The sequence below is a fragment of the Scyliorhinus torazame genome, chromosome 3, assembly GCF_047496885.1.
Source record: "Scyliorhinus torazame isolate Kashiwa2021f chromosome 3, sScyTor2.1, whole genome shotgun sequence".
Classification (NCBI taxonomy): domain Eukaryota; kingdom Metazoa; phylum Chordata; class Chondrichthyes; order Carcharhiniformes; family Scyliorhinidae; genus Scyliorhinus; species Scyliorhinus torazame.
Window position 1 is genome coordinate 339244293 of NC_092709.1, and position 121896 is coordinate 339366188.

At 48.5% G+C, this 121896-nt stretch overlaps 1 protein-coding gene across 1 annotated transcript; it reads left to right on the forward strand.

Moving 5' to 3' along the window:
- The first annotated feature begins 12068 nt into the window (after positions 1 to 12068).
- Positions 12069 to 120740, forward strand: tlx2 (T cell leukemia homeobox 2). Its single transcript, XM_072497705.1, has 3 exons — positions 12069 to 12770; positions 104349 to 104586; positions 120309 to 120740. Exons 1-3 carry the CDS (start codon positions 12317 to 12319, stop codon positions 120526 to 120528), a joined length of 912 nt encoding a protein of 303 aa, XP_072353806.1. The 5' UTR covers positions 12069 to 12316; the 3' UTR covers positions 120529 to 120740.
- Positions 120741 to 121896: the final 1156 nt, after the last annotated feature.

Here is a 121896-nt window from a genome sequence, read left to right on the forward strand (position 1 = left end):
GATAATTTCAGAAGATGTTTGACAAAGTGATGCATGAAAGGCTACTGATTAAACAAAAACAAACTGCTTATATTTAGGGTAGAAAGGGGTCCAAAGTTACTTACTGAATGGGAACCTGAGCTTAATATTGGATTGGAAGGAAATGCTGCGTGAGGATCTGTGCTGTCTCTAGTGCCCATAAATAACTGAGTAATGGAACTAAATATAAGTGTATACATTATGTTAATGAGTGCAAAATAATGAAAAAGATAGTTACAAGGGGCTTTTCACAGTCACTTCATTTGAAGCCTACTTGTGACAATAAGCGATTTTCATTTTCATTTCACAAAGATAGTAATATTTCACAGAATCATAGAAGCACCAAAATGAACTATTCAACCCATTTTGTGTCTTTGAAAGAATTACCCAATGAGTTCAATTCCACATCACTCTGCAAACTGTTTACCTTTAAGTATTGAACCAATTTAGAAGTTACTATTGCATCCTTCTAGGCATTGTGTTTCAGATCAAACAACTCACCGAGCAATAACATCCTCCTCCCGATGACCTCAAATCTGCGCCCTCTGTTTCACAATCTTCCTGACACTAAACAGTTTGTCCACATTTCCAGCCAAAGTCATTACCATTTTGAACACCTCAGTTAAATCTCCCCTGTACCTTCTCTAGTCTAGGGCGAACCACACCAGCTTCTCCAGTGCCTCCATATGACTTAAATTCCCCCATTCTAGTAAACCTCCTCTCCATTCCCTGCAAGGCTTTGACATCTTTACGTTATGAAGGAATTCAGATCAGCTCTTTCCAGGGATAATTAAGAATGGGTGAAATTCTTGGCTTCCCTGTCTCGAGAGACAATGGGTTGGCGCCAGTGGGTCACTGATTGGTTTGGCGGTGCCTGGCCCTCTCTTTTCGGTGTTGTCTCATGCCTTGCCAGCTGCTACGTCTCTTCTCTTCACCTATTTTCATTCCATCCTTCACTGCTGTCCACCAGCACTGGCAATCGCTGGCAACTTGCTCCCATTGCTTGTTATCCATGTCACAGGACCTCATGTCACATTTGCAGATGTTTTTGAAGCAAAGGGATGGGCAGCAAGGGGCCTGGTGCCGGTAGCGTGTTCACAACTGCTGTTTACCATGCGGTTTTGGTTGCTGGGAGGGGACTACAGAGTGACCTCTCCATGGCTCGTGCCTGGGCGGAACATGTGGGGGTTTTGGGCTGCCTAAGTGTCAGAACCCCTCTCTCGGCCTTGCTGGTGGGAGTTCGAAGGAGTGCTGAGCAAGACTTTTGGCACCAGGTTGGCTGAAGGAGGGGTCGGAACATGCCGAAAATAATGCATAGATAAAAGCAAATTACTGCGGAAGCTGGAATCTGAAACAAAAACAGAAAATACTGGGCTATCTCAGCAGGTCTGGCAGCATCTGTGGAGAGAGAAGGGAGCTAACAGTTTGAATCTGGATGACTCTTTGTCAAAGCTGGAGATAGGGTCAGATTTATATTGTAGTGGCGGGGGGGGGGGGGGGGGGGGAGGGGGTAGAGCGGTGGGGCTGGATAAGGGGCCCAGATAGCTGGAGATTGATGTCGCAGACAGAAGACAAAAGGAATGTAAATGGGGGCTGTTTAAGGCTAAGACGGGTGCTGGTAGTGGGACATAAAGGGATTAGAATGTGTGAATGTGCAGAATAAAGGTGAGCAGAATGTTAAAGGGCAACTGGGACCAGGGAACAGATGACACAAGTGCGGGGGAGGAGGGAAAGAGGCGAGGGGAAGACAGATCTATGGAAGAAACAAAGATAAATTGATAGAAATAAAAATGGGGTGAAGGTGGAGGAGAGAGTTCACAGCCTGAAGTTGTGGAACTCAATGTTAAGTCCGGAGGCTGTAACGTGCCCAATCGGAAGATGAGGTGCTGATTCTCCAGTTTGCGCTGGGCTTCACTGGAACATTGCAGCAGGCCAAGGACGGACATGTGGACATGAGAGGAGGACGGTGAGTTGAAATGGCAGTGACAGGCATGTCTGGATCCTGCCTACAGTCGAGGTGTTCTGCAAAGCGGTCCCCAGTCTGCCTTCAGTCACTCCAATGTAGAGTAGACCACAATGGGAGCAGCAAATGCAATAGACCAGATTGAAGCAGGTGCATGTAAAGAGGTGCCTCACTTGAAAAGAGTGTTTAGGCCCTGAGATGGTGAGCAGGGAGGAGTTAAAGGGGCAAGTGTTACACCGTCTACAATTGCATGGGAAGGTGCCATAGAAAGAGGGTGAGGTGTTGGAGGTGATGGAGGAGTGAACCAGGGTATCCCGGAGGGAAAGATCCCTGCGTAATGCTGACAGGGGGAGTGACAGGAAGATGTATTTGGAAGTTGCATCATGCTGGAGTTGACGGAACTGGCAGAGGATGATTCTTTGGATGCGGAGGCTGGTGGGGTGAAAAGTGAGGGCAAAGGGGACCCTGTTCTAGTTCTGTGTGGGAGGGAAAGGGGTGAGGGAAAAGGTGCAGGAGATGGATTGGACGTGGTTGAGAGCCCTGTTGATCACAGTGGGTGGGAAACCGCGGTTAAGGAAGAATGAAGACATGTCAGCAACACCATTTTGGAAAGTGGCATCATCGAAACTGGTGCGACCGAGGCCAAGGAAGTGGGAGAATGGGATGGAGTCCTTACAGGATGTGAGGTGTGAAGAGCTGTAGTTGAGGTAGCTGTGGGAGTTATTAGGTTTATCATGGATATTGGTGGACAATCTATCCCAAGTAATTGAAATAGAATTGTCAAGTAAGGGGAGGGAAGTGTCAGAGATGGAGCATGTGAAGATAGAGGGGTGAAAATTGGAAGAGAAATGAATACATTTTTCCAGGTCCAGACAGAAACATGAGGCGGCACTGAAACAGTCATTGATGTACCAATAAAAGAGTTGTGGGATGGGGCCAGAGTAGGTCTGGAACAGAGAATGCTCCACATACTCCATAAAGAGACAGGTAAAACTGGGACCCATGGGGGTACCCATAGCAATGGTTTGGAGGAAATTAGTCAAGCTTCAGTGAGAGGACAGCTTCAGCCAGATGGAGGAGAGTAGTGGTGGATGGGGATTGTTCAGGCCTCAGTTCGAGGAAGAAGCAGGGAGCACTCAGACCATCTTGGTGAGGAATGGGTTAGAGGGGAATTGGACATCCATGGTAAAGAGGAGGCAGCTGGTGCTTGAAAACTGGAAGTTTGATATGATGTAGGGCATCGGAGGAATTGCAAATGAGGGTGGGAAGGGACTGGACAAGAGGATAGATAGTATGGAGTCAAGACAGGACGAAATGAGTTTGGTGGGGCAGGAACGGGCTGACACGACGGGCCTACCGGGACAGTCTTATTTGTGGATTTGGGGGAGGAGGCAGAAGCGAGCTCTCCAGGGTCGGGAGATTATGAGGTTGAAAGCTGTGGAGGGACGATCTCCAGAGGAGATAAGGTCAGTGACAGTTCTGGAAACAATGGCCTGATGCTCAGTGGTGGGGTCATGGTCCAGGGGGAGGTAGGAGGAACAGTCTCAGAGTTGCCGTTCAGCCTCTGCAAGGCAGAGGTCAGTACGCCAGACAACAACAACCCCACCCCTGTTGGCGGGTTTGATGACAAAGTCAGGGTTGGACCTGAGAAAGTGGAGTGCAGCCAGTTCAGAAGGCGACAGATTAGAGTGGGTGAGAGGAGTAGAGAAATTGTGACGGTCGATCTCATGCCGTCAGTTCTGAATAAAAAGATCAAGAGCAGGTGAGCCGACGGAGAGAGGAGTCCAGATAGAGGGAGAATGCAGAAGGCTGTTAAAAGGATCTGTTGAACAGGGGGAGAACTCTGGCAAGAAGAAGTGAGCACGGGGACAAAGGCTGGGGAAGAGCATTCAGCGTTGTGTCGAGCCTGAAATTCATGGAGGTGGGGTGTAAGGGTATGAAGCTAAGTCCTTTGCTGAGTACAGCACGTTCAGTCTCAGCGAGGGGAAGGTCAGAGGGTATGGTGAATACATGGCAAGGGCTGGGGTTGGAAAAAATGAGACCCAAGGGATGGGAAGGGGTGGAGGGTCCAGGATGGTTGGTATCAATCAGTTGTTGGAACTTGCGTTCTTTAACACCTGAATTCATGTCCACCTTACGAGGCTCCACTCTGGATTTTCGGTTCGGCTTTACTCCCTTAGCCATTGTCCCTTCCCAGACCCCCACAAGGCTGTGTGGCTCATATCCCTGATCAGAGGCCCTGACTGGGTGTCAGCCGGAACCAGCTGCGCCTCGGTCTCGCGAAGGCAGGGTCAACACTCCCTGAAGTAGCTCCACCTCACTGACGCTACCCACTTTCCAGGTGGGTGAAGTACAACATTGATAAATGCACCTTTATCATAAGTCTTAACATTTCAAGTACAGAATATATTGTTTGAGCGAGATTTAGAAAGGGAGTAATTGTTGACTCATCTCTTTCAATTTATGGACAATTTTGTGAATCAGGTAACAGGAAAGCAGAGTACTAGGCGATATAAATCAGGGCAGTTGATCTTTTACAGTCCTGTTGAAGTTTTACAATGCTCTGGTCTGCATGCTGGATCACAAGGCGTATATGTAAACACTGCGCAGAGATTGATAACAAGATTAATCCCGAATTAGGAAAGGTTGAGCTATTATGTAATCAAAACATGCCTTCTGCTATAGAAAGAGGCCATTTAGTCAATTGGGCCCATGCCCAGTCTATGCAAAGCAACACAAAATTAATCCCACTGGTCGGTACTCTCCCGCTAAATTTATGCCTTCCTCAAATGCTTCAGGCAAGTATTTACTTTTCCTGTTCAAGAAAAACTTCAAGCCTAAATGAGGAAGCAGGACTAACATAAATTAGTGAGATAATTTAGCAGGTGAACTTGGAGTTTTGAAGAATGAGAGGTGACCTTATTGAGTCATTTAGAATCCTCGGGGGTTTGACAAGGTAGATGCTGAGAGGTTGTTTCCCCTTGTGGGGCAGTCTAGGACCAGAGGGCACAATCTCAGAGTAAGGGGTCACCCATTCAAAACGGAGATGAGGAAGCATTTATTTTCTCAGAGTAGTGAATCTGTGGAATTCTTTACCGCAGAGAGCTGTGGAGGCTGAGTCATTAAGTATGTTTAAGACGGAGGTGGACAGATTTTTAATCAATGAGGGAATCAAGATTATGGGGATAAGGCAGGAAAATGGAGTTGAGGATTATCAGATCAGTTGTGATCTCACTTAATGGTGGAGCAGCTACGATGGGCTGAATGGCCGACTTATGCTTCTACCTCTTATGGTAGAAGCATGACAAACTAATAAAAGCAGGGATTTGGGGCTATTAAAGAGTGGGCTTGCATAAGGTCAGGAGATTGTTTAAAAATGAGCATTGAAAAAAAAAATTGCACGCATGATTTTCTTTTTTAAACCAAGACTGTGCCGCTCAAACGAAGTGAAATCCACTGAGAATATAGTCAGTTAGCTTGTACAAAACTTTTTAATGAGAATATTCCCAATGCTGGTTAATTAACCCTGGCAGCTTCTGCACCGTGTCTGTTTTATCAAATTTAAACAAACTGCAAACTGGAAACAACGTACAAAATGTGTGTGAAATGCTGATGCCTGAGGCTACATTTGAATCCTCTTCAGCAAGAATGCACAGAACAGCCTCTAATATTTCACCAGTCAAATATATTTTATTAATTCATTATGCTCCCATAATACAGTTATACAATAATTGTGAAAACATACAATGGACTATCAAATGTAATACCATAATGTACATTATACATTTAAAAATTATTTAATCAAATTGTGTGATAATATATCCTCAGCATGTGTTTTTTTATAATGTAATGATGTAAATAATATAACAGGTTACCTAAATATAGGAGACATTTTGAATCTTAATGACCTCATAGTTTAGTGGAGTTTAAAATGCTATGATCAAGTACTGGAACATGTTATAAGGATTTACTATGAGAAACAACTTTTATTCATATAGCACCAATAATATTAGTAATAATAATCGCTTATTGTCACAAGTAGTCTTCAATGAAGTTACTGTGAAAAGAAAGTAGTCAAAGGTTTCAAGGGACTACCTATCATTATTGAACAATATTTGACATATAGTCACACAAGGAGGTCGAAGGAGATGTTAGTTTTAAGGTGCCTCTTAAAGGAGGGGAGAAAAGGAAAGAGGCAGAGAGGTTTTAAGGAGGGGATTCCAGAACTTTGAGGCCCAGGCAGCTGAAGCGGTGGAGCCATTCAAATCAACAGTGCTCAAGAGGCCAGCAATCGATGAATGCAGATATCTAGGAGGGTTTGTGGTGGCTGGGAAAGATTACTGACAGGGAGGGGCAAGTCAACAGAGGGATTTGAAAACGAGGAAGGGATTGTAGAAATCCATGTATCGCTAGACTGGCAGCCAATGTATGGGCAGCCAGTGCACGGGGTGATTGGTGAACCAGACTGGGTGCAAGTTTGGACATGGGCACTGGAGTTCTGGATGATGCCAAGGTTACAAAGGGTAGAAAGCGGGAGGTCAGCCTGGAATGTGTTTTAATAGACTGGAAGCAAAAAGAGGTGGATGGGGATGTCACCAGTGGATGAACTGCGACTATCATAAGGTAATATCACAATAACAACATATACCACCAAAACATAAAATGCATGAAAAAACACTGAATCAAAACACGACCACAATATATTACATTGATTTTTTAAAAATATACTTTAACACATTAAAGAGTTGTTTTTAAACGAAACGGGTTTCGTTCCAATCTATCTTCCATTGTATCTTATTTTCATTCCGTTAGTCGCTTCGTTTTATTTTATTTTATTCCCCAAATCATCGATTTTTATTCGATGGAGATTGTCTCTCTCAGTTCGTTGACGGTTTTGGTTCTGGCTCTATACGTTATTTTTTGCTCTTGGTTCCCTGTCTGCACAGGAAATGCGCAGGGTTTAAGGTTTAATGGCTGAGAATCGCCTCTATTGTCTTCGTTCAGGTCTCATCGCCCTACCTCCTCTCACCCCTGTCCTATCGGCTGGGTGGGTATCCGTCTAGCTCAGGTACCGGTGAGGCGAGAGTGAATCTGGGAGATGTACAGAGGGCTGAGCTTTCTGTAACAACACTATTGTTGCAGCCCGCGCTTCGCTGATGGCAAACCTCTCAATGCTGGGAAAGGTTTCAATGTCCTGTAAGCTTCCCAATCCGTGTCATCGCGTGTTCATTACATCGTAGCCTTCCCCTAATTAATGCGCAGAGCCTTTTAAATTGAATCAGCGACTGAGGGAGGATATCTCATGTAGCAAAGAGTTGTCAAGGAGCATTTTAATTATCGCGGTGAGATTGCATTAAATGTAATTTAATAAGGATCCTATTCTAAGTAGCCCATGAGGTGTCTGCGAGATACAAAGTGCCCTTTGTGCGAGTTAGAGCGAGTGCTTTTTTAAAGAGTTGGATGTTTGCACCAATGGGGTGGTCGGCTGCTTTAACAAATGTTCATGAACGGCTGCCATTGAATTGGACCTCATGGGTCAGTGGAGAGTGGCGATCCTGTCAAATGTTTCGGCAACATTGCAGATTGGTGTCAAAATTGCGCCGGATTTCGAAAGGGGAGGCAGCGGGCGATGGGGCGAAGGGGAAAGGACAAATGGGACAAGTTCTGAACTCGAGCCGCGAGCTGGGGAGAAAGGGAATGGCAAGTGGACGGCTAAATAAAGCAGGAGGAATAAAAGGGAAAAGGACAAGAGAGGGGGGGGGGGGGGGGAGTAAAGCAGGGGACAGCTTGAAGAGAATATACACTCTCCATTACTAAATTAGCCCAGTGTTAAATGATTCACTCATTGTCTATAGACGCTCCTCATCTGTGTCCATGTGTCCATCTATTGCTAAAACGAATCCATCTATCTATCTATCGATACATCCAACCTGTGTCTATTTCAATAAAGAGCGTAGAATTGAACACAGAAGCGTGTTTGATCTGTGTATATCCATGTATTATTTACCTATCTATATATCAATCATTTTATCTATAATCTATTATTTATCAATCTATTTATCATTTTATGTCGTGTTTGTCAATCATTTATCTAGCTATCATTTATCTGTATCATTTATCAATATATCTATCATTTAACAATATATCATCCATCTATCAATTATCAGACATTTGCCTATCTACCATTTATCAATCTATCTATCAACCCGTTATCTATTATTTATAGATAATTTATCTATCTACCTATCATTTATCTATCTAGCTGCCTATATTTCTCACCAACAAGCTCACTTTGTGAACGCACACATTTCCGACCCACACATATTCTTCACCAATACTCGGCGCTGCATGCTATAGTCAGTCAGTCTCCTTACCTTACCCGTCTAACCTCATTTCAAAAAGAGAAGGGAGCTGGGTCTGCCAGTGGCCGCCTTTAGAGATTAGTGTCTGAAATAATATTTGGTGACTGGGAGAGGTTGGAGGGAGTGTTGGGTGCTCGGTGTCAATGTCTGAAAGTGTGGGGGGGTTAAGTCATGCCGTTTCCAATAGGGCATGGAACTCGACCCAAATTACAATGCTCAGAATCAGCATTCAGAAATGGAATAAAAGGCCTGTAAACATTTGGGATAATTGCAGCCTGGGTCACAACCACAGGAAAGCCGATGTGGGAACACATTTAGCCGCCCGTTTAACAATTTCGTTTCGGGCGGGGAAAGAAATTGACACGATGAACTGGAAATAAATTACCAACTGAATTGAAATTAGTCACAAAACGCGCGAAACTGTTGCCACAATATTTTAGAATAGTTCCAGCAAATGCATAATAATTAATCGTGACGTTAAAACTATTTTTGTTTTTAAAATAATCATGGTAACATAATTCGAATTATTCACTGAAGAATTAATAAATAAAGCACTTCCTGGTTCCCCTCCTGCTCCACTTTAGCCTGAGAATTATTCCAGCGCAATATGTAGACCATTTTTAATTGAAAGTTGAGCAAAAACAAAAATGAGCTCACATTTCAGTGGAGGGAGATGAGCTGGGAGGGGATGGGGCGGGAGGGGCTGGTTCAAATAGAATTTGATTCTAAATCCAGGTTTTTATTTTATTTTAGAGAGAGGATAGCTAAGTGAGAGGCGATGTTGACCCCAACATTCTGTGTCAGCACCTCTGAAACTCTCGGTTTTCAGAGAGAGCAGTGAAAACTCTGGCATTTCCATATCCTTAAATATGTATCGAATAATGATCGAAAAATATGTTGGATTTTTTTGATCATCTATGGCTTAATAAATACATTTGTGGAACTGGTTCAAATGGATCATCAGTCTCTCTCACATATGAACTAGGAGCCTTCAAATATCCAATTAGAACTGATTAGAAATGCGGATGGGTTGCACTCATCCCCCCAGTAACGGTCAGCGAACACATATTAAACACGGATATAATATTCACATCCACTTTTGGACTGTTAGAAGTAGTGTCGAATTGGTTAGGCTCCAAAAAAGGGAAGAAACGGTCTTTAAAATTGCTGCTACCCCTCTCCTCCGGCCCCTATCACAAGATGTACATTTCGATATATATATTTTTTAATTATATACAGACCCGGTTTGACATTAACATAAGGAGGGAGAGATGCCAGGCTTGGCACTGGGATCTGGAATGCGCTGGACGAGGGAAGCAGATTCAACAGCAGTATCCAAAAGTAAATTAGATAAATACTGTTAATGGCAGGAATTTGGGGAAAGGGCGGGGGGGAGTGGGATCAGTCCGGCTCTCTCAAAGATAGGATGGACCTCACTGTATAATTCTCGGAAACTAGTCAAGCGAGCGGAGAAAAAAATAAGGCGGGCACCCGGCACTAATTCATAAATAATAGCATCAATAAATGATGACATGAAGGCATTGTGTTAAATGCATTTGATCTTATTAATATCTACAGCCTCCCGCGCAGGTAGGAGTAATGGAACGCGAAATGCACAGCGCAGCCGAACGGGAGAAATCGACAAAAATTAAATCTTATTTATCTAAAGTCTTTATATCAAGCATCATCAAGGAACGTCCCAAGCCGCGTCACGTTTAATGAATTACTTTTCAATCCACGAACTTGTATAAAAGAGCGGCAGGGCCTTTATTTGCAGTAATATTAGACTCGCGTGCTATTAACTGCGGGCGCCCACTCAATCTGTATAATTTATCTTTGGTTCTTAGAGAAAGTGAGTGGGCAGCCAGGGTCAATCCTTCATATCGAAGACAATTAAAGACAGACATTTCTATACACCAGGTTACAGATATATAATGCTTATATGTGTTTGAAAAATCATGTAATTTGTATTCTGCATTGCAATATCTGATTTCATTTGATGTATTACAGAAAGTGCGGGTAAGGGGTTTCTACGACAGATTAATTAGCCATAATCATCAGGCAGGGTACATTTTTGCACTACATCTAGTTTGATCTGATTTCTCGCTCCTATGGGGTATCTCGTTGCTTTGTTGTAGTTATTTAATTCTCCAACCCCAGGGTGTGATGTTTACAAAATTAGAAAAAAATAAAGACAATTTTTTAAAAATACGATAGGCGACTGAATTTCTGGCCCCCAAATAATCCTCAGCGCCACTCCAAGTCCAAAAAAGTAAGCACAGATTCGAAACAGATAATCAAAGGGAAAACACAAGCCGTGTCCCCCAAATCTGACCTATTTTTAAAGATATATATTAAAATTGATATATATTCAAATTATTATGTTTTTATATATTAATACATTGGAAAGCAGAGGACATTTAATAGTATGTTATGGCAATGAGTGTACAACTCAATGCTATTTATATATATTACAATGTGTAGAGTTGATAATTATATTACGAGTGTTACACGGTTTCATATTTGTTTCGATTTATAATTCTTTTTGAAACTTGCTAGAAATTAAATTATAGGTCTGAGCAACAATTTGATATTGTAATTGCCGAACTCTGATTTTGTACTCCAAAGACAAACCTATTTTAAATTGGATTAAAGGACGATGTGATTATCATTCTTTATCATTCAGTGAGCGGTGTGGAGAATATGAGCAATACCTGATTGCGGGGAACACTGTCCGCGTTAAGAAATTAAAACTAGGAAAGCCGTGCAGTCTGATATCCCACTTCTCCTACCACTCCCCCCCTGATATCCCACTTCTCCTACCACTCCCCCCCACCCCCCCTCACTCCCACCCAGCCCCCAGACATAACACAAATAAAATCCTGGGCACAATGTGATAAATACTCACCAAGGAGACATCCTGCGAGGTAGCAGAATGGATTTACCGTCATTGAGATTGCATTTTAAAAAAACACAAGTGTTTGGGGGTTTTGTTTTTTGCTTTCGAAATAGTTAACGCCAGAATAGTTAAGATTCCACCGCCCCAATCTCGGCGTCGCGGCCAACTGAGCGATTTGAAGCTGCTAAGGAAAAGCTGGAAACTGATTAATTTAAATTTAATTTGACAGTGTTGCATCGGCCCTGCAAATATTAAAAGCACGTTTTCTTAAAAAAAAACAAAATAAGTTTGCATTGATAACGAATTCTGGGGAATTTTTGAAAATTCGCTGGTGGATTTTCCATCTCTGCGGGTTTGCTATTTCTTAGCAGCGCATGAGATACAAATGATACCAGAAAAACAGGCAATAGAGAAAATGTTTTAACCTTTTTCAAGTCTTTATTGCAAATCATTTTTCATTGCTATTGACCTCTCGCTTTGGGGTTTTTTTCCGGCAGAAATATGTGCTGGTGCCTGAGAGCCGCCCATCAATCATGCCACTGGCCAATCATGGATGGGAGGCGGGGCCAGGAGGCGCCGGTGAAATTCTCAATGGGAATCTCATTGTTGCTGCCGGAGGCTGGGGAGGAGAGGGAGGGGCTTCCTCCCAGAGCCCAAGCAGGATTGGAGGAGCCGGCTGTCAATCACAGCGGGGCTGCGACCAATGAAAACGGAGATGGGCGGGAAGGGGGGCTGAGCTGTCAATCAAGGGCGGCGGGGACCAATGAGAAAGGAGGAGCCCGGGATTTTCGGCTCACCAGCTCAACTACCTGCAGAAACTCGGATGCAACTCGCCAGAGAGGAAATGCGCTCCTAAATTTAATTTTGGTCTGGAAAACAATGATTATATATTTTTTATTTTATTTATTCATTCATCCAAGCCAGGAGGAGGAGGGGAACAAATAACCCATCGTGGAACGTGGGAATTATTTTGCTTTTCTCATTCATTTTTGCAACAGCAACACAAACATTTTGGGGGAGAGAGAGAGAATTGGAAAATTGCGACAAAAAGATATTGTTTCAAAACAAAAAAACATGGATCATGCTGCAATTGAGCAAACGCATTCACAACACGAACCTATAAACTTTGGCATTGATCAAATCCTGAACAATTCGGACCCAGGCAGCTGCATGCACTCTAACCGAGTTGCTGAATCGGATTACCAGATCGCAACCAACGCGTACAACTCTCACCCCGATGGCTACAGCCATGCTTACAATAGCGCCTGCAGTCTGGCCGGATTACCGGGATCCTATAATGTTAACATGTCTATGAATATGAATGTAAGTATGAATATGAATCTTAATATGAACAGCGGGGCCGGGGTGATCCGAGTGCCCGCTCACAGACCTATGCCTCCTCCACCTCTCTCGGCCGGGATGCCAACCGTGCCCTGTCTCCCCAGCATGGGCAACATGGCAAACTTATCTAATTTAACTTTTCCCTGGATGGAGAGCAGCAGGCGCTTTGCCAAAGACAGATTAACAGGTGAGGTCTTGCATTTGTGTGGGGTGTTGGGTGAATGTTTGATATAACGTGTGTTGTGTTATTATTGCTTTTATGTGACTTTCACTCAATCCAGGGTCATGGGCGAGAGCTCTCTCGGCCACTTTGGGCCGAATGGTCTGCCGTGCTGTATTATTCAATGACTCCATGAAAGAGGCAGACGTGGGGGTTAGTGAGGGGGTGGGGAACAAAGTGGCCGGAATGAAAGAGGAATATTAAAAAACCAGACGGCGCCCAAAGTGGGAGAGGGAGAGACACGCAGTTAAGAGACAGATAAAAGTTTGCAGAGTGCAAAATGAAAATAGAAATTAATTGGAAAAAAAAATCTGCATGGGACTTAAATCTCATGTCGGAGAAAATGTAAAAATACACTGCGTGAAAAACGAAGGTGATCATTTTAAAAACACCGCCCTGCGAGAGAAACGCGCGAGAAAGAAACTGGGGAATAAACAGCAGAACGTCCATTCTGTTTGAACGTTGAAGAAAACGAACCACATTTGGAATCAAGCAAGGACAAGCTGTTCGTGCTGGAATGGAAAGGTTGATATCATTTCCATTATTTGGAATCGTTGCAATGATTGAAGAGATATTTCGAGTAATTGTTTCTGCAATGATTTGGGCCCTGTTTAGTTGTAATTATCTATAATTAAACACGACACTCTGAAGACAGAACAACAGAATGATGTGTATATATAATGTGTATATAACCACACGGACACCCTAAAGAAGAGCAGAATCATACATGTGTATTAAATGTATAGAACCACATTACCGCCCGAAAGAAGAAGAATATATATAATATAAAACACCCTGAAGATAGAACAGAACGATATATATGTATAATATATGTGTAAAAAGTATGTATAAGTGTACATAAATATGTATTATTATATAAATACACTTTAATGCCTTAAAGACAGAACAACATAATAATATGTCATTATAATCTGTACTCTAAATTTAGTAAGTATATATAGGTAAAGTATATACTAATACTTTAAAGGCAGAACAGCAGAATTATATTTATTTATAATGTATGCTATCGCCCTAAATATAATAGGTATATATAAGTGCAATATATACTAACATATTAAAGGCAGAACAGCAGAATAATATATATTTATAAAATATACCCAAACCCTAAATATAGTATGTATATAAGTATAATATGTACTAATACCTTCAAGGCAGAACAGCGAATAATGTAAATGTATAAAATATACCTAAACCCTAAATGTAGTAAGTGTATATAAGTATAATATATACTCACGTCTTAAAGACAACATCAGAATAATACATATTTATAATATATACTAATACCCTAAATATAGTAAGTATATATATAAGTATAATGTGTACTAGTACCTTCAAGGCAGAACAACGAATAACGTATATGTATAATATATACTAACATCCAAAATATAATAAGTATATATAAGTACAGTATATACTGACACCTTAAAGACAGATCATCAGAATAATATACATTTATAATATATACTAATGCCCTAAATATAGTAAGTCTTTAGAAGTATAATATATACAAACACCTTAAAGGTAGAACAGCAGAATGATATATGTTTATAACATACACTAACGCCCTAAATATAGTCAGTATAATATATACCAATATCTTAGACAACAGCTGAATAATATATATTTATAACATATACTAACACCCAAATATAGTAAGTATATAGAAGTAGAGTATATACTAGCGCCTTAGACAAAACAGCAGAATAATATGTGTATGTGTGTATATACATAATATATATATATATTATTAAACCAATCACTCAGGGCAATCCTAAATATTATATAATTACCATGTTTTAGAAGTGTCCTTAATAATTCGCTTAATCGTTTATTTAAGAGTATATGTCTCCAAAATGCATGCATCATTTAAAATGTTTCGTGTGAATTTATGAATTAGGTCTCCCTGCGAGTCAGCCCGTGACCTGACTGATATTTATTAAAGCTTTATAGCAGACTTTATGTATAATGGATCACGGTTTTGAAGAATGTGATGTGTTGTGCCATATATTAAATATGATTTCACTTCTAACTGAGGTCCCGCGGTTTGTTGTGAAGACAGACAGGCGCATTAATATCCCGGGTGTTGCGGGCCGCGGCATTAGTGCCGTCCTCTTTGGTCCCAAACTGTTCATTTATTGTGTCAGTTTTATTATCTCCCCTGGTGGGTTCCCGCACATCTCATCCTCGCCCCATCTCCCAGTTTTCTGGTTGCGTCTCGCCAGCTGTCGGTTCCCTCGCACTCCGCCCAGAGACTGGACACAGACTGAGAAACCACACAGGGTAGATATTATAATTACTTTTTAAAATCTGCAACAAAAAACAATCCAGAAAATAACAGTCATTCACTCCAATGGAAACCTTCAACCCTTTTTGTGGTGACAATTGCAAAGCTTGGCGTCTTTTGCAGAGATACACGGCATTCGTTCGGGAACATTATTATTTTAAATTCCAATAGTCACTTAAAGGTTTCATACAAGTTGAAATTGTGTCCACAAATATAAATGTATAAATGAGATGCAGCAGTGATCCATGTTAAGTTTGTCGGTTTCAGTAATTTCAATATTCAATAATGTAAATAGATATATAAACAAGTTTTTGATTTTAAACTTTTTTTTCCAATTTTCCTTTTATTTTAAATATGAAACGATGATTGGTGTGCAAGAGGCAGCAATCATCATTTTAAAGTGTGCTCAGAGAGAAGGCCCTGAATGCAATTTAGCGACCAAAGGACATGTTGGGGAGACGAGTGTTTTTGGTCCAAGTGTGGGAAATGTCTGGAATAATCAGCCGTGCTAATTATCGGAGGCAGCAATAGTGGGGGCTACTTAAGGGACAATTTAGATGCTGTAATTCGAAGATTGGTTTCATGGACTTTTTCATCTGGGATCTCCTGGCTTCTGTGACGGTCTGTGCCGAGGAAGTCACAGTCATACTTTGCAAATTAATATATTTTCTTGCACCGAGAGCATATATTTGAACGGGGTTATCCGCGGCAGCGTTAGAAGTTGTGAAATAAACACCCTTGTCACCTACCGCATTTAACAATAATTTGTGTTGGACATTCCCGGTTTATTAATATTTCCAGTATCTGGGCACAAACAAGATGCTCTCTGTGTCCGCTGATATCTCTATGTCTCTATGATGAAGTGCTAATCGAATCATAGCGCTGGGCGTGTGAGTCACTGCGCTAAATTAATCGGGGGCCCTTTGTAAAGCGAATGATTTTGATAGCAAGCAAAAAAATGATAACGTTGGCAATCCGCAAATACAAGCACAACATTCTGGAAATGTACAACGAGGCCCAAGGCCTCGGAAAGGCAGGTCAGAACAGACATTTGGAGGAGTCAGTTCTGGAAGATTGTGGGTTTCGGCTGGCGAGTTATTACCGATTCCGCATTGCCCCTGGAGCTGCCTGCTGGAATCGCCGCAATCCCTGTGGTGTAGGTACACCCATTGCGCGGTTAGGGAGGGAACTCCAGGATTTTGGACCCAGCCACAGTGAAGGAACGCCGATATATTTCCAGGTAGGTATGGTGTGTGGTTTGGAGGGGAATTTGCCTATCATAGCCTCTTTGAAACATGTTTCCCTGACATCTCCTCACAACCTCCCAGCCGACCTTGCAAGCTTAGGGTTGGGAGGAAGATTTGGACCCAAGGTCCCTTGACGTGGATGTGAAAGACTCCAGGCCCACTCATAGAATCATAAAATTTACAGTGCAGAAGGAGGCCATTCGGCCCATCGACTCTGCACCGGCTCTTTGAAAGAGCACCCCATCCAAGACCACACCTCCACTCTATCCCCATAACCCAGTAACCCCACCCAACACTAAGGGCAATTTTGGACACTAAGGGCAATTTAGCATGGCCAATCCACTGAACCTGCACATCTTTGGACTGTAGGAGGAAACCGGAGCACCCGGAGGAAACCCACGGGGAGAACGTGCAGACTCCGCACAGACACCCAAGCCAGGAATCGAACCTGGGACCCTGGAGCTGTGAAGCTATTCTCGGAAGGGCAGGATAGTTCTTCCAGTCAACTGGATCAGGGACTGGGGCTGATATTGTACATTTGTGCTGCATGGAAACCCTTTCTCCCATTGCCATCAATGACAATCCATCCAACCTGTGCGGAAGAGGATTCAGGTGGGACATTAACTCTGCTTCTCTCTCTGCACAGATGCTGCCTGACCTGCTGAGTTTTCCCAGCACTTTCTGTTCCTGTTGCCAAAGTATTTGGTTGCCAGCGGGAAGGAGTTCCCGGGAGTGAGCAGCGTAAATTGGCCTAACCGGGGGCATTCTATGTGTCTGCCACTTTCTGTCTGCGCTGCCAACTTCAAACGTCTCCAGCTCTTCCTCTTTTGTCTTCTGCACTTGGCTGGCGGCTCGCTTCCTGTCGAGGTCACTAAGTCAAAGCCAACACGGCCGGTTTATGAATCGTGCAACAATCTCACCGAGTCTGCATTGATCCACAAGGGTTAGTCAGGGTTGAGAGTGGAGACAGACAAATGTGACAGATTAAAAAGTATAGACACAGAGAGAATAGGGATTGGAAAGGGGGAGACAAGTAGAGAGAAAAGTAAATGGAAGGAGATAGATGGGGAGCAAGATAAAGAGATGGAAAGGACGGCAGCATGAGCGAGAGGGAACGAAAGAGGCGAGGAGGGAGATTGTTACATAGACGGCAGCTATCAATGGAGGTCAAGATTTTAATTGTTACAATTAACCTGCTTTATTTTCCTAACTGATATTTCTCTCCTGGGTTTATAGAAATATTTGAGCAATTTTCAGCGTTACCCCGAGTTGTCGATTCGTGTGTGTGTGTGGTGGTGGTGGGGGGGGGGGGGGGGCGGAGGGCACAGCTTTCTGTCGATATGCAACTTTCAAACCAAAATACAACGTTTCAGGAAAGACTGGCGTAGTTGAAGTTTTTATATTTTATATAGTGTCCACCGGGATTCGGCCAGTTCCCTGCGGCTTCCCCCCCCCCCACCCACTCCCCCGTCCCCATACTCAGTAAACCTCCCTCTGCCCTGGGTGGGTCGGTGTGCAGTCTTCATCTGTGCATTTTGAAAAGATCGATGGGCAGACACGCGCGCAATGTGAATTGAATCAATGATGAGGGATCCTTTCCACGCGAACCTCGTGTCAGGCGTGGGGAATGATCCTGGCAACATCGGGCCAGGGTCCTCTCCTGGTCTGTTTGCAGACTCACTCGCCTCCATCCCTGTTATAGGGAGACAATAACCCCCATTTACTTCGCTCCTTCCCACCGTGGACCTGCGTCCCGAATCTCAAATCAATTGAGATTCAGCCTCTCTGTCTGTGCCAGTTCTGTGGAAAGAACTATCAAATTAATGCCAGCTCCCAACTCTTCCCCCATTGCCCTGATATCCATTTCCCTTCCTCCATTTACCCAAGTCCTTTTGAGATTTACTATTACTTCCCTTTCAGGCAGGGCCTATTTTCACAGTAACTTCATTGCAGTGTTAATGTAAGACTACTTGTGACACTAATAAAGATTATTATAGATCGTAGGAATTTGCTATGTTAAAAAAAAGTTTCTCTGTTTTTTTGTTAAATATCTTCAATCTATGTCATCTGGTTACCGAGCTGCCTGCCATTGCAAACAGTTCATCTCGCCCGCATTTATAGAATCTTACAAAGCAGAAGGAGGCCATTCGGCCCATCGACTGTGCATCAACTCTCTGAAAGAGCACCCTACCTCGACCACTCCCACTCCCACTCCCACCACGATCTAATCCCCATCACCCCACCTAACCTGTACATCTTTGTACTGTGGGAGGAATCCGGAGCATCCGGAGGAAACTCACGCAGATACCGGGAGAAATGTGCAAACTACACAGACAGTCACCCAAGGCCGGAATTGAACCCGGATCCCTGGTGCTGCAAGGCAGCAGTGCTAACCACTGTGTCACCCTGTCAAACGTTGTCCTAATTTTTGAACACCTCTATTAAAATCATATTTGCATCCATTGCCAGAATTCCTCTCACCTCCAAGATCATAGACATTAGGTCCAATCATTGCCACAGTAACCTTATCGAAATTAATTGATGAAAGCGGCGAAATACTGTTTTGGCAGTAAAGGTCTATGAGGAGTTAGAAACAGGATATAGTGCACAAGCAAGTGCGCATGTTATCTGAATGAAGACAGAAAGAGGCCCACATATTCACTTCCTATCTAAACACAGAATCAGGCAGAGTCTAGATTCATTTCCAAAACCTTATTCCACGTCGCCCCCGACCCAATACCCCCCTCTGCTTCCCCCCAGCTAGACATTCACAATTGCCCGACAACAATATTTAAACACACAAGGAATAAACACCATGAAGAATTTTCACAGCTGAATTGTAATGGCCTGGCAGGATGGTGGCGAGAGATTCAATCATAATGTTCAAAAGGATATTGAATATTTACTTAGACAGAATAAAAATCATGCAGGGCGTTAGGGAAATGGGAGGGGAGTGGTTCGGATAATCCTTTCAAAGAGGTGGAGCAGGCGCGATGGGCTGAATGGCCTCTTTCTGAGCTGGATGATCTTAAGATGCAATGACAAGACCCAGTAGGTGTGCAGGGCAACATTTATCCGCGTGTTGGTATCACTCATTTTTTGAGTCAGAAGTTTGTGACTTCAAGACTTACTCCAGAGCAGCTCACCCACCCGCCCACCTCTCAAGAGGCCCAGCCAGCTGCGCCCACATCCCATGAATGATTGTTTTAAAGAGCTAGAGCTGGCAGTTCGGTGCTGACTGAGGGAGTGCTGAACTGTTTACGGTGCTGTCTTTTGTGGGAGCGCTCAAACCAAGACCACAAGGTGTTCCCAGGTGGATGTAAAAAGACAATTTCACAGCACATCTTGAAGAAAAGTAGGGGGAGCTCTCCAACTATATTGTTCAACATAAATAATCAAATAAACAAAATCAAATCGACTGAGGGACAAATTAAAGGGACAGTCCCTTAAATGGAAACGGCCTTAAATAAAAAACAAATCACAGATGAAGCTTAAAAACATCAAACCAAAATGTGATTGAAGGGGCCAATAATGTGCCCCAGACCCTCTGGCACCCAGCGGCCATGGAAGGTCTCGATGGTGTCCATGGGCACCGATGCTCCTCTCCAGGGACACCCAGCTGCAAATGTTGCCACGGTAGAGGGCAGTCAGTCAGCTGACCTCCTCGATGGCCCGCTGCCTGGACCTGTCGTTGGCAAGTTTGGACAGGCTCAGGAGCAGGGTCACAAGGATATCCTGCTTCTCCGCACAGAGCCATAAACCCGTATTTACCCCTCAATCAACCTCACTAATTACAGTAAATTTTCTTATCGTGGTCACAATGGGGGTTTGCTGTGAACATTGGCTGCGGAGAGCTCCTTTTACAACAGCCAGAATGTGGCTGTAAAGCGCCCTGAGGTGTCCTGAAGTAGGTGAATGGCGCTGTGTTACTGCAAATCTCTTCATAAAAAATGGTTCTTTAAAACGACCAATTGATTGCCCTGACTGATGTCATTTGAACACGGAGAGATTAAATGCAATCCCGTGTGAAGAGATTCTATTTCGAAGCTGAAATATGAACACGCATTCAATCCCTGCAATCCACAGGCTTTTAAAATCAGAGTTTGACCCATTGGGCTCATTAAAACCCATCAATTAAGGATTTAACTGCTGCTTAATCTGTCTGGTGTCTGCACCAGAGGACCGTGCATTATTCTGTCAAAAGTAACCCGGAATATAGCAATAGATTCCAAACAGTTCTCAATCCACCACCATAATTCTGGAAATAAATCTACATTTATTCACAATCATTCACAGCAAGAAATATAGTGAGCACAAATATATTGTAATAGTTATTGAACAAACATGAAATATATTGCACAAGGTTAAGGCTGTTCCATATATAAAATGTAAATCATTAATTTATAAACACAAAATAAGCAATGTGTCATCCTGTGTATGATTTACTATCTATCTATATATATGTATAATTTAAATATAAAATTAGATTAAATAATCCACCAGCCTTGATCTCATGGATATATCTTTTAGATATATGTATATTTAAAAATTTTATTTCAATGATAAATGTATAATCTGTGGTCGAGTGATAGCTGAACAGCCAGTACACATATACTTAGAAAATGTCATTTGATAGACATATGGACGATAAGGGAATAGTGTAGATGGGCTTTAGAGTGGTTTCACAGGTCGGCGCAACATCGAGGGCCGAAGGGCCTGCACTGCGCTATAATGTTCTATGTTCTATGTATGGGTGCGAGCCCAGATAGATATGGGCCTGCACATATCCATATTTTAAATAAATTGCATGAAGTATTCTGTGTGTTGTGTAAGTCTGCATGCGTAAGTGAGTTCCAGCACCCATCACAAATAATAGAATCCCTACAGTGCAGAAGGAGGCCATTCAGTCCATTAAGTCTGCACCAACTCACTGAAAGAGCACAGTACCCATCTATCTCCGTAACCTAACCTGCACATTCCTGGAAACTAAAGGACAATTTATCATTCTCAATCCACCATAAGCATCTTTGGACTGTGGGAGGATACCTGAGCAGCCAGAGGAAATCCATGCAGACACAGAGAGAAAGTGCAAATTCCAAACAGTCACCCAAGGCTGGAATTGAACCCGGGTCCCTGGTACTGTGAGGCAGCAGTGCTAACCTCTGTGCCACTTCCCATCCTCAATCGCGTCGTAAACCGCTGACTGTGTGGTCTAATTAGGCAGCACAACATATCTTTCTGTCCCATCCCCGCCTCTACTCGGTGCAGGCTTGGAGGGCCGAAGGGCCAGTTCCTGTGCTGTACTGTTCTTTGCACTCACATATTCACTCCTGACACTGGGGACAAAAGGTTTACCCGAGAATCAGCCCTGGGCCACATGAGTCTCACACAATCTGCATCCCACCAAACCCCAATTCACCGGCCCCCTTTTGTATAATCAATTATATATCTTTTTGGACAAAACCATGATTAGAAAAAGCATAATTACAAGCATTGGAAAAATGTGACCTGCAGGACTGGTGATGGATTGTAGAAAACACTGATGTTTATAGTTTCAAAAAATGTCACGTTATTGATAGATCCAGAAATGATTCCTAATTTCCGTGTATATACTCCCGGGTAGCCCATTCTCACACAGAGCACCGGTTATCTGATACAGGAAACAAAACACAATATCATATAAAATAAAACAATTAGTGAGATCAGCGTCTCAATAAATATCACAGCTCAGTAATTGTCTTATCGTACATTACAGTAGATTGTCTGTTCTTATTGATTAGTATGAGAGTGCAAGAAATATCTATATTATATATATATATGTAGAGAGAGGATCACGTAAATGACATATATGCATTCAGAGGTCTGGGCCTGTATACATTATAAACCATATATAAGCCACGTCGCTTTTTTCCTTGTCTAAACGTTTGTCTTCCAAAATATAGCTGATTACTAAAATCCACTTCTAACCCCACTGATCAACTTTTCTTTCTCAATCCATGTACTTCATTAATGTGCTTTCCATAACCCTGATTTTATCTTTAATGTTACAAATAGTTTTGATTATAATAGTTTCCTCAGTTATTGAAGATTTAGGATTAGATGGCAGAGACTGTCAAGGTCTTGAGCTGGTGCCCAGGTAATGTAATCTGAGCAGTATAGAGGCTAGTTTTAACGGCAGACTATGCCCATTAATATTTCACCAGAGGAATATGTTGGATAGAATCCATTTTATCAATTGTGAGGTCCTGTAATGAACACTTTGCAGAGGAAACTACTGTTATATAGCTTTGTTAGTGTATAAATGTCTAAGTATGTCTTTGTGCACATGCATATACATTTAAATGTATATATGGTGGGTGGCAGTGATGTAGTGGCATTGTCACTGGACTAGTAATCTAAAGAACAAGGGTAAAGCTCTGGGAACACAGGTTCAAATCAATCTGGAATTAAAAGTCCAATGATGACCATGAAACAAAACCTTCATCGATTGTTGTTAAACCACATCTGGTTGACTAATGTCCCATTAATGTCCTTTAGGGCAGGAAATCTGCCATCCTTACCTGCTCTGGCCTACATACAGAGGAGGTGGTAGCACAGGGGTATTGTCACTGGACTAGTAATCCAGGGACCCTGGGTAATGCTCTGGGGACCCAGGTTCCAATCCCACCATAGCAGATGGTGAAATTTGAACTCAATGAAATGCTGGAATTAAAAGTCTAATGACGACCATGAAGATGGTTGTTGTAAAAATCCATCTGGTTCACTAATGTCCTTGAAGGAAGGAAATCTGCCGTCTGGCCTGGCCTACGTGTGATTCCAGACCCAAAGCAAAGCGGTTGATTTAAACTGTCCTCTGAAAAGACTAGCAAAACCAGTTCAAGGGTAATTAGGGAGATTATCAAGCCCTGGAGATGTACCTGCCTTCAATCCCATTAATTTCCCTAAAACTATTTCTCTACTAATACAAATTTCCTTCAGCTCCTCAATAAAACTTGAGTTTCTCAGAACTTCCGGTACAGTATTCATGTCTTCCTTTGTGAACACAGAAGCAAAGTCTAAATTTAGTTCCTCAGCCATTTCTTCATTCCCCGTTATGAATTCTCCCGTTTCTGACTGTATTACATTCATTTTAATCAATCTTTTTCTCTTTACATACCTATAGAAACATTTACGGTCAGTTTTTATGTTCCCCTCGAGCTTACTTTCATATTGTATTTTCACCTCCTTAATCAATCTGCCTTTAAACTGAATTTTAATCTGTTCCCAAGCCTCAGGTCTATTGCATTTTCTTGCTAACTTGTATGCCTCTTCTTTAAACCTAATACTATCTCTAATTTCCCTTGTAAGCCATGGTTTGGCCATGGTTTCCTTTCTACTCTTGCGCTAAATAGGAACAAAGAACTTTTGGAGTTCACCCATTCGTTCTTTGAATGCGTGCCATTGCCTGTCCACTGTTCTTCCTTTCAGTAATATTTCCCAGTCCCATCATATTATGGTCACTCTTTCCCAAAGGTGGAGGGGCAGGTAGTATGGAGGAGGTGGGGAGGCTTCAGGAAGATTTAGACAGTTTAGGAGAGTGGTCCAAGAAATGGCTGATGAAATTCAACGTGGGCAACTGCGAGGTCTTGCACTTTGGAAAAAAGAATAGAGGCGTGGACTATTTTCTAAACGGTGACAAAATTCATAATGCTGAAGTGCAAAGGGACTTGGGAGTCCTAGTCCAGGATTCTCTAAAGGTAAACTTGCAGGTTGAGTCCGTAATTAAGAAAGCAAATGCAATGTTGTCTGTGATGAACAGTTACTGCCTTATCATCATGTAAGGTGATGTCCCCTTTAAGACCAGGCTTGGAACCCTGGGGACTCCGCCTCTGGCTCCGCCCATCTGGGAGCCATACATAAAGGCCTGCCTCATGGTCTGTATAGCAGTCAGCTCTCGTCCAAATCTGTAGCATAGTTATTAGCCTAATAAAGCCTTCTTTACAGTTTAATCTCTAAGCATCATTATTGAGGGTACCTCAATTTATTAGGCTAAACTAGATTCAGGATGGACGCAGGCCTAAAACCAGAGAAGCTCAATCTGGAAGCACGAACGCCGGAGGCAAAGGAAATTTTTAATTACTTGCTGCGGTGCTTCGAGGCCTACCTGGACTCCGCAGAGACTCCCATCCTGGGGCCATGCAAGCTGCGTCTACTCCACGCCCGGGTGAGTCACAGAATCTCCGCCACGCTCGAAAAGGCGACGAGTTATGAGGAAGCGATTGAGTTGCTCCGCAAGCGGTTTGTCAAACCCGTCAATGAGGTGCACATCCGGCATCTGCTCTCTACCTGCTCTCTCCCCCGGCAGCGCTCGGGGGAATCGCTCGACGAGTTTGTTGAGAAACTCACCGCACTGGCCAGGGACTGTGACCATCAGGATGTGACAGGGGAAGTCCATATGAACCTGCACATCAGAGATTCTTTTGTGTCCGGCATCCGCTCGACCTACATCCGGCAGCGACTGCTCGAAAACGGGGCAAAAGACCTCCAGGAGACGCTAACGCTCGCCTCCTCGCTGGAGGTGGCCCGACATAACTTGGGTACGTACCCCGCGGACTCTGCCAGCCCCCCCCCGGACTTCCTCAGACTCGCCCGTAGTATAGGCCTGCGCCACGCGGCGACCCGCTCACCATGGGGGCACACCTTGCTACTTCTGCGGGCAGGACCAGCACCCACGCCCACGCTGCCCAGCCCGCTCCGCGATCTGCAGCGACTGCGGGAAGAAAGGGCACTGTGCGAGGGTCTGCCTGGCCAGACCTAGGGGCCAGAAAAACAAAGAACAGCCGGCCCGAAAATCAGGCTCTCAGGCCCGTAGGCCTCGCAATGCTGCTGCGCACCGACCCGACACGTCCTCTTCTGACGCGTCATCAGCCTCGTGCGAATCATGGGAGCGGCCATCTGGTCGGCGGCCATCTTCTCGACCCGACACGTGCGACCAACGGCAGCGGCCATTTTACGACTCCGACTACCCGCGACTGGGTGCGATCACCCTCGATCAAACTCGGCCAAAACACCTGCAGAACCCCATGATGCAGGTCCAGGTCAACGGGCACGACACTGCATGCCTCTTCGACTCCGGGAGCACGGAGAGCTTTATCCACCCTGAAACGGTAAGGCGCTGCTCCCTACGCACCCATCCCACATCCCAAACCATAGCCCTCGCATCTGGGTCCCACTCGGTACAACTCACGGGGTACTGTATTGCGGATCTCTCGATCCAGGGTGCCAAATACACCCGTTTCAAATTTTATATCCTCCCTCACCTCTGTGCCCCCCTGCTGCTCGGACTGGATTTCCAGTGCAGCCACCGAAGCCTGACACTGAAGTTCGGCGGACCCTTGCCCCCCCTCACGGTGTGCTGCCTTGCGACACTGAAAGTCGCTCCCCCCTCGCTATTCGCTAACCTCACTCCCGACTGTAAGCCCGTCGCCACCAGGAGCCGGTGCTACAGTGCCCAAGATATGGCTTTTATCAAGTCAGAGGTCCAGCGTTTACTGGGAGAGGTGGTCATCGAGGCTAGCAACAGCCCTTGGAGAGCGCAAGTGGTGGTAGTCCGGTCTGGGGAGAAGAAACGGATGGTCATGGATTATAGCCAGACCATAAACCGATTCACGCAGCTTGATGCATACCCCCTTCCTCGCATCGCGGAAATGGTAAATCGGATCGCCCAATACCGAGTCTTTTCCACGGTCAACCTCAAATCTGCCTACCACCAGCTCCCCATCCGACCAAAAGACCGCCTCTATACTGCCTTCGAAGCAGCCGGCCGGCTCTTCCACTTCCTCAGGGTCCCCTTTGGTGTCACAAATGGGGTCTCCGTCTTTCAAAGGGCGATGGACCAAATGGTGGACCAGTACGGTTTGCGGGCTACATACCCGTACTTGGACAATGTCACCATCTATGGCCATGATCAGCAGGACCATGACGCTAACCTCAAAAAGTTCCTCCAGACCGCCCGAGCCCTTAACCTGACCTATAACGAGGGCAAATGCGTTTTCCACACCACCCGGCTGGCCATCCTCGGCTATGTCGTGGAAGACGGGGTCCTAGGTCCCGACCCCGCCTGCATGCGCCCCCTTAAGGAACTCCCTCTCCCCCGCAGCCTCAAGGCCCTCAAACGATGCTTGGGGCTTTTCTCCTATTACGCCCAGTGGGTCCCCAAGTATGCGGACAAAGCCCGCCCACTCCTAAAGACCACCACTTTTCCCCTCTCGGCTGAGGCTCAATCGGCCTTCAACCGCATCAAGGCCGACATCATCAAGGCCGCCATGCACACGGTGGACGAAACCATCCCTTTCCAGGTAGAGAGCGATGCATCAGACATCGCCCTGGCTGCTACCCTCAATCAAGGAGGCAGACCAGTAGCGTTCTTCTCCCGAACCCTCACCGCCTCCGAGATTCGACACTCTGCAGTCGAAAAGGAGGCACAAGCCATTGTGGAGGCTGTGCGGTGCTGGAGACACTACCTCGCCGGTAGGAGGTTTACCCTCGTCAACGACCAACGGTCGGTCGCCTATATGTTCGATAACACGCAACGGGGCAAAATAAAAAACGATAAAATTTTGAGGTGGAGGATCGAACTCTCCACCTACTCGTACGATATCAAGTATCGTCCAGGGGAGCTCAACGAGCCCCTAGATGCCCTGTCCCGCGGCACATGCGCCAACGCGCAGGAGGACCGCCTGCAAGCCATCCACAATGACCTCTGCCACCCGGGGGTTACCTGGCTCGTCCATTTCATCAAGTCCCGAAACCTACCTTACTCAACCAAGGAGGTCAAGGCCATGGTCAGGGCCTGCCAGGTCTGTGCGGAGTGCAAACCGCACTTCTATCGGCCAGACAAGGTTCGGCTCGTGAAGGCCTCGGGCCCCTTTGAGCGCTGAGCGTGGACTTCAAGGGGCCCCTCCCGTCCACCAACCGTTATGCCTATTTCCTCACCGTGATCGATGAGTTCTCCCGTTTCCCATTCGCCATTAACTGCACCGACATGACCTCAGCCACGGTGATTAAGGCACTGCACAGCATCTTCACCCTGTTTGGTTTCCCTGCTTATATCCACAGCGACCGGGGTACATCGTTCATGAGCGATGAACTGCGTCAGTATCGGCTCAGCAAAGGCATCGCCTCGAACAGAACGGCCAGCTATAACCCATGGGGAAACGGGCAGGTGGAGAGGGAGAACGCGACCGTGTGGAAGGCTGTCCTTCTGGCCCTGCGGTCGAGAAATCTCCCAACCACCCGCTGGCATGAGGTCCTACCCGATGCCCTACACTCCATTAGGTCACTCCTCTGCACGGCCACAAATGAGACCCCTCATGAGCGATTGTTTCTCTTCCCCAGGAAGTCTACCTCTGGGGTCTCGCTTCCACCTTGGCTGACGGCTCCGGGACCTGTTCTTCTCCGGAGGCACGTGAGGAGCCAATAAACGGACCCCCTAGTTGAAAAGGTCCGACTGCTCCACGCCAACCCCAGTTACGCCTACGTGGAGTACTCCGACGGCAGACAAGATCCGGTTTCCCTCCGGGATCTGGCGCCTGCTGGATCCTCCACCACAGACGCCCCTTCCCGCGCCGCTCCCCTGCAGGACCCGTCGCCCCCTACAACACACCCCCTTCCGTGCTCACCTACCACCCGTTGGTGAGCTCCTACCGTGCGCCCCCCCTTGCACACCCCGCCGGCGCCGGCTCCGCTACCCCCGGCCCTGCCTAGTTCCTCTGCCCCGACCCGGACCGAAGCTCCGACCGCTGTGCTCCCGGATGTGCCCTCAACCGGGACGTCCATGCTCGCCGCACCACCGCCCGAACTGAGGAGATCGAGGAGGACGATCCGGCCGCCGAGACGGATGGACCTATGGTGGCACTTCACCCCCGCCGGACTCCTTTTTAAACAGGGGGTGAATGTGATGAACGGTTACTGCCTTATCATCATGTAAGGTGATGTCCCCTTTAAGACCAGGCTTGGAACCCTGGGGACTCCGCCTCTGGCTCCGCCCATCTGGGAGCCATACATAAAGGCCTGCCTCATGGTCTGTATAGCAGTCAGCTCTCGTCCAAATCTGTAGCATAGTTATTAGCCTAATAAAGCCTTCTTTCCAGTTTAATCTCTAAGCATCATTATTGAGGGTACCTCATTGTCATTCGTCTCAAGAGGCTTGGGATATAAAAGCAGGGATGCACTTCTGAAGCTTTATAAAGCATTAGTTAGGCCCCATTTAGAATACTGTGAGCAATTTTGGGCCCCACACCTCAGGAAGGACATACTGGCACTAGAGCGGGTCCAGCGGAGAGTCACACGGATGATCCCAGGAATGGTAGGCCTAACATACGATGAACATCTGAGGATCCTGGGATTATATTCATTGGAGTTTAGGAGGTTGAGGGGAGATCTAATAGAAACTTACAAGATAATGAATGGCTTAGATAGGGTGGATGTAGGGAAGTTGTTTCCATTAGCAGGGGAGACTAGGACCCGGGGTCACAGCCTTAGAATAAAATGGAGTCACTTTAGAACAGAGATGAGGAGAAATTTCTTCAGCCAGAGAGTGGTGGGTCTGTGGAATGCATTGCCACAGAGGGCGGTGGAGGCCGGGACGTTGAGTGTCTTTAAGACAGAAGTTGATAAATTCTTGATTTCTCGAGGAATTAAGGGCTATGGAGAGAGAGCGGGTAAATGGAGTTGAAATCAGCCATGATTGAATGGTGGAGTGGACTCGATGGGCCGAATGGCCTTACTTCCACTCCTACGTCTTCTGGTCTTATGGTCTAACTTATCCTTTCTCATTGCACAACACCCAGTCCAAGATGGTCTGTTCCCTTGCTGGTTCCTTAATATACTGGTCCAGAAAACCATCCCGTACGCATTCCAGAAATTCCTCCTCTACTGTACCGTAACTAATTTGACTCACGCAATCTATATGCAGATTAAAGTCACCTATAATCACAGATGTTCCTTTAACATACGCATCTCTGATTTCCTGTCTAACTCGATTCCAAACATTACCACTGCAGTTTGATGGTCTGTACACCAACCCAACAAATGTTTTTTCCCCCTTGGTGTTTCTTAACTCAACCCATACAGATTCAACATCGTCTGTGCTCTCAACGTTTAGTTCCCATCCTTGGTCACCTTGGTGTCATGTCTCTGTAATCCCAACTATATCACATGCCTTTACATCTATCTGCACAACAAATTCATCCATTTTGGTTTGAATGCTCCAAGCATTCAGGTACAAAACCTTATGGCTAGTCCTTTTAACATTCCATGACTGGTCCCTACTATTTTTTACAGTGTCATTATCTGATACTGGACCCTTCGTTTCTCTGCCTATCACTTTTCTCATTCCCCTTTCTGTGTTTTTCTCTTGTTCTTGATTTCCCCCAGCTCTGAATCCTGTCAGAGATGCCCATCTCTCTGCCATATTAGTTTAAACCCTCCCAGTGAACCCCCCCCCCCCCCCATGCCACTCCCACCCCCCCCACCCCTCCCTCCCAAGGACATCAGTCCCGGTACTGCCAAGGGGTAACATGTCCAGTTTGCCTATCTATCTATCCCCCTCATTATCTTATAAACCTCCTCCGCTCCAAAGAGAAAAGCCCTAGCTCCCTCAACCTTTCCTCATAAGACCTATCCTGCAAACCAGGCAGCTTCCTGGTAAATCTCCTCTGCACCCTTTCCAATGCTTCCACATCCTTCCTATAATGAGGTGACTAGAACTGCACAAAATGCTCCAAATGTGGTCTCACCAGGGTCATGTATAGTTGCAGCATAACCCCACGACTCTTAAACTCAAGCCCCCTGTTAATAAACCCTAACACACTATAAGCCTTCTTCACAGCTCTATCCACCTGAGTGGTAACCTTCAAAGATCTGTGGACACGAACCCCAAGATCTCTCTGTTCCTCCACATTCCTCAGAACCCTGCCGTTGACCCTGCATTCACATTTGTCCCACCAAAATGAATCACCTCGCACTTATCAGGGTTAAACTCTATCTGCCATTTTTCGGCCCAGCTCTGCATCCTATCAATGTCTCTTTGCAGCCTACAACAGCCTACAACATCTCTCTGCCATATTAGTTTAAACCCTCCCCAAGGACCCCCCCCCCCCCCCACCCATCCCTCCCAAGGACATCAGTCCCTGTCCTGCCAAGGGGTAAGATGTCCAGTTTGCCCACGCCTTGCTGAAGTTGGACATGGACTGCTTCAATATCTGAGGAGTCGTGTACTGGTGCTGCACATTGTGCAGTCATCAGCAAACATCCCCACTTCTGACCTTATGATGGAAGAATGGTCATTGGTGAAGCAGCTGAAGATGGTTGGGCCTAGGACACTACCCTGACAAACTCCTGCAGAGTCTGGGACAGAGATGATTGACATTTAACAGCCACAACCATCTTCCTCTGTGCTCGGTATGAGCCCAACTAGTGGAGTTTTCTCTGATTCACATTGACTCCAGCTCTGCTAGGGCTGCTTGATGCCACATTCGGTCAAACAAAGGGCAGCCTCTCTCACCTCACCCCTTAATTTCAGCTTTTCTATCCATGTTTGGACCAAGGCTGTAGCAAGGAAGATAGGTTTATTTAGATTCATTCTCCCCTTTTCCCTTCATCCAGTATTTCTTTTCCTGCATACTTGTTTCTAAAAGTTACCAGTCAGGGTAAAGAAGGTCCGAGTATGCACAAGTCTTAACAGCTCCTGGCAATGACATTCTGCAACTTGCAACATAAGACAGGTTTAATAGGGCAGGGTAGATCTGTCAACTGCAAAGTCTTTCTCACGGAATAAGAAAATATTACAGGGGGTGTAGAAACAGACCTACCTATGCCAAGATAGACACACAGATCAGCAATCAACATTGACAGGACAAACTAGTAAGGTTTCTAAAATAAATTAGGTAATCGTTGTCCTTCTACAAAAGGGCTGGTTTAGCTCAGTGGGCTAGATAGCTGGTTTGTGATGCAGAACAAGGTCAGCAGCGCGGGTTCGATTCCCGTGCCAGCTTATCCGAACAGGCGCCGGAATGTGGCAACTAGGGGCTTTTCACAGTGACCTCACACTTGTGACAATAAAAGGTTATTATTAGGGCAGCACGGTAGCATTGTGGATATCACAATTGCTTCACAGCTCCAGGGTCCCAGGTTCGATTCCCGGCTTGGGTCACTGTCTGTGTGGAGTCTGCATGTTCTCCCCGTGTGTGCGTGGGTTTCCTCCGGGTGCTCCGGTTTCCTCCCACAGTCTAAAGATGTGCGGGTTAGGTGGATTGGCCATGCTAAATTGCCCATCGTGTCCAAAATTGCCCTTAGAGTTGGGTGGGGTTGCTGGGTTGTGGGGATAGGGTGGAGGTGTGGACCTTGGGTAGGGTGCTCTTTCCAAGGTGCAGACTCGATGGGCCGAATGGCTTCCTTCTGCACTGTAAATTATATGAAAATCAAGGAAATTCTTTGAAACTTTTACTTTGTCCAGCTCTGGGCAACACCCATGAGAGGATGTGAAAGCTTTAGTGAGGATGCAATAAGATTTATGAGAATGGTTCCAAGAATGAGCTCTGTGGATGTATTGGAGAAGCTGCTCTTTAGAGAAGCAAAGGATGAGAGAAGGTTTGATAGAGGTGTTCAAGAATTAGCTGGTTGATACTGTGGTGGAGGCAGATTTATTTGCAAGTCTATAGGAAAAAGGCATGTGTATGTGTGTGAGTGTGTATGTGCAAGTGCATGTGTATGTGCGCATCTGTGTGTGTGTGTATGTGTGTGTGCATGCATTGTTTGTGTGCATGTGTTGGCGTGTGTGTGTGCATGAGTCTGTGTATGTGTGTTCTTGCATGCATCTGTGTGTGTGTGCATGTGTCTGCATGCACCTGTGCATGTGTGCATATGTCTGTCCGTGTGTTTGTGTGTGCAGGCATCTGTGTATGCGTGCATCTGCGTGTGTATGTGTGTCTGTGCGTCTGCATTTGTGTGAGTGTAGTGCGAGTGCGAGTATGTGCACATTTGTGTGTGCATGTATCTGTGTAAGCACCTGTGTGCATGTGCATGTGTCTGTGTGTGCATGCATCTGTATGTATGTGCATCTGTGAATGTGTGAGTGTATCTGTGTGTGTGCGCGTGCGTCTGTGTATGTGCGATTATTATGTGAGTGTGTGTGTGCACATCTGTGTGTATGCATGCGTGCATCTGTGTGTGCATGTTTGTGTCCGTATGTGTGCGTGTGTCTGTGTGCATGTATCTCGTGTGCATGCATCTGTGTGTGTGTGTCTGTGTGGATATATGTGTGTGTGCATCTATGTGTATCTGTGCGTGCATTTGTGTACATGCATGTGTTGGTGCGTCTATTTGTGTGTGTGTGTCTGTCTGTTTGTGTATGCATGTGTGCTACAGAGAGAGACTAGAAAAGCTGGGGCAGAGAAGATAAGATTTAGTCAGGGTGTTTAAAGTTTTCAGGAATATTAATAGTGTTATGGACAGGAGAGAGGCAAATGTAGTTACTTCATCTCATGTCGCATCCGTAAGTAGAAGGTGTTTTGAATTATTTTTAAACTACGTGGTGACATGTTTTCCCAAATCCTTGAGGTCCAATTTAATAGTTACCCTCAGCAAACTTGCATTATGATTCACTCAAAAGGTTAGTTTATTGAAAACTGAAAACCCAGGGAGGAGTGTTTGCAACTTCCCACACCGCTATATACGCACACATACACACACATATACACTCAGGGGGCGATATAAAAAGGAGTTTTACAACTATAGATAGTAATAGGACGAGAAACATAGAAATTAATATTAGTTCACGTGATGTCCAGAGTCAGAGACTAATGGAGGAATTATTTCATGTCAGAGTTTCCTGTTTGTTCCCTTATTTCTCCTTTATTTTATCTTTGCAATTACATTTTTGATCCACGGATGATTAATGGATCACTTTAAGGGAAGAAACCTGTATCTTTAATTCAAGTAGGAAGAATCCGGAAGGCTGTGCTTCTTTAAACAGAAGCTGCAGACTGGCCGGTGTCAGTAACTGAGAGATGGGTGAGGACTCGGTTTGATTGATTTCGCTGGTGGCCAATTAATTGGTCCAAAGTGCTGTACTCTGCCCGATAACAGGCGGCAATTAGATCCTATCCTACGGGGATGTTTTTCAGAGTTCCAACGTTTGGGTTTGGTTTCAGTTTTGTTTCTGGCAGCACACAAAGCTTTCCAGCTGACTATTCCTACAAAGATCCAGCTACTGTGAGGGCCGACACTCCCTCCTGAAAGCCTGTGGGGGCCTAAGTTCAGGAGGCTACAGAGGCCTGAAGAGAAACCACAAACTGAAAGTAAAGTTTGATGTGAAGCAAAGTGCCTCTTCAGAAAAAGCTGTGAGTAATGCATTTCTATACGACAGAAAACTTGAATGAATTAATTTACAAAGATTTTACAGGCTGCAAACCAAAGACTTTATTTGGATTTGTTTTATAATATGTACCTGCACCGAGGTACAGTGTAAAGTATTGTTCTGTGTACAGTTCAGACAGATCAGTCTATACATGAAAAACACAGTACATACATAATAATAATAGCTTATTGTCACAAGTATTGTCAATGAAGTTACTGTGAAAAGCCCCCTAGTCGCCACATTCCGGTGCCTGTTCGGGGAGGCCCGTACAGGAATTGAACCCGCGCTGCTGGCATTGTTCTGCATTACAAGCAAGATGTTTAGCCCACTGTATTAAACCAGCCCAAAAGATGCACAATGTAGACACAGGCATCAGGTAAAGCATATGCAGTGTTCTCAGTGGAGAAGATATGTGAAGAGATCAATTCAGTCCATAAGAGAGTCATTCAGGAGTCTGGCGATAGCGGGGAAGAAGCTGTTTTTGAACCTGTTATTGCGTGTTCTCAGACCTTTGTATCTCCTGCCCAATGGAAGTAGTTGGAAGAGAGAATAATCCAGGTGGGAGGGGTCTTTGATTATGCTGCCAGTTTTCCCAAGGCCACGGGAGGTGTCGACAGTCAATGGATGGAAGGCAGGTTCGCATTATGGACTGGGTGGTGTTCATGACTCTCTGAAGTTTCTTACAGTCTTGGGCCAAGTAGTTGCTATGCAGCCAGATAGGATGCTTTCTATGGTGCATCTGTAAAAAATTGGTAAGGGTCACTGTAAACATGCCGAATTTCCTTAGTTTCCTGAGGAAGTATAGGCGCTGTGCTTTCTTGGTCATAATGTCGATGTGGGTGAACCAGGACAGATTGTTGGTGATGTGCACACCTCGGAATTTGAAGCTGTCAACCATCTCCACCTCAGCCCATTGATGCAGGCAGGGGTGTGTACGATACTTTGCTTCCTGAAGTCAATGGCCGGCTCTTTAGTTTTGCTGACATTGCAGGAGAGATTATTGTTGTTACACCATGCAACTAGGTTTTCTATCTCCCTCCTGTACTTTGACTCATCATTGTTCGAGATCCGACCCACTACGGTTGTGACATCAGCAAACCTGGAGATGGAGTGTGGAGCCACATTTTGCCACACAGTCATGTATGTATAGGGAGGACTTCCGGTTGCGGCTATGCGGAGCTAAGCCGCACGATTCGGCAGCTCCCGCTATCACGGACTTTCGGGAACTTTAGAGGAGCCCCAACGGGAATTTTTTTGACGACGATCCGTGGGGAAGGGAAGAGCAAGGTCCCCTTCACCTTTTATGGACCGGACCAGAAGTGAAACGGCCAAAAAAACGGCATTGGAGCAGCGGGAGAAGCGAGGGAAAAAAAGCAAAATGGCGGTGGCTGGGGACAAAGCGGAATGCGGGCCGGAGCTGCAAGATTTCATCAAGCGCTGCTTCGAGGAGCTGCGGAAGGAGATGCTGGCGCCTATGTTGTCGGCGATTGAAGGACTAGGGATGACCCAGAAGTCCCACGAGGTAAAGATACAGGAGGTACAGAAAAAAGTCAGTGAGAATGAGGACGAGATCCTGGGCCTGGCGGTGATAGTGGAGGAGCACGAGGCGCTGCACTCGTGGGCGGGAAGATTCGAAGACCTGGAGAACAGGTCGAGGAGAAAGAATCTGCGGATCCTGGGTCTCCCTGAAGGAGTGGAGGGGGCCGATGCCGGGGCATATGCTAGCACGATGCTCGAGGCGATGATGGGCGCGGAGGCCCCTTCGTGGCCTCTAGAGGTGGATGGGGCACACCGGGTGCTGGCGAGGAGGCCCAAGGCTAACGAGCTGCCAAGGGCGATTGAGGTGGGGTTTCACTGTTTCACACAGAGAGAGGGTCTTGAAATGGGCCAAGAAGGAGCGGAGCAGCAGATGGGACAATGCGGAGATCGAATATACCCGGACTGGAGCACAGAGGTTGCAAAGAGGAGAGCGGGTTTCAACCGGGCCAAGGCGATTTTGCACCGGAAAGGAGTGAGATTCGGAATGCTGCAGCCAGCGCGATTGTGGGTCACATACAAGGATCAGCACCATTATTTCGAAACGCCTGAAGAGGCGTGGACCTTTATTCAAACCGAAAAGTTGGACTCAAACTGAGGGTTTGTGAGGGTGGGGGGGATGTTTGATGTTTGATGATTGTTGTATATAGGGTGTTAAGCACGCGCAGGAAATGTTACATGGGCTGGGGGAGAGAGGGGGATTGCGATGGGGGAAAAGAGACAAGGCAGGAGCTGCACCAGAGGGGGCGGGGTAGGCTTAGGAAAGCGCGGGTTTTTTTTCCCGTGCTAGGGAAGAAAGGGCGGGAGGGAGAATGGAGGAACGCACACTGATTGGGAGATTCCCACACGGGGAGGTCAATGGGACGGCGGGGGAAGCCGGGGTCAGCAGGTGTCAGATGACTTACGGGAGTGATATGGGGGGAGCAAAAAAGCTAGACACGGGTCTAGCGGGGGTGGGGGGGTAGGGGGTGGGGGGGGGGGGGGTGGGGGGGAGGAGGGGGGGAGGGTTGCTGCTGCACTGGCCGAAGGGGAATGGGACACAGAAGAGGTGGTCGGGGCGGGAGTCTCCCGGCTGGGGGACCGGAGGGTGAGGGAGGCTTGGACACAGGACTGGCCAAGAAAAGGAGATGGCTAGTCGGCAGGGTGGTGGGACCCCCAATCCGGGGTGGTGGGACCCCCAATCCGGCTGATAACGTGGAATGTGAGGGGCCTGAATGGCCGGTAAAAAGGGCCCGAGTGTTCGCGCACTGAAGGCAGACGTGGTCATGCTCCAAGAGACACATTTGAAGGTGGCGGATCAGGTCAGTTTAAGAAAGGGGTGGGTAGGACAGGTATTCCATTCAGGGCTAGACGCCCCGAATAGAGGGGTGGCAATATTGGTGTGGAAGCGGGTGTCGTTTGAGGCCAAGAATATCGTAGTGGACAACGGAGGGCAATATGTGATGGTGAGCGGTAAGTTGCAGGGGATGTGGGTGGTATTGGTAAACGTATACGCCCCGAACTGGGATGATGCCGGATTCATGAAGCGCATGTTGGGGCGCATTCCGGACCTGGAGGTAGGAGGCCTGATAATGGGTGGTGATTTCAATATGGTGTTGGATCCAGCACTGGATCGCTCCAGATCGAGGACTGGAAAGAGGCCGGCGGCGGCCAAGGTGCTTAGGGGGTTTATGGATCAGATGGGGGGAGTGGACCCGTGGAGGTTTGCCAGGCCGCAGGCCAGGGAAGTTTCTTTTTCTGCCCACGTCCACAAAGCCTACTCCCGGATAGATTTTTTTGTTCTGGGCAGGGCGCTGATCCCGAATGTGCAGGGAACGGAGTATTCGGCCATAGCCGTTTCAGATCATACTGGGTAGAACTGGAGTTAGGAGAGGAGAGGGACCAACGCCCGCTGTGGCGGTTGGATGTGGGACTGCTGGCAGATGATGTGGTGTGTGGGAGGATGAGGGGGTGCATCGAAAGGTATTTGGAGGTCAACGACAACGGGGAGGTACGGGTGGGGGTGGTATGGGAGGCGCTGAAAGAGGTGATCAGGGGAGAGCTAATCTCCATTAGGGCTCATAGGGAGAAGATAGAGGGCATGGAAAGGGAGAGGTTAGTGGGGGAGATTTTAAGAGTGGACAGGAGATATGCAGAGGCCCCTGAGGAGGGATTACTTGGGGAAAGACGATGTCTCCAGACGGAGTTTGATCTGTTGACCACAGGGAAGGCAGAGGCTCAGTGGAGGAAGACGCAGGGGGCAACCTACGAGTATAGGGAGAAGGCGAGTCGGATGCTGGCACACCAGCTCCGTAAGAGGATGGCAGCGAGGGAAATAGGGGGTCAAGGATGGAAGGGGAGCCGGAGTGCATCAAAAATAAATGAGGCATTCAAGGCCTTCTATGAGGAGCTGTACAGATCCCAGCCCCCAGCGGGGGAAGAGGGGATGAGACGATTCCTAGACCAATTGAGATTCCCGTGGGTGGAGGAGCAAGAGGTGGCTGGTTTGGGGGCACCAATTGGGTTGGAGGAGCTGAGCAAGGGTTTGGTTTGGGGAGTATGCAGGCAGGGAAGGCCCCGGGACCAGATGGGGTCCCGGTGGAGTTCTACAGGAAGTACGTAGACCTGTTGGCCCCGCTACTAGTGAGGACCTTTAATGAGGCAAGGGAGGAAGGGACCCTGCCCCCGACAATGTCGGAGGCGACGATTTCTTTGATCCTAAAGCGGAACAAGGACCCACTGCAATGTGGATCGTACAGGCCGATCTCGCTCCTCAACGTGGATGCTAAGTTGCTGGCAAAAGTGCTGGCTACGAGAATTGAGGACTGTGTCCCGGGGGTGATCCACAAGGACCAGACGGGATTTGTAAAGGGCAGGCAACTAAACACCAATGTACGGCGGCTCTTAAACGTGATAATGATGCCATCGGTGGAGGGAGAGGCGGAGATAGTGGCAGCTATGGACGCGGAGAAGGCCTTTGACCGAGTAGAGTGGGAGTACCTTTGGGAAGTGCTGCGTAGGTTTGGGTTCAGGGGAGGGTTTATTAGTTGGGTTAAGCTCCTTTATAGAGCCCCGGTGGCGAGCGTGGTGACGAATCGGCGGAGGTCGGAGTATTTTCGGCTGCACCGTGGGACGAGGCGGGGTGCCCCCTGTCCCCCCTGTTGTTTGCATTGGCGATCGAACCCTTGGCCATATCATTGAGGGAGTCTAGTAAATGGAGGGGGGTGGTCCGAGGGGGAGAGGAGCATCGAGTGTCGCTTTATGCGGATGACCTGTTGCTGTACGTGGCGGATCCAGTGGAGGGGATGGTGGAGGAACTCAAACTTTGAAGGAAGTTTGAGGATTTTTCAGGCTATAAGCTCAATGTAGGGAAGAGTGAGCTTTTCGTAGTACAGGCAGGGAACCAAGAAAGGGGGATAGGCGAGCTACCGCTGAGGAGGGCGGAGGGGAGCTTTCGGTACCTGGGGATCCAGATAGCCAGGAGTTGGGGGGCCCTACATAAACTGAATCGGACGAGGTTGGTGGAGCAGATGGAGGAGGACTTCAAAAGATGGGACATGTTACCGCTCTCGCTAGCGGGTAGAGTGCAGTCGGTCAAAATGGTGGTCTTTCCGAGGTTTCTTTTTGTGTTTCAGTGCCTTCCCATCGTGATCACCAAGGCCTTTTTTAAGAGAGTAGGCAGAAGTATTATGGGATTTGTGAGGGCGAATAAGACCCCGAGGGTAAGGAGAGGGTTTCTGGAACGCAGTAGGGACCAAGGAGGGTTGGCGCTGCCGAACCTAGGGAGCTACTACTGGGCAGCAAATGTGGCGATGATCCGTAAGTGGGTGATGGAGGGAGAGGGGGCAGCATGGAAGAGGTTGGAGATGGCGTCCTGTAAAGGAACGAGCCTGGGGCGCTGGTGACGGCACCGCTGCCGCTCTCGCCGTCAAAGTACACCAGGAGTCCGGTGGTGGCGGCAACGCTACAGATCTGGGGCCAGTGGTGATGGCACAGGGATGCAATGGGAGCCTCGGTGTGGTCCCCGATCATGGGTAACCACCGGTTTGTCCCGGGGAGGATGGACGGGGGGTTTCAGAGCTGGCATCGGGCGTGGATTAGAAGAATGGGGGACCTGTTTATTGATGGGGCGTTTGCGAGCCTGGGGGCACTAGAGGAGAAGTTTGAGATACCCCCGGGAAATGCTTTTAGATATATGCAGGTGAGGGCGTTTGTGAGGCGACAGGTGAGGGAATTCCAATTGCACCCGGCACAGGAAATTCAAGACAGGGTGATCTCGAGTGTATGGGTCGGGGAGGGCAAGGTGTCGGCAATATACCAGGAGATGAAAGAAGAGGGGGAAGCGTTGGTAGAGGAGATGAAGGTTAAATGGGAGTAGGAGCTGGGGGAGGAGATTGAGGAGGGGTTATGGGCTGATGCCCTAGGTAGGGTTAATTCCTCCTCCTCCTGTGCCAGGCTCAGCCTGATACAATTTAAGGTGGTTCACAGAGCACACTTGACGGGGGTGAGGTTGAGTAGGTTTTTTGGGGTCGAGGACAGATGTGGAAGGTGCTCAGGGAGTCCGGCGAACCATGTCCATATGTTTTGGTCATGCCCGGCACTGGAGAGGTTCTGGAGAGGAGTGGCGGGAACAATATCTCAGGTGGTGAAAGTCCGGGTCAAGCCAAGCTGGGGGCTAGCAATATTTAGAGTAGCGGACGAGCCGGGAGTGCAGGAGGCGAAAGAGGCCGGCATTCTGGCCTTTGCGTCCCTAGTAGCCCGACGAAGGATCTTGCTAACGTGGAAGGAGGCGAAGCCCCCCAGCGTGGAGGCCTGGACAAACGACATGGCTGGGTTCATTAAGCTGGAGAGGATAAAGTTTGCCTTGAGAGGGTCTGCGCAGGGGTTCTACAGGCGGTGGCAACCGTTCCTAGACTATCTCGCGGAGCGTTAGAGGAAGGTCGGTCAGCAGCAGCAACCTGGGCGGGGGGGGTGTCCTGTGACGGGGGGTGGGGGGGTGAAGGGAGGGAGGGGGAAGGGGGGTTTGCCTAGGGGCTGTTTGAGCAAGAGAACACATGAAAGATTTGGGAAACTGGCATGTACGGGAGGGAGCCAGTGTACAAAGCTCTGTAACATATCGTTTTACCATGTATGTATCTTGCTATGTGCGTTTTCTTTCTATTTTATTACAGGGGGGGGGTATTGTTTGTAAGGGTGAAAAATTGTGTTAAAAAACTTTAATAAACATATTTTTTTCAAAAGAAATGTATGTATAGGGAGTATAGCAGAATAGCTAAATATGCAGCCTTGCAGGGCCCCAGTATTGTGGACAATCATGAAGGAATTGTTGTTGTTTATTCTTACTGAGGATCCAGTTGCAGAGGCAGGAGCCAAGTCCCGGTAAATTTGCAAGCTTTCTGTGAAGAAAAGAGCGCTAAATCCATCATCTGGAACAAATATTCTTTCTTCCCTCCACTTATCATTTTACCCCTTTCCACCCCTCTGTGTTTGCCTGTCTTGTATGTGTGTGTAGAGGGTGGGGAAAGTTAAAGTAGGTATTAGGTATTAGCTTGTCATTAACCAGATGGATTTACTGCATATTTCATGGTAGTTTTTGTTATAAATAAATAGGAATCATGTTTACATTTACAAACCTGGTGAATGTGATTATTGGGCAGCAAAAGGCGAAAGACTTTGGGTATTTCTATAAGAATTATTGGTTGATTCACTTGTGTTGTGACTCTGGGACACGTGCTGGGCACTAGCCCAGGGTGTCGTAGCAGGGGTAACATATTGGCATGGATTGAAGATCGGCTTGCTAACAGGAAACAGTGTTGGCATAAATGGGTCTTTTTTCTGGTGGGCAGGATGTGAGAAGTTGTGTGCTACGGCAATCAGTGCTCAGACCTCAACATTATACAATTTATATAAATGACTTGGAAGAAGGGACCAAATGTATTGTTGCAAAGTTTGCTGACAACACAAAGATAAGTGGGATAAGTTTTGAAGAGGACGTAAGGAGGCTACAAGGGGACATAGATAGGTTAAGTGAGTGTGCAAATGTGAAAATATGAATTTTGGCAGAAAGAATGAAACAGGAACTTATTATCTCAATGGTGTGAGTTTGCAGAGCTCTGAGATGCAGATCAATCTGGGTGTCCTAATGCATGAATCACACAAGGCTAGGACACAGGTACAGCAAGTTAACAGGAATGTTAACAAATAGAATGTTATTGCTTATTGTGAGGGGAATCAAATACAAAAGTAGGGAGATTATGGTTCAGTTGGACAGGACACTGGTGAGACCACATCTGGAGCTCTGTGTACAATATTAGTCTCCATATTTAAGGAAAGCTTTAAATCATTAAAAGCAGTTCTGAAAACGTTTACTAGACGTAAACCAAGAATGGGTGGGTTGTCAATGATGAAAGATTGGAGAGGTTAGGCTTGGATCCATTGGAGTTTAGAAGAGTAAGAGGTGACTTGTTTGAAACCCTGAAGATCCTGAGGGGTATTAACAGGGTGGCTGGGGGGAGGATGGTTCCTCCTGTAGGAGAATCTAGAACTAGGGGTCACTGTTACGGTAGCACAGTGGTTAGCACTGTTGTTCACAGCTCCAGGGTCCAGGTTCGACTCCCAGCTTGGGTCACTGTCTGTGTGGAGGCTGCATGCTCTCCCCATGTCTGTGTGGATTTCCGGGTGCTCCGGTTTCCTCCCACAAGTCCCAAAAGACGTGCTGTTAGGTGAATTGGGCATTCTGAATTCTCCCTCAGGTGTACCCAACAGCCGCTGGAGTGTGGCAACTGGGGGATTTTCACAGTAACTTCATTGCAGTGTTAATGTAAGCCTACTTGTGAGAATAATAAAGATTATTGTTATGAAAAAAAAGGGGTCACTCATTTAAGACAGCGATGAGGAGAATGTTTTTCTCTCAGAGGGTAGTGACTCTTTCAGACTCTCTTCCTCAAAATGCAGAGGAAGCAGAGTCGTTGAATATTTTTAAGACGGAGCTAAATAAATTCTTGATCGAGAAGGGGGTGAAAGGTTATCGGGGGTTGCTGAGGAATGTTGAGGCTATAATCAAATCATCTGTGATCTAATTAAATCATGGAGCAGGTACGAGGTGCTGAGTGGCCTACTCCTGCTTCTAATTTGTATGTTTGTATGTATGTAAAATGAAGTAGGTACACAGAGACTGGGTCGATTGTGCAGGAGATGGTAAGAAATCTTCCAGCAGAGGCAGGCTCCAAGAAGCAGGCTATTGTTCTGCCTGGAGGTCTGCTTCTTGGCATTTCACTAGTTGGATGTCAAACAGCAGGCTGCTGTTAAGACAAAAGATGTAACGTTAAACTGTCCAAAAAGGCCAGAGGTGATGCGAAATGTTGCATTAAATGTTAATTGCAGCTTAATAATCAGATTCTGTGCTTCTGGCCAAAATTCTACTGTTCCTCCATAGGAGAGAGTCACGGTGATTATTAACATCTCTTCCAGTATAACGATCTCTCTCTTTTGTGAAAGTATGGTTGGGGAGCCAGTTCGTCTGCACACTGCTTTCATTGATTTCTAGACACATGTTCAATGAGGTGTGAGATTCCACAGACTGAGCAAGGAATTCTTCTGTGCTTGTAACTCCTGGTGGCAACTCCCTGTGGATCAGTCCTGTGGTCATGTGACTTGCAGCAGCCATCTTTTTGGTGAATCAGAAAGTCATTTCTTTGTACATGGCAAAAGAATAAAATTTTGGATTTCTTCTCTTGTGGTATAGAACCCAACCGTAGAGTAAATGAGGAGAAACTGTTTCTATTGGCAGAAGGGAGTGTAACAAAATTTTCCCCATTAAATATTTCATCTTCAAATATATACTAATTCGCTTTTGAAAGTTAGAATCTGCTTCCACCACGTTTTCAGGCAGCACAACAACTCAGTCCATAAAAAGAAAATCCTCTTCTCTCTCACTTTTTTTGGCATTTACCTAAAATCTGTAGCCTAATGTTGTGGAAAAATAGCAGAGGAGTGAGACTATTTGGAAAGTTATTTCAAAGAGCTCAATGGCCTCCTTCTACATACACACAAATATACACAGTGGTTAGCACTGTTGCTTCACAGCTCCAGGGTCCCAGGTTCAATTCCCGCCTCAGGCCACTGTCTGTGTGGAATCTGCACATTCTTCCCTGTATCTGTGTGGGTTTCCTCCGGGTGCTCCGGTTTGCTCCCAGGAGTCCCGAAAGACGTGCTTATTAGGTGAATTGGACATTCTGAATTCTCCCTCTGTGTACCCGAACAGGCGCCGGAATGTGGCGACTAGGGGATTTTCACAGTAACATAATTGCAGTGTTAATGTAAACCTACTTGTGACACTAATAAAGATTATTATTATTAGGAGCATGAAGAGACCACTCGGCCCTTCGAGCCTGCTCCACAATTGGATAGGATCATGGCTGATCTGATTGTGGCCTCAATTCCACGTTCCCGCCTACCCAGGATATCTTTTGACTCCCTTGTCAGTCAGGAATCGAACCTCCTCTACTGTAAAGATGTTCAATGACCCTGCCTCCACTGCTCTTCAGGGAGGAGAGTTCCACAGACTAATGACCGTCTTGGAGAAAACGTTCCTTCTCATCTCCGTCTCCTTATTTTTAAATCGTGCCCCCCCTCTTTCCAGTCAATCGCAAGGGGAAACATCCCTTCAGCATCCACCCTGTCAGATCCCCTCAAGTTCTTGCACGGTTCAATGGATCACCTCTCATTCTTCTAAACTCCTTTCGGTTTAGGCTCAACCTACTTAATCTTTCTTCATAAGATAACCCGCCCATCCCAGGAATCTGTTGAATGAACCCTCTCTGAAATATTTTGAATGCAACCATGTGCTTTTTTTCTGTTCTGTAACATTCTATTATTCTTTTAAGGAAAAGAGTGTTTAGGATCACGAGAGACACAACAGTTACAGCATAATAATAATCGCTTATTGTCACAAGAAGGCTTCAATGAAATTACTGTGAAAAGCCCCTAGCCGCCACATTCCGGCGCCTGTTCGGGGAGGCTGGAACAGGAATTGAACCCACGCTGCTGGCCTTGTTCTGCATTACAAGCCAGCTGTCTTAGGCCATTGTGCTAAACCATCCCCGAGCATTGCAATTAACTCACTCTTCCTTTGAGTTTGGTGGTTGTGGGCTCCAAAGGCTGACACTCCGGTGTAGTACTATGGGAGTGCTACACTGTTAGAGATGCTGTCTTATGGATGAGGCATTACACTGATGCCCACTCAAGTGACTGTAATAGATTGTAAAGAGTCCAGAGAACCCTGGATATCAAGGGATACACAGAATTGGATAAGGAAATAAATGGAGGCTTATCATCATAGAATTTACAGTGCAGAAGGAGGCCATTCGGCCCATCGAGTCTGCACCGGCTCTTGGAAAGAGCACCCTACCCAAGGTCGACACCTCCACCCTATCCCCATAACCCAGTAACCCCACCCAACACTAAGGGCAATTTTGGACACTAAGGGCAATTTATCATGGCCAATCCACCTAACCTGCACATCTTTGGACTGTGGGGGGAAACCGGAGCACCCGGAGGAAACCCACGCACACACGGGGAGGATGTGCAGACTCCGCACAGACAGTGACCCAAGCCGGAATCGAACCTGGGACCCTGGAGCTGTGAAGCAATTGTGCTATCCACAATGCTACCGTGCTGCCCTTATGGCAGATACAGGGGGCTCAAAACAGGAGAAGTCCTAGAGGAATATAGAAACCGCAAGGGAGAACTTAGAAAATAAATTAGAAGAGGGAAAATGAAGAAACACTGGTGGACAAAATAAAGGAGAATCCCATAGTGCTGTATATAAGGGCAAGAGGGTAACCAGGGAAAGAATAGGGTCCATGAGGGTCCAAAGTAGAAATCTATGTGTGGAGCTGGAAGACACTGTGAGGTATTAAATGAGTATCTTGCATCTGTGTTCATTATGGAGGAAGATGATGGGCAGGATTCTCTGTCCCACCGCACCAGTTTTCCCATTGTGGGCAGCCCCATGCCGTTGGGAAATCCCCGAGCGTGGGTGCGCTGCCGCCGCAACAGAGAATCCCGCCAGTGGAGAATCCAGCCCGATTTGTATATAAAAATCAGGGAATGGGATTGTGATATAATTGATTAAAAATTAGCATTGCGAGGGAGGAGAGATTAGTGGTTTTAATGGGTTTAAAAGTGGATAAATCCCCAGGCCCCGATGAGATATGTCCTCGGCTGCTGTGTGAGAAAACAGAGGAGATTGCAGGGGCTCTGATGGTAATTTTAGAATCCTCGCTGACCACAGAGGAGGTTCCAGAGGACTGGAGGACAGATAATGTGCCACCATTATTCAAATTATTCAAGAACGGAAGCAGGCAAACTACTGTTAAGATACTGTTAAGATACTGTTGTTAAACCATTTTTGTCTGTCCTGTGTCCTCATTTTTATCCCCACCCTGCCGTCTGTCTTCTGGTTAAGCTGCTACAATGTTGCTATACCATCTGGGATTTCTGTTTAAACTTCAGATTTTAGACAAATTTGAAACCCCCTATCGTGATGGACCAAGCCAAGACCTGTAGGTTCTGTGCTCATTGCAGCAGTCTGGGGCCAAAATCGCAATAAGTAAATAAGAATTATTTGTTAATTCACTTATGTTGTGACCCCGGATCGAGGGGGGGGCTGGAACTGACTGTGCGCTCGACAATGTGACAACAGAGGCCAGTGAGTTTAACATCAGTGGTGGTTAAATTATCGGCAAAATCCTGAGGGGCAGAATTAATTTCCATTTGGAGAGACAAGTATTAATCAAGAATAGTCAGTATGGCCAGGTCAGCGGGAGATCATATGTAACAAATTTGATTGATTTTTTGAAGGAGGTGACTATGTGTGTAGATAAGGGCAGTGTAGTTGATGGACTTCAGTAAAGCTTTTGAAAATGTCCCACATGAGACTGGTCAAGAGGTAAGAGCCCATGGGATCCAGGGCAATTTGGCAAATTGGATCCAAAATGAGCTTAGTGGCAGGGGTAGAGGGTAATGGTTGGTGGCAATGAACATAGACATAGAACATACAATGCAGAAGGAGGCCATTCATCCCATGGAGTCTGCACCCACCCACTTATGCCCTCAGTTCCACCCTATCCCCATAACCCAATAACCCCTCCTAACCATTTTGGTCACGAAGGGCAATTTATCATGGCCAATCCACCTAACCTGCATGTCTTTGGAGTATGGGAGGAAACCGGAGCACCCGGAGGAAACCCACGCAGACACGGGGAGAACGTGTAGACTCCGCACAGACAGTGACCCAAGCCTGGAATCGAACCTGGGACCCTGGAGCTGTGAAGCAACGGTGCTAGCCACTTGTGCTACCGTGCTGCCCATGGGTGAAGGTGGTTTTTGATCAGTGGTGTACTGCGGGGATCAGTTCTGGGTCCATTGCTGTTTATAGAGTACATTAATAATCTAAGTATGAAAGTGGGATGTATCATCAGCAAGTTTGCAGATGACACAAAAATTTGTGATGTGGTAAAAAGCGAGGAGGAGAGATTACAGGGTGATATTGACGGGCTGGTCAGATGAGCAGACAAGTGGCAAATGGAATTTAACCCTGAAAAGTGTGAGGTGATGCATTTTGTGATGACTAACCGTGAATGCTAGGACGCTAGTAGGTACAAAGAACCAGGGGAACATACGGGCGCACGCCCATTGATCCTTGAAGGCATCAGGGCAGATCAAGAAGGTGGTTAAGAAGGCATAAGGGATATTCGACTGTATTAGCCGTGGCATATAATACAAGAGCTGGGAGGTTATGATGGAGGGTATAAAATGCTGGTTAGGCCACAGATGGAGAGCTGTGTGCAGTTCCAGTCACCACACTATACGAAGGATGTGATTGCACTGGAGAGGATGCAGAGAAGATTCACCAGGATGTCGCCTGGACTGGAGCATTTCAGCTATCAAGAGGGACTGGATAGGCTGGGGTTGTTTTCCTTAGAGCAGAGAAGGCTGAGGGTGGGGGGGGGGGGGCTGTTCGAGCTGTATAAAATTATGAGGGACATAGACAGGGTAGATAGGAAGGAACGTTCTCTCTTAGTAGAAGGTCAATAACCAGGGGGCATCGATTTAAGGTAAGGTAAGGAGATTTAGAGGGGATTTGAGGAAAAACGTTTTCGCCCAGAGTGTGGTGGGAATCTGTAACTCGCTGCATGAAAGTGCGGGAGAGTCAGGAGCCCTGACAACATTTAAGAAGCATTTAGATCAACATTTTGCCATAGCATACAAGACTTCAGACCAAGTTCTGGAAAATAGGATTAGAATAGATAGGTGCTTGGGCAGCACGGTGGCACAGTGGTTAGCATTGCTGCCTACGGCGCTGAGGACCCGGGTTTGAATCCCAGCCCTGGGTCACTGTCCGTGTGGAGTTTGCACATTCTCCCCATGTCTGCGTGGGTTGCACCCCCACAACCCAAAGATGTGCAGGTTAAGTGGATTGGCCACGCTAAATTGCCCCTTAATTGGAATAAAATGAATTGGGTACTCTAAATCTAAAAAAATAATAATCGGTCGGTACTTGATGGCCTACACAGACACGATGGGGCTTTTTGTGCTGAAAACTCTACAACTCTATCTGATGAGACTGTTTAGAAGGAGAGCAGGACAGTTCTCCCAGTATCCTGACCAATATTTATCCATCGACCACCATCACAAAAAACAGTTTATCTAGCCATAGTCACTTTGCTGTTTCTGGGAGCTTGCTTTGCAGAAATGAGTTTCTGCCTTTCTGACATTACCACAGTGAACACGCTTCAAAAAACATTTCATTAGCCATGGAGCACTTTGGGACATCTAGTGGCTATGAAAGGTGCTATAAAAATGCAAGTCTATTTTTAGGAGTCTTGCAATTGTCTCCCATATTTCCAACAATTAAACAGTGACTGCACGTCACAAAGATACTTCATTTCCTGTAAAGCTTCTTTGGGACAAATTTATAATTAAACAGATGATATAAGTCTTGAAAGGTAGTTCACAAATGACAAGCTTTCTTACCAGTTGGCTAAGGTAAGGAATATCAGGCAATTTTTCGACTCTTGTTGTTAGCCACTGTAAATTTGTGGGCACCAGTCTTCAGTCCAGTTTGACACAATCCCCCTAATGCTGCAACAGCCCTGTCTGCACTCACTCTCTTTCACACACGAAGGATCACCCATTGGTCACAGTACCAGAAGGAGAGCAGGGCTGGGGACTGGCACATTATAAAAGAACGCATTGGCAGTTTTGCTAAAAGTCATAATTCATAAGATGGTAAGAAATAGGAACCGGACTAGTTCCCAGGTACAGAGCTGGTTACAGCCCCTCGAGCCTGCTCCACAATGGGATTCTGGCTGATCTCCGACATTGAATCCACTCTCCTACTGTATTCTCACATCCCTGGATTCCCTTATAATATATTTTGATGTAGTTTTGCAGCTGGTGATTGCATCTCAGATACCCATTGAACCCAGAAGGCAAGGAGCACAGTGGTTAGCACTGCTGCCTCACAGTGCCAGGGACCCAGGTTCAATTCCATCCTTGGGTGATTGTGTGGAGTTTGCGCATTCTCCACGTGTCTGCATGGGTTTCCTCCAGGTGCTCCGGTTTTCTCCCATAGTCCAAAGATGTGCAGGTTGGTTAGATTGATTGAACATTCTAAATTGCCCATTAGTGTCCAAAGATGTCTAGGTTAGGTGGAGTTACGGGATAGGGTGGAGGAGCGGGCCCAGGTCGGATGCTCTCTTAGGGGGTTGGTGCAGAGCCAATGGGCTGAATGGCCTCCTTCTGCTCTATAGGGATCTATGGATCTAGGGAGCAGATGGGCCTTGGTTTAACATCTCATCCAAATATAACATGGCTGACACGAGCACTATCTCAGTAGCGGACTGGAAATGTCAGTCTGGATTACATTCTCAAGTCACTGGAATGGAAATGAACCAGTGGAGTTTCCAACTCAGCTAGGAGAGAGATCCTCACTGAACCAAGTTTGACGATGAAGAACGCTTTGAAGTACAGTGTCGCCACCGCATTAACACATAGGTAACGATCAAGAGCTGGAAGCATGTCTCTCCTTCTCCCTCTCTGGTCCAGTGATACTTAGGTCTACTGTCTCACCCTGTTGTTGAAAACTAGCTGAAAACCATTATTCCCAGCAGGGGCTTGAGTTCGAGTCTGAAAGATGCTGGCCTCTTGAACACATTCACCTGGCTGACATAATGGCAGGCCAGCATAGTGGTTCTAGGAAAATAGGACTGAGGAGCAGAATTAAGCCAGATGGCACTTCAAGCCAGCCCCACCATTCAACAAAATCATGGCTGGTTTGCTTGTGGTGCCAACTCCACTCCTTCCCATAAAACCTGAGTCACTTGTCCATCAAATATCTGTTTCACTCAACCTTGAATAAATCTAATGACCCAGCCTAGAGTCATGGAGTCACAGATGTTTACAGCATGGAAGCAGGCCCTTCGGCCCAGCTTGTCGCTGCCGCCCAGTTCCTATCACTAAGCTAGTCCAACTTGCCTCCATTTGGCCCATGTCCCTCTATACCAACCCTGCCCATGTAACTGTCTAACTGCTTTTCAAAAGACAAAATTGTACCCGCCAGGCTATCTCTGGCAGCCCGTTCCAGATGCTCACCACCCGCTGTGTGAAGAAATTTCACCTCTGGTTTCTTTTGTTTCTCTCCCCTCTCACCTTAAACCTATGCCCTCTAGACCTAGCCTCCCTGGTCATGTTACTGGACGAGCAATCCAGAGCCTAGCGGCAGTGACACATGGGACCAGAAGCAGGCCACTCAATCCCCAGAGCTCACATCACCATTCGTGGGAATGATCTGCTTTAGGGAAACAAAGGATGGGCAAAAATGCCGGAATGGTTAGTGACAACCACATCCTGAAAATTAGTTTTTAAATCTACTTTGTCGAAGATTTTGTTCAATTTCGACAAGTCCATTCATAAAATTCCACCCAGTTGCGAAATACCAGAGATTAAACCAAGAGATCAATGCTGCCTGTGCAAAACAACATCAAGGTTAATCTTCTATCTACCTTGGGGCGCTTGGGGTGAGTCACTGAAGCAATATGAAATGGTTGCCAAGAGCAGCTGTAGTATCCAACAAAACAACAAACTTTTGTTATTGTTTTGCTCTCACTGCATTACTTTTGCTCCATACCTCTTTTTGTGAATTTTGTGCGAAACAGGGTAAGAAAACATGGAAGCCCCAAGACAGGTACAGCACGGGGTTAGATACAGAGTAAAGCGCCCACTGCATTGTCCCCATCAAACACTCCCAGGACAGGTACAGCACGGGGTTAGATACAGAGTAAAGCGCCCACTGCATTGTCCCCATCAAACACTCCCAGGACAGGGACAGCACGGGGTTAGATACAGAGTAAAGCGCCCACTGCATTGTCCCCATCAAACACTCCCAGGACAGGGACAGCACGGGGTTAGATACAGAGTAAAGCTCCCTCTACACTGTCCCCATCAAACACTCCCAGGACAGGTACAGCATGGGGTTAGATACAGAGTAAAGCGCCCACTGCATTGTCCCCATCAAACACTCCCAGGATAGGTACAGCACGGGGTTAGATACAGAGTAAAGCTCCCTCTACATTGTCCCCATCAAACACTCCCAGGACAGGTACAGCACGGGGTTAGACACAGAGTAAAGTTCCCTCTACACTGTCCCCATCAAACACTCCCAGGACAGGTACAGCACGGGGTTAGATACAGAGTAAAGCTCCCTCTACATTGTCCCCATCAAACACTCCCAGGACAGGTACAGCACGGGGTTAGATACAGAGTAAAGCTCCCTCTACATTGTCCCCATCAAACACTCCCAGGACAGGTACAGCACGGGGTTAGATACAGAGTCAAGCTCCCTCTACATTGTCCCCATCAAACACACCCAGGACAGGTCCAGCACAGGGTTAGTTTTGTGTGGGCCACGAAGACTCCAGCACGAGTTTTAAGGATACAAAGTAATAACATTTATTTACTGTAGCGCACAAAGACTCCGTGAGACGAATAGAGAGAAGTCGATGAGGCTTTATTAAGCGTGTCTGTTCCCCCGCAGCTCGATAGTAAACTGGCCTGCGGGGGAAGACTCCGGCTTCTTATACTCCGCCTTCAGGGCGGAGCCAGAGGTCAACGGCCAACCAGGACCCGGGATCTGTCAGCCAATGACATTAGGGCTTCCAGTCCCACATGACCCCCAATACATACTACCACATTCACCCCTTGTCAAAAATGAACCCGGCGGGGTGACGCTTCGTATGGTGGTAAGGGTTTACAGGGTTGGTCCTGGGAGGAAAAAAAAACATTCACAAGGCAATACAGTATTGTACAATTTTGTCCTGTTGCAACTATTTACAGAGGGTATGGGAAGAAAAGCAAAATGTTCTTGTGAAAAGTCCATATTTAGTTTTAGATCCACGCCACGAGTTGGTCGGGTGGTCTGGTCGTCCGTGCCCATCGCCTCGGCCCCGGTGGTGGTGGTGCTTGTACCGGTGTTGTCGCCTCCAGGAGCCTTACGGTTTCAGCTTGGGCTTTATTCTTGGTCGGTGCTGAGGGGAGGGGAACCGATCCTCCTGGGAAGGGGGCGGTCGCGGGGTGCGGTGGTGGCAGGAAGGGGGGGTTGGGTAGATGGTGTCGGGGGGGTGTGCGTGTTGCCGGCGGGCGCCAGATCCCACAGGGAGACCGTGTCCTGTCGGCCGTCGGGGTACTCCACGTAGTCGTACTGGGGGTTCGCGTGGAGGAGGTGAACCCTTTCGACCAACGGGTCCGCCTTATGTGCCCGCACATGCTTTCGGAGCAGGATGGGTCCTGGGGCCGCCAGCCAGGTCGGCAGCAACGTTCCAGAGGAGGACCTCATAGGGAAAACAAGGAGACGCTCATGAGGCGTTTGATTAGTGCTCGTACATAATAACGACCGGATGGAGTGGAGAGCGTCCGGGAGGACCTCCTGCCACCGTGAAACTGGGAGGTCCCTGGACCGTAGGGCCAGTAGGACGGCCTTCCAGACCGTATCGTTCTCCCTCTCTACTTGCCCGTTCCCCCGGGGGTTGTAGCTGGTCGTCCTGCTTGAGGCTATGCCCTTGCTGAGCAGGAACTGGCGCAGCTCGTCACTCATGAAAGAGGACCCCCTGTCGCTGTGGACGTAAGCGGGGTAACCGAACAATGTGAAGATGCTGTTCAGGGCTTTAATGGCTGTGGCCGCGGTCATGTCAGAACAGGGAATGGCAAAAGGGAAGCGGGAGTATTCGTCCACCACATTAAGAAAATATGCGTTGCGGTCGGTGGTGGGGAGGGGCCCTTTGAAATCGAGACTGAGGCGTTCAAAGGGGCGGGAAGCCTTAATCAGGTGCGCTCCATCTGGCCTGAAAAAATGCGGCTTGCATTCCGCGCAGATGTGGCAGTCCCTTGTGACTGTACAGACCTCCTCTAAAGAGTATGGGAGATTGCGGGACTTGATGAAGTGGTAAAACCGAGTGACCCCCGGGTGGCAGAAGTCCTCGTGGAGGGTTTGGAGGCGGTTAATTTGTGCGTTGGCACATGTGCCGCGGGATAGGGCATCGGACGGCTCGTTCAGCTTTCCGGGATGATACATAATCTCATAGTTGAAGGTGGAGAGCTCGATCCTCCACCTTAGGATCTTGTCGTTTTTGATTTTGCCCCGCTGTGCATTATCGAACATGAAGGCTACCGACCGTTGGTCCGTGAGGAGAGTGAATCTCCTGCCGGCCAGGTAATGCCTCCAATGTCGCACAGCTTCCACAATGGCTTGGGCTTCCTTTTCTACTGAAGAGTGGCGGATTTCTGAGGCGTGGAGGGTCCGGGAGAAAAAGGCCACGGGTCTGCCCGCTTGGTTAAGGGTGGCCGCTAGAGCTACGTCGGAGGCGTCGCTCTCGACCTGGAAGGAGAGGGACTCGTTGATGGCGCGCATCGTGGCCTTTGCGATATCCGCTTTGATGCGGCTGAAGGCCTGGCAAGCCTCTGTCGACAGAGGGAAGGTCATGGTCTGTATTAGGGGGCGGGCCTTGTCTGCGCACTGCGGGACCCACTGGGCGTAGTATGAAAAGAACCCCAAGCAGCGTTTCAGGGCTTTTGGGCAGTGCGGGAGGGGAAATTCCATGAGTGCGCGCATACGTTCGGGGTCGGGGCCTATTATCCCATTGCGCACTACGTAGCCCAGAATGGCTAGCCGATCGGTGCTAAAAACGCACTTGTCCTCGTTGTACGTGAGGTTCAAGGCTTTGGCGGTCTGGAGGAATTTTTGGAGGTTGGCGTCGTGGTCCTGCTGATCATGGCCGCAGGTGGTTACATTGTCGAGATACGGGAACGTGGCCCGCAACCCATGTTGATCAACCATTCGGTCCATCTCCCGTTGGAAGACCGAGACCCCGTTTGTGACGTCAAAAGGGACCCGTAGGAAATGGTATAATCGCCCGTCTGCCTCGAAGGCTGTGTACTTGCGGTCACTTGGGCGGATGGGGAGCTGATGGTAGGCGGACTTGAGGTCCACGGTGGAGAAGACTTTATATTGGGCAATCCGGTTGACCATGTCGGATATGCGGGGGAGAGGGTACGCGTCTAGTTGTGTGTACCTGTTGATGGTCTGGCTATAGTCAATGACCATCCTTTGTTTCTCCCCTGTCTTCACTACTACCACCTGCGCTCTCCAGGGACTATTGCTGGCCTGGATTATGCCCTCCTTTAGTAACCGCTGGACTTCGGACCGAATGAAGGTCCGGTCCTGGGCGCTGTACCGTCTGCTCCTAGTGGCGACGGGTTTGCAATCCGGGGTGAGGTTCGCAAACAATGACGGGGGTTGCACCTTGAGGGTTGCGAGGCCGTAGATAGTGAGTGGGGGTATTGGGCCGCCGAATTTGAACATAAGGTTCTGTCGATTGCATTGGAAATCTAATCCCAGCAAGGTGGGGGCACAGAGTTGGGGAAGGACGTTTAGTTTGTAGTTTTTGAACTCCCTCCCCTGCACCGTGAGGGTAACTATGCAGAAACTATGCAGAATCCCTGGATCTGTACGGAGTGGGATCCTGCAGCTAGGGAAATCTTTTGTGCGCTGGGATAGCTAATCAAGGAACAGCGTCTTACCGTGTCGGGGTGTATAAAGCTCTCCGTGCTCCCGGAGTTGACTAGGCATGGCGTCTCGTGGCCGTTTATTAGCACCGTTGTCGTCGTCGTCTGTAGTGTCCGGGGCCGAGCTTGATCGAGCGTGATTGAAGCGAGACGTGGTTGTAGTAGTGGAGTGGGGTCCGTTGTTGCTGTCCAAGATGGCGTCGGGGATGGACAAAATGGCCACCCCCATACATCGCACGTGGCTGGGGGGTCACAAGATGGCGGCGGGGGTGGACAAAATGGCCGCCCCCACGCGTCGTACAGGTCTGGGGCGGTCCAAGATGGCGACGCCCCTCCTCCCCTCGTGGTGGCCGGGACCCAAAATGGCGGCGTCTGCGGGTCGCACATCGGCGCCCCTCCTCCCCTCGTGGTGGCTGGGACCCAAAATGGCGGCGTCTGCGGGTCGCACATGGTGTGCTGGGGGGTCTGGGGAGCGCTAGGACTGCGAGCGCTAGGACCGCAAGCGCTAGGACCGCGAGCGCTAGGACCGCGCGGAGCTCCCTCACCGGGGACAGCGGTGGTCGGGGCCCAAGTAGGTGGCGCCGGCGGGTCAGGCGTGGGGCGCGGGGTGGGGGTTAGGGTGGCGTTAGGGACGCACAAAACTCCCTCCTCTCCGTGGAGAGTGTTGGCCGGGACCCAAAGCGGTAGCGCCGGCGGCGGGTCATACATGGGCTGCGGGGAGGGGGGTTGGGGACCGTAAGCGGCGTGCAGAGCTCCCAGTTCTCCCGGGACCACAGTGGTCGGGACCCAGAGTGGCTGCGCCTGCGGGTCGTACATGGCGTGCTGGGGGGGTTGGGGCGCGTAAACTGCTTGCAGGGCTCCCTGTGCTCCCGGGACAGCGGCGACCTTGCGGGACCGGCACACAACCGCATAATGGCCCTTTTTCCCGCAGCTTTTGCAGATAGCTGCGCGGGCCGGGCAGCGCTGTCGGGGGTGTTTCGCCTGGCCGCAGGAATAACAGCGGGCGCCCCCGGTGCGACTCGGCGTTTGGACCGCGCAAGCCTGTGGGGTGTCCGGGGGGGGGTAGGGGGTTTGCCGCGACGGGTACGTACGGGGCCCAATGGGTTGCCGCGCGGTCGGGGCCGTAGGCGCGGGTATTACGCGCGGCCACGTCTAGGGAGGCTGCTAGGGCCCGTGCCTCTGAGAGTCCTAGCGACTCTTTTTCTAGAAGCCTTTGGCGGATTTGGGAGGATTGCATACCTGCCACAAAAGCATCGCGCATTAACATGTCCGTGTGTTCGTTTGCGTTCACCGACGGGCAGCTGCAGGCTCGTCCCAAAATCAGCAGCGCGGCGTAGAATTCGTCCATCGATTCTCCGGGAGCTTGCCGTCTCGTCGCGAGCTGGTAGCGAGCGTAGATTTGGTTAACTGGGCGGACATAAGAGACTTTTCAGTGCTGCGAACGCCGTCTGGAAATCCTCCGAGTCTTCGATGAGGGAGAAAATCTCCGTGCTCACCCTCGAGTGCAGGACCTGCAGTTTTTGGTCTTCTGTGACCCGGCCGGTGGTCGTTCTGAGGTAGGCCTCAAAGCAAGTCTGCCAGTGCTTGAAGGCTGCTGCCGCGTTCACTGCGTGGGGGCTGATCCTCAGGCATTCTGGAATGATCCTGAGCTCCATAGTCCTTTTTAGACATGCTTAATAAATTGTGGCGCACAAAGACTCCGTGAGACGAATAGAGAGAAGTCGAGGCTTTATTAAGCGTGTCTGTTCCCCCGCAGCTCGATAGTAAACTGGCCTGCGGGGGAAGACTCCGGCTTCTTATACTCTGCCTTCAGGGCGGAGCTAGAGGTCAACGGCCAACCAAGACCCGGGATCTGTCAGCCAATGACATTAGGGCTTCCAGTCCCACATGACCCCCAATACATACTACCACATTTACAGTAACATATATATATATATATATATATATAACAGCAGCAGCATCTTCCCTTGCTGCACACTTCTGCTGGTTCCAAACTGGCCAGCTTTATTTATACATGGAGTTTACTAATGGTTTCTCCGCCCCCTCATTGGGGAAGCTCATACTCCCACAGGATTGTGGGATTGTCATTAGTCCCCAGCCAATGGTAAGCAGGCAGGTTATAACATCCCTCCCCCCCAAAGTCCAAGGAATCCACCGAAGACCCTGGCGAAGGAGGGCGTCGGACTCGTTTTGCCGCAGGCCGGACACCATTTGCACGGGGCGCTGGATCAGGCGGCGTGTAACGAGACGGAGACCGGCGCTTCCATGATGAATGACGTTACGGTTGTACATCCATGGCCCGTGGGCCCGAGGATTCCCCCTCTGATGCGTCCTGTGTCTCCATCTCGGAGTCAGAGTCTGCTGCCTCTGTCATCTCAGCGTCTCTATCTCCGCGCGGTTCTGTAACGACCTGCGCAGGCTTTGAGTGAGGCACCAGAGGAAGATTGTGAGGACTACCTTCCCTTGTCTCTGGTCTCTGCGGCTGTAGAAATGAGCTCCGGGGGCGGGGAATCTTTAGAAGGGATAGTCTTCTGGACCGAACGTGGTCTACATGTTTGCGCAGGAGACGACCCTGGGCTTGCACCTGGTAAGATATAGGGCCCGTTTGGTGAAAGATTAGGCCATGAATCCATTGGGCACCACCAGCAAAATTTCAAACGAACACTGGGTCACCGGGCACAAACTGCCGAATCGGACGATGCCGAGAAAATCCCTGTCCCTGCGATTCTTGTGCGCAACGTACCTTTGCGCCAATGTCCAGGAAAACATATTAAGGCGGGTGTGAAGTCTCCGGCCCATTAGGAGTTCTGCGGGAGCTACCCCAGTCACGCATGGGGGGTGCTCCTATACGAAAACAAAAAGTGAGCCAGTCTCGTGTCCATTGACCCGGAAGACTGCTTCTTTAGGCCTCATTTGAATGTCTGCACTGCGCGCTCTGCCAACCCATTTGAAGCCGGGTGGTAAGGGGCAGTGCGGGTATGGCATATGCCGTTCATCTTCATGAACCTCGCAAACTCCTCACTCGTGAATGCAGTGTCGTTATCCGTGACCAGCACCTTGGGGAGGCCATGCGTACTAAAAGACAAACGCATCTTCTCAATTGTTGTGCCCAGCATCTTATGCACCTCTAGCCATTTAGACTGGGCGTCGATTAATAGAAGGAACATGGATCCTTGAAAAGGGCCTGCGAATTCCGCATGCAAGCGCGCCAAACTGGCCATTCCCAGTGATGTAGGGGCGCGGCCGGCGGAAGCTTCTGATGCTCCTGGCAAATGGAGCAGTTTTGGGCCACCTTCTCAATGTCGGTGTCGAGGCCTGGCCACCAGACATAACTCCGGGCCAACATTTTCATTTTGGTCACACCTGGATGCCCATTGTGCAAGTCTCTTAGTATCAGCTCCTGTCCTTTTTCCGGGACAATCACACGCGTCCTCCACAAGAGGATGCCGTCTTCCACGCTGAATTCTGAAAGCTTGGAGGAAAATGCCCGCAACTCGCCTGGGAGCTGTCTATGCTGCCCACCATACAGGACTATGTGCTGAACCTTTGACAGGACTGGCTCCGTCTGGGTCCACTCACGGATCTGTGATGCCGTGACAGGCAAGGTGTCCATAAAATTTAGGGTTGCAACCACCTCACCGGTCGTGGGGGTCGACATGGGGCCGGTCGATAAAGGCAATCGGCTCAGTGTGTCGGCATTCCCTGTCTGCGTTCCTGGTTTGCTGCTCCAGAGAATACTCGTATGCAGCGAGCAACAAAGCCCAGCGCTGGATCCATGCGGAAGCAATGGGCGGTATTGGCTTATCCTCTCTGAAAAGTCCCAGCAGAGGCTTATGATCAGTCACGATAGTGAAATGGCGGCTAAACACGTACTGGTGGAAACGTTTCACCGCAAAAACCACTGCCAGGCCCTCCTTCTCGATCTGTGCGTACTTTTTCTCCGCTGCAGTCAATGTGCGGGGGGAGAAAGCTATCGGTCGCTCGGCCCCGTTCTTGTGGGACAGGACGGCCCCAATACCATACGGGGATGCATCACATGTGACGAGCAAAGGCTTTCCAGGATCATAGTGGGTTAGTAACCCAGACGACAACATTTGTTGCTTTACCCGCCGGAAAGCGGTTTCTTGCGGCTGACCCCAAACCCAGATGTGATTTTTCTTTAGCAGAAGGTGCAACGGGGCCAGCGTAGTTGCCAGATTGGGGAGGAACTTCCCGTAATAGTTTACGAGACCGAGAAAAGAACGAAGATGCAAAGTGTCAATCGGGGCGGGGGCCTGTTGAATCGCGCGCACCTTCTCTGCGATGGGGTGCAAACCTTCGCGGTCCACCTGATAACCTAGGTAGACTACTTCCTTTGCCTGAAATACGCACTTTGTGCGACGTAAACGGACTCCAGCCTCCGAAAAGCGCCTAAGGCCAGCCTCCAGATTTTCCAAATGTTCCTGCTCCGACGTCCCTGTCATTAAAACGTCATCTAAGTAGACAGCCACACGTGGTAAACCTCTCAAAATGCCCTCCATAACACGTTGAAAAATAGCGCAGGCAGAGGATACTCCAAAGGGCAACCGTGTATATTCATACAGGCCCCGGTGTGTATTAATCGTTACATATGGTCGGGAGGCAGGGTCCAGTTCCAACTGTAGGTAGGCGTGACTCATATCTAATTTTGTGAACGAGAGTCCGCCTGCAAGCTTCGCGTAGAGATCCTCTATGCGAGGCATTGGATATCGGTCGAGTCGGGAAGCCGTATTCACTGTAAGTTTATAGTCACCGCACAAGCGAACTGTGGCATCTGGCTTCATTACAGGTACAATTGGTGCTGCCCAGTCAGCGAAACGGACGGGCCTGATAATACCCAAACTCTCCAAATGAGTGAGCTCCCCTTCTACCTTCTCGAGCAAGGCGTAAGGCACCAGGCGCGCCCGGAAATAGCGTGGCGTGGCTCCTGGTTTGACTTGGATACGGGCTAGAGCCCCTTTTATTTTCCCCAAACCGGGCTGGAATACATCTGGGTATCGTCCTAGCACCTCAGTCAACCCTCCAGAAACCGTTTGGAGGATGTGCTGCCATTGCAACCGCAAATGGCGCAACCAGTCCCGACCCAACAGGCTTGCCCATGGGTGACCAATATATATATAACAGCAGCAGCAACTTCCCTTGCTGCACACTCCTTCCTGCTGGTTCCAAACTGGCCAGCTTTATTTATACATGGAGTTTACTAATGGTTTCTCCGCCCCCCTCATTGGGGAAGCTCATACTCCCACAGGATTGTGGGATTGTCATTAGTCCCCAGCCAATGGTAAGCAGGCAGGTTATAACAGTTAGATACAGAGTAAAACTCCCTGTACACTGTCCCCATCAAAGACTCCCAGGACAGGTACAGTATGGGGTTAGATACAGAGTAAAGCTCCCTCTACACTGTCCCCATCAAACACTCCCAGGATAAGAACAGCACAGGGTTAGATACAGAGTAAAGCGCCCACTGCATTGTCCCCATCAAACACTCCCAGGATAGGAACAGCACGGGGTTAGATACAGAGTAAAGCTCCCTCTACACTGTCCACATCAAACACTCCCAGAGTGGGTACAGCATCGGGCTAGGTACAGAATAAGCTCCCTCTACACTGTCCCATCAAACACTCCTAGAGCAGATCCCACACGGGTTAGATGCAGAGTAAAGTGCCCTCTACACTGGCCCCCTCCAGGCTCTCTCAGGGGAGGTATAACATAGGTTAGGCAGAGTAAAGCTCCTTTTAAACTCTCTTTTCAAAGCACTGCCAGGGCATAACATAAGAACATAAGAACTAGGAGCAGGCGTAGGCCGTCTGGCCCTTCAAGTCTGCTCCGCCATTCAATGAGATCACGGCTGGTCTTTTGTGGACTCAGCTCCACAAAATGTACAAGATTCGTTAGATGCAGAGTAAAACTCCATGTGAAATGTTTCACCCACTCTCAAAGCTCACTCTCCCTCAAATACTTCCAGAGCAAGTACATCACAGTTTACGAACAGAGTAAAATGTATTCTATTCTGATGATATGATTTTGTATTATCATAGCGTGACTCAGGACAAGCACAAAGATGTCCCTTTCACACAAGTGTGCTATTTAAACCATTCTTTGTAAAGCCGTCTTGCCAAGTCAGTATCATACCAAACTGAAAAGACCATCGGATATAGGAGCATCAGCAGATGATGGTAGCGCAATAGTAGCAGAAGTAGGCCATTCAGCCCATCGAGTTGGCTCTGCCATTCAATGAGATCATGACTGATCTGATACGATAATTCTCAACACTACTTTCCCGCCTTAGCCCCATAACCCTTGATTCTCTTACTGATTAAAAATCTGTCTATCTCAGCCTTGAACACATTTAATGACCGGCCTCTACAGCTCTCTGTGGTAAAGATTCCACAGATTCAGTACCCTCTGAGAGAAGAAATTCCTTCTCTGGACTGCCTCCAGTGCCAGTATATCATTCCTTCAGTCAAGGAACCAAAACTGTTCACAATATTTCAGGTGTGGTCTAACTGGTGCCTTCTTTATATTCAGCAAGACTTCCCTATTTTTATACTCCTCTCCCTTTGCCACATAGCAGACCATAGTTAGCAGAGCTTTATAATTTCAAAGTAGTCGGGCTTTATCAAGAAAGGCACACAGTATAAAATTAAGTCAGTTCTGCTAAATCTTCATTAATCCTGAATTAGGTTCTGATTTAGATTTTAGGTTTAGATTTATTGTCTCGTGTACCGAGGTACAGTGAAAAATATTGTACTGCGTACAGACCAGTCAGATGCTCCATACATGAAACATATGGCATGCGATAAATACACAATGTAAATACATAGACATAGACATCAGGTGAAGCATACGGGGCAGGTATCTCCATCCCACCGCACCAGATTTCTGGTTCAGCACACCATCGGGATTCCCCGTTTCGCCAGCCGGTCAATGGGGTTTCCCATTGTGGGGCAGCCCCACGCTGTCAGGAAACCCCCGGGCTGCCTGATGGCGGAGAATTCAGCCCATGGTGTATCGTGCTATATGGCTGCAGTATTCATTGAAATTTCCGGCACATTAGCGACCGGCTGGGAGTGGGAGGGCTGGAAAAATGGTGCAGGGAGGCATCAGGAGGGGAGTGCAAAGTCTTACTGCCGCCATGCCATTTTGCCAGCAGGTGGTCAATTGAGTTATTTAAGTGGGAAATTAAGGGCCACTCACTGCTTCAATGATATTTTTATCGCCACCGTGTGGGAAGATGACCATGTGAACATTGGTGGTCACCTCCCAGACGGATTCTGGGGGGAATGGCCTCCTTTATGGAGGGGACCCCAGCTGAAAGACATCACCAGAGTTCCATGACCCCTGACCTTGGCTTCAGCAAAACAACCCTGCCAGCACTGCGAGGGTATCTCGGCATCCTCATCCAGGAGCTGAGGGAGCTGGTGAGCTGCCAACCTCCTAATTGGGCAGGCGTCTCTTGGGGACAGGTCATCACACGTTACTGCCCAGGTGGTAGCCTCTTGGTTGGGCACTGCTGAAAATGTGCCACCTGGTGCCCCACAGCTTGGGTAGGAGTCTGGCCCCAATGGCGGGACTTCCAAATAAGTGGCACAAATGCAACTAATTTGGGAAGGTCTCTCCCCCCCCCCCCCCCCCCCCCCCCCACTGCCCATGGTGTGTGTTACGATGATGGAGACTGCTCACCATTGACAGGCGTGCAGGGGGAGGATCTTCTGGTCTTGCCGCTGTCAAAGAGTTTCCCATTATTCGTACACTCCATCGCCTGGGAACCCCTACAAATCAGCTGTGGTCGGCTGGAAGTTTGGTCCAGTCAGTCCCAAAGCAGGATGCTTTGACAAACTGCCCCTTCCAACATGGAGAGATGCACCTGACTGACCAGTGTGTACTAGGAGAGATATCTCAGATTGGTGGGACACACCGGATGGTTTATTCTTAACCCTGGGAGTTTGATCAGGCCCATCTAGTCCCAAATGCAAGAGGTGCGACTGTACACCAGAGGTGTTCACAAACTGGTTGACCCCTCGCCACAGGGCATTCCTCTCTGGGTGTAGCAGCAATAGAGTCCTTGTGCAATATTGGGAATTTGGCAGCAGTGACTGGCTGTTGCTCGATTTCCCTGTAATCTGACACTTTAAGATTCATTTATTGAATTGCTCAAGTATACACAGAGACGTGTGACTGGCAATGAAGTCCTCTTATTGAATATAAATGCTATTTTTTACATGAAGGCACTCTATCTCTCTTCCCTTCCACCGCTCGCTCAGATTAATACATCTGATTTATTTCCATAATTTGATTTTTATTCGCTGCCCACTATATAACAGTGAAGATACAAGATTGTAGATAACGTAGAACACACTTCAGTGTCGGAAATGCTGGTGATGTTGTACAATCAGGAGTCGACATCATATAGGGTGCCCTCCTGCTGTATTTGCAAAGTCAGAATGAAATCCAACCTGTAATTCCTCTTCAGAGAACCCTGGAGGAACTCTCTGAATGGCTGGTCCTTTTCATTGTCCTGTAGGGCGCATAGTTTAATAATAAAGGGTTGCCCATGTAAGATGGAAATTAGGAGGATTTATTTCTCTCAGTGCGTCATTAGACTTTGGAATTTTCTTCCACAGAGAGCAGTGGAGACTGGGTCATTTGATAAATTCAAGGCTGAATGAGGCAGATTTTTGATCTATGAAGGAGTCAAAGGTTTTGGGGGCAGGCGGCAAAGTGGAGTTGAGGTCATCAGGCATGGGCCGATTGGCCTAGTCCTGGTCCCATTTCTGAGGACCTTGTGAAGATGTGTTCCGAGGAAAGGCCATTGACCTGAAATGTTAACACTAGCCCAGATTTTCGCTAAAATGGATGGCTCTCCTTTGTGGCAAAAATGCTGGAAAAGGCTTTAAAGCGCCAGGGCCCCAGGTTCGATTCCCGGCTCAGTTCACCGGCTGTGCGGAGACTGCACGTTCTCCCCGTGTGTATGGGTTTCCTCCGGGTGCTCCGGTTTCCTCCCACAAGTCTCGAAAGACGTGCTTGTTAGGTGAATTGGACATTCTGAATTCTCCCTCTGTGTACCCAAACAGGCATCCGAGTGTGGCGACTAGGAGATTTTGACAGTAACTTCATTGCAGTGTTAATGTAAGCCTACTTGTGACAATAATAAAAATTATTATTATAAACCTTCTACCCTCAGGTAAATACAAACTAGGTATATGCAACCTGCCCCCATGATTTAACCCTTTGTGGTAGTCAGCACTATTGTATTATTACAGCACGGTACAGCACCGGCAGCACGGTAGCTGCTGTAGGAGGTCACACATCTCTGTGTAATAAAGCCTCAATTACATTCTACTCTCATCTAGTTGGAATTGATAGTGCATCAATTTATTGCACAGAGATTTTTCAGAGATGGACCTCTGCATCAAGCCGGATCGCCTGCAGCTGCATCCTCAAGCAGATAACGCCAAAAAGGACTTCCAACATTGGCCAGCTTGCTTTGAAGCCTACATCGGGTCTGCGCCAGACCCAATCTCAGAAGCACAGAAGCTCCAGATTCTGTACACGCGGCTGAGCTCCAACGTTTTTCCCCTCGTCCAGGACGCTCCTACCTACGCAGAGGCCATGGGCTACTGAAGACTCACCCCCCTGTGCATCGTGGACCCTGCCAGCGGCCACCCCATCGTGGACCCTATCAGCGACCGCCCTCAGCCAACCCCACGCCTGTGCCGCGCGGCAGCCAACAAACCCCAGGGGACCCAAGTGCTACTTCTGCAGACAGACAAAACACCCCCGGCAGCGCTGCCTGGCACGGAGCGCGCCCTGCAAGGCCTGTGGCAAGAAGGGACATTTCGCTGCAGTGTGTGTGGTGGTATGTATTAGGGGTCATGTGGGACTGTGAAGCCGTGATGCTATTGGCTGACAGATCCCGGGTCCTGGTTGGCTGTTGACTCAGGCTCCGCCCTGAAGGCGGAGTACAAGAACCTGAGCTTCGCCCCGCCGATTCATTCTGTTGCTGAACTGCTGGGGACAAGTCTCGCTTAACAAAGCCTCATCGACTTCATCTCTACTCGTCTCTCTCGTAAGTCATTGTGCGCTATAATTTATTAAGCGAGCTTAAAGGACTATGGAGCTCCGGATCGCCCCGGAATGCCTGCGGATCAGCCCCCACGCAGCGAACTCGGCAGCAGTATTTAAACACTGGCAAGCATGTTTTGAAGGCTAGCTCCGAACGGCCCCCGGCCGGATCACAGAAGACCAGAAAATGCAGGTCCTGCATTCGAGGGTAAGCCCGGAAATTTACCCTCTCATAGAAGATGCAGAGGATTTCCCAAAGGCGCTCGCAGCACTGAAGAGCATCAACGTTCGCCCCGTGAACCAGGTCTACGCGCGCTACCAACTCGCAATGAGACGGCAAAGTCCCGGAGAATCGCTAGAAGAATTCTACGCCGCGCTGCTAATTTTGGGACGGGGCTGCAGCTGCCCGCCGGTGAACGCGATCAAACATGGACATGCTAATTCGCGATGCTTTTGTGGCAGGTATGAACTCTCCCCAAATCCGCCAAAGACTTTTAGAAAGAGAGTCGTTAGGACTCTCAGAGGCACGGGCCATTGCAGCTTCCCTAGATGTGGCCTCGCAAAACGCCCACGCCTACGGCCCCGACCGTGCAGCAGCCCCTTGGGCTCCGTGGACCCCCGTCGCGACAAACCCTTCCCCCCCCACCCCCTCACAGGCTTGCGCGGATAAAGCGCCAGACCATCCCGGGGGGGGCCGGCTGCTATTTCTGCGGGCAAGCGAAACACCCCCGGCAGCGCTGCCCGGCCCGCGCAGCTATTTGTAAAAGCTGCGGCAAGAAGGGCCATTACGCGGCTGTGTGCCGGTCCCGGGGGGTCGCCGCAATCCCCGGAGAAGAACGAGCCCAGCATAGCCCAAACGCTCCCCAACCCTCCCCCAGCGCCCCATGTGCGTCCCGTGGGCGCTGCCATTTTGGGTCCCGGGCATCTTGTGACCCCCCAGCCACGTGTGATTCATGGGGATGGCCATTTTGTCCACCCCCGACCATGTGCGATCCATGCGGGCGGCCATTTTGACCACCCACGGCCGCATGCGATTCATGGACGCCGCCATCTTGGATGACAGCAAAGGACCCCAGCATCGAAGGCTCCACGGGGTCCGAAGAAGACGCCGTGACACTACGACCACGACTGGCTTCGGTGACTCTGGATCAATCACGGCCCCGGACGCTCCAGACGACGACAACAACGGTGCTGATCAACGGACACGAGACATCATGCTTGATCGACTCCGGGAGCACCGAAAGTTTCATTCACCCAGACACGGTAAGACGCTGTTTTCTGACCATCCATCCAAGTACGCAAAAGATTTCCCTAGCTGCAGGATCCCACTCCGTAGAGATCAAAGGGTTCTGCATTGCGAACCTAACGGTGCAAGGGAGGGAGTTTAAAAACTACAGGCTCTACGTCCTTCCCCACTCTGCGCGCCCACATTACTGGGATTAGATTTCCAGTGTAACCTGCAGAGCCTAACATTTCAATTCGGCGGCCCAATACCCCCACTCACTATCTGCGGCCTCGCAACTCTCAAGGTTGAACCGCCGTCCTTGTTTGCAAACCTGACCCCGGATTGCAAACCCGTCGCCACTAGGAGCAGACGGTACAGCGCCCAGGACCGGATATTTATTCGGTCTGAAGTTCAGCGGTTGCTGAAGGAAGGCATAATCCAGGCCAGCAATAGTCCCTGGAGAGCCCAGGTGGTAGTAGTAAAGACCGGGGAGAAGCAAAGGATGGTCATAGACTATAGCCAGACCATCAACAGGTACACACAGCTAGATGCGTACCCTCTCCCCCGCATATCCGACATGGTAAATCGGATTGGCCAGGATAAGGTTTTCTCCACCTTGGACCTCAAGTCCGCCTACCACCAGCTCCCCATCCGCCCAGGTGACCGCAAGTACACAGCCTTCGAGGCAGACGGGCGTCTATACCACTTCCTAAGGGTCCCATTTGGTGTCACGAACGGGGTCTCGGTCTTCCAACGGGAGATGGACCGAATGGTTGACCAGCACGGGTTGCAGGCCACGTTCCCGTATCTCGACAACGTAACCATCTGCGGCCACGATCAGCAGGACCACGACGCCAACCTCCAAAAATTCCTCCAGACCGCTAACGCCTTGAACCTCACACACAACGAGGAAAAGTGTGTTTTTAGCACAAACCGGTTGGCCATCCTGGGATACGTAGTGCGCAATGGGATAATAGGCCCCGACCCCGAACGCATGCGCCCCCTTATGGAATTTCCCCTCCCCCACTGCTCCAAAGCCCTGAAACGTTGCCTGGGGTTCTTTTCATATTACGCCCAGTGGGTCCCCCAGTATACAGACAAGGCCCGCCCGCTAATACAGACCACTACCTTCCCCCTGTCGACAGAGGCTCTCCAGGCCTTCAGCCGCATCAAAGCGGATATCGCAAAGGCCACGATGCGCGCCATCGACGAGTCCCTCCCCTTCCAGGTCGAGAGCGACGCATCCGACGTAGCTCTGGCGGCCACCCTTAACCAAGCGGGCAGACCCGTGGCCTTTTTCTCCCGAACCCTCCACGCCTCAGAAATCCGCCACTCCTCAGTGGAAAAGGAAGCCCAAGCCATAGTGGAAGCTGTGCGACATTGGAGGCATTACCTGGCCGGCAGGAGATTCACTCTCCTCACCGACCAACGGTCGGTAGCCTTCATGTTCGATAATGCACAGCGGGGCAAAATTAAAAATGACAAGATCTTAAGGTGGAGGATCGAGCTCTCCACCTTCAACTATGAGATCTTGTACCGTCCCGGAAAGCTGAACAAGCCGTCCAATGCCCTATCCCGCGGCACATGTGCCAACGCACAAATAGACCGTCTCCAAGCCCTCTGCCACCCGGGGGTCACTCGGTTCTACCATTTCATAAAGTCCCGCAACCTCCCCTACTCTGTGGAGGAGGTCCGTACAGTCACCAGGAACTGCCACATCTGGGCAGAGTGCAAACCGCACTTTTTCAGGCCGGATAGAGCGCACCTGATCAAGGCTTCCCGCCCCTTTGAACGCCTCAGTTTGGATTTCAAAGGGCCCCTCCCCTCCACCGACCGCAACGCATACTTCCTGAACGTGGTGGACGAGTACTCCCGTTTCCCCTTCGCCATCCCCTGCCCCGACATGACAGCGGCCACAGTCATTAAAGCCCTTGGTACCATATTCACACTGTTCGGTTGCCCCGCATATATCCATAGCGACAGGGGGTCCTCCTTCATGAGTGACGAGCTGCGCCAGTTCCTGCTCAGCAAGGGCATAGCCTCGAGCAGGACGACCAGCTACAACCCCCGGGGGAACGGACACGTAGAGAGGGAGACCGGCACGGTCTGGAAGACCGTCCTGCTGGCCCTACGGTCCAGGGATCTCCCAGTTTCCAGGTGGCAGGAGGTACTCCCGGATGCTCTCCACTCCATCCGGTCGCTGCTGTGTACCACCACTAACCAAACGCCCCATGAGCGCCTCCTTGTCTTCCCCAGGAAGTCCTCCTCCGGAACGTCACTGCCGACCTGGCTGGCGGCCCCAGGACCCATCTTGCTCCGGAAACATGTGCGGGCGCACAAATCGGACCCGTTGGTCGAGAGGGTTCACCTTCTCCACGCGAACCCGCAGTACGTCTACATGGCGTACCCCGACGGCCGACAGGACACGGTCTCCCTGCGGGACCTGGCGCCCGCCGGCAACACACACACCCCCCCGACACCGATCATCCCCTCCCTACCACCGGCACACCCCGCGACCGCCCCCTTCCCGGGAGGATCGGTCCTCCTCCCGTGCCCGCCCAGGAGTGAAACAGGAACGATCACCGAAACGTTCCCGGAGACGACAACGCCTGAACAAGCACCTGCACCACCACCGGGCTGAGGCGATCGACGAGGAAGACCAGACCGCCCCGCTCGACTCGTGGCATCGGCGTGACACCAAGAATGTTGTTGGATTGTAACAAAAATGTTCTTTTCTCTTACGAATATTGTAAATAGTTTCACAAACTTTGTACATAGCCCAGTGTAGGGCTAAAACTGTAGTAACATGCCCAAAATTTTCCTCCCAGGACAAGCCTTGTAAACCCCTACCACCATGCGAACCACCACCGCGCCGGGTTCCTTTTTAACAAGGGGTGAATGTGGTGGTATGTATTAGGGGTCATGTGGGACTGTGAAGCCGTGATGCTAATGGCTGACAGATCCCGGGTCCTGGTTGGCTGTTGACTCCTGGCTCCGCCCTGAAGGCGGAGTATAAGAACCTGAGCTTCTCCCCGCCGCTTCATTCTGTTGCTGAACTGCTGGGGACAAGTCTCGCTTAATAAAGCCTCATCGACTTCATCACTACTCGTCTCTCTCGTAAGTCATTGTGCGCTACAGTGTGTCAGGCCCGCTCAATCGCCGCTATTATCCCGGCACCCCCCACGTGCGGCCAATGGGCGCCGCCATCTTGCTTGCCTCAGAACCAATGGGTACCGCCATCTTGCCTGCGGTCCGAGAGAGCCACCATCTTGCCTGCCCCAGGACACGTGTGGCCCGTGAGCGCCTCCACCTTGCCTGCCCCAGGACACGTGTGGCCCGTGAGCGCCGCCATCTTGCCTGCCCCAGGACACGTGCGGTCCGAGAGCACCGCCACCTTGTCTGCCCCAGGACACGTGTGGCCCGTGAGCGCCGCCATCTTACCCACCTCAGGGCCCCTGCCCGTCGGGCACCTCTTTGGGCCGCTAATCACCTGCAACCGCCGCCGACCAGCCGCGTCTCGCCTCGGTCATGATCGACCAGTCACGATCGCACAACCTCGCGACCCTTAAGGACGACCCGCCTTTCCTGTTTGCAAATCTCACCCCGGATTGCAAACCCGTCGCCACCAGGAGCAGACGGTACAGCACCCAGGACCTTCTTCAGGTCTGAGGTCTGCTGCAGGAAGGTATCCTCGAGGCCAGCAACAGCCCCTGGAGAGCCCAAGTGGTAGTGGTGAAAACCGGGCAGAAAAACAGGATGGTCGTTAACTGCAGTCAGACCATCAATCGGTACACGCAGCTCGACGCATACCCCCTCCCGCGCATATCTGATATGGTCAATCAGATTGCACAGTACCGGGTCTTCTCAACAGTGGACCTGAAATCTGTCTACCACCAGCTCCCCATCCGTAAGGCGGGCCACCCGTACACTGCGTTCGAGGCAGACGGCCACCGTTACCATTTCCTGAGGGTTCCCTTCGGCGTCACCAACGGGGTCTCGGTCTTCCAATGGGAGATGAACCGAATGGTTGACAGGTACGGGCTGCGGGCCACTTTCCCGTACCTGGATAACATCATCATCTGCGGCCATGACCAGCAGAATCACGACACTAACCTTTCCAAATTTCTCCACACCGCCACACTCCTCAACCTAACTTACAACAAGGAGAAGTGTATGTTCAGCACGAACCGATTAGCTATCCTCGGCTATGTGGTTCAGAACTGGGTTCTAGGGCCCGACCCCGATCGCATGCGCCCCCTCATGGAACTCCCCTTCCCCCACTGCCCCAAGGCCCTCAAACGATGTCTGGGGTTCTTTTCGTATTACGCCCAGTGGGTCCCAAACGATGCGGCCAAGGCCCGCCCACTCATTCAATCCACCGCTTTCCCACTGATGGCCGAGGCTCACCAGGCTTCAACCATATCAAGGCCGACATCGCCAAGGCCGCGATGCACGCGGTCGACAAGACGCTCTCCTTCCAAGTCGAGAGCGATGCATCAGACGTCGCTCTGGCTGCCACCCTCAACCAGGCAGGCAGGCTCGTGGCATTCTTTTCCCGCACCCTCCATGCCTCCGAAATTCGGCACTCCTCCGTCGAAAAGGAGGCCTAAGCGATCATTGAAGCTGTGCGACGTTGGGGGCATTACCTGGCCGGCTGGAGATTCACTCTCCTCACTGACCAATGGTCAGTTGCCTTCATGTTCTTGAGGTGGAGGATTGAGATATCCACCTACAATTACGAGATTTTGTATCGCCCCGGTAAGCTCAACTAACATGTCCCGAGGCACAAGTGGACCGACTCGGACCCTGCACGACGATCTCTGTCACCCGGTTGTCACCCGCTTTTACCACTTCATTAAGGCCCGTAATCTGCCCTACTCCATCGAGGAAGTCAGGGCTATCACCAGGGACTGCCAGGTCTGCGCGGAGTGTAAACCGCACTTCTACCGGCTAGACCGTGCGCGCCTGGTGAAGGCCTCCCGCCCCTTTGAATGCCTCAGCGTGGAATTCAAAGGGCCCCTCCCCTCCACCGACCACCACACGTACTTTCTTAATGTGGTCTACGAGTATTCCCGATTCCCCTTCGCCGTCCCAGGCCCCGATATGACGTCTGCCACCGTCATCAAAGCCCTCAACACCATCTTCGCTCTGTTCAGTTTCCCCGCCTACGTCCACAGCGACCGGGGATCCTCATTTATGAGCAAGGAGCTGCGCCAGTACCTGCTCAACGGGGGCATTGCCTCGAGCAGGACGACCAGCTACAACCCCCGGGGAAACGTGCAAGTGGAGAGGGAGAATGGGACGGTCTGGAGGGCCGTCCAGCTGACCCTACGGACCAGAAATCTCCCGGCCACCTACTGGCAGGCGGTCCTCCCCGACGCACTTCACTCCATTCGGTCGCTCCTGTGCATGGCGACCAACAAAATCCCCCCCCATGAAGGTCTCTTTGCCTTCCCCAGGAAGTCCACCTCCGGGGTTTCGCTCCCAACGTGGCTGGCAGCTACAGGACCCGTTCTCCTCAGCAAGCACGTGCGGCTCCACAAGGCGGACCCGCTGGTTGAGAGAGTACAGCTACTCCACGCGAACCCGCAGTGCGCCTACGTAGCGTACCCCGACAGCCGCCAAGACACAGTCGCCCTCAGGGAATTGGCACCAGCTGGGTCCCCACACACCCCCTCCCCTCTGCCCCAGCGCCACCCTCCCCTCCCCCAGCGCACCCCACCGCAGCCCCCGCTCCAGGACGATCCGTCCTCCTCTTGCTCCCACCCGGGGATGAAGAGGATTTCGACACACTCCCGGAGTCACCGAAGACGAAGACGACGCCTGAGTCGCCACCAGCACTGCTGCGCTCTCAACATCAGATCAAGGCGCCCGATCGTCTACATTTGTAACCTTCTCTGTAATTTTAAAACCAATCTGTATGTATGTAGTTTTCCACCACCCCTACTGGATTCAGTTTTAACAGGGGGTGAATGTGGTAGTCACCACTGTTGTATTATATTGCATATATGGGTATTACGGTAAGGCCCCTGTACTACAGGCACGGGGGTAGATCCCTGCTTGCTGGCTCCGCCCAGGAGGCGGAGTATAAATGTGTGTGTTCTCCGAACAGCAGCTGCTGTAGGAGGCCACACATGTCTGTGCATTAAAGCCTCAATTACATTCTATTCTCATCTTGTCGTAATTGATAGTGCATCACTCTTTAAGCGCTGGTGTCATTCTGCATTGCATGGCTTAGACATCTTTCTGTGATTCTGTGCCCAAAACTGAACACAGTGCTCCAGCTGTCACCTGACCAGAGCTTTGCAGAACTGAAGCCACACCCCCATCCTTTTGTACTCTTTTGCCTTTGAGATGAAGGCCTTCTTGATTGCTTTTTACAGGTCCACTGGCTTAATTTCTACAGTGCAGAAGGAAGCCATTCAGCCCATCGTGCCGGCACTGTCTCTCCAAATAGGGCCATTTTCCAGCCTTCTCCCAGCAACCTGCACCTTCTCCCTTTTCAAATAATAGTCCAATTCCCTCTCAATGCCCAATTGAACTTGCCTCCACCACACACTCGGGCAGTGCTTTCCACACTGAACCACTGGCTGTGAGAAAATGTTTATTTGGGGGGGATTTTCCACGGCATGTTTCTTGGTGGCCGGAGGCGGCCTGCCGGAGGCTGGCAATGGTATCTTCTGGTCCCGCGGCGGGGTTTGCCATCGGAGGGACCGGCATATCCTGCTGCCAAGAACGGCTAGAAAATCCCCCCCTTCCTCTCCAGACTTACAGCATTTATTGCCCATCCCTAGTAGCCCTTGAACTCAGGGACATTAAGATTCTGGAGTCAAATGTAGGCCTGACCAAAGGTGACCAAAGTCCATTAGTTTCTACGACAACAACATCACTGGACTTTTAATTCCAGATCTTTATTGGATTCAAGTTTCACCCGCTGCTGCGTTGGGATTCGAACCCAGATCCCCAGAGCATTATCCTGGGTCTCTGGACTACTAATCCAGTGACAATACCGTTACGCCACCACCTCTATCTTCAAAACTGAAATTCCTCATCTCTGGCACCATTTTTGTGACCCTCTCCAATGCCTTCAGATCCTTCCTAAAGTGTGGCACCCAGAACTGGACAAATACTCCAGCTGACACAATGGGCCTGCCGGAACAGCCCTTTTTGTGGATTTTGGGAAGTAGGTAAAAGTGGGCTGTCCGCAGTTGGGAGACTATGAGATTGGAAGCCGTAGGGGGAAGGCATCCGGAGGTAATGCGGTCGCTAACGGTGTTGGGGATAATAGCTTGTTGTTCAGTGGTCTGGTCATGGTCCAAGGAGGAAGTTACAAACTGACCAGCTGCTGTGACACTTTAGTCCGAGACCTGACGAGGCGCTGTGAAGCTTTATCTGCACCATGTTTTCTGCCTTCTGTCAGATATTTGTCTGCCGAGAATTTGGACTATCTTGTCCATGACACCGTGGAGCAAAGCTGGAAGCTTGGTGTTCTGAATGACTGCCTCCTGCATCAAGATAACTCAGCCTAATAGGTTCAGGTCCCTGGAATGGCATCAGAAATCCGCAAATTTTAAAACCCAGAAATGAGAACATTTCCCACTGTGTTCTTGGATGACGCCTTGAGGAATTTGTGACTAATGCCAAAGGGGAGAAAGAAGAAAGAAAACGCGTGTGTTTATCTCGCACCTTTCATGGCCACTGGACACCTCAAGGTGCTCTGCAGCCAATGAAGTGCTTTTGAAGTATAGAAACTGTTGTAAATGTAGGAAACTCAACAGCCAATCTGTGTGCAGCAAGCTCCCACAAATAGCCGTGCGATAGTGACCAGATCATTTGCAGTTATGTGATGTGGAGGGATAGGTTTTGCCAGGACAGTAAAGACAACAACAATCTCCTCTTCGAACAGGCAGAGGGTTTCACAGTAAATCCCGCCCGGTATCTCCAACAGTGTGTTAAAATAGGGCATCAAAGAAGCTATCCATGGCAGCATAGGAGCAAGCATTATGAATTTCATAGAATCATAGAATTTACATTGCAGAACATAGAACATGCAGTGCAGAAGGGGACCATTCGGCCCATTGAGTCTGCACCGACCCACTTAATCCCTCACTTCCACCCTATCCCCGTAACCCAGTAACCCCACCTAACCTTTTTTTTTTGGGACACTAAGGGCAATTTATCATGGTCAATCCACCTAACCTGCACATCTTTGGACTGTGGGAAGAAACCGGAGCACCCGGAGGAAACCCACGCAGACACGGGGAGAACGTGCAGACTCCGCACAGGCAGTGACCCAAGCCGGGAATTGAACCCAGGACCCTGAAGCTGTGAGGCAGTAGCGCTAACCACTGTGCCACCGTGCTGCCTTGTTCTGCCATTCAAGGAGATCGTGATTGATCTGTAAATCCTTTGCATTCTCAGAGCAAAATTTAACTCTTAAAAGAGTGAAATGTTTGAGTCACGTAAAAGACACTTTTGGCCACATTTCCCTGACTTTAGCTACCAGCCAATACCGTCACCCTTTCGGAAATCCCACCTTTTAACATCATGAGTTTGGATCCTGGAATCATAGAATTGTACAGCACAGAAGAAAGTCATACAGCCCATCCTGCCTTTGCAAGAGCAATTCAATTAGTCCTATTCCCCAATTATTTTCCTCAGAGAAGCTCATAGAATCCCTACAGTGCAGACGGAGGCCATTCAACCCATCAAGGCTGCATCGACACCTAACTTTTGGACACTAAGGGCAATTCAGCATGGCAGATCCACCTATCCTGCACACCTTTGGACCGTGGGAGGAAACCGGAGCTCCCGGAGGAAACCCACGCAGACAGAGGGAGAAAGTGCAAACTCCACACAGTCACCTAAGGTCGGAATTGAAACAGGGTCTCTGGCACTGTGAGGCAGCAGTGCTAACCAGTGTCATAATAAGCACTCATGTTCATAATGAGATACAGACAGGCAGTGATGGTCACACACAGGAACCAATCACCACACAGAATACTGAACAACCAGTCACCAGGCAGGACACTACAGGGGACATTACCAGTATAAAACATACAAGGCAGGAAGGCTCGGCCTCTTCATACTGGTGAAAGCTGTAGCAACAGTCAGGGTGCAATGTACAGTCAGCACCTACTACACATGGCACAGAGCAAGTCTTGGCAAGCCAGACCAAGGTTAGCAAACTTAGATTAATAGAGTGGCGACCCACAGGGAACTGTGTACATTACTCGGCAAGTTCAATAAAGCAGTGTTAAACCATCTTCAGGGTTAGAAGCCTGTTTTCAAGTGATACTGCATCGAGTTGCAGTCCGTGTTAATCCAACATATATAACACATCATGGTACCAGGAAACTATTAACTCTAACGGACCTACCTCGAGTAAATCTGAAACGACCGGAAAGCAAGCAGCAAACAGCCAGCAGTATGGAAAAGATCCAGGCCCTTCCGCAGCTCCGAATCTCCGGCAACCGCGGCGCCAACTGGAGGGTCTTCAGACAGAAGTTCCTCCTACACCTTGTGGCATCCGACTTTGCGGAAGCATCAGATGCCAGGAAACTTGTACTGCTCCTGTCGACGGCGGGGGATCACGCCATCCACATCTTTAACTCGCTCACGTTTGCCCAAGGAGAAGATAAAGCAAAGTTCCAGACCATTCTGCAAAAATTCGACTGCCACCGTGAAGTCGAGCTAAATGAGAGCTTTGAACGGTACATCTTCAAATAGAGGCTTCAGGGTAAGGACGAACCTTTTCACTCCTTTTTGACCCATCTCCGCATCTTAGCGCAGTCATGTAACTATGACTCAACTGCTGATTCCATGATCCGGGATCAGATCATTTTCGGGGTCCGTAAAATCAAATGTATGACCCTCCCGATCGCCATCGAAACGTGCGATGCCCATGATCATGCCAGATATCGCTATTCCCACATCAAGGCAGCAGAAACGGCAAAACTAGCCTCCCACGAGGGAGTACAGGCCATCGCTAGGCCACAGGGCCTGAGCATTGAGGGGAGTGGCTGTTTCGGGGGTTTCAGTGGCCGTTTCGCAGGCTTTTCACGGGGCCCCACGCAGGCGTGCAACGACTGGGAGGACAATGCGCCGAAAACACTACTGCGCATGTGCGAACGTCAGCCGACTGCACTGCGCAGGCGCGAAGGCGCACGGAACGCACTGACGTCAGCGTCATGATGTGCCAAAATTGTGGCTCTGCCCATTTAAAGCGACAATGCCAAGCCAAAGGAAGGCGATGTCTACAATGTGGAAAACCTGGGCATTATGCGGCCTTATGCAGGTCCGCTCCACCGGTCAAAAGCCAGCGATCCCAGCTGCAACGCAGACCTGTCCATTGCATACAGCAAGGCATGCAGGACTCCGATCCCGAAAGCCCAATGGACCCAAATGATGACTGCCTCGAGTCTCCATATCAGGTGGGCATTATCACCGCACGTGAGAATGTCTCCTCCACGCATGCAAAGTGCCTCTAATTCTTAAGTGTGGATTCTGGTGATGAATGGCGCGCTGTCGTTAAAGTGAATCAGTGCAGAATCCAATTCAAACTGGACACTGGTGCGTCTGCAAACCTCATAACCCGGGCAGACCTCGCCAGCATCCGAGACCAACCCAAAATCCTTCTGCCAGCCTGCCAGCTCCTTGATTACAATGGCAATGCCATAGCTGCCAGTGGATCGTGTCATCTCGTTGAATCCCACAAGGCAATCACGGCGACGTTAAGATTCGAGATTGTCTGGCCTGACAAGGCATCCCTGCTCGGTGCCCGTGCATGTAAACTCCTTAATCTGGTACAGCGAATCCATGCCATGTCCTCTGCACCTCCGACTGCCTCATCTCATGTGAATCCACAGGCTGACATAGACGACATCCTCACGCAATATCCCGATGTGTTCGATGGGATGGGCGCGCTCCCGTATCACTACTCAAGCCGGATGCCACCCCAGTCATTCATGCACCGCGCCGGGTGCCGGCTCCTCGAAAGGATCGTTTAAAAGCGCAGCTGCAAGAGCTCCAAAGCCAGGGCATCATTTCAAGGGTCACGGAACCAACATCTGGGTCAGCCCCATGGTCTGCGTGAAGAAGCCCTCAGGCGAAATACGAATCTGTATCGATCCCAAAGACCTCGATCGCAACATCATGAGGGAGCACTACCCGATCCCGAAGCGGGAAGAATTAACTTCTGAGATGGCACACGCCAAATTCTTCACCAAGCTGGACGCCTCACGTGGTTTCTGGCAGATACAACTGGACGACTCTAGCAGGAAGCTCTGCATGTTTAACATTCCGTTTGGCAGGTAGTTACAACCGCATGCCTTTCGGTATCATTTCAGCCTCCGAAGTCTTTCACCGCATAATGGAGCAAATAATGGAGGGCATCGAGGGTGTGCGAGTCTATGTGGATGAGGTGATAATCTGGTCCACGACCCCCGAGGAGTACATAGATCGGTTCAAACAGGTCTTTAAAAGGGTTCACGAGAATGGCCTCAAGCTAAACCGGGCCAAATGCTCATTTGGTCTGTCATCAATCAAATTCTTGGGCGACCAAATATCCCAGCAGGGTGTGATTCCGACAAAGTAATGGCAATCAATGCCATGAAGACCCCAGAGGACAAAAAGGCGGTACTACGCTTCCTGGGGATGGTGAATCTTCTGGGAAAATTCATTCCTAACATGGCATCCTACACCACAGCCCTCCGGCATCTAGTAAAAAAGACCACAGTATTCCAGTGGACACGAACCATCAAGCGGAGTGGTTAGAGCTCAAGGCAAAGCTCACCACGGCCCCAGTCCTGGCGTTTTTTGACGCGACCAAGGAAACGAAAATATCCACGGACGCAAGCCAGGACGGCATTGATGCGGTGCTCCTCCAGAAAGGTGACTCCTCGTCCTGGGCTCCAGTGGCATACGCACCCAGGGTCATGACTCCCACCGAGCAAAGCTACGCACAGATTGAAAAGGAGTGCCTGGGTCTCCTAACAGGAATCGTTAAGTTCCACGCTTACATATACGGTCTGCCAAAGTTCACGGTGGAAACAGACCACAGACCCTTAGTCCACATCATCCAGAAGGATTGAAATGACATGAATGCTACAGCGCATTCTTCTGCGACTCCGCCGATATGATTTCGACCTCGTCTACACACCGGGCAAGGAGCTGATAATCGCAGATGCCCTATCCAGATCCATCACCACGCCCTGCAAACATCTAGACTTAATTCGCCAAATTGAGGCACAGGTGCAGATGTGCGGCAGCAACCTCCTGGCCACTGATGAACGTGTCGTCCAGATACGAGCAGAAACTGCCAAAGACCCTCTGCTGCAAAGGGTAATGCACCACCTCGCAAATGGGTGGCGCAAGGGGCAATGCCCCCAGTTTTTTAATGTCAAGGATGATTTGATGATTGTTGAAGGGATCATTCTGAAACTGTATCGAATTGTTATCCCCCACAGCATGCAGGCCATGGTGCTCAAGCAGATCCATGAGGGTGACCTTGGAGTCGAGAAATGCTGACGCAGAGCTCAACAGGCAGTTTACTGGCCTGGGATCAGCCAGGATATCTCCAACATGGTCCTCAATTGCACCACATGCCAGAGATTCCAACCATCTCAGCCCAAGGAGACGCTCCAACAACATGAGCTCGTGACCTCTCCGTGGTCCAAGGTGGGAATAGACTTCTTTCACACAAATGGGCGTGGCTATGATCTTCTGATCGATTACTTTTCGAACTACCCAGATGTTGTGAAGCTGTCGGACCTCACGTCAAAATCAGTCATCAAGGCCTGCAAGGAGACGTTTGCCAGGCACGGTATACCACTCACATTGATGAGCGACAATGGTCCATGTTTCCACAGCCAAGAGTGGTCCAACTTTGCACAATCCTACCACTTCAAACCTGTCAGATCCAGTCCCCATTACCGCAGTCAAGCGGGAAGGTGGAAAAAGGGGTCCACATTGTCAAGCAGCCGCTCTGCAAGGCTGCAGACTCTGCATCTGATTTTAACCTTGCACTGTTGGTAAACAGGGCAACCCCTCTGTCGACTGGTCTGTGTCCGGCTCAACTATTCATGAATCGCAACCTGCGGACAACTGTTCCAGCCATCCACGTTCCAGACCTTGATCACATCACGGTGCTAAGAAACGTGAGCGACTCAGGGACCAGCAGAAGATCACGTATGATGCTCGTGCCACTGATTTGCCTGTGCTGGCTCCAGAAGATGTTCGCATCAAGCTGCCTGAGGGAGGTTGGTCAGCCCCAGCTGTTGTTGTACGACAGGCTGCCCCCAGGTCTTTTGTTGTTCGCATGGCTGATGGCTCCATTCTCAGGCGCAACAGAAAGGCACTGCGCAAAGTTGCCTGCCCATCACCACCTGACCATACCCCTCTGTATGTCGAGACGCCTCCTCCGGACATTTCAAACCACGGGCCCGCCAATCTGCCAGCAATCCCGCCTGTTGAGATGCTGGCGTCCCGCCCGCCACCTCTGAGGCGGTCGACAAGAATCCGTCACCCACCACAAAGACTGGACTTATAGACTTTAATTGTGTAAATTTTGTTAACCTTGTTCTGTACATGCACGATAGACACCTTCCCATGTATATATGTTCACTCACTCACCATTTTGCACATAATCACACATGTAAATACAAGCACACAGCCACAAGCATCCAAAATTTATTTAAAAAGGGGAGATGTAATAATATGCACTCATGTTCATAATGAGATACAGACAGGCAGTGATGGACACACATAGGAACCAATCACCATACAGAATACAGAATAACAAATCACCAGGCAGGACATTACAGGGGACATTACTAATATAAAACACATGAGGCAGGAAGGTCTCTTCGTACTGGTGATAGCTGTAGCAACAGTCAGGGTGCAATGTACAGTCAGCACCTACTACACATGGCACAGAGCAAGTCTTGGCAAGCCAGACCAAGGTTAGTAAGTTTAGATTAATAGAGTGTCGACTCACAGCGAACTGTGTACATTACTCAGCAAGTTCAATAAAGCAGTGTTAAACCATCTACAGCGTTGGAAGCCTGTTTTCAAGTGATACTGCATCGAGTTGCAGTCCGTGTTAATCCAACATATATAACACATCAACCAGTGTGCCACCGTGCCGATTTCAAAACATACTATCATACTGCACAGAAAGCAATTCATAATGGAAACATTCAGTCCTCCATGTCTCCAGTCAATCACAGAGTAAAGGGAAGATGCTCTCCAGCATTGTGTTGAAGAAAGTATTTGACTGCCGTGAGGTTGGGGAATGGTCCCTCTCCCCAGCTCATTGTCTTTGGTTTGTCACTGAATCTCCATCAACATAGAAACCAGAGCTATGCTGTGAGTGCTGGTGTTGAGGAAATATCAGTTGAATAATCCGGGCTCTGTGACACCATAAATAAGCCTTAATATTACAGTCAGAAATCAGTTAAATTTATTTTCATAGACGTGATATGGGAGTGCTGCTAATAGTCTCTTTAGATAAGCAACTAGAAATACAGGTTAACAGTTAAAGACCACCCTTGGCCCACTTTGTCTCTTAGGTGAGGCTGTGTGAGAGTAGCATTGAGCCCATTAAAAACCAACATCAAGATGTTCTGTTTGCTGTTTCAAGAATATCACTAATCCAGAGGTACCATTGGTTTTTGAGGATTGTAGAACAACCAAGTCTCAGGGACCTGAGGACCTGGCGGCAGAGTGACACATCCATTCTCTGGTCCCGAATTCCTCACGTGAGAAGATTTGGATCCCTTTGATGAACAGCCAGGCACGAGTTGCAGGCAGGCATCCTGAAGTGTGTCTGAGAAACTAGATTTTCCTTGTTGCCAGTAGTTAATCCTTTAATGTGATGTTGCAAGTTTTCATGGCAGCAGTTAAAATAAAAACATTGCGGCATAGATCTGCAATGAGGGCACTTCGCCATGGAGAAGAGCTCCGACAAGAGGTGGAGCATCGGACCATATTCCATTTCCTCAGCGTTGAAAGAAGCCCGTAGTCACCGATGAAGCTAAAGCCATCCACAGGAGCAATGCCAGAAAAAGTTTAATGATCTCACCAGGGTAGGAAAGTAAGTATACAGGCTCTACACAGATTTTTAATATCTGTTTGTGAAGCCTTGTGGCATACTCAACGCATTTTTTTATTCATTCATTGGAGGTGGGTGGCACTAGCTGGGCCAGCATTTATTGCCCAATAAGAGTTCAACACATGTGCATCTGGAGTCACATGTCGGCCAGGTAAAGATGACAGATTTCCTTCGCAAAAGGGTGTACATGAACCAGATGGGATTTTACAATAATCAACAATATTTCATAGTCATTAAATCCAAATTTTTATTGAATTTAAATCTCGCCATCTGCTGTGGTGGGATTTGAACCAGGGCCCCCAGAGCGTAACCCAGGCTTCTGGATTACTATCCCATGGAGCCACTGCCTCCTTTTACCAAAGTTAATCAGCTACTTAAAACAGCCTCTTGTAAATATGATGTGGCCTCCTGTACAATTAAAACTGATGAACCAACTATAATCCATTCTCGTTCCACACAAATATTTTTTTAATGTGCTTTATTCCAAACATACATAAAAGGTTACAAATCAGAAACAATTCCGGGAGCAAACGTTCCCAATGCACGACTATACAATGTCATAATATACACCAGTATATCATGGTGCAGACACACACACTGATGGACACACAGTGGGACCAATCAACACACACAACACCACAGCCAATCACCAGTGAGAGCACACGCACGAAAAGACAGGAGGCATCAGAGTTCCCGCTCATTTGAGTTGCAGCTAGCTAGGAGGACAGAGCTCACAGCCTGCAACACAGACATTCACCATGTGCTGAGTGCATCGACTGGTTAGGACAAGGCAAAGGTCTTTAGTTAAAGCTAGTATCGTATTAACCCACAGTCTAAGTATGTTCAAACAGGTAATGATTCAATAAAATAGTGTTGCACTATTTCAAGTGTTGGTGACCTGTATGTGACCCAGAACTCCCAACACATCATACAAATGTGTACAGATTTCTTCCCTTTTTCACCCTCCTCCCTCACCTCTTCCCCCTTCCCCCCCTCACCCCCCACCCCCACCCCCCCCCGCGATGAACAGCTCCTCAAACACGGCCATGACCATTCCCACCTTGCCTCAAAGCTCGCCACTGAACCCCTTAATTCATATTTGATCTTTTCCAGCTGAAGAAAGTCATGTAAGTCGCCCAGCCAGGCCGCCACCCGCGGTGGCGTTGCTGACCGCCATTCCCATAGAATTCTTCACCGGGCAATAAGAGAGGTGAAGGCCACAACGTCGGCCTTCCTCCCGTCCATCAGCTCCAGCTTCTCCAATATCCCAAATATCGCCATCAATGAATGGGTCCGGATCAACCTCCTCCCTTACTATCCATGTTAGTGCCTCGAACACTCCCGCCCAGAATCTCTCCACCTTTTGACATAAGTTGGTGATTTGCTGGTCTCCACCTGCATTTCTCACACTCATCTGCCACTCCCTGGAAGAACCCACTCATTCTTGCCTGAGTGATATGTACCCTATGTACCACCTTGAACACTATCAGGCTCATCCTTGCGCACGAGGCGGTCACATTTACCCTTCATAGTGCCTCACTCCATACTCCCCAGTTTATCTCCTTTCCCAGCTCCCCTCCCACTTCTCCTTAAGCTTCACCTGCTCAGCTCCCTTCTCTCCCAGCCACCCGTATATGTCTCCGATCCTGCCCTCTCCTTCCACATCCGGATGTAACAGTCTCACCAACAGGGTGTACCTCGACAACCTGGGGAACTCTTTCCACATCTTCCACGCAAAGTCCCTTACCTGTAGGTACCTGAACTCACTTCCTCTCAGGAACTCTACCCTCTCCTTCAGTTCCTCTATACTAGCAAGCCCCTGTTCCAGGCACAGATCCCTCCCCTTAACCAGCCCCACTTCTCTACACTTCCTTTACATACCGCCTATCCCCGCTCCCAGCTGAAAACCATGGTTTTCGCACAGCAACTCCAGCACCGACATCCCTTCTCTCCTGAAAATGTCTCCTCAGCTGGTTCCAGACCTTTACTGTGGACTGCATCACCGGGCTCTCCGCGTATTTCCTTGGCACTATTGGCAATGCTGCCATCACCATAGTCCTCAAGCTGGACCCCTACATGATTCTTCCTCCATCCTAACCTATTCTGCCCACTCTCCTTCCCATCACTGCCTCACCTATTTCACGTTTGCCGCCCAGTAATAATGTAGCAGGTTCGGCAACGCCAAACCTCCCTTCTGCCTCTGTCGCTGTAACATACAAAATCGCCCTGCCCATACAAATTCTGAAATAATCATGTCTAGTTTTCGAAAGAAGGCCTTCAGTACAAAGATCGGAAGTGTCTGGAATATGAATAGGACCCTCGGAAGAATGGTCAACTTCACCACTTGGACCCTCCCTTCCAGAGTCAGGTGTAATGTGTCCCACCTCTTCAGATTCTCCCTAATCTCCTGCACAGCTTTGTTAGATTCCATTTGTGTAGCATCGCCCATTCCCTCGCCAACTGAATCCCCAGGCATCTAAACCTCTGGCTACTTTAAATTGTAACCCCGTAGGTTAGCTCGCTGACCCGACTCGTTCACGGGAAACACTTCACTTTTCCCCACATTTAACTTATATCCCGAGAACGCCCCAAACTTCCCCAACAAGCCCATGATCCTCTCCATGCTCTCCAGCAGGTTCCCGGCTCCAACACCACATCCCCAGCCCCAGTCCGTATCGTCAATATTTCCCTGGACGGGTCCTGCCTTCGTAGCTGATGTGCTAACATTCGACTCGCCTTCTCCCCGCATTCGTACTGCACCCCCCCCCCCCCCCCTTGCCCTACATAGCTGTCCTACTGCTCTCCCCATCGTCAACCTATCGAATTGTTCCTGAGTGTCCAATGATGTGTAGGTTAGGTAGGGTTATGGGGGAGGGTGGGGGAGTGGGCCTGGATGGGGTTCTCTTTCAGTGGGTCTGTGCAGATCCAATGGGCTGAAAGACCTGCTTCTGCACTATAGTTATTCTATGATTCTATGAGATAAGGGATCAAAAATGTACTCAGTACTCTAAACGTGGCCTCATGTTTCTGAAGCATTAGCCCAGACTGCTGGATTACTAGTCTAGTAACATAAACACTGCGTTAGCATCCCGTTACTGGAGAATGGCCTCTTACAGTTCAGCAATTTACCATGTATTGAAGAAAAGTCTGTAAAGTTCCAGCAACACAAGAGGGGACAGGAGATGGAAACTTGGTTGCACGTGTCCCCCTTTCCCCCGTTTTTCTTTCCCTCTCAGTATTAAATCCGAAAGGACATCACGTGAGGAAGGATGTCAAGACCTTGGACAGACTATAGAGAGGCGAGTGAAGGATTGTTAAAGGTTGTTGGAGCAGGGAAGTTGCTTGCAAAAGTCTGAAGTGTTTCAACGGAGTAGAGAGGGAGAAACTCCTTTCACTGGCTGGAGGGTCAGTGACCGCGGGACACGGAGATAAGAAAATTGGCAAAAGAACCGGAGAAGCGGCAAGGGGGAATTTTTTTTTTGAACCAAAACTTGTTGTCAATTGGAATGCAATGCCTTAAAAGATGGTGGAGTAGATTCAGTGGTAGCTTTCAAAATAAAGTTGGCTAAGTACTTGGAGGGAAAACATTTGCAAGGTTATGAGGAGTGAAATCATAGAATCATAGAATTTACAGTGCAGTAGGAGGCCATTCAGCCCATCGAGACGGCACCAGCTCTTTGAAAGAGCACCCTACCCAAGCCCACACCCCCACCCTATCCCCATAACCCAGTAACCCGACCCAACACTAAGGTTAGGTGGATTGGCCATGATAAATTGCCCTTAGTGACCAAAGAAAAAGGTTAGAAGGGGTTATTGGGTTATGGGGATAGTTTGGAAGTGAGGGCTTAAATGGGCCGAATGGCCTCCTTCAGCACTGCATGTTCTATGTTAACAGAGGAGTGGGATTCATTAGATATCCCTGCCGAAGAGCTGACATATGTTGGATAGGCGGAATGGCCTGCTTCTGTGCTGCATGATTCTACTTTCAGAACCCTCCAATGCATAAAACAGTGGTGAGGAAACCCATAACTTTACACTTGGCGAGTTATTAATTTGTTTTTATGTTTTCCCTCTTCTCTTCATGTCTTCACAGGAACAGCAGAGCTAATAGCGGCAGCACCTTCAAGGAGTAAATCACCTGTCACCTCATTACAATTTGCCAAAGTTGGCATGAAGCAGCCTCCACTCGGGGTGGGGGAGATGGGCAAGGGGTGGGGGGGGGAAGAGCTGGTTGATGGAGATACAGAGTGCAAGGAGGACACTAAGGTGAAATCACTGAGTACTGGAGTACCAGGTGAGGGAAAGGAGGAAGGAGAGTGGGGTCCTATGTCAGAGGGTGAGGGAGCCCACTCCAGCAGCTGCATAGACGGTGGCACCAGATTCCCTGTACTGAAATGCATTCAGACCACGATAGACCCTTACAGTCACTGGGCAATGTATCAGTCGAGTAGCTTCCGCCCCACCTGGACTGGTGTGCGAAAGCTCATGTCCTGCACATGATGGGTGCTGGTGTTCAGATGTCTCTGGAGTGAGTGACAGGGCTAGGCCTTCCTAATCACTGCAGCACATCTGAGCTGAGGCCTAAGTCATCAGGCTTCACTTCTCTGTGAAGATCCACGCAGCCTGCAACAAAGGAGACTGCGACATCCTTCATGCACGGATCCCCAAGAGGGAATGTGATGGTTACATTACTGGACTAGAAATCCAAATGGTCATGAGTTCAAATCCCAGCACAGCGGTTTGAGAATTTGAATTAAAGTTTTTATAAATCTGGACATGAAAAAACTAGGATCATGAAAAAGTGGCCGTGAAGCAGTTGGTTTATTATGAAAAAAAAAATTGTTCACTAATGTCCTCCGAGGTTGAAAGCTGTCTTTATCTGCCTTCAGTCCAACACTAATATGGTTGATTCTTAACTGGCTGAGGTTATTCATGAAGGCCCCACTGTCTCAACCTTGCCCCTCGCCTGAGGTGTGGTGATCCTCAGGTTAAATTGCCACCAGCCAGCTCTCCCCCCTCAAAGGGGATGGCAGCCAATGGTCATCTGGGACTATGGCGACTTTACTTCAATTTACTTTCAATTCTTAGCTGTGATCTGAAGTGACACAGCAAAGCACTCAGTTGTATTAAGCCAATAATTCAAAAGTAAAGACCACTACCAAATAGGGATCGGCAAGAAACAACAGCCTCACCTGTGACAACTGCATTCTGTGAGTGAATGATCATTATTTTGGAAAAGGTTCTCTCACAGTTTGACAATCGAGTGTGACAAGGAAATCACAAGAACGGGAAGGACTCAGCAGATAATGGATGGTGGTCCCTGAAAGGGTTCATTGCTCTGCGTCTCCCACCGTGGCAGGAGTCCTGAAGGCAGTCAGGACGAGGCTGTCCCACTGCATTAGACGAAGAGCTGCAGGTTAAAATGATCCAAATGGTGCCTGTGCTCACCCTGTTGCCTGAGGATGACATGTAGCTGACATATCCTTGCTCGGTGCACCTCTGCATGTGAGTGGATAACCATGTGCGTATTGCAGCTAGAGACTCCCTGAAACCCAGCTGTTACAAAACAGTTGCTTGGAGGCCACTTGTAGGCTAAAGGAACATTTGTAATTATAGGTGACATTAATCTGCGTATAGATTGGGCAAATCAAATTAGTAAGAATACAGTAGAGAAGGGATTCCTGCAGTGTACAGGGGGTGGTTTTCTGGACCAATACGTCGATGAACTCACGAGAGATCAGGCCACCCTAAACCGGGTACTGTGAAACGAAAATGGAATCATGAGCAATCCTGTTGTTCGAGACCCCTTGAGGATGAGTGACCATAATATGATGGAATTTTTAATCAAGATGGAGAGTGAGGCAGTTGGTTCTGAGACTAAGGCCCTAAATCTTAATAAAGAAAACTAGGACGGTAAAAGGAACGAGATGGCTATGATGGATTGGGGAATGTTACTTATAGGGGTGATGGTGGAAAGGCAATGGTAATCATTCACAGAGCACAAAAATAAATGGGAAAGGTGGCCAAACCATGGCTTACAAGGGAAATTCGGGATAGTATTAGATCCAAGGCATAAAAATTGACCAGAAAAAACAACAGACCTGAGGATTGGGAACAGTTTAGAATTCAGTAAGGGAGGACAAAGGGACTGATTAAGGTGGGAAAATAAATTGAGAGTAAGCTTGCAGGGAAAATAAAAATTGACTGTAAAGGTTTACATAGGTGTGTGAAGAGAAAAAGATTGGTGAAGACAAATGTAGGTCCTTGCCAGTCAGAAACAGGGGAATTTATAATGGGGAAGAAAGAAATGGCTGACCAACTAAACACATACTTTGGTTCTGTCTTCACAAAGGAGGACACAAATAACACACCAGAAATGTTGGGGAACACTGGGTTTAGTGAGAGGGTGGAACTGAAGGAAATCAGTATTAGTAGGGAAATGGTGTTGGGGAAATTGATGGGATTGAAGGCCGATAAATCCCAAGGGCCTGATAATCTACAGTGCTTAAGGAAGTAGCCCTAGACATAGTGGATGCATTGGTGGTCAGATTCAAAAATTCTATATACTCTGGAACAGTTCCTACAGATAATAATCTTTATTATTGTCACAAGTAGGCTTACATTAACACTGCAATGAAGTTACTGCGGAAATCCCCTATTCCCCGAGTCGCCACACTCCGGCGCCTGTTCGAGTACACTGAGGGAGAATTTAGCCTGTCCAATTCACCTAACAAGCACATATTTCTTGACTTGTGGGAGGAACCGGAGCACCCGGAGGAAACCCACGCAGACACGGGGAGAATGTGCAGACTCCGCACAGGCAGTGATTCAAGCCGGGAATCAAGCCTGGGACCTTGCCAGTGCAATGCAGCAGTGCTAACCACTGTGCAGATTGGTGGGTAGCTAATATAGCCCCACTATTTAAAAAGAGAGGTAAAGAGAAAACAGGGAACGATAGACCAGTCAAACTGACTTCAGTAGCAGGGAAAATTCCAGAGCCCATTAACAAAGATTTTACAGCAGAGCATTTAGAAAACAGTGGCAGCATTGGACAGATACAAAAGGGGAATCATGCTTGACAAATCGACTAGAATTCTTTGAGGATGTAACTACTGGAGTTGATGTGGCTTATTTGAACTTTTAAAAGACTTTCAACAAAGTCCCACACAAGAGATTAGTGTGAAATGAAAGTGCATGGGATTTGGGGTAGTGTATTGAGATGAACTGAAAATCAGGTTAGTCGACAGGAAACAAAGAGTATGAGTTAACAGGTCTCTTTCCAAATGGCAGGCAGTAACTAGTGGAGTACTGCATGGATCAGTGCTGGAACCCCAGATATTTGCAATATATTTTCATGATTTATATGAGGGAATTTAATGTAGTGTCTCCAAATTAGCAGATAATGCAAAGCTGGGTGGAAGGATGCAGTGAGATCCTTCAGTGTGATTTGGACACGTTGAGTGAGTGGGCAAATGCACTGCAGATGCAGCATAATTTGGATAAATGTGAGGTTATTCACTTTGGTAGCAAAAACAGGGAGGCAGATTATTATCTGATCGGCTATAAATTAAGAGAGGGAAATGTGCAACGAGACCTGGGTGTCCTCGTACACCAGTCGCTGAAGGTAAGCATGCAGGCGCAGCAGGCGGTAAAGAAGGCACATGGTATGCTGGCCTTCATAGCGAGAGGATTCGAGCAGGAATGTCTTGCTGCAATTGTACAGGGCCTTGGTGAGGCCACACCTGGAGTCTTGTGTGCAGTTTTGGTCTCCTTATCTGAGGAAGGATATTCTTGCTGCAGAGGGAGTGCAGAGAAGGTTTACCAGGCTGATTCCTGGGATGGCAGGACTGACGTAAGAGGAGAGATGGAGTCGGTTAGGATTATATTCACTGGAGTGCAGAAGAATAAGGGGGTATCTCATAGAAACCTGGTAAATTTCTAACAGGACTAGACAGGGTAGACGCAGGAAGGATGTTCCCGATGTTGGGGGTCTCCAGAACCAGGGGCCATAGTCCAAGGATACGAGGTAAAGCGTTTAGAACTGAGATGAGGAGAAAATCCCTCACACAGAGAGTAGTGAGCCTGTGGAATTTTCTACCACAGGAAGCTGTTGAGGCCAAAGCATTGTGGACGCGATTTTAACTGAAAGAAAACAGTGTTCCATTTTGGGCATGAATATCAGAGAGTTTCCAGAGCCTGCAGCACTGAGAACAACCTCACTATCAAATGGGACTTTGTTTATTTGGGAGCCTCTGCCAGGAACACCCCGCCAAGGACACACTTACCTCATTTCCTACAGGAAGAGATCGGAAACCAATTTTAAATGCCACTCCGATCTCTGGACCTCCCACTGTGGCCTCCGGACCCTCCCAACGCCCTAACCTACTGATTTGGGTGTCTTCAATCACCCCCCTCACCCCACCTCATAAGGGCAGGGCACCACCAGGCTCAATCCCCAGCATGGGCAACCTGACACCTGGGTACCTTGGCAATGCCAGCCTGGCACCCTAGCAGTGCCCCTGCCAGCCTGGTGGTGCAACCTGGGCACGCTTGCAGTGCCAGGCTGGCAGTGCCAGCATGGCATAGGGGGTGCCAGGGTGCCACCCTGCCCCGAGCCCAACCACCTGGTGGCTCTGATCACGGGGAGACCCCTCCAAGTGCCGTTACGTCTGGTTCACATTTGTGTGGACCACAATGGGATACTTCGGCGCAGATATATTTAAGTGAATCTAACTGCTCACTTGAATATTCAAATCTGGATCCTGCCCAGTGAGGCCGAGATGCAGATTGCAACATCTCGCAAGATTGCAAGAGATCTTGCATGATCATATGGAATGGCGGAGCAGATTCGAGGGGCCGAATGCTGCCCTCCTGCTCCCATTTTCCAGGCTTCTGTGTTTCTATTTTAACAGATGTTGGAAGCTCTGAGGTGGCTGTGGGAACAGGGATTCAGGCCCTCCTCTACTAGGGGTCAAAGCCCATGGGCCCACCTAAATATTACCACTGTGAAACAGAGCCTCGATGGTCTGCAAACCCACCTAACTGGGCACCTCCAGTCTCCCCTGGCACTGTCTGACGTCTCTAACATCCAGGAAACGGAGTCGGGATTTTCAGGTTGGCAAACTGTAAGTAGTGGAATGACACAGGGACCAGTGCTGGGCATCAACTATTTCTCTCAACTGACTCCTGAATAACGAGGTAGAAACTACTCATAATACTCCAGGTGCAGTCTCACCAATGACCTGTAAAACTTGAGAAATACTTTTATACTTTTACACTCCATCCCCTTGCAAAAAAGGCAAAACTTTATTTGCCTTAGTAATTAATTACTGCATTCATGGACAAGGACCCCCGAATACCTTTGTATAGCAGCATTTTGCAGTCTCTTTCCATTTCAATAATATTCTGCTTTACTATTCCAATTAAATGATTTGAATGAAGGGACAGCGTGTATTGTAGCCAAATTTGCTGATCACACAAAGTAGTTGGGAAAGCATACATAGAAACATATATAGAAAATGGAAGCAGGAGGAGGCCATTCGGCCCTTCGCCATTCGGCCCTTCGAGCCTGTTCCGCCATTCATTATGATCATGGCTGATCATCAAGTTCATGACCCTGATCCCGCCCTTCTCCCCCCCATATCCATTGAGCCCTTTAGTCCCAAGAGGTGTATCTAATTCCTTCTTGAAATTACACAGTGGTTACACTGCTGCCTCACAGGGGCCCGGGTTCGATTCTGACCTCGGGCAGCTGTCTGTGTGGAGTTTCACATTCTTCCCGTGTCCGCGTGGGTTTCCTCCTGGTGTTCCAGTTTCTTCCCACAGTCCAAAGATGTGCAGGTTAGGTGGATTGGCCACGCTAAATTGTTTCTAAGTGAAGTTGCAGCGATAGGGTGGGAAATTGTGTCTAGGTAGGGTGCTCTGTCAGAGGGTCGGTGCAGACTCAATGGGCCGAACGGCCTCCTTCTGCCCTGTAGGGGTTCTATGTCTATGTTCTATGTTTCGGCGTCAACTACTTTCTGTGGTAGCGAATTCCACAGGTTCACTACTCTCTTATGCTCATACTATGGCCCCTCGTTCTGGACTCCCCATCGGGAACATTCTTTTGGAATCTGCCCTGTCTGATCCTGTTAGAATTTTATAAATTTCTATTAATTCCCTCTCACTATTCTGAACTCCAATGAATATAGAACAAAAACAAAGAAAAATTACAGCACAGGAACAGGCCCTTCGGCCCTCCAAGCCTGCGCCGATCCAGATCCTCTATTTAAAACTGTCGCCTATTTTCTCAGGATCTGTATCCCTCTGCGCCCTGCCCATTCATGTATCTGTCTAGATACCTCTTAAATGACGCTATCGTGCCCACTTCTACCACCTCCGCCGGCAATGCGTTCCAGGCACCCACCACCCTCTGCGTAAAAAAACTTTCCACGCATATCTCCCTTAAACTTTTCCCCTCTCACCTTGAACTCGTGACCCCTAGTAATTGAGTCCCCCACTCTGGGAAAAAGCTCCTTGCTATCCACCCTGTCTATACCTCTCATGACTTTGTAGACCTCAGTGAGGTCCCCCCTCAACCTCCGTCTTTCTAATGAAATGAATCCTAATCTACTCAACCTCTCTTCATAGCTAGCGCCCTCCATACCAGGCAACATCCTGGTGAACCTCCTCTGCACCTTCTCCAAAGCATCCACATCCTTTTGGTAATGTGGCGACCAGAGCTGTATGCAGTATTCCAAATGTGGCCGAACCAAAGTCTTATACAACTGTAACATGACCTGCCAACTCTTGTACCCAATACCCCTTCCGATGAAGGAAAGCATGCCATATGCCTTCTTGACCACTCTATCGACCTGCGCAGCCACCTTCAGGATACAATGGACCTGAACACCCAGATCTCTCTGTACATCAATTTTCCCCAGGGCTTTTTCATTTACCGTATAGTTCGCTCTTGAATTAGATCTTCCAAAATGCATCACCTCGCATTTGCCTGGTTTGAACTCCATCTGCCATTTCTCTGCCCAACTCTCCAATCTATCTATATTCTGCTGTATTCTCTGACAGTCCCCTTCACTATCTGCTACTCCACCAATCTTAGTGTCATCTGCAAACTTGCTAATCAGACCACCTACACCTTCCTCCAGATCATTTATCTATATCACAAACAACAGTGGTCCCAGCACGGATCCCTGTGGAACACCACTGGTCACAGTTCTTCATTTTGAGAAACTCCCTTCCACTACTACTCTCTGTCTCCTGTTGCCCAGCCAGTTCTTTTTCCATCTAGCTAGTACACCCTGGACCCCATGAGACTTCACTTTCTCCATCAGCCTACCATGGGGAACCTCATCAAATGCCTTACTGAAGTCCACGTATATGACATCTACAGCCCTTCCCTCATCAATCATCTTCGTTACTTCCTCAAAGAATTCTATTAAGTTGGTAAGACATGACCTTTCCTGCACAAAACCATGTTGCCTATCACCGATAAGCCCATTTTCTTCCAAATGGGAATAGATCCTATCCCTCAGTATCTTCTCCAGCAGCTTCCCTACCACTGACATCAGGATCACCGGTTTATAATTACCTGGATTATCCCTGCTACCCTTCTTAAACAAAGGGAAAACATTAGAAATTCTCCAGTCCTCCGGTACCTCACCCGTGTTCAAGGATGCTGCAAAGATATCTGTTAAGCCCCCAGCTATTTCCTCTCTCACTTCCCTCAGTAACCTGGGATGGATCCCATCCGGATCTGGGGACTTGTCCACCTTAATGCCTTTTAGAATACCCAACACATCCTCCCTCCTTATGCCGACTTGACCTAGAGTAATCAAATATCTATCCCTAACCTCAACATCCGTCATGTCCCTCTCCTCGGTGAATACCGATGCAAAGTACTCGTTAAGAATCTCACCCATTTTCTCTGACTCCACGCATAACTTTCCTCCTTTGTCCTTGAGTGGGCCAACCCTTTCTCTAGTTACCCTCTTGCTCCTTATATCTGAATAAAAGGCTTTGGGATTTTCCATAACCCTGTTTGCTGAAGATATTTCATGACCCCTTTTAGCCCTCTTGATTCCTCATTTCAGATTGGTCCTACATTCCCGACATTCTTCCAAAGCTTCGTCTGTCTTCAGTCATGGAATTATAGAATTTACAGTGCAGAAGGAGACCATTCAGCCCATCGTGTCTGCACCGGCTCTTGGAAAGTGCACCCTACCCAAGGTCCATACCTCCACCCTATCCCCATAACCCAGCAACCCCACCCAATACTAAGGGCAATTTTGGACACTAGGGGCACTTTAGCATGGCCAATTCACCTAACCTGCACATCTTTGGACTGTGGGAGGAAACCGCAGCACCCGGAGGAAACCCACGCACACACGGGGAGGATGTGCAGACTCCACACAGACAGTGACCCAAGCCGGGAATCGAACCTGGGACCCTGAAGCTGTGAAGCAATTGTGCTAACCACAATGCTATGGTGCTGCCCAGTCGCCTATACCTTATGTATGCTTCCTTTTTCCTCTTAGCTAGTCTCACAATTTCACCTGTCATCCATGGTTCCCTAATCTTGCCATTTCTATCCCTCATTTTCACAGGGACATGTCTGTCCTGCCCTCCAATCAACCTCGCTTTAATAGTCTCCCACATATCAAATGTGGATTTACCTTCAAACAGCTGCTCCCAATCCACCAAATTTTTGCACAGTTGGCCTTCCCCCAATTTAGCACTCTTCCATTAGGACCACTCTCGTCTTTGTCCATGAGTATTCTAAAACTTACGGAATTGTGATCACTATTCCCAAAGTAATCCCCGACTGAAACTTCAACCACCTGGTCGGACTCATTCCCCAACACCAGGTCCAGTATGGCCCCTTCCCGAGTTGGACTATTTACATACTGCTCTAGAAAACCCTCCTGGATGCTTCTTACAAATTCAGCTCTATCTAGACCTCTGACACTAAGTGTATCCCAGTCAATGTTGGGAAAATTAAAATCTCCTATCACCACCACCCTGTTGCTCCTACATCTTTCCATAATCTGTTTACATATTTGTACCTCTACCTCACGCTCGCTGTTGGCACGTCTGTAGTACAGCCCCAACATTGTTACCGCACCCTTCCTATTTCTTCCTAATCCTAACTGATTTAGTCTCTCCTCATATGATAATCCTGCCATTCCAGGAATCAGCCTGGTAGATCTTTGTTGTACTCCCTCCACAGCAGGAACATCCTTCCTCAGATAAGGACACCAAAACTACACACAAAACTCCAGGTGTGGCCTCACCACTGCTCTATACAATTGCAGTAAAACATCGCTATTCCTATACTCAAAACCTTTCGCTATGAAGGCCAACATACCATTTGCCTTCTTTACTGCCTGATGTACCAGTGAGCATACTTTCAGTGACTGATGCACAAGGACACCAAGGTCTCGCTGAGTATCCACCTCTCTCAATTTCCATCCATTCAAATAATAATCTGCCGACCTATTTTTGCTACCGAAGTGGATAACCTCACAATTATCCACATCACACTGAATCTGCCATGCACATGCTCACTCCACTCAGCCTGTCCACATCCTGCTGAAGCACGTCTGCATACTGTTTTTGAAAACTTATCACTATTCTTAGAAGTCCCCCTATACCAAAAAGGGCCGACATTCTAAATGGTGAAACAGGGATTCTCACTCCCTGACTCCAATGCAGGCTTCAGTGGGTGCTATTCAGGTCAAACTATGTTTTCAAGTTATCCCCCGGTATAACCCATATCTTCACCGAAGATTTCATCTACTTACCACTTAATAGCATCGATCCTGGGTCCCGCATTGCTAAGTAAGTAAAGTAGACTTTGGAATAACCACTATTTCAGGTTAATTTATTATTATATTTTTTCTTTTAAAAGCTGCAATTATTGTATTTACAGAAAGGTAAAAAGATCTTGCTTCTGGATCCTTCTGGTTGGTTGAAGGGACCTTCAGACCCCCTTTACAATCAATCTTCTTTTTAAAATCTGGTCTTCTTTAGATGTATTCACTGGTTAGCTCGGCTGCTTTGCCCTGTCTCTTTCCCATGGCCGAGCTGACTGTAATCTGATTCTGAGCTGCTTGCTCCTTCTCTGCTTCTCTCTCTCTCCCTCTGAGTTCTGGATTTGGGTAGTTCCTGCTCTGGTCTCTAGGTTTATATATTTTTCTAACAGTTATCTAGTTTTTATGACTTTATTGTAAAGTAACTCTTATTTAACTTTGATTGTAAAAAGTATCTTTGATCATCATAGAATTTACAGTGCAGAAGGAGGCCATTCGGCCCATCGAGTCTGCACTGGCTCTTGGAAAGATCTCCCTACCCAAGATCTAAATTTTCTAATCCAACTAAGTACTCATTTTGACATGACCTCAGCTCTCAGGTCTCTGATTACATTGTTTCCTTTGTGATGTTCAAAATGCTTTGACTTCAAGAGGTGTTACATTTAATTCCTGTCATTTCTATAGTTTTATTTTCCAATTGTGTCCTCAGCTCATAATTTTGACTTTGATTTTGGCTTTGAATTATGTTTCTCATAGACTGATTGTCTCCAGTTTTCTTTAATTTACCTGGTATGAGCACATTTTCACACTTAGAATTGTCACCAAATTCAACTGAACCTCATCCATGCTTTTCCAGATGCTTACTAAGATAGTTGCTTTCAGTGAAGGTGTGAGCCATTGCTTTTGGCTTCAAACAAAAATCCTGTTTGTCTTGTTTGCTAAGCCTGCTTGACCAAGGCTATCTGCATTTTACAATCCTGCTCTTTGCAGCTGCTGTTAACCCTTTGTGGGATCTTTCCCTATATCCTCCATTTTTCTCTCAGATCAGATATTGCCAGACTTCCATGTTTCAAATGACACATCAGCCCATATTTTCAATTACAATACTCCTCACAGTCATCCTTCAAATTTGGAAATAATACATTCAGTCCAAATCATTGATATATATTGTGAACAGTTGGGGCCCGAGCACAGGTCCCTACAGTAGCCACTAGTCACTGCCTGCGGATCAGAAAAAGACACATTTATTCCAACTTTTTGCTTCCTGTCTGCAAACCAGTTTTCTATCCATCTCAAGCCACTACCTGCAATCTCATGCGCTTTAACTTTACATATTAGTCTGCTATGTGAGACCTTGTCGAAAGCCTTCTGAAAGTGTAAATAAACCACATCCACCGCATCTCCCTTGTCAACTCTATGAGTTACATCTTCAAAGAATTCTGGTAGCTTTGTCAAGCATAATTTCCCTTTCGCACATCCATGCTGACTTTGCCTGATTACACCACTCCTTTCCAAATGCTGTACAAAGTAGGTGGGAAAGCAAGTTGTGAGGAGGACACAAAGACTCTGCAAAGAAATGTGGGTGGGTTAAGTAAGTGGGCAGAAAATTTGACAAATGTGGGCAAATGGTAGGTTGTCTACTTTGGTAGGAAGGATGGAAGGTAGGAAGGGCACCACGGTAGCACAAGTGGATAGCACTGTGGCTTCCCAGCACCAGGGTCCCAGGTTCGATTCTTCCCCACTGGGTCACTGTCTGTGCGGAGTCTGCACGTTCTCCCCGTGTCTGCGTGGGTTTCCTCCGGGTGCTCCGGTTCCTTCCACAGTCCAAAGACATGCAGGGTAGGTCGATGGCCATGATAAATTGCCCTCAGTGACCAAAAGAGGTTGGGAGGGTTTATTGGGTTACGGGGATAGGATGGAAGTGAGGGCTTAAGTGGGTCGGTGCAGACTCGATGGGCCGAATGGCCTCTTTCACCCTATCACCGTAACCCCCGCCCCCACCCACCAACCCAATTTACATTGTTGGACACTTAGGTCCAATTTTTAGCATGGCCAATCTACCTAACACGCATATCTTTGGACTGGGGGAGGAAATCAAAGCAGCTGGAGGAAATCCATCCAGATGAGGGGTGAACAGTGGCCCAAGGCTGGATTTGAGCCCGGATCTCTGGCGCTGTGACGCAGCAGTGCTAAACAACGTGCTACTTCTCTCAGGCTGAGTCAGATCTTTGATCCACAAGGGAGTTGAGGGTAATGCAGGAGGTTGCACGGGCAGGGGGGGGGGGAGCAGGGCTAAACAGGTCAGCAGGGTTAAGGCCATGATCAGATCACCGCGATCTTATTGAATGGTGGAGCAGCTCCAAGGGATGAATGGCCTACCCAATGCCCCTAATTTGTATGATCTTATGTTAAAATGGCAGAGAGAGGAATCATGCCTTGATCTAAACATCTTGGTCCTTTTTATTTTGTCCTCAATTTTACTATTTTCCTCACTAACAAAGTTGCGTCGGCATAGCTCAACACAAAAGAGCACACAGAGAGATGTACAGAAGGATAGAATGACCATACGTCTTGTCAGCAGAAGACATTCCTTATTGGTAGTGACTTTCTGGCTTCAGAATTTTGGCAGCAAAGTTGCTGCTCATTGATAGGGAGGGAGCATTATCTTATGGTCGTTTATGAATGCTGGAAATCTCTTCAACTCTGAAGTTGCATTTAAAACCGCACTTTTAACACAGTAAAACTCTCCACATTATCAGCCAAAAATGGGCATCGAACCAGGTGGAATTTAGAAAATTAAGTTTCTAATCTTTTATTTCCTTTTGTTTTCCTGCCATCTTGTTCCCAATGTTGGAGGTGCGGGTGATTTTATTTAAAATTTTAACGGGACTGCCTTTGAAGGTCAGCTTTTGAGTCAGTCAAAACGCAGATTCTACAGGTGGACATTGCCAGGATTTCACGGCCCTGCCATGACATGCCTCCCTCCAGTGGATGTGACAGACTATTTAAATTGTCCTTTACTTCAGCGGGACCCTAATATCCCGCCGGGCGGGAGGGGCTGTAAATTCCTGGCCAGGGTTACAACAATCCTGGTTAATCTTTGACTTGAAAAGTTAGAACCATAGGAAAGGTACGACAGAGAAAGAGGTCATACAGCCCAGTTGTGGTAGTCACCACTGTTGTGATATATTGTATATACTGCACAACATACGAGGGTATTACGGTAAGGCCCTGTACTACAGGTAGATCCTTGCCTGCTGGCTCCGCCCAGTAGGCGGAGTATAAATGTGTGTGCTCTCCGAACTGCAGCCATTTTGGCAGCAGCTGTAGGAGGCCACACATCTCTGTGTAATAAAGCCTCGGTTACTCTCTACTCTCGTCTCGTCGTAATTGATAGTGCATCACCATTGCAACTATACTGGCCAAAACAGAGGGGGAAAAAAACTAACCACTCATTAAAATCCCACTATCCAGCACCTTGCAGGTCGCAGCACTTCAGGTGCAGATCCAGGTACCTTTTAAATGAGTTGAGCGTTTCAGCCTCAACCACAAACTTAGGCCGTGAATTCCAGATGTCCAGCATTACTTCCCAGTTTTTGTATTCAATGCCTCACCCAAATGCTTTCTTGACTACCATATCCACCTGACAGGCAATCCAACCTCTCTCACTTCCTTAACCCCTCTCAATGCACCCCTGTTTACTGAGTATTCCCTTGTTGCTCCTCATATCCCTGCTAATCCGTCTAACAATCAGCTTATATCTGTGGCTCTCTCTTTCCGCTCCTAGTGGTGCCTAAGGTAGACTCTTGTTTGATTCCATAGCAGATTTTACCTGGAACAGGTTGCTAGCTTATTGGCAGAACCTTTAGCTTGAGAGACACCACTCCACACCAAGCAAGGCTGACCTGTCTTACCGCCTGCCGTTGATATGTGTTGGAAGGAAAACTGAAAATACTGGACAATCTCAACAGGTCTGCCAGCATCTGTGGAGTGAAAAGGGAGCTACTGTTTCGAACCGAAAGAGAAAATGCTGGAAAATCTCAGCAAGTCTGGCAGCATCTGTAGGGAGAGTGAAGAGCTAACGTTTCGAGTCTGGATGACTCTTTGTCAAAGCTTCTCCTCCAGGAATGTGTTGGAAGGATTTTGCAGGTTGACAGTCAACCTGTTTGACTGCGTCATGAACGCATCTTCCTTGGCCATCATGGAAGTCATACCTGGAGCTTCCGGCCGCCTGCAGGAACTCTACCCACTGCACCAATAGACCTCCTCCCTTATAGGTATCCCTGGTAATTGACCTCTCAGCTGGGGTAAGCAAGTCTCTCCTCTTTATCCCTTAATACCCTTGCCTAATAAAATCTATCAGTTTAATTTTGAACATTTCAATTGACCCTTATCCTGAACAGCTTCTTGGAGGAGTGAGTTGTGTACAAAGAAGCGCTTCCACCTCATTCATTTTAGCCCGTATCATCCCTGTGAATCTGCAATGCAAGCCAAGTAATATGTGAGAGAGAAAGTCAGGCGTGTACAGAAGTGAGATTGCGAGAGGTAAAACAAGAGTCATAGTGACAGAGTGAGACAGAGACCCAGGAGAGAGTCAGAGATCGAAAGAGGGAGAAATGTTTACAGTTATAGGGAAGAGTGAGAATTATGAAAGGCTAAAAGCGAGAAAGTGAGCAAGAGAAATGGGGATGGAGTAAGAGAGACAGGGGGCGGGATTCTCTGATCCTGAGGCTAAGTGTTGACGCCGTTGGAAACGCTGTTGTGTTTCTCGACGGCGTCAACATGGCCTCAGGATCAGCAATTCTGGCCCCTACAGGGGGCCAGCACGGCACTGGAGTGACCCTCGCCGCTCCAGCTGCCAATCCCGGCACTGGGCGCCGCAGGGTCCGCACATGCGCAGTGGCACCGTCACCAACGTGCGCATGCATAGTGGCACCGGCGCCAACGCACACATGCATAGTGGCACCGGCGCCAATGCACACATGCATAGTGGCACCGGCGCCAATGCACACATGCATAGTGGCACCGGCGCCAACGCACACATGCATAGTGGCACCGGCACCAATGCACACATGCATAGTGGCACCGGCGCCAACGCACACATGCATAGTGGCACCGGCGCCAATGCACACATGCATAGTGGCACGGTCACCAACGTGCACATGCGCAGTGGCTCCCTTCAACGCCCCGGCCCAGACACAACATGGCGCAGGGCGACAGGGGCCGGCGCGGAAGAAAGGAGGTCCCCAGCCCAAGAGGCCAGCCCACCGGTCGGTGGCCCCGATCGTGGGCCAGGCCACAACGGAGGGCTTCCCGGTGTCAATCCCCCCCTCCCCCCCACAGGCCACCCCCGGACCCTTCCACGCCGAGGTCACGCCGGCTAGGAGCAGGTGTGAACGGCGCCTGCAGTACTCAGGTTTTTTGCTCCGGCCGCTCGACCCATCCCGGGTTGAGAATTGACGGGGGGGGGGGGGGGGGGGGCCGCGTAGAACGGCCCCCGACTAGCACCGCGCCGACCACGCCGGCATCAATGGCGCCGATTCTTCACTCTGCGGGGAATCGCGTCACGGCATTTCGCGCCGGTCGTGGGGATTCTCCGGCCCGGCCCCGGGCTGAGAGAATCCCGCCCAGAATGAGACACAGAAACAGAACCAGAAGGTTAGAGTGTGTTTGAGAGAGGATACGACCTTTGCTCAGTGTACACTTATCTATGTTGGTAGTGGCAAATTGGTATCAAACCTTGAAATTCACATGGTGTCACAAACTGATGAAGAAAAGAGTTTGAGATTAACCATTGTCCTCAAGGTTTAGGTTCGTTCTGTCTGCCGTCAGTCGGATGACTCAATAGCATTTATCCGACAGATTTCTTCAGGCATGGGTGCACATTTGTGGCGTTGCTGATTCGCCCTGTGCCTGAAGTTTCACATCCTGACTGAAGGGTGGCTGATTTGTCATTCTCGCCCCGTCATTTCCTTGGCTTTTAATTTCAGTTCTCACGCTCAGCTTGCTGTAGGTACCGCTGACTCCTGCAGGAATACGGTGCTGACATAACCGAGGCAGTGATGTTAGAAATTGAGACTCAGCGGTCCGTTCTGGGTGCTCCGAGTATCCTTCGAGCTCCAAGCATTGTCACCGCAGTTGGCGCGCTCACCCGTGCCTTAAGTTGCACCAGCTGCCATATCGGTGAGGGCATTGGTTCGTGTGCAGTTCACGTCAGCCAGACGTGGGTGCAAGCAGATCAAGACGTGTGTTGATTTAATACCAGTGGAGCTATTTTGGATATTAACAATCTCTTATCCTCACAGCCGATAATGTGGAGCATGCCTTCAGCAGCGGGAAGGACCACCTTTCTGTGCAGACTAAAGGGGTCATAAACTATTCCACAATAGCTGCTGGTTATTTCCACTGCTTCAACTCTGCAAGTGTTTATTGCTGCCTATAATTTTATGTTGCAAATTCAACAGGGAGTGGCATGGCAGATGCTGAAGAACAATTTGCTGATGTCAAGGATTCTGCACAAATTAGTTTCTCCCATTCACGGACGGGCTAGTAGCAATTTTCCTTGGAATACAGCATGATGTGGGAAATGATAGATCAGAGAATTTACAGTACAGAAGGAGGCCATTCAGCCCATCGAGTCTGCACCCGCTCTTGGAAAGAGAACCCCACTTAAGCCCACACCTCCACACTATCCCCATAGCCCAGTAACCCCACCTAACCAAAGGGCAATTTATCATGGCCAATCCACCATTGGAAAGAGAACCCCACTTAAGCCCACACCTCCACACTATCCCCATAGCCCAGTAACCCCACCTAACCAAAGGGCAATTTATCATGGCCAATCCACCTAACCCTGCACATCTTTGGACTTGTGGGAGGAAACCGGAGACCCCGGAGAAAACCCATGCAGACCCAGACACGGGGAGAACGTGCAGACTCCACACAGACAGTTGACCCGAGCCGGGAATTGAACCTGGGACCCTGGAGCTGTGAAGCCACAGTGCTAACCACTATGCTACCGTACTGCCCACAGAGGCCACATAGAACAGGACAAGCTGCTGGAAGAGACACGAGGAGGAGAAGGATAAGGGCTATCACCAGGAAGCCATATCGGCCCAAGGTGTTCAAGAAGGAATTTTCCTACCTGAACCTCAATAAGGAATAATTTGTGAAACGTCTGCACTTGCGTAAGCACATCCTCACGTTAATCAGCCCCTTGCTGCAGAGCAAGGGAAAGGACTACATGGCTAGTGGCCGTGAATGTGTTAACCACCTTCTATGCTCCTGGCTCCTTCCAGGCGGGAGCTGGAGGTATTTGCACCATTTTCCAATTTGTCATGAGTATGAAAAGTCACTGAAGCTCTCTGTTCAGTGAGAGTTAATTACATTTTATTCGATCTTGTCAGAGACAAGCAGACAGAGCGAGCACATGGTTTCGCTCAGATTGTAAGCTTCCTTACATTAAAGGATGCCATTGGTAGCAAATCATTCAGGGGATTGGCTGCTATCCTGGCAGCCATCATGATGTCTTCATTCAATGGCAGTAGACTGCGTTCGCTGCATTTGAGCTACTGCGGAAAATCGAAGTGTAGCTGCAGGGTAGCAAGGTCTATCCCCTGACCACAGGGCTGCTCCAGGGTTCAACCCCAGTGTTCTCATGTGTGTAGCAAGCAAATGGCATTGGAGAATGACAGCTCTTCCCCGAGAAGACCCTGCTATTGACTGCACCATGTTGGACTAGCAGAGATCAGTGTGAACTGGCTGGCTTCCATGCAACAGCGAATGCACAATCAGAGTGGCTGTGGTGAGAAGGTGAATGATGTCTTCATCCATCAGATTCACTCTCCATGGACCTACCACTACCCCAGCGCTGGAACCTCTGCAATCTAGTCATTCATTTGAGGACAAATTGCTGTACTGCTGTGAGATCCTGCCAGCCCATTTCATTGTTGTGTTACGAATGCCTGTGGCTAAGATACTGGACAAGAACCGCAATGTGTTTTTAATTTTGTAAGCCTGTGCGGAAATGATGCTTCGCTCCAGGAGTGATTGGATTAGGGGTTATGGGGAGAAGGCAGGCGAATGGGGTGAGAAAAATATCAGCCATGATTGAATGGCGGAGCAAACTTGATGGGCCGAGTGGCCTAATTCTGCTCCTATGTCTAATGGTCTTATGATTGCAGACAAAATAGGACTTGGTTATTTTTACAAACAAAACTTTAGTAAAACAAAAGAAAATCAATACTTAAACTTTTAAACTTCCAACCTAACAAGAACAGCTTACATCTTTTAACGCTAACACACAATTTCCTATTAAACAGCACGTAAACTGAACATACAGCTCTCAGCTCCACTTAGACAGTAAGGCACAATTGTACTTGCATTTACAGAATATATTCCTGTTGTTAAACTAGCTACTTCAGACCCTTTTTTGAAATCCAGTCTCTGTGGCAGCTTTTCGTGACCTATCACAATGGCTTTCCAAATCATTCTCCCCCACCTGTTCGAACAGGATTTTTTTCTCTCTCTGAGCTCCTCCTAGCCCCTCAAACAATAGTTCTGTCGTGGGATGTCCAGACCTAAACTCATAATTGCTACCTGGGCTTTTAATTGTCCATTCCTGTTTACACAAAAGAACAGGGCCACGCTATGAATATGCAATTAACCTCCAACTTCCAGACAAAAGAAGCCATCAGACTCTATAATGAGCTAATAGCTGGTCAAATTAGTGTGTCCTGGAGGACAATGGATCTTAGGTGAATCATTCCAGCTGAACAGGGGTACCCTGTTTATTCCCATTAACAAGTTTAAGTCTGAATGGGGCAATGTAACTCAGGCCAGGTATGGGCGTATACATCTCACTCAGTGCGAGCAATTTTACCCTCAGTTTGTTAACCCCTAAATTATCCACTACATCTTCGATCCCATTTCCAGATCCAATTTCCTAACATCTCCCTATTGTAACAATTGTAATCTGCAGGCATGACAATAGCACTGCCAGATTCAATTACTGGGTGACTGCTACTGGTCCGGCTCCGTGAGTTTGTGAACAGAGTTGACCACTACTCCACACTGGCAGGGATAGGCTCTGAGCTCTGTGCAAAGACCTATGCCATGTTGATACTGGGTGCCTTTGTGCTCCTTCACAATGAACCCAGGCTCCTCAGTGCAGCATTCATTTTGTTATGTACATCCGTGTTCTTCTGTAGCCTACTGATTTGAGCCCTCCGCAGTGGAACATGTGTGTGATCTCATCTCCTGGTAATCTAGTACCTGCGCTGTCCTTGCCCCTGCCTTGGTTGCTGCCCACCAGGTGTCCTGGTGTCTCACTGCATTCAGATCCCACCACTAAGTCCATTTAACTTACCAGCAATGTCTGTACCTGGGCTGGTGACTGCAAGTGTCAAATCAAATGATGATATTTCAGTACTGTTCACTTCTTCTTGTTCCTCCACTGCCTGATCAGATTGTATTATTGGGTGCCTGATAAGAGAAAGACAGAAGGGTAATGCTGTGCTGTAGGGTGAGGGGGTGGATAGTGAGAGTAGCTGTTTGTTGTAACTTGCAACTTACATGCAACTTGTAACTTCACTTTCCCACAATATCCCCAAATTCCTTCATTCCCTTTGTGCTAAAAAGCCCATTTGAGAAGCCCCGATCACTTGTGCCAATGCTGTGTATTTTCTTTTTTGCTACCTACTGTTGACTTCTTTCCCTCTGCTTTCACCAGCTGCCCTGTCCCCGTTCACCGTGACTAGGAGGATCGGCCACCCGTACCAGAACCGCACCCCTCCAAAGCGGAAGAAGCCCAGGACCTCGTTCAGCCGCCTGCAGATCTGCGAGCTGGAGAAGCGCTTCCACCGGCAGAAGTACCTGGCCTCAGCCGAGAGGGCAACGCTAGCTAAGGCCCTCAAGATGACCGATGCCCAAGTCAAGACCTGGTTCCAGAACAGAAGGACCAAGTGGAGGTAATGCCAATCGCAAGAAGCAGTTTGAGGCCATTCAGCCCCTTGAGCCAGTTCCATCATTCAACGTATCTCAGTGAAACAAGTGAAAGTTCTTAGAGGGCTTGCCAGGGTAGATGCTTAGAGGCTGTACCTTCCCACTGAAGAGCCTAGGGCTGTGGCGACACAGTGGTGCAGTGGTAATGCCACCAGACTAGCGATCCAGGCTGAAATCCTCTGCGGGTGGGTTTCAAATCCCACCTTGACATCTTGTGGAATTGAAATGTAATTAATAAACCTGGAATATAAAGCTAGTCTCAGTAATGGAGACCATAACCAAAACCCCACCTGGTTTACTGATGCCCTTTGGAAATCTGCCATCCTTACCTGGCCTCGGCCTGCATGTGACTCCAGACCCACAGCAATGTGGTTGATCTTAGCTGCTCTCCGAAACAGCCACTCAGTTCATTGGGAATGGGCAGCAAAAGCCTGCCTTGCCTGTGATGTCTGCATCCCGTGAAAGAATATTAAAAACTAGGGATAAAGGATTACCATTTTGGATTGAGATGGAAGAGGTTTCTGCCCTCAGAGAGTTGTGAACCTTTGGAATTTTTCCTCCAGCGAGTCTGGATTTGCAGCCACTGAGTAAATTCAAGAGGTGTGATTGATGGATTTCTGGGCTCTGAGAGATAGGGTGGGAAAGGGAAGTTGAGGTGGATGAGCAACCATGATCTCATTGAATGGTGGTGAATGCTCAAGGGACTGTATAGCCTCCTCCTGCTCCTGTTTCTGCTGCTGTCACCACGGCTGATCTCCTCCTGAGCTCCAAACACAAGCAAAATGCTGCAGATCCTGGAAACCTGAAATAAAAACAGGAAAAGCTGGAAAAGCCCAGCAGGTCTGGCAGCGTCTGAGAGAGAAACATAGTTAATGGCCGGAGAACCCTCGGCGTGTGTTTCCCGGCTGCGGGGGGGAGGGGTTTGTTCCATACAACAGGAAACCCCGTTATCAGCAGCGGGAACAGATGATCCCGTCACCGGCCAAATGGTAGATCACCTCCGCCATCGAGAAACACGCTGCAAGGAGCCCTGAAAATCCCGCCCAATGTTTCCGCTCAGGGATCTTCAGAGCTGGAAAACTGAAGACAGGCCCTTGACCTTGAAGAGTGAACTCTGCTTGCTCGCTCCATAGATGCTGTCAGGCCTGATGGGTTTTCCCGGCATTTTCTGTTTTTATTTCACCTGGGCTGCATATCCTTTTACACCCTTGACTAGCAAAGATCTCGGGTTTAACGTTACTAATTGAGCTGATATCTCCTGCTTTTTATGGGACCACCACTGCATGAGAAGACAGGGAGAGGATGGAGAGGTTGGTGTACGGGTAACATCACTGCTTAGTAATCCAGAGTCCCAGGCTCATTCTCTGGGGGCACAGGTTCAAACCCCTCTATGGCAGCTGTGTCATTTCAATTCAATTAATAAGTACGGAACGTAAAGCTGGTCTCAGTAATTATGACTGCAAAACTATCATCAATTGTCATAAAAATCCATCTGCTCCGCTAATGTCCTTGAGGGAAGGAAATCTGCCGTCCTTACCCGGTCTGGCCCACATGTGACTCCAGACCCTCAGCAATGAGGTTGACTCTTAACTGACCCCTGATGTCTGAGCAATGTATTCAGTTCAACGGTGATTTGAGATGGACTACAAATTATGGCCTTGCCAGAATCCATGACAGAAAGTGGGCGGGACTCTCTTTCGGCTGATTGGGAAGAGGAATTGGGAAACGTGATTGGGCGGAGAATCAATTTTGATGCCAAAATCATGGCGGGTACCAGTTTCACGCCAAATCTCAATTCTCCGGAGACTCTACAGCGGCGTCAATGCGTTCCACACCGCATGTACGGTAGACACCGTTTGTATATCATGAACGCGCCTGACCCGGTATTCTCCGGGGCATCCGCCATTCTCCACCTCCACTGGGGGAAATTCCCGGCGGCGAGGTTCACTTGTGCTTTTAAAAATCATGAACAGGTGCCATGGCTGTTGAGGGAGAGAGGGGGCAGGGTATGGAAAGTGTTCAACATCGCCATAGTTTGCCGACAGTTGTGCCGATGGCCGGGGGCTTCTGCCAGGGCCGGGGGACATAGCGGGATGTTGCCAAGAGGTGGGCTGTGGGGTCGGGGTGGACGGGCACGGAGCACCATTTCCGCAGCCAGCAAGGCTGCCATGCAGCTGTGCCACGGGTCGTATGGGTGCCCCCCCCAGTCCACCACCCTAGGTGCCCTCTGGCCCCAGCTGACCCATTAGCTGTATGGGCGCACTCCACCGCAACCCAGTGCCATCTTGTTGGCTGGGATGGTGTGTGTGGGGAGTGCAATGTGTATATGCGGCTGCAGCTTGTCAACCTCCTGAGTGTCAATCACTAATTTGACAAATCCCATACAATTTTCACAGTAACTTCATTTGAAGCCTACTTGTGACAAGAAGCGATGTGATAGCACAGAAAGAGTGTAGATGAGATTTACCAGGGTGTTGCCTGAGCTGCAGAGTTTCAGCAATGAAGACAAATTGGATGGACTGGGGTTGGTTTCCTTGGAGCAGAGGAGACTGAGGGGGACATGATTGAAATGGGGCATAGAGAGAGTAGACAGGAAAAAATGTTTTCCTCTTGGTGGAAGAACCAATGACCAGGGGGCATTGATTTAAGGTAAGTGGCAGGAGCTTTCATAGAATCATAGAATTTACAGTGCAGAAGGAGACCACTCAGCCCATCGAGTCTGCACCGGCCCTTGGGAAAGAGCACCCTACTTAAGCCCCACACCTCCACCCTATCCCCGTAACCCCACCTAACCTTTTGGGACACTAAGGGCAATTTAGCATGGCCAATTCACCTAATCTGCACATCTTTGGACTGTGGGAGGAAACCGGAGCACCCGGAGGAAACCCACGCACACACGGGGAGAACGTGCAGACTTCGCACAGACAGTGACCCAAGCTGGGAATCGAACCTGGGACCCTGGAGCTGTGAAGCAACTGTGCTAACCACTATGCTACCATGCTGCGAGGGAATGTGAGGAAAATCTTTTCCAGAGAGTTTATGGGGGGGGGGGGGAGTCTGGAACTCGCTGCCTGAAAGGGTGGTGGAAGCAGAGACCCTCATAACATTTAAGAAGTATTTAGATTTGCACGTGCGATGCCAAGACATACACAGCTATGGACCAAGTGCTGGACAATGGGATTCAAGTGGTTCGGTGGTTGTTTTTGACTGCCCCAGTCACGATGAGGCGATGGGCCTTTTCTGTGCTGGCGACCTCCATGAATCTCTGCCCCTTTGACTCTGTGACTTCAAAAGCATTTATTTGGCTGGAAAGGACTTTGGGCCATCCTGAGGTTGGAAAAGGTGCTACTTAAATGCAAGTTTTATCTTTATTTCTTCTGATCATTCTCACTCCTCCTCTTGAAAATATAAGAATGTGGAAACCATCGTCACATGGGATGGTGAGGCAGATAACACTGATATATTTAAGGGCAGGCTTGAGACATACATGAAGCACAAACAGAGCGATATGGGGGCAGGATAGCAAACACAATTCGATCGGAAAGCAACTTATGTGGAGTTACCGCCAGGGAGCAATGGAACAGACTGACACATCTCTGTGCTATAGATGCGATGTACCTTTTTGTAAGTATCAGACACAGTTATACAGAGTGGTGAAGAACAGCAGAAAACTTACACTGTTCAGTGATTTCAATGGCAATTTGATATATCTCTTCCAATGGAGAGGTTCAGCTTAAGAAAGCAATTAGGGGAGCAAAGGGGGGATATGAGAAAGCTCTGGCTTGTAAAAGTAGGGAAAATCCCAAGATATTCTCGAAGTATGTCAATGGGAAGAGGATATCCAGGGAAAGGGTAGGCTCCATTCGGGACAAAGGGGCCAATCTGTGGTTGGACCCAAAGGACATTGATACGGTGTTGAACAAATGCTTCATATCTATCTTCACCCAAGAGAATGAGGAGGTGGACCTGGAACTCAGAGAGAGAGACTGGGAGGTTCTTGAGCAAATTTACATCGGGAATGACAAGGTATTGGTGGTGTTGGCAGGCTTAAAAGTGGGAAAGTCTCCATTGTGTCCCAGGATGCCAGGGGAGACGAGGGAGGAGATTGCAGGGGTTCTGATCCAAATTTTTAATTCCTCTCTGGCCACGGGGCAGATGCCAGAGGACTGGAGAACAGCTAACGTTGTCCCACTATTTAAGAAATATTGCAGAGATAAGTTAGGGACCTACAGACCAGTGAGTCTCATGTCAGTGGTTGGGAAATTATTGGAGAAAATTCTGAAGGAGAATTGGAGAGGCAAAGTTTGAGCAGGAATAGTCAGCGTGGCTTTGTCAGAGGGAGGTCATGCCTAACAAACTTGATTGACTTTTTTGAGCATGTGACCAGCTGTGTAGATGAGGGTAGTGCAGTTGATGTAGTTTACATGGATTTCAGCAAAGCCTTTGACAAGGTCCCACTTGGGAGACGTATTAAGAAAGCAAATGCACATGGGATACAGGGCAACTGGATAAGATGGATTCAAAATTAGCTTTGCTACAGGAGAAAGAGGGTGATGGCAGACGGCTGCTTTAGTGACTGGAAGTCAGTGACTAGTGGCATACAGGGATCGGTGCTGGTTCCCCTATTCTTTGTCATTTATATAAGCAGCATAGTGAAAATGAAAATTGCTTATTGTCAGAAGTAGGCTTCAAATGAAGTTGCTGTGAAAAGCCCCTAGTCGCTACATTCTGGCGCCTGTTCGGGGAGGCTGGTACGGGAATTAAACCATGCTGCTGGCCTGCCTTGGTCTGCTTTAAAAGCCAGCTATTTAGCCCTGTGTGCTAAACCAGCCCCAGTAGTTCACTACGTGGGAGGTAAGATCGATAAGTTTGCGGATTGGCTGGGTGATTAACAGTGAGGTTGAATGTCTTGGGTTACAGGAAGATATAGACGGGATGGTCAAATGGGCAGATGGAATTTAACCCTGAAAAGTGTGAGGTGATACGCTTTGGAAGGAGTAATGTGACAAGGAAATATTCAATAAGCGGCCTGACACTGGAAAGTTCCGAGGAACAAAGGACCTTGGCGTGTTTGTCCATAGATCTCTGAAGGCGGAAGGGCAGGTTAATAGGGTGGTGAAAAAGGCATATGGAATACTTGCCTTTATCATAGAATCATAGAATTTACAGTGCTGAAGGAGGTCATTCGGCCCATCGAGTCTGCACCGGCCCTTGAAAAGAGCACCCTATCCAAGCCCACGCCTCCACCCTATTTCCATAACCCAGTAACCCCACCCAACCTTTTTGGATATTAAGGGCCATTTAGCATGGCCAATGCACCCTAACCTGCACATCTGTAGACTGTGGGAGGAAACCGGAGCACCCGGAGGAAACCCACGGGGAGAACTTGCAGACTCCGCACAGACGGTGACCCAAGCCGGGAATCGAACCTGCGACTCTGGAGCTGTGAAGCAACTGTGCTAACCACTGTGCATAGGTTGCAAAAGCAGTGAGGCCATATTGGAGTTGTATAGAACTTTGGTGAGGCCACAGCTGGAATACTGTGTTCAATTTTGGTCGCCACATTATAGGAAGGGTGTAATTGCACTGGAGAGGATGCGGAGGTGATTCAACAGGATGTTGCCTGGGACGGAACATTTACGTTAGAAAGAGAGGCTGGATAGGCTTGCGTTGTTTTCGCGGGTGCAGAGAAGACTGAGGGGTGACCTGATCGAGGTGTACAAGATTATGAGGGGAATGGACAGGGTGGATACGGAGCAGCTGTTTCCCTTAGTTGAAGGGTCAGTTATGAGGGGGCACAAGTTCAAGGTCAGGATAGGAGGTTTAAGGGGCATTGAGGAAAAACTTTTTTATCCAGAGGGTGGTGATGGTCTGGAATGCACTGCCTGGGGTTGGGGGGGGGGGGGGGGGGCGGGGGTCACCTCACATCCTTTAAAAAGTACCTGGATGAGCACTCGGCATGTCATAACATTCAAGGCGATGGGCCAAGTTCAGGCAAATGGGATTAAGTAGGCAGGTCAGATCTCTTTGATGATTTTGCGCAGGCTCGATTAGACAAAGGGCCTCTTCTGCACGCTATTAATCTGCGATTCTGTGAATTATTCTGCAAAGACATGGCATCAGATTCATGGTGGCTCAAATGTAAAATACCAGGGATACTGGGAATCCGAAACAAAAACAAAATAATGTGGGGAATACCCAGCAGGTCAGGCAGAAGCTCTCGTGAGAGAAGCAGAGGGCGGGATTTTCTGGCCCCTATACTGGTGGGCATCGTGGCAGATAGGACGGGAAAATTTAGAGGGCCTGCCCACTGTTGGCAGTACTGAAGGTGTCAGCCAGAGTTACTGTGCTGAGGGAGACCTTTGATTTCAATGGAGTAAACCTAGGTGTGAGTGTGAAAATCAGCCATTGTTTCCTTCATGAGACATGGGCATGGCCGGGAACGTCAGCATTTGTTACCCATTTCGAATTGCCCTTGAACTGAATGGCTTGCTGGGCCATTTCAGAGGGCAGAGTCAACCATGTTTCTGTGGGTCTGGAGTCACATGTAGTCTTTTCCTTAAAGGGACACCAGTTTTTTTCTTTCTTTATTCATTTTATGTGATGTGGGCATCGCTGGGTAGACCACATTTTTTGCCCATCCCTAAATGCCCTTAGAGGGTGGTGATGAGCTGCCTTCTTGAACCGCTGCATTCCATGTGGTGTAGGTCCACCCAAAGTGTTGTTCAGGAGGGAGTTCCAGGATTTTGACCCAGCGACAGTGAAGGAATGGCAATATATTTCCACGTCCGGATAATTGGTTGCTTGGAGGGTAACTTCGGGGTGATGGTGTTCACCAGTGAACCAGATGGGCTTCGATCAATGATTGTTGCCTTAACTAGTTTTATATTCCAAATTTATTAATTGAATTTAAATACAGCCAGCTGCTGTGGTGAGATTTGAACCCACGTCTCCAGGACATTAGCCTGGGCCGCGGGTTTACCAGTCCACTGACTTTGCCACTATGCCACCATCTGCCCCTCTCTTGGAGGCTCCTCAGTTTCTCGATGGGTGGGTTGAGCTAGAATTGCTGCTGATGATTCTGGGCAATGACCTTCAATCACAACTGGAGGAAATTGGGGGATGGAGCAGTTTAGGAGCAAATGCACAGCCAGGAATAGTTTTTTGGGAAGGATTGTAGGTGGGGGCGGAGAGGTGTGTAAAAAAGGGCAAAGGGTGCAGATAAAGGCTGCCGGACAGGCGGGATCGAGTGACAAAAGAGATGGTAGTCCGAGGCAAAAAAGAAGCAAGTTATAGGCCTGGAGGAGTTGTAAATGATTACAGCAGAAGCATCGCTAGCACCTCCTGTCCTGAGACAATGGGAAGAGTACTTTTGACCTGAAGTTGGTGATCTCATCGTTGAAGCCTGAAGACTTTCAGTTAAAGTATGGGGCGGTTATTTGGTCACTCTCCCCTCCCTGCATTAGTTGTACTGTAGGTTTGCGGGGCGGTGTTTGTGTGATGTTCGCTATTCAGGACTGCTTTCATCTGTGTAATTGCCTGTCACTGACATAAGAATCTGATAATATCCCTGAGGAAATAACAATTACCAGAGTTTGTGTGGTAAATTACAGTTCACTTTGCCGCAAGCCAGTTGAGCATTCAATGTGTTCAAACGTGCCGTACTTGTGCGAAGTATGAATAGGATAATTTCAGAAGAATATAAGAATAAATGAAAGACAGCGATCTCGTGAAAACCACTCCCTCATTCAGCCCATTTAGATATCAGTTTTTTAGCTTATCCCAGAGCGAATGCTGTTTCACCTTTTACCTTTGACCTCCAAACGTCTTGGAGCAGAGAAAGGACCAATTATCATAGATTATCATAGAATTTACAGTGCAGAAGGAGGCCATTCAGCCCATCGAGTCTGCACCGGCTCTTGGAAAGAGCACCCTACCCAAGGTCAACACCGCCACCCTATCCCCATAACCCAGTAACCCCACCCAACACTAAGGGCAATTTTGGACACTAAGGGCAATTTTAGCATGGCCAATCCACCTAACCTGCACATCTTTGGACTGAATTAGCCGAGGTATTGAAAATGATCAGGCATTTTGATGAGGAGAAAATGTTTCCAGGCGAGTCAGAGAACCAAATTATAATAATGGGCGAACAAATCAGCGAGGAGATAAGGAGAGTTGCTTGTGACACAGGTGAGGCCTGATGAGGAAAGGTTGGACAGGCTAGACTTGTGCCACTGGAGTTTAGACGAGTAAGAGCTGCCTTGCTTGAAACCTTTACGATCCTCAGGGGTCTTGAGAGGGTGGATGTGGAAAGGGCGTTGCCTTTGTGAGAGAATCTAGAACTAGGGACGACTGTGTAAAAATAAGGGGGTCGCCATTTAGGACAGGTTCTCTCAGATGGTAATGAGCCTTTGGAGATGCCTTCCTCAAAGGGCAATGGAAAAAGAGGACAAGATTTTCACCCCCCCCCCCCCCCCCCCACCCCACCCCCCCGCCCCCCACCCCTCCCCAACGTGTTTTCCAGCGTTGGTGACGGCTCACCATTGGCCGTTGGCAGAATCCTCTGGTCCCACTGAGGTATATGGCGTTTTGCGTCCCGCCGCCGGGGAACCCGTCATGCGGGATTACCTTCGGCGGGATTGGAAGTTCCCGCTGGTGGGAAGGGCCGAAAAGTCCCGCCTAGACTCTTTGAATATTTTTAAAGCAGAGCTAGATAGACTCTTGATTGGTTTTGGGAGGGTGGGTGGAAAGTTACAATCAGATCGGCTCGGATCGTATGAAATGGCGGAGCAGGCTAGAGGGGCCGAGCGGCCTACTCCTGCTCCTAATTCGTACGTTTGTGTGTGAGCTGTTACGACCTGGAATATGCTGCCTGAAAGTGCAGTGGAAGCCGATTGAATTGTAATTCTCAAAAGGGAACTGGATAAAGGAAGGGAAGTATTTGTTGGGCTATGGGGAAAGAGCAGAGTAGTTAGACTAATTGGCTTGTTCTTTCAAAGAGCTGACACAGCAGGCCAAGTTTACGCTGCATCTTTCTATCATTCAGTTTTCCGCCTTGGCAATGCTGCTGTCGTCAGTTGGCATCAACAAAACTCCTTTCTCACCCTGAGATGGTTATTTTTCCCAACCAGTGCTGCCTGTTCACAAATATATACTCAACTCCGATGCACACTTTTCAACGCGGACCTTAGTGAATTCAGGCAGGAAATATGCTTCAAAGTTTAGCAGCACTCGAAACCAATTTGTGGAAACTTCACCTGTGTCTCGATTTTAATATTCTCACCCTTGTTTCAAATCCTTCCATGCCTTTGCCACTCCCTGGCTAATCTCCTCCAGCCCTAAAGCCCTCTGAGCTCTCTGCGCTATCACAGTTCTCAGACTCTTGCTCATCCCTAATTTTCATCACTCTATCAATCAGTTTGGAGTGTGGTGAAGAGGTGTTTCTTCACGTGAAGGGTTGTGACTCTTTGTAATTTTCAACCCCAGGCGGCTGCAGATTCTCCGTAGTTGAGTACATTGCACGCTGGGTAGACAGATTTTTGGTTCTTCAGGGAATCAAGGGATAGAGGGAGTAGGGAAAAGTGGAGTTGAACAGCAGAGATTGTGTTGAACTGTGCGGCAGGTTCAAGGGGCTGAATGGCCTATTGATATGCCATCAATGAACACACGATGAGTGGTGAACGTAACTGAGGCTTTAATACATTAAACAGAAAGCCCCCTGGCCTCTGATCCCGAACTGGAACAGAGGCGGAGACCAGCCACCTTTATCATGAGCCCGAGGGGAGGAGCCAGCAGGGACAAGCCCAGGCATGTAACAATACAATACAATACAGTGGTTTACCACACCTACTCCTGCTCCTGTTTGTGCTGTTCTCATGCTCTCTGGAATTCCCTCCCACACCCTCTTCACCAAACTACCTCTCCCTCCTCATTTATGACTTTCCTTAAAACCTAAACCTTTGGACAGGTCTGATAGAATATGACTGTGTGCAGTTCAATATCAAACTTAGGGCTGGATTTCACAGATTTCATAGAGTTTACAGTGCAGAAGGAGGCCATTTGGCCCATCGAGTCTGCGCCGGCCCTTGGAAAGAGCACCCTACTTAAGCCCACACCTCTGACATATTCCTGTAACCAGTAACCCCACTCAACAGTTTTGGACACTAAGGGCAATTTAGTATGGCCAATCCACCTAACCTGCACATCGTTGGACTGTAGGAGAAAACCGGATCACCCGGAGAAAACCCACGCAGACACGGCGAGAACTTGCAGACTCCGCACAGTGACCCAGCTGGGTATCAAAGCTGGGACCCTGGAGCTGTGAAGCGGCAGTGCTAACCACTGTGCTATCGTATCACAAGAACGCAAGAACGCCACAGGCGAGAGGCGGATAATTGAGAACTCCATTGATTTCGGGCGGGATTCTCTGGTCGTTGGGAGGTCATGGCCGGAGAATCCCGCCCTTAGTTTCATAATCACTGCAGTAAAAACTTTGATCATAAGACCATAAAGACATAGGAGCAGAATTAGGCCACTCGGCCCATCGTGTCTGCTCCGCCATTCAATCATGTCTGATATTTTCTCATCCCATTCTCCTGCCTTCTCCCCATAACCCTTGATCTCCACAGAGAGTTGTGCATTTTTGAAATTCTTTGCCTCAGAGAAATATTCAAGACAGAAGTCAGTACACTTTGAGCCATTTTATTGCATTAAAATGCCTAATAAATGCAAGTTATTATTACTTGGTATTGTGGTAGTGAACTGCCTTCTTGAACCGCTGCAGCCCTGTGGTTCAGGTACACCCACAGTGATGTTCGGGAGCGAGTTCCAAGATTTTGACCCAGCGACAGTGAAGGAATGGTGATATATTTCCAAGTTGGAGTGGTGCGTGGCTTGGAGGGGAACTTGCAGGTGGAAGTGTTCTCACGCGCAAGCTGCTCCTGACCTTCTAGGTGGTGGCGGTTGCTGGTTTGGAAGGTGCTGCTGAAGGATTCTAAACATGCTCAAAGCAAAGAAAATCAGCTCATAAGAAAATCTCACCCCTGCCTCCTCTTAGCATCCGACTCACCTCCCTACTCTCTTGCCCCCTCTCAGCATGTTCATTGTAATGACATTGAGACTTGTTGCAACAGTGTCTGAGGAACCTAGGACATGGGGGCAGAGTCTCAGATTAAGGAGTCGGCCATTTGGGGCTGTTGTGAGGAGAACTTTCTTCACTCAGAGAGTTGTGAATTTTTGGAATTCTTTGCCTCAGAGAGATGTGGTCGCTCAGTTATTGAATATATTCAAGACAGGAGTCAATACACTTTTTGGAACTGAGGAAATTAAGGGATGTCAGGATGGTACGGGAAGGTGAAGTTGGGGTAATCTTCATGAATGGTGGAACAGGCTCAATGATGGGAGATACCATCATGTCCCACTGGTCAGATACCACTTACCTAAAGTGGGGCAACCTCGGACTAATGAGGTGCTGATTCGCCTCGGTCCATCTGCTTCAGTGGAGGCTTGGAGCTTAGAGTCTCTGGTCAGCAAGTGGACAGAATTCATCGCACCAGACAAACAAGCAAAACAAACAAAAAAATAGAAGATGCCAACTCTTTGATTGGCAAGCTGGAATATCAGGATGATGCACATGGGACTGGCAGATGTCTCACAGCTCGTTGATATCGTATGCAGCTGTGATCAACAGGGAACTTGATAGGTTGAACATCGACTCACCAATTTGATTCGCCCCACATGATATCAAGAAATGGCTGAAGGTACGACACTCCAAAGCCAAAAGGCCCTGACAATACTCTGGCAGCAGTACTGAAGACTTGTGCTCCAGAACATGCCACGCCCCCTAGCCAAGTTGTTCCTCTACAGCTACAACACTGCCACTCACCTGCCAATATGGAGAATTACCCAACTGTGTCCTGTACACAAGAAACAGGACAAATTTAACACAGGCAATCACGGCCCCACCATCCACTCTTGATCATCAGCAAAGTAGTGGAAGGGGTCATCCACAGTACTATCGAGTGACAATTGCTTAGCAATCACCTGCTCACTGAAGTCCAGTTTGCGTTCTGCCAGGGTCACTCAGCTCCTGACCACATTACTGCCTTGGTTGAAAAGTGGACAAAAGAGGTGAGGTGAGAGTGATTCCCTTGACATCAAAGCAGCATTTGACTGAGTATGGCATCAAGGAGTCCTAGCAAAACTGGGATCAATGGGAATCACTGCAAAAACCCTTCACTGGTTGGAGTCATACCTGGTACAAAGGAAGATGGTTGTGGTGGTTGGAGGTCAATCATCTCAGCTTCAGGACATCACTGCAGGAGTTTCTCAGCGTAGTGTCCTAGGCCCAACCATCTTCTGCTGCTTCATCAATGACCCCCCTTCTATCATAAGGTAAGAAGTGGAGTTGTTTGTTGATGACTGCACAATGTTCAGCACCATTCATGACTCCTCAGATACTGAAGCAGTCCTTGTCCAAATGCCGCAAGACCTGGACAATATCCAGGCTCGGGCTGACAAGTGGAAAGTACCATTCATGCTACACAAGTGCCAGGCAATGACCATCTCCTACAAGTGAGGATCTAAATATCGTCCCTTGACTACAATAGTATTATCATCACTGAATGTCCCACTAACAATGTCTTGGAGGTTACCATTGACCAGGAACTGAAATGGAGCTGCCATATAAATGCTGTGGTTACAAGAACTGGTTAGAGGCTAGGAATCCTGCACCGAGTAACTCACATTCTGACTCCCCAAAGCCTGTCCACCACCCACATTCAGGAGTGTAATGGAATAGCCTCCACTTGCTTTAGATGAGTGCATCTCCAACAACATTCAATAAACTTGACAGCATCCATAACAAAGTAACCAGATTGACTGGCACCCCTTCCGCAAACATTCACTGCCTCCACCACCAATGCACAGTAGCAGCCGTGTGTTCCATCTACAGGATGCGCTGCAGGAACTCACCAAGGCTCCTTAGGCAGCACCTTCCAAACCCACGACTACTACCATCTGGGACAAGGGCAGCAGATACATGGGAATACCACCACCTGGGGGTTCAGTTCCAAGACACTCACCACCCTGACTTGGAAATATATCTCCGTTCCTTCACTGTCGCTGGGGCAAAATCCTGGAACTCACTCCCGACACCACATGGACTGCAGTGGTTCTTCTCAAGGGCAATTAAAGATGGACAATAAATGCTAGCCTAGCCAGCATATCCCATCGCCCTTGAATTAATAAAAAAGAAACATAGTTTTGGTGCTCAGTTACATTCCTCATTCAGCTTAACCAAATTACATTGGTTTCTTGTCAAAAATTGATTTCAAAATTTGTGCGGACTCATTTATAAAGCTGTCTATGGGCTGACTCCATCCTGCATCTTCAATCTCTACTGACCCTTAGCTCTCAACTCAGCCCTACCTCTACCAATTCTAGCTTGCTCTCCAGACACTAATACGCTGTAGCGGCATGATTGTCATATTACTGGTCCAGCAATCCTGAACCTGGACTAATGCTGCAAGTAATGTAAGTTTAAATCTCACCAAAGGGTGGCACAGTGGTTAGCACTGTTGCCTTACAGCGCCAGGAATACGGGTTCAATTCTGGCATTGGTTCCCTGTCCGTGTGGAGTTTGCATGTTCTCCCCGTGTCTGCGTGGGCTTCCTCCGGGTGCTCGGGTTTCCTCCCACAGTCCAAAGATCTGCAGGTTATGTGGATTGGCCATGCTAAATGGGTCCTAATAATTAGGTGGGGATACTGGGTTGCAGGGATAGGGTGGTGGCATAGGCCCGGGTAAGGCGCTCTTTCAGAGGCTCGCTGCAGACTCAATGGGCCGAATGGCCTCCTTCTCCACTGTAGGGATTATATGGTAGCAGCTAATGCACAGCTGGATTGTCATTTAAAAACCCATCAGATTCATGAATGCCCATTTGAGATGGAAAGATCCTGTCCTTACCTGGCCTCTACCTATATGTAAATCCAAACCCAGGGCAATGGGGTTGATTCTTAACGAGCAAGCCATGCAGTTGCATTCAGGAAGGCAGCTCACCACCACTCTCCTAAGGGTAGTTACAGATAAAAGGGCAACAGCACATAGGCTGGGACATTCTGGCCCTGCCAGCGGTGGGCATTGTGGCGGGCAGGGCATCACGGTTTGGAGAGTGGCCAAAAGATTGGCTTTTGCTCCCACGCGTGATGATGCCTCCTGCTAATGGGACTGGAAAATCCCGCCCATAGATTCCATGGATGTGGGAAAAACGCACACGTCGGGTGAGATTCTCGGGCTTCCCCCCCGTGTTTCTTGGCAGCGCGAGGCGACCAGCCGTTGACCGGTGGCAGCATTCTGATCCCGCTGCCGTCAGTGTGATTTTCCATTGAATCCACCCCACACCACTGAGAAACCCACGTCAGAGGTGGCCACGTGCCGCCGGAGGTTCCCGCCGACGTGAACAGCTGGAAGTTCTCCTCCGTACTCAGGAACAGGAGTAAAGATCTTTTTTTTTTTTTACACAGCACCTTTCACAACCTCAGGATGTCTCGAGGACTTCACCACTACCTTTATAGTGAACTCACTGTTGTAATTTAGGAAGTGCAGCAGCCAATTTGCACGCAACAAGCTCTCTAAAAAACACAAAATAGTCAGTTCCTGAACAGATGTTGGCTGAAAGATAATTATTCCCCGAGAACACTGAGCTCTTAGTCACAAAAAACAAATAGTGCACCCAACGAAAATGGGCAGACAGGGCCTTGGTTTAAAGGGCATTTGAAAGACAGCACACTCTCAGTGCTGCCCTGGGGCAATCTGCCTGGATTGCAAATCTGGACTGGGTCTTGAACCCACATCCTTCCATTTCCAAGGTTAGGGTGCTTTAAACTGAACCACGACAGCCCTCCTACCGCCTGCTATGCAATTGAATTCGGTCACAACTGAACTGTGTCTGAATGCCAAATACTCAGCTTAGTTCTGTTTCTGGTAACACCTTTGCCGAACAAAAAGGTTAGGAAGTGCGGCAGCAAGGTGGTGCAGTGGTTAGCACTGCTGCCTACGCCGCTGAGGACCCGGGTTCGAATCCCGTCCCTGGGTCACTGTCCGTGTGGAGTTTGCACAATCTCCCCGTGTCTGCGTGGATTTCACCCCCACAACCCAAAGATGTGCAGGTTAGGTGGATTAGCCACACTAAAGTACCCCTTAATTGGGGAAAAATGTATTTTAAAGAAAGGTTAGTAAGGTTCTACCTCACCTACAGAGGTGACGCACACATCCACACATACACAATACACACGCTCATAATATAATAATAATAGCTTGGTGTCACAAGTAGGCTTGAATTAAGTTCCTGTGAAAAGCCCCTAGTCACCATATTCCAGCAACTGTTCGGAGAGGCCGGTACAGGAATTGAGGGTAGTTGTCCTGCTGGCATTGTCCTGCATTGCAAGCCAGCCATTCAGCCCACTGTGCTAAACCAGCCCCTGAACTCATGAGACATATAAAAGGACGAACCCGTTTTTCAAAGGATGCCACTATTCCGGGTAAGAGTCGGAGGACAAGGAAAGAGTGGCAAAATGTGTTGGCGCCAGGCTTGGTTTTTTTCTGGAAGCATGTCAGTTGTGGCGGGAAGAGAACGAGTGAGCACTTTCCCTAATCCGCAGTTTTCTCTGTGATTGTCTTTGAAACCAGGAGGCAGACGGCTGAGGAGCGGGAAGCCGAGCGGCAGCAGGCGAACCGACTGATGATCCAGCTGCAACAGGAGGCCTTCCAGAAGTCGCTGACGCAGCCCCTTCAGCAGGACCCCTTGTGCCTGCACAATGCCTCACTTTATGCCCTGCAGAACCTCCAGCCCTGGGCAGACGACAGCAGCAAAATCACCTCGGTGACCTCAGTGGCCTCGGTAGTCTGAGCAAAGCCAGTGACAATTGTTCTCGTTTATTTTGTTCTCCCCACTGGCACAGGCTGGTGCCCCCTGGTACCAAATAGCGCTGCACATTACTGTATATTACTGGCTGGAATCTTCTCTTTTTAAAATGTAAAATATAAGGTTGCCTGACAAGCAAATAGAAAAAGAAAACTTGCTAATGGGTTATTGCAATGCAAAACAGAAAATTTTAAAAAAGCTCAATAAATCAAACTTTTATTTGCGCCGTTTTGATAATGAGTATGATGAGTCAATCGAGTGGATACAGCAGCGTGCTTTCAAATAATAGGGAAATTGAGGAGAAACGCACGCCAAGTCTTAACCAGATGATTCGATTGTGCAAAACAGTCAGTGACAACGAGAAAGTAGGCTCACAAGCACATTTCACTCAAAGCGTTCACACGCAATAACCTCTCCAGTCCTGAATGCCTGGGACCAAGTCATTTCTTGATTTTGGAAATTTTGGGATTATCGAATGATGTTGGAATGCCGAACAAGGGTGTGAATTGGAAAACGGCATACATGTGCATACTTTCGTAGAAATCCAGGTGGGGGAGTGGGGGTGGGGGGGGGGCTCCTGCACTCTTCCAAAGATGCAACAAGCATTGAATAAGGTTTAATTATAACCAAATTGGACGCCCCCCCCCCCCCCACAAAGTCTCAGGAACTGCTTTCTTTATCATAGAATCATGGAATCCCTGCAGTACGGTATCATTTTGCGTTCTTTGATTATCCTTGAAAACTTACTGGTGTCGGTGGCCAGCTTTTTTTTCATTCTTTCATAGGGTGTGGGCATTGTTGGCAGGGTCAGCGTTTGTTGCCCATCCAAACTATAATTGAGCTGCGCTTGCAAGGGCATTTCAGCGGGCTGTTGAGAGCCACATTTCAATGGATTTGCAGTGACATGTAGGTGGAGCTGGTTTAGCACATTGGGCTAAACAGCTGGCTTGTAATGCAAAATGATGCCAGTGCTAGCCTCCCCAAACAGGCGCCGGAGTGTGGCGCCCAGGGGCTTTTCACAGTAACTTAATTGAAGCCTACTTGTGACGATAAGCGATTATTATATTATTATATAGATGGCAGATTTCCTATCCAAATGGGCATTAGTGAACCAGATGGGCTTATGCAACATTCAATGGTAGTTTTGTGCTCGTTATTACTGAGACTAGTTTTATGAATTGAACTTAAATCACAGCAATTGCAGTGGTATGGGTTTGAACCCATGCCCCCCAGAGCATTAGGCCGAACCTCTGGATTACTAGCCTAGTGACATTAACACTGCACCCCCTTCTCCCCTACACCTGCAGATGTAAGAAGTTCTACTCTACCATGTTTTATTTCATTGGGAACTTG

What these genes read in the sequence shown, in the direction of transcription:
- tlx2 (XM_072497705.1), top strand. Translation starts at nt 12,317, where the DNA reads ATGGATCATGCTGCAATTGAGCAAACGCATTCACAACACGAACCTATA. An exon ending in TGCCAAAGACAGATTAACAG is followed by an intron (nt 12,771 to 104,348) that starts GTGAGGTCTTGC and finishes TGCTTTCACCAG; the next exon opens with CTGCCCTGTCCCCGTTCACC. An exon ending in AACAGAAGGACCAAGTGGAG is followed by an intron (nt 104,587 to 120,308) that starts GTAATGCCAATC and finishes CTTTGAAACCAG; the next exon opens with GAGGCAGACGGCTGAGGAGC.